We start from the raw sequence: 134,709 nt of genomic DNA on the forward strand, positions 1-134,709 counted from the left end.
TTATGGAAGACAGTGTGGCAATTCCTCAAGGACCTAGAAATAGAAATTCCATTTGACCCAGCAGTCCCATTACTAGGTATATACCCAAAGGACTATAAATCGTTCTACTATAAGGACACATGCACATGAATGTTCATTGCAGCACTGTTTACAATAGCAAAGACCTGGAACCAACCCAAATGCCCATCAATGATAGACTGGACTGGGAAGATGTGGCACATATACACCATGGAATATTATGCAGCCATCAAAAATGATGAGTTTGTGTCCTTTGTAGGGACATGGATGAATCTGGAGAACATCATTCTCAGCAAACTGACACAAGAACAGAAAATGAAATACCACATATTCTCACTCATAGGCGGGTGATGAACAATGAGAACACATGGACACAGGGAGGGGAGCACTACACACTGGGGTATATTTGGGGGAATAGGGAAGGGACAGCGGAGTGGGGAGCTGGGGAGGGATAGGATAAGGAGAAATGCCAGATGTGGGTGAAGGGGAGGAAGGCAGCAAATCACACTGCCACGTGTGTACCTAGCAACTATCTTGCATGTTCTGCACATATACCCCAAAACCTAAAATGCAATTTAAAAAAATAATAAATTAATAAAAATTTAAAAAGAGAGAGAATGGGAGCTGAGAAATCAGAGACAGGAAGCACAATCAACTCTTTCAAGCAAAGGGATGTAGAAAAGAAAAGAGAGAGAGAGATGAAGAATCAGCAGGGGCTTGTGTTGTTGGTTTTGGTTTTAAAATGTGAAACATAATAATAGCATGTTTATATGTAAATGGAAATGATCCTTTAGATAGGGAAACACTTACAATAGAGGAGAGAAGGGAGAATTCCTAGCACAGCATGTCTTAGTCCATTTGGGCTATTAAAACAAATTCCATAAACTGGGGGCTTATAAACAAAATAAGTTTATTTCTCACAATTCTGGAGGCTCAAAGTCCAAGATCAGGAAGCTGGAAAATCCAGCCTGGTAAGGACCCACTTTCTGGTTCATAGATAGTACCTGCTTGCCCTAGTCTTACCTAGTGGAAGGAGTACAGGAGCTCCCTTGCACCTCTTCCCTAAGGGCACCTATCCCATAATGAAGTCTTCACCCTCATCACCTAATCACCTCCCTAAAGCCCCAGCTCCTAATATCACCATGCTGGGGGTTAGAATTTCAACGTAGGAATTTGGGGAGGACATAAACATTCAGACCATAGCAAAGTGTCTTTGATGAATGAAAGGGCGTGGGATCCATGTACAAGTAGAAGGGCAGGCCCTGGCTAGTAGCATAGACACGTCATCCACGGAAACAAGAAGGTGGAATGAACAGGAAGAGATGTCTCTTCCAGGGAGGGAAATGTGGAGGGAGAATGTAGAACTTTTCTTTGCTTGCTTAAATTTTCAGAATGGAATAGGAAGCAACCGTAGCTGCTAAAGGTGAGGACAAGGCATGAGTTGAGGTCCAAGAAAAGAGGAGAACGTATGAATGTATCATCTAGGAGAGGGAGAGGAGTGAATGGACACTTTGTTAGACAGCATTAAGGGTATACTTGAATTTAGTGACATAAAATCATATCTCAGATCACATCTCAGACCCTTCATAATTTTTTTTTTGAGACAGGTTATTGCTCTGTTGTGTAGGCTGGAATGCACTGGCACTGTCTTGGGTCACTGCAACCTCGGTCTTCCAGGCTCAAGCAATCCTCCCACCTCAGCTTCCTGAGTAGCTGGGACTACAAGGTGCATGTCACCATGCCTGGCTAATTTTTGTACTTTTTGTAGAGATGAGGTTTCACCATGTTGCCCTAGCTGGTCTCAAACTTGGATTCAAGCAATCTTCTTGCCTTAGACTCCCAAAATGCTGAAATTACAGCCATGAGCCACCACATTCAGCCTATAATTCAATTTTTACCAAATAATCTGACATTGACTTGACTATACTAAAATCCAAGGACTCCAGACTTTTAGAACTAGAAGACACTGGGCCAGGTGCCATGGCTCACACTTGTGATCCCAGCACTTTAGGAGGCCAAGGCGGGTGGATCACCCGAGGTCACCAGCCTGGCCAACATGGTGAAACCCCATCCCTACTAAAAATACAAAAATTAGGCCAGGTGTGGTAGCGCATGCCTTTAATCCCAGCTACTCAGGAGGCTGAGGCAGGAGAATCACTTGAACCCAGAAGGTGGAGGTTGCAGTGAGCCAAGATCACACCATTGCACTCCAGCCTGGGTGACAACAGTGAAACACCATCTCAAAAAAAAAAAGAACTAGAAGATACTTTAAATACTATTATTCAACTTCTTTCTTTCACAGAGAAAGAAATGGAAGACCAGAAAAGTTAAGACATTTGCTAAACAAATGTGTGGCAGAACCCAGATCTTTATTGGGGGGAAGAAAATTAATACTTGATGTGTGTGACTCCCAAATGCAGAATACACACAAATGGCTGGAATTTCTAGATTTCAGTTAAGAATAAGACTTTCTTAATAGTGATATCTAATAATGGGATGGGCTTCATGAGAGGAGTAAAGATAGAAAACTTCACACATTGTGAAGGATGGTTCTTGCACTACGGTAATTAGTCTAAATTAACCTTCCAGCTCTGATATTCTACACTTCAAATAGAGATAAATGCGTTCGAGAATATTGTGCAATGTTTATTAATAACACCGAGGCAGTATTAGGACTACTAGGATAACCAAATCACATAGGTTATTTTAAAAGCCTCCTCCCAGGGAGTGGGGATGTAAAAACAAAAGATTTTTTTAAAAATAAAAAGCCTCTTTCCCCTAAATTCTTCAGTTACAACTTTGGAAGCATTAGTACTGACTGAAGTTCCTATTTCCCCTACTCACTGTAGTACATGTGCTTATATAGCATGAAATGTCTAAAAGACAAGCAGTCAGTGGAGCAGCAGAGAAGCTAGGGTAATAAACAGAACAGATAATTAGTCCTTGAATAACTGATGAACTTAGGCTCCAAGACTATCATTCTACAAACATTCTGAATGGTACTAAAACGAATCCAAACATTTTTCTGATGCCAGCTAGTGACTGGGTTATAAGTTTGCTCCAGAGGAAACACTCTCCAGAAAGGTTGAGTAAGTTGCTTCCAATAAAGAGGAATGGCCACAGCTGAGAAGATGCCTTTAAAATCCAATCTAGGAAAGTACTCTCCAATCTAATTTGTATCATAGCATGTTAGCACTTTAAAAATTTTTCTGTTGTATACTTGGAAAAAAAAGGGAAGATAGCAGGGACAGATATAACATGTCCATTGATAACTGCCATGTGTCAAGCAAGGCTGACAGATTTGTCCAGGAGAGAAAAAACAAGCCTTGTACCCTGTTGAACTTGTGTTTATTACTTACCTAGACAGAAAACAACAACAACTCAAAAAAACAAAAAACATTGGGAGGCCGAAGCAGGTGGATCATGAGGTCAAGAGATCGAGACCATTCTGGTCAACATGGTGAAACCCCTTCTCTACTAAAAATACAAAAAATTAGCTGGGCATGGTGGCGCGTTCCTGTAATCCCAGCTACTCAGGAGGCTAAGGCAGGTGAATTGCCTGAACCCAGGAGGCGGAGGTTGCAGTGAGCCGAGATCGCGCCATTGCACTCCAGCCTGGGTAACAAGAGCAAAACTCCGTGTCAAAAACAAAAACAAAGAGGCCAGTTCCTCCTGTCATTTGTCCCATAAGGCAACACTGAAATGTAAGTGGGCAGATGACAACATGGATGATAGCACACTCTAGTTGAGAAGCCTGTGGCATGCTGCAACTAAGCAATTTTGTGGCCTGCAGCTACACTCTAAGGGTGGAGGACAAGGCCTCATACCTCATCAGAATCCAAGAAGCAATGAGAGTGTCTCATGATGGCCTCCAAGGAAGATTGGGAGGGGAGTAGGAAACGGCCTTAGAGCATCTCCTCAGCACCTCCTCATGTTCTGGGACAATCACAGGGCATTCTTCCAAGACTGAGATCCATTGTGGTTAAGTTATGCCTACGTGGCCTATACGGAGACTTGCATAGATGATGAGGACATCATGGTGGAGTCATTCCACTAGGCAATCATGGAATTAAAGAGTCCCTTGGGAAAGATTATGAAAGAGAGGGAAAAATGATATGCAGAGGTCTGAAAAAATAGCCAAAAGGGCTCTGATTAGCAAGCTGAGTCACTAGTTGTGTACAAGGGAAAGAGGTCACACAGGCATTATAGGTTCATTGAGACGGGGAAAGGGCTGGTGAAAGCCCACTGGACACAGCATAACAGGACACTCCAGAGCATTCCTAACATGGGGATCTGGAAACACCACTTGACATTGTAAGAAACACACTCAGCCGTCCACACCCAAAAAATGGACTCAGAGACCCGGAGAACAGCAAAAATGAGACTTTTAATGACGATCTTGCCAGATCGGGTGTCTGATGAGCAGGCACACCCAGCACACTTTCAACAAGCAACTTGTCCCCTAGTACACAGGTCCCTTTCCCCGTTCCTTATAGGCCAAGTACTATGGGGCCACCATCTTCCCAGATATCACCTATTGATTGTTGGGTAGGGGATTTAGATGGTTTCTTTAGGGTTATCATACTGCATTTTTTTTGTAGCCCACAATGCATTTCAATCCTACTTAGCTCAGGGACTCTTCAAGTATTTGATTTATGACCTAAGTAGCCAGGCAGGCTTATAAGAACAGACAAAGCAAGCTATTTTGCAGACTAGTAAACTTTCATCTTAGACTAAACTTTGGTTCGGGTGAAGGCAACTAAGCGGGGTGGGGGGCAGGAGGCCAACAAGCTGGTGTTGGCTATCCAAGCAGGGGCCTAGTATATCCTGTTTATTCTGTAGTTTGCTGACCTAAGACAATTCAAGGCACTTTGTCTTAGAAATAGACCACCACATACATTATTTCCTTCAACAACAACAACAACAACAACAAACACATTGGCTGGGCACAGTGGTTCACGCCTGTAATCCCAGCACTTTGGAAGGCCAAGGTGAATGGATCACTTGAGGTCAGGAGTTTGAGACAAGCCTGGACAACATGGTGAAACCCCATCTCTACTAAAAATACAAAAAAAAATTAGTCGGGCATGGTAGTACGTGCCTGTAGTCCCTGTTACTCAGGGGGCTAAGACAGGAGAATGGCTTGAACCTTGGAGGTAGAGGTTGCAGTGAGCCAAGATCGCGCCACCGCACTCCAGCCTGGGTGACAGAGCAAGATTCTGTAACAAAAACCAAACAAAAAAAAAACCACACACAGAAGCATTTAAGCTTTTCAAAACAATGAATTTTTAAAGGCTAACAAATAAACCAAATCAAAAATTTCTCTTAAGAAACAACTATGTTAGGTTATATAAATGTGCATCTCTATTATAGCATGGCACTCCTAATTACTGTACTTGACAGACCTTGTTGGAATTTTTTTTCTCTTTTCTTTGTTTTGTTTTAATATATTTTCTAGAGATGAGATCTCGCTGTGTTGCCCAGGCTGGTCTTGAACTGCTGGCCTCAAGCCTTCTTCCTGCCTCAGCCTCCTGAAGTGCTAGGATTACAGGGGTGAGCCACCACACCCGACTATTGCTAGAGCTTGGACCTTCCTAAACTCCAAAACTCTATATAAAGTTAGAACCTGGTGGAAAGAGAGGGGGCAAAGTTGAAGAGAAAAAAAGTGGGATCTAAAACAGCTGTTTGCTAAGCAGTCTAAACTTCATGATCTATAAACCATTTTCAAAACAAAAATAAAAGTTGTCAGAATCCGAATTGTAGATTTGAAAGGAATCTTGGAGATTATCCAATCTGATAATTTTTCAAATATTTTTAACTTCTGGCTACACAATCTCACTGTTCAAACAAAAAGTCCATGAAAACGGAAGGGGATGCATGGGGCCTCCCAGTCTGCACCACCTCACTGAGTACTCATCCCACCTACCGCCCTCACGGGTCTTGAGGACACTCACAGAGCAAAGTTTAGAAATTACCAATCTGAGGGCCGGGCCGGGGGAGGTGGCTCACGCTTGTAATCCCAGCACTTTGGGAGGCCGAGGTGAGCTGATCACCTGAGGTCGGGAACTCAAGACCAGCCTGACCAACATGGTGAAACCGTCTCTACTAAAAATACCAAAAATTAGCCAGATGTGGTGGTGCACACCTGTAATGGCAGTTACCAGCTACTCGGGAGCTGAGGCAGGAGAATGGCTTGAACCCGGGAGGTGGAGGTTGCAGTGAGCCTGGACAATAACAGCAAAACGCCATCTTAAAAAAAAAAAAAAAGATAAAGATAAAGATAAAAAAAGAAACTACTACTCTGGCTGAATTCTCTTAGTTGACAGATGGGAAATCGAAGGTCCAGAAAGGTGCAATGATTTTCCAAGCTTACAGTTCTACTTCGGAGAAACTGCTTGAATGACCATTGCTCACAGTCCAAGGCGCTTCCAGTGGACTACTCACTTCTAAATTGCGACTTTGCGTCCCAAAACAAAACTGCAACAGTTAGAAACTGTCCCAAAGCAAACTGAAACATCTGCTGAGAAGGCTCCTATTCTGAAACTGAAATTATGCCTTTAAAAAACATTTCTTTTTTACCAGACTAGTTCAATGGCATCGAGAATCGCTACATTCTTTATTTTTTCTTTCTTTCTTTTTTTTTTTTTTCTTTTGATTTCTCTTGGTTGAATTGCTACATTCTTAGTAATTTTTTTTTTTTTTTTTTTTTGAGACGGAGTTTCGTTCTTGTTACCCAGGCTGGAGTGCAATGGCGCGATCTCAGCTCACCGCAACCTCCGCCTCCTGGGTTCAGGCAATTCTCCTGCCTCAGCCTCCTGGGTAGCTGGGATTACAGGCACGCACCACCGTGCCCAGCTAATTTTTTGTATTTTTAGTAGAGACGGGGTTTTACCATGTTGATCAGGATGGTCTCGATCTCTTGACCTCGTGATCCACCCACCTCGGCCTCCCAAAGTGCTGGGATTACAGGCGTGAGCCATGGAGTAATTTTTTTAAAGCACTGTTTATCCAGATACTTAAGAAGATGTGATTTAATATTTCATTATTTCATTGCATTTTGAAGCAAGGTTTTATTTTAGTCTTACAACCAAAACACTTTCCAAAAGAGAGCATCTCTAATTTGGTTATTTATGTCAATAAGAAAATCTGACTAATTAATATAAATCAGATTTACTGCCAACTTTTCAGGAATATATTTATTTTGTCAAGTAGCCCAACAAGTGATAATAATACAAGTAAATAGAGTTCCAAGCTTCATTATCATTTTCAGAGGGAAATGTAGGTAATACTCACAAACAGAACATCATATTATACTTTCGACACCAAAATTCAAATACAGTTTTGGCACTGCTATTCTATCTGTATATAAAAATTAAATAAAACAAAAAGGCACTAGACGTATGTTCTTAATAATTAATATTCTGTGCCTATTTTTTTCTGCACACAATTTTTGGGGGAGACAGAAAACAGATTAATGAAATGCTGACAATCTAACATATGCTGTGACAAACTGGAGTTATGGAAAAGACTGCCAATTTTGAATATCAAGATATATTTGAAGGTTCCTTATTTTCCCTCACTCAAAAAAATCAAATATATTATTTGGCTTCTGCTAGCATCATAATGAATAAAAATTTATCCAAGTTCTGCTATATGCATTGAACCATTATCTCCAACAATAAGAATTTTTATTTTTATTATTCTTATTTTCTTTGAGACAGGGTCTCGCTCTATCTCCCGGGCTGGAGTGCAGTGGCACAATCTTGGCTCTCTGTAACCTCCACCTCCCGGGTTCAAGCGATTCTCCTGCCTCAGCCTCCCGAGTAGCTGGAATTACAGGCAGATGCCACCATCCCTGGCTAGTTTTTGGATTTTTAGTAGAGATGGGGTTTCACCATGTTGGCCAGGGTGGTCTTGAATTCCTGACCTCAAGTGAGCCACCAACCACAGCCTCCCAAAGTGCTGAGATTATAGGCATGAGCTACTGCGCCAGGCCACCAATGAGGATTTTTAAAGACATGTTCCTATCCTGATGTTGCTTGGTCTTTTTGAGGAGTCACAGGACATGGATAAATTAAAGTCAGTGTAGCATATTCTGCATCAAATTAGTGCTGTGGGCAATGAGTGCTGCCAGAGAACTAAGGTTTTCTCTGGAGAAGGAAATCTTCTTAAGGGTAAAATGACTTGAAAGTAGGCCCAAAGAAAGGTAGTTCTTCAGTGAGCAAAGGGAAGTTGTTCACAGTATGCACTATTCCACGTCCAGACAGAACTACAGGTGTATGCATGCAGAAGCATGTGGAGACAAGTGTGGCTGCAAGATGGGGGCTGTGAAGGCAAGACAACTTGTTGATGACGATCACCCAATACAATCTGGTTCAAACAGGTAATAAGAGATATTATCTAGGAATAGCTCTAGATATTATCCTAGATTAACCAGATGCAATTGTGTGATTACCCAAAAATAATCTCTCATTACCTGTTTGAACAAGATTTCATTGTGTGATCATCATCAACGAGATATTATTTGAAAACTAAACTACAAGAGTCTTGTATAAAAAATGCATATCATGAAATACTATGCATGGGTTTCCATTTTTTTTTGCACCAAAATAAATCATACTCATTTGTGGCTGGGCGCAATGGCTCACGCCTATAATCCCAGCATTTTGAGAGGCCGAGGCGGGTGGATCATGAGGTTAAGAGATCGAGACCATCCTGGTCAACAAGGTGAAACCCCATCTCTAATAAAAATACAAAAAAATTAGCTGGGCATGGTGGTGCACGCCCATAGTCCCAGCTACTCGGGAGGCTGAGGCAGGAGAATTGCTTGAACCCAGGAGGCGGAGGTTGCAGTGAGCCGAGATTGTGCCATTGCACTCCAGTCTGGGTAACAACAGCAAAACTCCATCTCAAAAAAAAAAAATTATACTCATTTGTTATAGCATGTCTGAACAAGATCTAGTTCAAGGCATTAAGAGGGATAAGACATCAGCTTGAAAAGAGCCCATATCAGAGCAACTGGAATTCTGCTAAAATTTGAGCAAGAACAAACATCAAATTGATGGTGAAGTGTGGGTGAAAGAATAGCGAGATCACTGATGTTTTATGAAAAGTTTATGGGGACAATGACCCCAAAGAAATCAGCAGTTTAGACTGGGCGCAATGGCTCACACCTGTAATCCCAGCCGAGGGGGGCGGATCACTTGAGGTCAGGAGTTTCAGACCGGTCATGATGAAACCCCGTCTCTACTAAAAATATAAAAAGTATCTGGGTGTGGTGGTGGATGCCTGTAAACCTGGCCACTTGGGTGGCTGAAGCAGGAGAATTGCTTGAATCCGGGAGGTGGAGGTTGCAATGAGCCGAGACCCCACCACTGCACTCCAGCCTGGGCTGTCTCAAAAAAAGAAAAAAGAGAGAGAGAGAGGGTGGTGCGGGGGGGAGGGAGAGAGAGAGAGAGAGAGAGAGAGAGAAAATCAACCACTTATAAATGGACAGCTTGTTTTGTTTTTCATGGATTTTTTTGAGACAGAATCTTGTGCTGTTGCCCAGGCTGAAGTGCAGTGGTGTGATCTCGGGTCAATGCAGCCTCTGCCTCCCAGGTTCAAGAGATTCCTGTGCCTCAGCCTCCTGAATAACTTGGATTAAGATTACAGGTACCCACCACCATGCCTGGCAATTGATGGCTTGTTTTAAGAAGAGATGAAATGATGTTCAAGATGAAGCCCTCAGTGGCAGACCATTTACATCAATTTGTGAGAAAAAATAATCATCTTGTTTGTGCCCTAATTGATGAGGACCAATGATTAATGGCAGAAACAACAGCCAACACCATAGACATCTCAACTGGTTCAATTTACACAATTATGACTGAAAAATTTAAGTTGAGCAAACTTTCCACTCAATGGATGGCCAAACCATTGTGCCCAGATGAACTGCAGACAAGAGCAGAGCTTTCAATGGAAAATGTAAACAAGTAGAATCAAGATTTTCAAGTGTTTCTTCAAATTATAAGAGAAGATGAAACATGGCTTTGCCAGTATGATGCTGAAGACAGCGCACAAAGCAATGGCTGCCAAGAGGCGGAAGTGGTGCAGATAAACAAAGGCGGACCTGTCACGAGCAAAGGTCATGGCAACAGTTTTCGGGATGCTCCAGGTATTTTGCTTGTTGACTTTCTGGAGGGCTAAAGAACGATAACATCTGCTTATCATGAGAGTGTTTTGAGAAAGTTAGCCAAAGCTTTAGCAGGAAAACATCACCAGAGAGTCCTTCTCCACCACAGTAATGCTCCTGCTCATTCCTCTCATCATTGTAATAATGACAATTTTGGAAGAGTTTCCATGGGAAATCAGTAGGCAGTCCCGACCTGGCTTCTTCTGACTTCTTTTTGTTTCCTAACCTTAAAAAAATCTTCAAAGGGCATCCAGTTTTCTTCAGCTAATAATGTAAAAAAGACTGTATTGGTGTGATGAAATTCCCAGGACACTCAAATGGTTAAGAATGGACCAAATGGCCGGCATTGCTTGCAAGTGTCTTGAATTTGATGGTGCTTATGTTGAAAAATAGTTTATATGTTTTTATCTTTTAATTCTAGTTCTTTTTTTGATTGTTTTGTTTCTTGTTTTTGAGATGGAATGGAGTCTAGCTCTGTCGCCCAGATTAGAGTGCAGTGGCATGATCTCAACTCACTGCAACCTCCGACTCCCGGGTTCAAGTGATTCTCCTACCTCAGCCTCTTGAGTAGCTGGGATTACAGGTGCATGCCACCACACCCAGCTAATTTTTGTAGGTTTGTTTTTTTTTTAGTAGAGACAGGGTTTCACCATGTTGGTCAGGCTGGTCTCGAACTCCTGACCTTGTGATCTGCCTGCCTCGGCCTCCCAAAGTGCTGGGATTACAGGCGTGAGCCACTGCACCCTGCAATTCTGTAGTTTGTTTTTTTTTTTTTTTTTTTAAGAACTTTTTGAAGTCCCTTCCTATCTTGGGACCTTCTCACAGGAGAGGGAAAGGAGATTGAATGACGGAGGCTCAGATCACAAATTATAAATCACTCCTGCCCAACTCTGATGTGCCTTGCGTAGATCAGAAGGAGAGGAGTGTTTGTAAAGGATTTGAGGGAGGAGTGATTGGGGAAGGGATATCAGTTAGGAAACGATTGCACTAATTTGGTCAGCAAGTGAGGAAAACCTGGAACACTGGGAGAAATCAAGGTGACTACAGATACTGGTGTGAGCTGGGAGTTTTTATATTTGTTCAATAAATGAACAAATAAAAGAGCAAGTGAATAAAGGCAGAAGTTCACAGTGAGAGCTGGTCAAAAAGCAAAAGATGTTAACTTTGGGTTTGGACAAGCTAAATTTATAATGATGGCTGGATATCAAGGTGGCAGTCCTCAGGAAGCAGTAGGAGATGTGAGGCTCAAGTCTGAGAGTAACCAGAGCAGTAGGTACAGGTTTCAAGTTAATCTCCAGAAAGGTCAATGTTTAAGCCAGGACATAGAAGGATTCTAACCAGGAGCTCATGTACAGAGTGAGAACAACAGAGAAGGCCGAGGAATGATGATGAGGAATTGGAACTGGCAAAGAGCCCAAGAAGGGCACAATATGGGAATAAAGTGGAGAAAAGAAACAATGCAATGTCGTCAGTCTTGACTGGTTCAAGAGAGGCTCAAGAGAATGACATCAAAGGGCATGGATGGGCTCAGAAAGAATAGCTGTGGGAAAAATCACAAGTTGAAAGCTAAGCTGAAATGGTTAAGGAGGGATAGTCAGTAGAAAGAGCAGGTATAATGTTGACCAGTACAAAAAAGGTCTGCAATTAAAGGGATAAGAAAGGGGAGGGAAGATTTTAGTCTTCACAAATAGACATTGGTACTGAGAGTAATAAGCATTGTGGGATACTACATTGGGCCTCTATGTACTGTGGAGGTGACATATGGTCTGGCTTCTTAGATTGCTACTTTGTATTTATTTAGTGTTTTTTGAGACAGTCTTACTCCATCATCCAGGCTGGAGTGCAGGGACACGATGTCAGCTCTCTATAACCTCTGCCTCCTGGGTTCAAGCAATTCTCATGCTTCAGCCTCTGGAGTAGCTGGAAGGAATTACAGGCACCCGCCACCACTTCTAGCTAATTTTTGTAATTTTAGCAGAGATGGGGTTTCACCGTGTTGGCCAGGCTGGTCTCAAACTCCTGACCTCAAGTGATCTGCCTACCTTGGCCTCCTGAAGTGCTGGGATTACAGGTGTGAGCCACTGCACCAATCCTCTAGTTTTTAATTTAGCAAAAGTATCTTGAATTTGATGGAGCTTATGTTGAAAAATAGTTTATCAGGCCAGGCATGGTGGCTCATGCCTGTAATCCCAGCACTTTGGGAGGCCGAGGCGGGTGGATCACGAGGTTAAGAGATCAAGACCATCCTGGTCAACAAAGTGAAACCCCGTCTCTACTAAAAATACAAAAATTAGCTGGGCATGGTGGTGCACGCCTGTAGTCCCAGCTACTCGGGAGGCTGAGGCAGGAGAATTGCTTGAACCCAGAAGGCGGAAGTTGCAGTGAGCTGAGATCGTGCCATTGCACTCCAGTCTGGGTAACAACAGCAAAACTTTGTCTCAAAAAAAAAAAAAAAAAAAGAAAGAAAAGAAAAATAGTTTATCTTTTTACTTTTATATTTATTTGAGACAGAGTCTCACTGTGTCACTCAGGCTGGAGTGCAGTTGTGCAATTTTGGCTCACTGCAACCTCTGCCTCCTAGGTTCAAGCAATTCTCTTGCCTCAGCCTCCAAGTAGCTGGGACTACAGCGGGACATGCACATCTTTTGATAATGGACCATCTATTAATTCTTTATATTATAGTCATATTTTATTTTTTCTTTTCTTTTAGACATGGGGTCTTGCTATGTTGCCCATGTTGGTCTCAAACTTCTGGACTCCAAGTGTGCTTCTGCTTCTGCCTCTGAGTATCCGCAGCTACAGGTGTGCACTACTGCACTCAGCTCTGCATTTTCATTCATTCATTTTTTTTCTTTCTTGAGATGGAGTTGCCCAGGCTGGAGTGCAATGGCACAATCTCAGCAACCTCCACCTCCCGGGTTCAAGCGATTCTCCAGCCTCAGCCTCTCAAGTAGCTGGGATTACAGGCATGTGCCACCATGTTTAGCTAACTTTTTGTATGTAGTAGAGATGGGGTTTCATTATGTTAGTCAGACTGGTCTTAAACTCCTGACCTCAGGTGATCCACCTGCCTCAGCCTCCCAAAGTGCTGGGATTACAGGTATGAGCCACTGCGCCTGGCCTATATTTTATTTTCTTAAGTAGTTTCTTTTTTTTTTTTTTTTTTTTTGAGTAGGAGTTTTTGCTGTTGTTACCCAGACTGGAGTGCAATGGCACGATCTCGGCTCACCGCAGCCTCAGCCTTCTGGGTTCAAGCAATTCTCCCCTCCCTCAGCCTTCCGAGTAGCTGGGACTACAGGCGCGCACCACCATGCCCAGCTAATTTCTGTATTTTTAGTAGAGACGGGGTTTCACCTTGTTGACCAGGATGGTCTCAATCTCTTGACCTCGTGATCCACCCGCCTCGGCCTCCCAAAGTGCCGAGGGATTACAGGTTTGAGCCACCACGCCCGGCCTTCTTAAGTAGTTTCTAACCCAAAGTATCTTCTTTAAGTCAGGATACTGACTTAAAGATATCTATTTTCTTTCATTAAATGATGCTTTGTAGCATGTAAGATAAAATGTAGGAGAATTTTTTAAAGCTATAAAGCAAAGGCAAATTTATATTTTCAACTAACAGGATTCCCATAATTGAATGCATCCTAGAATCTTTGGAAACTTGGTCAAGAACAACCACATTTGCTGGTTACCTATATCCTCTTCTATTTAAAAAAGTCAGCAGCAGACTTCCCCTATGATCAGAAATTTCTTCCCAAGCTCTCAGCCTCTCTCCATCTTCCTCTTTCACAGCTAACATCTGTTCCCTTGTTCATTTTCCCTGGACATTTCCTTCTGGAATTAGCCTGTGTTGTTTATCTTCAGTCTTTCTTTCTAGTCATAAAATAAGCATAACTAAAATTTACCAAGTACTTAGTATATGCCAAGGTCTATTCTAAGTGCTTTACATAGGTTCTGTTATGTAATTCTCTCAACACAAAATGCATTTTACAGATGAGGAAATGGAAGAAGAGAGAGAATAAATGAGCTGCTGAAATCACACAGCTTGGAGTCAAGATGAGAACCTAGGAAGCCTGGTTCCCAAGGCCACAGCCTTAACCATTTGCTATACTGCCTCAGACTAGATCCCCTCAGTCTCTTCAGAGTACTAACTTCATTCAGTGATACTTTGTGTTGATTCTGGAAAGCAGGCAGTGCTAGGGACTGAGCATTTTGTAATTAACAAAGTAGACACTGGAACAAACCTCCTAGAAGGGGACACAAACAAGAAGACATTACAATGGGTGTGAGAGGGAGGCAAGTGCACAGGCTCGGGTCCTCACAATGCAAGGACTAGGGAAGGGGCTGACTTTTCCCCTCAGAGCATTGGCGGGGAGCCAGCCTGATGGCACTGGAACACCAGTTCCATAATTTGCTAGCTGGGAGACTCGGGAAACATCATTTAAGGCTCCTTATGGGCCTATAAATCAAATCAAATAAAATAAAAATAAATAATAGATAACAGAGCCATTCCCAAATATGTTCTTAGCTTTCTTCCTTGTTTACAGCTGGCTTCAACATTCAATTCTACGCCCACAGCCTCCCCATCTGTATCCTCTTCGGCTTGGGCCTCTCCTCTGAGTGCTAGCGGAAGGGGAGCCGCCATCTCCCCTGGCCCCAGCTCCCAGTTCAAACTATGTATACCCAGAACCCACTGGCTCTCTCCAACTCTCCAAATTGTAGCGTGTTCACAGCCATGCTGCCCACTTCCATCACTGGCACCACCACTCTTCCAGAAACCCAGGGAGGAAGCATATTTGGCTCTTTCTCCCCTGCCCCTTACATCTTTATCACTCTGTTTCCAAGTCATTTTGATTTCCTCCTTCCTTCACGTTTTACTTCCACAAGTAGGTGCACCTTCATTATCTGGCCTGACTATTGCAGTAGTCCCCTCCCCTCAAATCATCTCACTGCAATCTTACCTTGATCGTGAGGAAAGATCAGATTTCCTGAGTCCCCGCTGATCATCACTCCCATTCCAGCCTTCCATGCTCCTTATGCTCAGTCACCCATTAGCTTCTCTGCTCCTCACCACTTCTCCCTCACATTAGATTCCAGACAAGCTCAACTGCTCACTGTCCTTACACAAATACTGAGGCATCCCAACTGCTCATGCGGCTCTCTCCACCTGCAACACCTCCATTTCTGAATGTCCAAACACTGCCCCTCTACGGAGGCTCTGTTCAGATCACTCTACCCAGGACCGGGCACAATGGCTCATGCCTGTAATCCCAGCACTTTGGAGGCTGAGGAGGGTGGATCACTTGACATCAAGAGTTCAAGGATCACTATCCTCTAGAAAATTTGCTCTATCCTGCCGGGCACAGTGGCTCACACCTGTAATCCCAGCACTTTGGAGGCTGAGGAGGGTGGATCACTCTCCTCTAGAAAATTTGTTCTATCCTCTGGTTGGAAACGATCTTCCTGACTTGAGCTTACACAGCACTTTACCATTCTACTAGGCAGCTGACTGCATCTTACTTGTTTGCACAGACGGTTATACAACACTCCGCTAATAGACGGCAAAATCCTTCACGTGTATAATCCAGTTGTGATACATTTTCATGTGTCTCACTGTCCCTAACACAAAATGCCCAAAATTATAACTAAGTGTATAAAAACAAATGGAAGGTCAGAAAGACCAAAAACTGGAAAGATGAGCGACTAGAAACAGCAATAGCATACTACCATGAGGCTGACTGAAATTTCAGGGTGCCAAGTGATGAGCATCATCTTTCCATCACAGGGATTTGCAGTAGGAAATAACTGACCATAGTCACAACATGTTAAAGATGACATTTCCAAGAAGACTTTTCTGTGAAACAAAATAACATCACTGGTATGGTCTGGATGTGTCTCAAATTCATGTGCTGGAAACTTAATCCCCAATGGAAGTGTTGAGCAGTGGGGCCTTTTGGGAGATGTTTAGATCATGAGGGCTGTGCCCTGATGAACAGATTAATGCCACTGTAAAAGGGTTTGATGAGGAAGTTTGTCCCTCTTTGCCCTTCTGTCCTCTGCCGTGTGAGAACACAGTATTACTCCCGTATGGAGGACACAACATCCAAGACATCCTCAGGAACAGCCCTCGCCAGATGCTGATGCCTTGATCTTGGACTTCCTAGCCTCTGTAACTGTCAGAAATAAATTTTGGTTCTTTATAAATTACTCAGTCTCTGCTATTGTTATAACAGCAGAAAACAGGCTAAGAAAATCACCTTAATGTTTAGACCCACATATTGCATTATAAATTAATGCAAATAAAGTTTTTTTGTTTTTTTTTTAAATACAGGCTTTTTAAAAAATAAATAAATAGAGACAGGTTTCACTTTCTTACCCAGGGTGGTCTTGAATTCCTGTGCTCAAGCAATTCTCCTGCCTCAGCCTCCCAAAGGCGCTGGGATTACAGGAGTGAACCATGCCCAGACAACACAGGCTTTTTAAAGAATTACTCTTAGGCTAGACACCGTGGCTCACGCCTGTAATCCCAGCACTTTGGGAGGATGACGAAGTCAGGAGCTCAAGACCAGCCTGGTCAACATGGCAACACCGCATCTCTACTAAAAAATACAAAAAAATTAGCAGGGCATGGTGGCCCACACCTGTAGTCCCAGCTACTCGGGAGGCTAACACAGGAGAATTGCTTGAACCCAGGAGGAGGAGGTTGCAGTGAGCCAAGATCACACCAAATGCACTCTAGCCTGGGCAGCTGAGCAAGACTCTGTCTCAAAACAAACAAAAAAAGTTTCTTCAAGTTTTGTATTGTTTTTAAATTTTGGTTATAAAACATGAAGTTGTTGTTTTGTGAAGCTATGAAAATGAAAAGAGAAATCTATTTCTGATTTAAAGAAATAGAAACTGGCTTGTAAGATTTCCTTTATAGCAAATAACAATTTCAAATGCAACTTCTGGTTGGACTTCAAGGCTGGATACCATATCAAAAATCACTTTGATAGAATTTGATTGATCCACAGCTATTACAAATATTAATTATTGTTAGTTCAACCATAAAGATCATGAATATATCTGCCTAGAACTATTGGTAAAACACAATATATTTTAAAAAAACTATATTCAAATAAAGTTGGAAAATACTTACCCTGGATTAGCAGCTTCCATCAATATCCCAGCAAAGAAAATTATACTAAAAACAAGGCTACTTCACAGCAAGATTTATTAATACATCCAAAAGAAAGAAAGAAAAATGATTTTGTCACACTATATACAGATAATACATACAGTGTTTCATACACATATTACATCAGTTTTTACACAAGAAAAATATACATAAAAATGTAAACTTTTGTATACAAAAACCCTTAAACAAATTAAACAAGGACCAGATAACAAAAGGAGACCAATTCATTATTATTTCATCAAATTTTTAAAACAGTAATACAGTACATTCATTGAGATATATATGGAAAATGTGAACCATCTCTTCTTGTTTAAAGGGAAATCACAAACCAAAAGCCAATCACTTCCCAAAACATGGTCTCCCCCAGCAGTGCTGTACCCAATACCACAGATATGCCTTTCCATCGGAACTGGGGGCTCTTATCAAAACCTGCCCATCTCCTCATCTTGCTGCTACAGTCTGTGCAGACAAGTGGCTCCTGGCTTTTGTGCATATAATTAAATTCACAGCCACTATGAATACAAACACAGAGGAGAGATTCTCAGTTTGTAAGTTCCCTTTAAGCAGCTTTTATGTTTTTGTAATTATTTTTTAGTGCATGGCCTGTTAAACATACTTGTGTGCCCAGGTGAATGAGAACACTGAAAAAGGGCTTTGAGAACTGCTAGTCCTTGCTACCGTGCAGTTTCTTTGTCAGAAGAGATTTTAAAACTGTCCAACCTGTCTCATTTACCGGTTTCAAATAAGCTACCTCACCTTTGATTTCCCACTGCAACTTGGTTTCGACTTACACTTCAGTACTCTAGTTGTTAGTACCATACAATTGCCAACAGGCTTTTTGTTAAAGGCTACTTCTGATATCAGGCTCCAGCTAAGCTACTGAGTAAAACCACTCAAATCCCAACCTCTCTATTTTAGTCTTCAGGAGTATTCTTACTTCACTGTTTTTTCTAACATCTTACAATTTAGGATTGTCTATCTACCTTCCTCTCTCTGCAAGTTCTTGAGATGTAATCTGCTGCCAACTCTTCACAAAATAAAATAATATTCAAGAGTTCTTCCTTAATAGTCTTGCATTCAATGTGTCAAACTGATGTACTAATGAAAAATACCTGAAATAGTGGGAGATAAGAATTAAATCTATTTCAAGCACATGCAACTTGGAACTCTCAAAAAAAAAAAAAAAAAAAAGTTTGGGAAGGCCCTTAACTAAAACGTGCGTAAGACAGCTTCATGAGAGAGCTGCCTTCTTTCAGATTTGAATTTTGAACAAGGCGAAATAAGAGTTAGGTTATATATTTCCCTGCAGCATGAGAGTAGTTAACTTCCCTCAGGTAAAATGATCTCAATAAGCATTACTTATTAATGAAAGGAGGAGGCGTATTGGTGAATTAAGTTGATCTAGGAGACGGCGGATGACGATGACATACATGAATGGAAATATTAGGATCGCTTTATATGTGAAATAAACAGTCTGGTCTGTGGTACATCTCCACTTCAGAGAGAGGAAAAATGACAAAGCTCCTCAAGTGAACCTCCAGCTCTTTCTTACTCTCATGGGACAGATGGTATTTTATAAATGACAGTCTCCCTTTCAGTTAAAAAAAACATACAACAATAAAAGAAAAAGGAAGATAAATAAATAGTGTGTGATGTCTTTAGATGAGACTTTTAAATGTTCTTTAAATAACTTTTGATAATGTATTTAAATCATTACATACAACTGCCACTGCAGTGACAATATTCCAGTAGGGGCAGCATTTTGCTAAATGTAAAAGATTGCCATTTAAAACTCATACATATACATGTGTATATACAGTTATATCAACACTATTTATATACATATATATCTAGAGAGCAATATTTCATTGCCTTTGAATATCTATATATCTACTCCCACAATATATACCAGAGACATACTGTGTGAGTACATACGAAAGCATATGTACACATGCTCTGACATGTATATATACACTTTTGTCTGTGTGTGCATAAGAGCTTTAAAGGCACAATATATAGGGATGCAAGTTTTCTAGAGAGCTGCAGCAAAGTTAATACAGAATGTCACAAACTGAGAAAAGTCAAAAGGAAATATAGCAGAATTCAACACACAGAAATTCATCAAAGCAGTTTCATCATGAGAAAAATGAGTTAGTTACAGAATTCAAGAGGCTTACACGTGATCTTGGATGCTTTCCATTAAAATGTAAATGGTGAAGTTATGATTAAACTACAAATAAAAATATGTAAATGACAAATTAATGGCAGTAAGTGTGGAAATAAATCTAACACTAATATCAATCATAAATCATAATTATGTTCTTTTTTAAGTAAAATGTCCCCAAATTACTGAGATAAAACTTTCAAATTCATTTTATTTGAAGGTTGGCTTTCTGTTTGTTTTTGAGACAAAGATGAATGCCCAATTCTCCAAATTACTATTGATAATATTACCAAAACTTGTATCTTCTAGGAAAATTTCAGAGATAAAGATCTTTAAAAGAAATAACAGAGAAGTTGATGAAATACACTTACGCCAAATGCTTCTGGCTAGAAAAGACAGAACTAAGGGGGGAAAACACAATGATGTGTGACTTTTCTTTTTAAAGTGATGAGAGACTGACTAGTAGAAGGTGGTAAAGATGAAGAAGAGTGGAACTGGCAAGTAAGAATTGTTCAGACAGGCATTCATTGTGTAATATCCATAAACAAGACTATAATCCAAAGGATTTCCATTTTAGTATGTTCTGATGATGTACTCTAGACTGTCACCTCCTCTGGCTTACAGAATAATCCAGAACTTTCCATAGACGTCAATCTTGCTTAACAAAGGCTGTTTGCCTATTATACACACACATTTTTAAGGGAAATATATGTATATAGCTTTATCTATACACACACATATACATACGTGTATATATAGATTTATACAAATGTATAAATAAACATAATACTTTTCAATCTTTCCATTGACAAGGCAAGTTCACATTCAGCAAAGTGCCACCACATCCCATATACACATCTCTGTACAGATATACACATAAGGGTCTGTTTTCACCCTTCAATCAGGAGAATTTATTCTAGCAAATCCCATTAACCAGCAACTGAAGGGAGAAATGGCACCAGTACAAACTCCCTTCTTTCATTTGCATGCATATGTACAAGAAATATGCAGATTAAAAAAAATCCCAAAACAAGAGTGAATGAAACTGGGAGATGCTGCAAAAATACAACTGTAGAAAAGAACAGCATATAGAGCTTTCCTAGGTCTTCACTATATCTAAGATGAAGTAAATGACGCATGAGACAACTACAAATTCAGGTATATTATCAGAAGTTGTTTTGACATATTTCAAAGTACATGATATTTTAAGTATTAAAAATAAACGTAATTGGAGCATTTAATAATAACTCTAATTTTGACTATTTCAGACCACCAGATACTCCAGTAATGAATGTATAGCAAAATGACAACTTAAAATTCAGAATAATGGATGTATTATTTTTAATCCATATGAATCAGGGGTAGTACAATTTTTCCTATAGCTAAAATATGGGGAAAGGAGCACTCTTAATAAATTAACAGCACAATGAATACAAGTTTTTTGAAAAATTTTGGAATCACCCCACCCCAGCTTTGAAATATGCACAGTGAAATGATGCCACCAACTCCTTAGACAAAGTAGCCCCTTCCAAAAATTCTTTATGAAAGGCATATACTTTTTCTTAACTTCACCAAGAAAAGATGATCAACAATATTTGTTTACTCAGAATATGAAGAAATCTATTGTTAACATAAAAAAAGTTCAACAGATCTCTGGTCCCATCACCACAATAGATAAACACAGCTCATGTCTGGGTCTGTCTGTCTCCCTCTCTTATTTTTATGCTCAAAAGTGAGAGGCTAATCTCAGAACCTCCTGTTTCTCATGTCATTTTATGAACACAGCATAATGTAAGTTAATCCAAAGGTTAACATAAAATGCACATGATATCAGAGCTAGCCTTTGAACATAAGATAACATAATGATGAATTTGGTGTATTTATACAACAGAGACAATGAGAAAGTAACTCCTATACCCTCAACTAAATAAATCATGTTTCTACAATACATTCAGTTACCTTTATCTATTTTTATATAAGCACACATTCATATCTCTCACACACGTGCCCTCAATGTATATTTTTGCATGTGTGTAAAAAATACAGACATATACATGCACACGAGTAATTTAATTCTATTTTAAAGTCACAGTGGGAATTCCTTAGTGAGGAGGGTAAAAAGTTCCTGAATAAGACGCTGAGAACATCTAGATTAATTATTTTCTCTATTTTACTTCCCAACTTACAGAATAACTGTAAATTAAAGAATAAATCCATAGGAAATAAAAGGTCTTAAAAACTTAGTTTACAAATTCCAGCTACAGTAGTTGGAGTTTTACTTGATCTATGTATTTCTATGTACCCTGTAACTAAGCTTCTAGCCATCTTAAGTGTAAACCACAGATCATTTACTAAAGAACATGATTCTCAACAGTTCTAGGAACAGTTATAAATCGTCTAAAGGTGTTCTACATTTTGAGGCCCCAGGATATCCTTTTATTTTATATATCTGCAAGGTAGCAAAGGATAGCTATACACCTTGACACGGCAGAGATCCAGTGTAAAAAGGTGCTTCACTAGTTTGTCAAAAAAAAAAAAAAAAAAAAAGCTCATATATATTTAGCTATTAAACACATAGGCAACATAATTCATTATACTCAATACAGCTTTAGTATAAAACTTATAATTTATGAGGTGATGTTAACAGCATAAATTAATATACCTTTTCTCTTAAAATCTACAATAAGTATTCTGAAAGCTCATTGGGGAAGGAAATTTTTAAATAAAAGTTTTAAAGCTGTGCGTGGTGGGAAAGGATTCTGTATTCTGAAGCTGAGATGAGAGCCTGGAGGAGAAAGGAAAAAGTCCTATGCAAGACACTGTGGGCTACAACACCAAATGTTTCCTCTTTCTTCCGCTCTCTTCAATGATGAGTCACCTTTAGTTTCTTTTAAAACTATTTTCTTATTTTTAAAAACTGCCCTAATTTCCACAAGGAATCCCTGAGACATACTCAATACTATACAGTGAAAAGAACTATCACTGTTGAGAGGAACAGATTCAACCCTTCCAAACAGATGAAGACAATGTCAACAAGTGTCAAACTTCCCATCATTTCAGCACTAATCCGTTGGAGCCAACTGTACCTTAATGACGCAGGCTGGAGTCATTTCAGGGCAAATAAGTCTATTCCCCCAAGTAAAAGCAATGGCGTGGCATTTAGCTGCATTGGAGCCTTCTGTACTGCATGCTGAAAATTTTTCCGAGGGGGAACTTTGGGTGCATATAGAGCTTACTTCAGTGGTCCCCAGCTTAAAAAACAAATGAAAATGAACAAACAAAGAAAAAAAAAAGGAAAAAAACAAGTGAAAGAAGAGGATTCTATTACTCTTCGGCCGCGATCGGTACAGATCATGTGTACATGTGCATACTTCAGGACTGTGGTGGGCAGAGGCAAGCAGGCGGAAGAGAAGATGGAAAGCTGTGCTGCCCTACACAGCTCACTGAGAGTCAGATAGCTGTTTTCTTTTAAGATTATCATTCTAAACTTTAGATCACTAAAAACTCTGCTGTTCAAAGTAGCCAAACATCCCCAGTACTGAGGAACATAAGGTAAAAAAAAATGTCATACCAAAGTTGCTGGCTCTCTCTCTGAAACGTCACATTTCCTTTAATTAGCTCTGTATCACAGTGCAGAAAGAGAAAAACTAACCAAAAAAATAAGGGCTGAAGTGAAAACAGAATTTTTGCTATTTAGAAATAAGGCTCCTGGCTGGGCGTGGTGGCTCACACCTGTAATCCCAGCACTTTGGGAGGCCGAGGCAGGTGGATGACAAGGTCAGGAATTCAAGACAGCCTGGCCAAGATGGTGAAACTCTGTCTCTACTAAAAAATACAAAAATCAGTTGAGCGCGGTGGTGGGGTGCCTGTAATCCCAGCTACTCAGGAGGCTGAGGCAGGAGAATTGCTTGAACCCGGGAGGTGGAGGTTGCACTGAGCTGTGATCATGCCATTGTACTCCAGCCTGGGTGACAGAGCAAGATTTCATCTCAAAAAAAAAAAAAAAAAAAGAGAGAGAGAAGAAAAGAAATAAGGCTCCCTAAGTTTGACCCGCAGCTGCAGCATTAATGACACAACGACACTGTTTATTAGAAGAGACATAACCATTTATGTTTTCTTTCCTAATTCATTAGTCAGGGAAAAATGTTTAACAGATATCCAAATATATCCTTCGCTGGTATTTTATTACAAATTATTGGAAAGGTAGTATTTAAAATGTTACTTTAAGGTACTAAACATGCTTTTGGTTCCCTCTAGAAACCAAGTTTATAAAGATGTTAAGACATTATTAAACTGTTTAACTTTTCTACAGAATGCCAGTGAAGATTTAGTTATTTTTAATTTATTGGGGGGGGAATCTATGTTCTTTCATATATATATGAAAGAACATAGATTTTGATATGTTCCTTTAGATACGAAAGAACACACATACACACACACACACACACACACACAAACACACACATATATATATATATGTAAGTATATATATATGATCTCCACCCCCAAGAAACATATTTTTTGTCAGGGAAAAAAATCTTTGGAACAATGTAAATACTGGTGATAAAAAAGATACAAATGAAGACTGTTCAGTATGACTAAATTTTCTTTCAAGGAATCCTCTAAGTTGCCTCATTAAACTAGAGAGTTCTGTTGACCATTTAGAAGACCATTATATTCTATTTCTATATATACCAGATTAAGAACAGAATTTTAAAAGAAGTCTAAAAAGAAAGATGAAGAAACTAAAAACTAGACACCCAAAAATATTTTTTAATGAATTTCAAACCTCTTAGTTTAGTGTTAAAATCCTCATCTTTTTGCAATACCAACCCACAGCGACCTTCTGAACTAACCTGGAGGAAAGACGATTGATTGCCTCCCATGTGCACTGCTGACTGATGATGCCCATCAACCATCACCAGCACCCCTAGAATGCCAAGGCATGGGAAAGATGGTGGGCAAGCACGGACGGACTGACACCACGGCATTTACTAGATATGCTCAAATTCTAATCCCACTTCATAAAAACAGAATGGTACAGGTCAACAGAAAGGTCAGTTCTTTCACGTAAGAAGAAAACTGTATGGACAGGGCACCTCTGTGCATCACAACCACAGTTTCCTTCCTAATCAAAGAGCTGTCTTTGCCACTGTGGACTGTGATCACGGATTGAGAACAAGCTCCGATAAGGAGGAGCTTTAGTGTCAGTCACAGAAAACAATGATTCCCAACTTTCAGGTCAGAGATTGGGCTTATTTTAAAAATAAATCTTATAAATAATTATTTGGCAAAGATAAAGTATTAACTTTCTTTAGCCTTAAGCCACTAAAGACAGTAACACCAACTTTAAGGGAAAAAAAAATAATAACCTCACTTTCCAATTTGCTCCCCATGCCTACTATTTGCTTCTGATTAAATTATAGTCTTCTCATAGAGGGACACTAGACACACTACACTGCCTGCCAACATGAAATTGCTCAGGAAGTCATTTATAAAGCAGTTATAACACACGTGGTAGGTTACTAGAGAAAATAATCCTTTGCTGTCTAAGCTATGTGACGATAATTAGAAATTTTTCCATTGCATAGTCTGTCATTTGGTGGGTTAAGTATAATTGCTACTTACTACTATGAGTTGTTTACTAGCTACATTACCTACCCAGATGTGCAAATTGCTAAGCCATTTTTACAGAAGAAAAAACAATGTCTTAAGTACTTTAATTAAAATAAAATTAATAATTATGTAGAGAGAGTAAAGGAGAGAAAGCCCATCTTTTCTTCTGATTACAGCCAGTGAATATCACACATTAGAATGGAATTCAGATTCTCAGAGCCCAGAATGCATCCATTAACTGCAGGAACTTTGTAAATTAAATCACAGTAACAAAATCTAACTGGCCTTTATAAATAGTCCCAAAGAACTGCAGAAACAGAGTGAAACTTCTTTGCCACTATTTCTCACGGGTTTAACACTAGAATAAAAGCTAGTTTCTACCTCATTAGGACCTTATATAAGATTTGTTTTTGATTCCAGTATTGTCTTATGATAACATAAGTGCTAGTTTAAAAGATATTAATTTTCATATTTCTGAAGTAAAAGACACTTCATTCCTTTTTATACATATTAATAGCAAAGTAACTACTAATAGACAAGAATGGCTCTATTAAATAAAGGAAAACACATAGAGATAATCTCTGGGCTTACAGATGTTCTTCTCTCTTCCAAAAAAGAAACTCACAAGAAACAGCAAGAGCAAAGCAAATTGCAAACTTGGATATCTGTTTTGAACTAGATAAAATAAGAGGAAAAATTTGTTGTTGGTAATTCCTCAACCCTACACTGGTATTTCTAAAAGTGCCCTTTCCTCAGCTTTCATCATGGGCAACCAAACGAAAACGCAATTACTCAAAAGTTTTTGGTGTGAAGCTGTAACTAGCAACATTCCTGATAATTTCACGCCTCCTTACTAGTAAGCAGAGAAGGGCTTTCAAATGCACATAAAACAGAAAATTGCAAACAATAAAATGTGCAACTTACTGCAAACTCAGCTTTGTATCATAACTGAAGAACTTTTAAGCAGCTAACAGAGGGAGAAACAGTCAGAAAAAGTTCAAATCGACTACCCACGACTTTCCCTTCACTGTCAAAGGGCTGATGAGGAAGTCAACGTGTTGCTCTGCGACAACCTTTAATTAATACACAATGGAGACTAAACCAAATTGCTTGGGATGGACAGTTACCTAGTGATGCTTATGATGGTTTGTGAAGATAGTTTAACAAACTAAATGACATTTTTGAGCAGAGGTAACTACTCATGACCACTTCATTACAGTACATTAAAATAAAAAAGCTTACTAATATAGATTCACAGGTGAGAAATATTCAAATTATCTGTTCTCACCATTCAGAATAGAAATTTATGGTGATACCAAATATAATTTTGCTTTATGACATAAGTTATAATTCAGAAATTTTGCACTCTGCAAAAAAGGCAAAGCTATTAAAAATAAATCTTCCAATCAATTACCATGATGTAAAAAAAACCTAACTATATTACAAACATATTTTTGGCCCACAAAAAGAAACATCAATAAATACAAAATAGGGCATATAATGATTTCATACAGTCATGTGACATTTCCCCTCCATAACCTCAGGCACGTGGTATCTGCATAATGCCTGCTGATCACCATCATTCCTTTCAAAAGCAGAGAAAGAAAAGATTTCAAAAGAAGGGACTGGTTAGAACTAGCATGGCATAGAGAGATTATGTATAGGAAGTAGGAAAATACATCCAATCATTACCTATCAGAAAGGAATTAAGATCAAATATTCCCTGACAAATGAATTATTGAACCACATCAATAGATATGTTCTCTCTACTTAACTTTTAAAATATATATATATGTGTGTATATATATATATATATATGTAAAATTAGACTAGATTCAGGTATAAATAGCCAATGGTATCTCAAGGGACAGTGAAACTACTCAGCAAAAGCATAGTAGAGATGCCTTTCGAACCTAGTTCCACCCTTCTCTGGGGGGAAAAAAAAGGCAGGCAAAAAACCTCACAAATTCATTTCATAGTCACGAACTTCCTAAACTACCCAATATGATTTTTAACCCTAAAATTGTGGCATTTTAAAAACATCTCCCAAAACTATTTTCAAATTTACTTAAACCCAAGTACTTAAATTATTTTAAAAGTACCAAAGGATAGATAAAATTTATGTCTAATTTCCATATTCTGCTTTGAAAGAAACTTTAAAATGTGTATCCTTCAGATATTACACATCACTTCACAACTGGTACACTGATTCTACAAGTGTCTTCCACATTTTACAAACCTTACCAAAGAATCACTACTGTAAACATGAAAAATTCAAAAGCAAAAGATGGATCGAGGAGTTCACAGATCCCATCTTTTCAAACCTTTCCGACCTATCCTGCTTTTTCACATCAAAATATTTTCTTTAATTACATCTTGCAAATGTATTCCACGAGAGAGGGATTTACAAACAAACAAATGCCCAAAAAGGCAAAGGGACCGTCAGGCCCCAGAACCCCTGCAGCCTGCAGTTGCCCCAGGCAAGCTTTCCAGAACATCCCTACCTCACCAACAGGAATCCAAGCTTTCTATGTTCTGTTTCTTCTTGGGTTTTAAGCAGAAAAAGGTTGTGCTATTCACACAACCAGCCCACCATCCTCCCTATTCAGAAACTTGAGGAAAAGAAGGACCAACCTTATTAGGATTGTGAGATATAGGAGAGGAGAAAAGTAAGAGCCTTATACTCATTAGAGGGGAAAAACAAAACAAAACAAAAAACAAACTAATGGGACTGCTGCTTCCTGCACTGCACAAAAACACACGCGTGGGCACACACATACTCACAGGCAGTCAAAAGACACATTTTTTTCTTTTAGTTAAACATGATCACAATTAGGAATGAAATCCTGGCCTCACTGTGATGTTTAGCAGTTGGTGCTAAGTCAGAGTCTTGACCTGCCACACACCATTTGCTGTCTCTTATACAGGAACTGAATTAATATGATCATTCTATCTAGAACCACCTATGTAAAAACCTGGCAATAGAATGGAAAGCATTGATCTGAATACTAGGAAATAGTAAAGGGCACTGGTATTCTGAGGTATCTTCCACTTCTAGGACTTGCTGCTAAAAATCAATCCTATCCAGTCACTGTGCTGAACCACTAAGGAAACCACTGGGGCGGAGTGGGCCTGCCAGGAGGGAATGAGCACCAGTGCTAAGGAGCACATGTGAACACTGTAGCGAGGTCCACTGCAGGGCCACTTATTGAACTGGGAAGGGGGGTGCCCCTCTAATCCCCATCTGTTATTTTTTAAATCTTCTTTAGGAAAAAGGGAGAGGGATGCTAAAGAGGAAACAGAGATAGAAAACACTGGGTTCCCCACCTGCCTGCAAACACACAGACACCTTCAGTTAGGGGAGGGAAAGGGAGAAGATGCATTATTGGTACTTGTAGCTGTGGCACCTGTTACTGTGAAGCCTGTAGGAGGGGCTATAGAGCTGTGGCTGGGCTGCAGGTCCTTAGGAATGCCACTGTGAGAACTCAGCTGGTGGCCAAAGGCTGCGCTGAACTGAGGGAGTTGCTGCTTGGGAGAGGTGGAGGCCATTAGTTCAGCAGAAGGCCCCATGCCACTGAAGCTGGTCTGCGGTAACCCCGGAAGCACACTGGAACTGCTGGGGGTCACGGTGGCGAAGGCAGGCTGTGTGGTCTCTGAGTTCGAAGTGGTGGGTGGCGTGGATAGGGAAGTGGAAAGAAGATGTCCATCTGCGCCGAGAAGGTTGCTAAATGGAGAGGGATCTCCGAGGTTGACGGGGAGATTGCCCCAGTGAGTTCTGGGGTTTACCACTCCTCCAAGTGGCACCTCAAGTTGGGTTGGGAGCAAGTGCTGCGCCATGATGGGCATCTCTGCTGAAAAGGTAGCTGCCATATTATCACCAGAGTACGATGTTGTGTGGGGAGAGGTGATATGGTCACTGTAGGGAGACGGCACATGCTCACTATCATAATGGCTTCCATGGGGCGAGGAGTGTGAGTGATCACTGCTGTATTGCTGTCGTGAGGTGATTAGGTCATCTGCCTTGCTCAGCAGCTGGGCAGGATGTGGCCTCTGGGAGGCATGGCTGCCGTCATGAAGTCCATGAAACTGTCCTGGGAAGGCTCTCTCCCCAAGTGCACTCTGGCTGATCAGAGTGGCAGAAGTAAGGCCAACGTTGGCTGGGGCAGAGAACTGCCCCTGGATCTGCCCTGCCAGGGGTGTAGGTGGGTTTGACAAGGTGGCAGAACGGAGCAGGTTCTCATCCAGCTCTAGACTAGAAAAATTATCATGTACTATACGCCCATTCAATAGCTCCCCTAGGTCTGTGTTCACTTCTCGGCTCAAGGATTGTATTCCTGAAGCTCCAGTACCTGTGGAGAACACCCCTATTCCTCTATCTGACAACTCCTGGACTGGCACACCATCTGACTGGGCAAGGACCCCAATGGTACTCAGGCACTCGAGAGAAGTTACAGCCTGCAAGGCCCGCTCAAGCTCCTCAGCCTCTTCGGTAGTTGGAAGGAGGTCTCCATTCTTCCCTGAGTCAACAAAAGCCATCAAGAATCAGTAGAGCTTTTATCAGTTCCGTATCACAAAAATCACACATTTGAATTATTTTAAACAATTTTCTATTAAAAAAGAGTCCCTCTTGAAAAGAAAAATTTCCAGATTTGGACTGGAAGGAAAAAGTGAAATAATAATCTGCAGGACAGGTCTGAAATGTCAGCTGTCCTGGAACCTGAATCACCATCTTCAGTTTATTTACCAAAAACATCTCAAAAACCATCTTATCAAAATACTAAATTCTTAGAAACTACGGATTACAAATTTAAAACTCATGGTAATTATTATACCTGTTTTTACCTAAAATTATATTACCATCATTAAAATAGAAATATAATATCAACTTGGATTTGAGATAAAAGGCTGTGTAGAACAGGTCCACCTTGCCTGTTGTACTCCTGACTCTCCCAGCTAGAGGGCAGCGGTGGAAGTTTAAAACACAGATGTTCATATATCTATTTTAGCACACTAAGCACTCAGTTCATTCCATGGGTTTATCTTTCAAAATGCTTTTGCTTTACTCTCTAATCCTTCTCCCTCATTCTCTTCCCATTTCTTACTAATTTTCATAAAATGGAAACCAATGGATCTACTTTGATTTCATTTCTAATATTTTTAAAAATCTACGGTTAGGACCTTGATTAATCGCCATGAAAATATTCAATTTTTAATGACGAAAGAATGCTAAGAGTATAAAAGATTTCCCCGGAAAGTATGGGGGAATTGGCAGGATTAAACAAACTTCGTTTTGGAAAAGTGCACTTCCATTGAAGTAAAACTAGGGCAAGTTCTAAAAGACTTCAAAACTCATGTTCTGCCAGGTGCAGTGGCTCACACCTGTAGTCCCAGCACTTTGGGAGGCTGAGGCAGGTGGATCATCTGAGGTCAAGAGTTCAAGACCAGCCTGACCAACATAGTGAAACCCTGTCTCTACTAAAAATACAAAACTTAGTCAGGCATGGTAGCAGACGCCTGCAATCCCAGCTACTCAGAAGGCTGAGGAAGGAGAATTGCTTGAACCAAGGAGGCAGAGGTTACAGTTAGCCGAGATGGCACCATTGCACTCCAGCCTGGGCAACAGAGCAAGACTCCATTCCCCCCAAAAAACAAAACTCCTGTTCAAGATATCCTTGTCCAAAAATAAAGTAAAAGTATTCACTTTAAAGAAACAAAGTTGGGCCAGGCACAGTGGCTCACGCCTGTAATCCTAGCACTTTGGGAGGCCAAGGTGGGTGGATCACTTGAGGCCAGGAGTTAGAGACCAGCCTTACTGACATAGTGAAACCCCACCTCTATTAAAAGTACAAAAATTAGAAGGGCATGGTGGCACATGCCTGTAATTCCAGCTACTTGGGAGGCTGAGGCAGAAGAATTGCTTGAACCCAGGGGCATAAGTTGTAGTGAGCCAAGCAACAGAGTGAGACTCCATCTCCAAAAAAATATATAAAGAAAGAAACAAAGTTATAAACCTAGTCACCAAATTATGAGATGGCTAAACAAACTGTACATTCCTTATCTTCTGAAAGGGGTAAAATAGCTGCAATGGTATTATATTTCCTATTTACAGCAAAAGACATTGTATGTAAGGAGAAATATGACAAACAAATCTCAAAACAGTATTTCCTTTCTTATAAACTCATTTTTAAAACCAGTTTCCTTGAGTCAAAATATTGACTATACCTTCAAAAAAATCAAAATCTTGTAAGTCATCAGGTAGCCGTGGCAGGACGTCTGAAAAGTCCTCCTGGTTCAATTCCAAGTCATGTGGAATGTCAGTGATCTCATTGGCAATGTCATCCGGCAACTCATCAGCACTCAGCTCTGGCGTGGATGGGCTCCTGGGAAAGAGGACACAGTCGGTTCTGTAACTTCCACTTTATCTTCATACCAATACCACCAAGCCAAGTTCATTCAACATGAAAAGAAGCTAATGTCAGGCTGGGCACAGTGGTTCACACCTGTAATCCCAGCATGTTGGGAGGTCAAGGTAAGTGGATCACTTGAGGCCAGGAGTTCAAGATCAGTCTGTCAACATGGCAAAACCTTGTCTGTACTAAAAATATAAAAATTGGCTGGGCATGCTGGTACACACCTGTAATCCCAGCTACTCAGGAGCTGAGGCATGAGAATTGCTTGAATCTAGGAGGCAGAGGTTGCAGTGAGCTGACATCATGCCACTGTACTCCAGCCCTGGCAATAGAGCAAGACACTGTCTCAAACAAAACAAAATTAGCTAATGTCCTTTAAATTTTGTTTTTTGTTTTTTTTTTCTAAAGGTCAGAAAGCCCCGGCAGGTTTGAACTCCAGCATAGGGATTAGACAGATGGAAAGTAATTACTTGAGCTAAAGCCAATCCTAATGTCTTCTGGTTTGTTTGACATGGAGTCTTGCTCTGTTGCCCAGGCTAGAGTACAGAGGCGGAATCTTGGCTCACTGCAACCTCTGCCTCCTGGGTTCAAGTGATTCTCCTGCCTCAGCCTCTCGAGTAGCTGGTATTACAGGCACCAGCCACCACACCTGGCTAATTTTTGTATTTTTAGTAGAGATGGAGTTTCACCATCTTGACCAGGCTGGTCTCAAACTCCCGACCTTGTGATTCACCTGTTCAGCCTACCAAAGTGCTGGGATTACAGTTGTGAGCCCTGGACCTGACCCTAGGTTTTTTTATATTCAACAGAAACATGAGAAATCCTAACTTACAGTATCTCCTCCCCTACTTTAAAAGAAGGAAATCTGAAAGTAGAATCACTGCAAAAATACAGGCCTCACCATATGCAGTCACATATTTCTGCAACCTTGACCCATGTATTAAGAGGCAACAACAACTACTAGGTAATATTTTTACTTCAAATTAGTACAATGAATCATAATTTGGTGTATCAAATGTGTATTGATGCTTTTTAGAATTTCAAATCTGGTCCAAATAATAATTTTAAAAATGAAATTAACAACAGGTAAAACTGAAATGCTTAGCTTAAACAAAAGCTTCATTCTTCTGGTCAAAATAATGTTTAATGCTGCCAAAATAATAATGCCTCATATTTCTGATGGAATACTTCTGCTGGAACATACATGGAATTTCTGCTAACATTCTTTTTTTTTTTTTTTTTTTTGAAATGGAGTTTCCCTCTTATTACCCAGGCTGGAGTACAATGGTACGATCTCGGCTCACCGCAACCTCTGCCGCCTGGGTTTAGGCAATTCTCCTGCCTCAGCCTCCTGAGTAGCTGGGATTACAGTCATGCGCCACCATGTCCAGGTAATTTTTTGTATTTTTAGTAGAGACGGGGTTTCACCATGTTGACCAGGATGGTCTCAATATCTCGACCTCGTGATCCACCCGCCTCGGCCTCCCAAAGTGCTGGGATTACAGGCTTGAGCCACCGCGCCTGGCCCTCTGCTAACACTCTTAAAAGTTAGAGGCCAGGGGTGGTGGCTCATGCCTGTAATCCCAGCACTTTAGGAAGCCGAGGAGGGTAGATCACTTAGGATCAAGAGTTCCAGACTAGACTGGCCATGATGAAACCCTGTCTCTACCAAAAATGCAAAAATTAGCTTGACATGATGGTGCATGCCAGTGACCCTGGACTAGGGTGGCTGAGGAAGGAGAATTGCTTGAACCCTGGAGGCAGAGGATGCGGTGAGCTGAGATCGCACCACTACACTTTGCCTGGATGACAGAGCAAGACTTGGTGTCCAAAAATGAAAAAGAAAAAAAAATGTTTTCTGAGAGTATACAATTAAACTCAATTTTGGCATCTACTTTCTTTATTATGAGCAAAAGCTTAATTTTAGATAAAATACAGTCAGAGGCCAGGCGCGGTGGCTCAAGCCTGTCATCCCAGCACGTTGGGAGGCCGAGGCGGGTGGATCACGAAGTCAAGAGATCGAGACCATGCTGGTCAACATGGTGAAACCCCGTCTCTACTAAAAATGCTAAAAATTAGCTGGGCACGGTGGCGTGTGCCTGTAATCCCAGCTACTCAGGAGGCTGAGGCAGGAGAATTGCCTGAACCCAGGAGGTGGAGGTTGCAGTGAGCCGAGATCGCGCCATTGCACTCCAGCCTGGGTAACAAGAGGGAAACTCCGTCTCAAAAAAAAAAAAATTTTACCTGTATACAGTCAGATACAGGTAAAATTTGTACCAAAAACTACTTTAAAAATCTAGGCTGATATACTAAATGGCTTCTGTAGCCTAGGGACAACTTTACAATAACCACTTGAAACTAGATGTTCAGAGAAGAATCTGAAAATACCTAAGAAAAATTAAGTCCCGTTACCACCACTGACCGGATCTGAGAGGCCTCCACTGGCAGTGAGACGCTGGCGGGCATGCTGAGGTTCCCCTGGGGGACTGCAGGGGGAATGGGTTTTTGGGGTCGACGAGGTCCACGCCTTCTCTTTTTCTTGTGTTTTTTGGTTAGTGCAGGAGGCTTGGTTTTTTTCCTGGGTTTCCTCTGCTGCTGGTGCTGAACTTTACGGGAGTTATCTCCTCTCAAGAAATTATCCTTTGGAATGAATAAATGGGTTTTTAAACTGAGATTATCTCAGAGAAACCTGACAGTTACCTAAGAAAATACTTAATATTCTATATGATGCCTAAAACATACTGGATGCCAAAAACTATGTTTAACAATAATGAAGACACCAAACTTCATGAATTCTAAGATCTATATTTTAATATCTCTGCAGTTGGGAAGCATTTTAAATTCTTGGCATCTTATAATTGCTGACACTGACACACACATTCACACACACACACACACACACACACACACTCAGTTCCAGTTCTTTGTACTGGCATCATCTGAATTAAGGTATATACATTGTTGGTACATGTAGAGGAAAATTTTTTGTCAATGCAGAAAGGTACAAAGAGCAGTAGGGCATAAAATAAATATAATATTAGTGAAGCATACATTCATTACTGAAGAACTGACCACAATTCTTTTTTCTTTTTTTTTCTGTAAGGCAACAACCAAGTGAGAAAGGAAAGTAACCACAAAGTAGATGAAGTTGTTCTACTGAAGTACGTAGAAAATACTGCCTTTCACATGTCAAGCAGTACAGCCAAAACCAAGAAGAGTATATAAGATAAAAATCTAGTCTAAGTAAGTCTTTTAAGAGCTCTTTAATAAGTATAAAACAAAAATTCTAAGTGATAATAAAGTGGCAACATTTTTTCTTAGTAGCACACAAAACAGTGGGGTTTGCAATTGATGTCACCTTTAATTAATTCCTTAACTCTAGCATCAAAAAACTGAAAACAAGAAGAATAAAATTAAAGCATAAATTCAGGAAATCTAAAACAGGTTTGATCCTACTCAAATACTTGAATATAAACATAATTCAGATTAAGTCACAAATACACACATTTAAAACAAACAAACCAAAAAAAAAAGGCTAGCTCTGGCTAGGCACAGTGGCTCACACCTGTAATCCCAGTACTTTGGGAGGCTGAGGCAGGCAGATCACCTGAGGTCAGGAGTTCAAGACCAGACTGGCCAACATGGCGAAACTCTGTCTCTACTAAAAATACAAAAATTAGCCAGGCGTGGTGGCATGTGCATGTTATCTTTGCTACTCAGGAGGCTGAGGCAGGGGAGTCGCTTGAACCCGGGAGACAGTGGTTGCAGTGAGCTGAGATTATGCCATTGCATTCCAGCCTGGGCGACAACAGCGAAACTCCTTTTCAAAAAAATAAAATTAAATTAAAAGGAGGCTACTTCTCAGACTTCATAGTTTTTTTGTCTCAACACTTGAGGTCTACTTGTATTATGTCCACTATTTAACTCAACAAATGGTGAATGTGCAATGACCAGTACCCAAACATTGTGCTCAGCATCCATTCCAGGCTTGCCTCCAGCACCAGTGCTGATCTCAGGAGGAAGTTAGGGAGCTCTCACCCAAGAGGAAACAAGTCCTACTTGTAAGACTCTCAGTAATCACCTGGGTCAGGTTTTAGGTTCCTCCCTGATTCCCCTACGCTTGTATGCAGGGGCCCTGCGGGACTCTTGGTACTGTGCCAGACACTTTACACAGAACAGCCCCAGAACAGCCCGTGATCGATACCTGCCTCACTCGCCTCCTGAGAGCTAGAGCCCCCACTGCCTGAGGCTTTCCTAATGCCAGCTGTTCTTTTACCTAGCTTCAGTGCACAGTGAAATACTATTCACTCCCAACTTTTGTCTCATTCTACCTCCATGTCAAGGCAATGCATTCACCATCTGTCGCAGGATCTTACATTTGTTGGAATACTATGTTCTGCCTGATAGCCTGGACTTCCTGCAGCTGGAGTCTCTCACCAATGGCTGTCACATCCTATTTCTGAATCTTAACCCCTTCCATCCATGTGCCTAACCATTAATGTATTCAACAGTTACTTACTGAGCATCTCTGTTCTAAGCACTAGGGATACAGTAGTGAACAAAAAAATGCTCCTGCCTTTTTGAAGTTGACATTCTAGAAGGAGAATACAGAAAATAAACAAACTAATGAATAACTGAATGTTAGGCAGAAAAATGTCAGGAAGAAAAATTAGGTAGAATATGAAGATAAAAACGTACAGGGTAACAGGCAGGCGGAAGACTTATTTGATGAGGTGACACGTGATAAGAAAGCTGAATGAAAGGAAGGAGCAAGCCATGCAGACACTTGGGAAAAGGCCAGATGTGGTGGCTCATGTCTATAATCCCAACACTTTGGGAGGCAGTGCCAGGAGGATGTGATGGGAAGCCATTAGCAGGTTTTGATTATGGAGCTAATATGAACAGATATATACTCTAAAGGGCTTGTTCTAAAGGCTACTTGTTACAGAATACCATTTATATGACATTCTGGAAAATGCAAAATTATAGGGGCAGAAAATAGATCAGTGAAGATGGAGTAAAGGGATAACCACAAAGGGATAGTATAAGAGACTCTGGAGAACTGAGGGAACCGTACTGTATCTTGATTTAGGTGGTGGTTATACAACTGCATGCATCTGTAAAACTCCTAAAAGTATAACTCAAAAGTGAATTCAATTCAAAGAAAGTAGAACACACACATACCCAGCCTACTTTGGCTGCTATGTAAACAATATACCTCCTGTGTAGCCAGGTATGGTGGCAAGTGCCTCCCAGTTACTCAGGAGGCTGAGATAGAAGAATTGCTTGAACCCGGGAGTTGGAAGTTGCAGTGAGCCAAGATCATGCCATTGCACTCCAGCCTGGGTGACAGAGTGAGACTCTAACTCAACAACAACAACAACAACAAATGTATCTGCAGGGGATATGGCAAGAAGGGAGATCAATTAGACTATTATTATAATCCAGGCAAAGATAATGGTAGCTTCAACTAGAATGGTAGCAGTGAAATTGATCAAATGTGTTTGGATTCAGAATATATGAAAATAGATGCTGGGCAAAGTGGCTCCCAGCACTTTGGGAGGCCACGGTGGGCAGAATCACTTGAGGTCAGGAGTTCAAAACCAACCTGGCCAACATGGTGAAACCCCGTCTCTACCAAAAAATACAAAAATTAGCTGGGCGTGGTGGTGCATGCCTGTAGTCCCAGCTACTTAGGAGGCTACTATGGGAAAGCTGCTTGAACCTGGGAGACAGAGGTGGCAGAAGCCGAGACTGCACCACTGCACTCCAACCTGGGCAACAGAGTTAGACTCTGTCTCAACAAAAAAAGAAAGCAGAGCCAAGAGATTTGAACAGAGTTTTCATCTCCCAGTGTCAGTCTCTCAGAGGAGCACTGATGGGGTACAATTCTTCTTATAGTCTCTTATGTAATTTTTAACCTAAAACCAAAATAGCTCAAACTAGCGTCAGATTCTTTAACTATCTTCAGAGAAAACCACTTTCAAAAATTTGTATTGTAAATACTTAAAAAAATAATTAGTATAATTATGATAGTTATATAAAATGTATGTTATTTTATGACTAATTTACATTATACTAATTCTGTCTTAGGTTTGCCTCATTAATTCACCTAAGTAGGAATGTTTAACCAGCTGAAAAGAATAAAGCTGCTTTTAATTACTCTAAAAGCATTCACACAATAATTGTTATAGGAACCAAAAATTCATTCATATGAAGTTCCTAAAGCAGACACTGAAGTCCAGTTTTTCTACTTAACAATATCTTCCTGGTCTTTGAAGTATGCTGGAACTTTAAAATAAAAATATGCAGCTGGGATCATTTACTTTCGTGATTCAAAAGCTACAGGGCCCATACCGAGGGTCTGTGAAATTATCAATGAAGGTCCACAAAAGTGGTTGAAAAAGCATATAAAAATTATTCCTTAGCTATGACAAAGCCTGAATAAGCTTTAAAAAAAAAGAGCTTATAGAGCTTATATTTGCCGGGCACAGTGGCTCACGCCTGTAATCCCAGTACTTTGGGAAGCTGAGGCGGGTGGATCACCTGAGGTTAGGAGTTCGAGACCAGTCTGGCCAACATATCTCTACTAAAAAAATAAAAATTAGCCAGGTGTAGTGGCATATACTACTCCGGAGGCTGAGGCACAAGAATCGCTTGAACCCAGGAGGCAGAGCTTGCAGTGAGCCAAGATGGAGCCACTGCACTCCAACCTGAGCAACAGAGTGAGACTCGATCCCCCTCCCCCGTCCCCAAAAAAAGGCTATATTTTAAATGTTTTTATATTAAAGTGGAAAAATAATTATTCAACATTTGTAATATATGGTTTAGTATGCAAATTTTTCAAAACATATGCTCTGTAAAAGAAACCTAAAAAATAAAACAAGTTCTTGGTGAAGAAGCCAGTTGATCTGGTTTGGCTGTGTCCCCACCCAAATCTCATCTTGTAGCTCCCCTACTTCCCATGTGTTGCAGTAAGAACCCAGTGGGAGATAACGGAATTATGGGGGTGGGTCTTTTCCATGTTATTCTCATAATAATGAATGGGTCTCACAAGATCTGATGGCTTTAAAAACAGGAGCTGCCTTGCCCAAACTATCTGTTTGCCTGGGGCCATCCCCGTAAGATGTGACTTGCTCCTCCTTGCCTTCTTCTGTGATTGTGAGGCCTCCCCAGCCATATGGAACTGTGAGTCCAATTAAACCTCTTTTTTGTGTGTGAATTGCTCAGTCTTAGGTATGTCTTATTCAGCAGCGTGAAAACAGACTAATACAGTAAATTGGTACCAGCAGAGTGTGGTGCTGCTGAAAAGATACCCAAAAATGTGGAAGTGACTTTGGAACTGGGCAACAGGCAAAGATTGGGACAGTTTGGAGGGCTCAGAATGTGGCAGAGTTTGGAACTCCCTAGAGACTTGTTGAATGGCTTTGACAAAAACGCTGATAATGATATGGACAATGAAATCCAGGCTGAGATGGTCTCAGACAGAGATTAGGAACTTGTTGAAAAGTGGAGCAAAGGTGACTCTTGTTATGTTTTAGCTAAGAGACTGGTGACATTTTGCCCCTGCCCTAGAGATTTGTGGAACTTTGAACTTGAGAGAGATCATTTACAGGTATCTGGTGGAAGAAATTTCTAAGCAGCAAAGCATTCAAGATGTGACTTGGGTGCTGTTAAAAGCATTCCATTTTAAAAGGGAAATAGAGCATAAAAGTTTGGAAAATTTGCAGCTGACAATGCAATAGAAAAGAAAATCCCATTTTCTGAGGAAAAATTCAAACCAGCTGCAGAAATTTGCATAATTAACAAGGAACTGAATGTTAATCTTAAGACAATGGGGAAAATATCTCCAGGGCATGGAAGAGGTCTTCATGGCAGACCCTCCCATCACAGGCCCGGAGGCCTAGGAAGAAAAGATGATTTCATGGGCCAAACTCAGCGCCCCCTTGCTCTGTGCAGCCTAGGGACTTGGTAACCTGTGTTCCAACTGCTCCAGCCATGGCAAAAAGAGACCAAGGTAGAGCTCAGTTGTTGATTCAGAGGGTAGAAGCCCCAGTCCTTGGCAGCTTCCACGTAGCGTTGAGATTGTAAGTGAACAAGTCCAGAACTGAGGTTTGGGAACCTGAACCTAGATTTCAGAAGATGTATAAAAACAGGCCAGGCATGGTGGCTCATGCCTGTAATCTCAACACTTTGGGAAGCCAAGGTGGGCAGATCACCTGAGGTCAGGAGTTCGAGATCACTCTGGCCAACATGATGAAATCCCATCTTTATTAAAACTACAAACAAATTAGCCAGGCATGGTGGCTGTAATCCCAGCTACTTGGGAGGCTAAGGTATGAGAATTGTTTGAACCTTGGAAGCAGAGGTTGCAGTGAGCCAAGACCACACCACTGCACTGCAGCCTGGGTAACAGAGCAAGACTCTGTCTCAAAAATAAAAAACAAAGATGATGATGTTGAGAAATGCCTGGATGACCAGGCAGAAGTTTGCTGCAGGGGAGGGGCCCTCAAGGGGAACCTCTGCTAGGGTAATGCAGAAGGAAAATGTGGGGTGGAAGCCCCCACACAGAGTCCCTACTGGGACACTACCTAGTGGAGGTGTGAGAAGAGGGCCACCATCTTCTAGACCCCAGAATAGTAGACTATGGGAACCTACATCTTGCATCAACATGAACTGGATGTGAGACAAGGAGTTAAAGGAGATCATTTTGGAGCTTTAAGATTTGACTGTCTGTTGAATTTTGGACTTGCATGGGGCCTGTAGTCCCTTTGTTTTGGCCAATTTCTTCCATTTGGAATGGCTGAATTTACCCAATGGCTGTACCCCCATTATATCTAGGAAGTAACTAACTTGTTTTTGATTTTACAGGCTTATAGGCAGAAGGGGCTTGCCTTGAGGTAATGCTGAAATGAGCTGAGACTTTGGGGTACTGTTAGGAAGGCAAGATTCATTTTGAAATGTGAATATATGAGATTTGAGAGGTGCCAGGGCAGAATGATATGATTTGGCTCTGTGTCCCTACCCAAATCTCAGCTTGTAGCTCCCATAATTCCCATGTGTTGTGGGAAGGACCTAGTGGGAGATGACTGAATTATGGGAGCAGGTCTTTCCCGTGTTGTTCTCATAATAATGAATGGGTCACAATGTGATCTGATGGTTTTACAAATGGGATTGGCCCTCCACAAGCTCTCTTTCTGCCTGCCACCATCCATGTAAGATATGATTTGCTCTTCCTTGCCTTCCACCATGATTCTGAGACCTCACAAGCCATGTGGAACTGTGAGTCCAATTAACCCTTTTTCTTTTGTAAATTGCCCAGTCTCAGATATGTCTTTATCAGCAGGGCGAAAACAGACTAATATACCAGTGAATCACACATATTGAGGCTGAGGTCCCAAAAAGGCTGAATCTGTAGTCCCTAGTTATACACCAAGCTGGTGGCAAAGCAAGGTTCACAAGTTCCAACTATTAAGTCCTGGTCTAATACCCATTCCCTTACCTTAAGGATCCCGGATAACTATAACATGCTTACAGAGGGCAGGAAGTATCTCACTTTCTAGTACATAAGGTACCTAGGAGAGTATCTTGCAACAACTGCTTCATGGATAAAACAATAAAAAAGAACTTCCTTTAAATGATTATATAATTTAGATATTCCTCAAATTCAAATTTGTCTCTCCTCTAAATTATTTCTGAATTAATTAGGATATATAATACCAGCATTAACGAAAGCAATAATTATGTTCAACAGATTTATAGAAAGACTAGACCTTTGACCGAAACTTCATCAACTATTCAAGACATTTGTAGAATTTATATAAGAAAGCAAAAACCTAGAGACATAGGAACAAAGAGTATTTAGAAAATGTGCTATGTATAAGATATGTATCTTAAGGTAATAAAATGTATCTTAAGGGAATAAAAATCCTGTCTCAAAACTTGTTTCAGTGATTTATATACATATATAGTTTGTGCTAAGTCACAAAGTATTTCCTACAGTGGATAACTATCAAAAGTTTGAGAGCCTCTGTCGCAGAACTTACCATTTTTTTGGCATGTTCTTCACACAGAGGTGTCTGATGTGTAATGTCAAAAACTGGCACAGAGCACTGCTGTCCATCTGCAAACTTGGCTGTGCAACTTGAGAAGAGCTGCTGAGAGTGGTTCAAGAGGATATCTGGGTTTTTTGTAAGTTAGGAATAACATACACTGAAACTCTAATTTTCAATTTCTATATAAAATTTGCTTGTTCCCCTACTTATGTTTAGTAAGTACAAACTTTATTATCAATAAAAGCTATAAAGTACTAGCTCAACTACTGATATGGGAAAATAATAGTAGAATTTATCAGATGGCAACTCTGAAGGACTCTATTTTGCTAATAGGATCCTGGCACCAGTCTCCTTAATGACCATTCTGAACCAAACTGTGTTATTTGGAAAAGCAGGGTCATTTCCTTCTTAACATGTGAACTCCATTTAAAGTTCCACTTAATGGTTTCTGTTTTTTGTTTTGAGATGAAGTCTCGCTGTGTTGCCCAGGATGGAGTGCAATGGCACTATCTCAGCTCACTGCAACCTCCCCGCCTCCCAGGTTCAAGCAAGCAACACTCCTGTTTCAGCCTCCTGCGTAGCTGGGATTGCAGATGTATGCCACCACACCTGGCTAATTTTTTGTATTTTAGTAGAAATGGGGTTTCACCATGTTGGCCAGGCTGGTCTTGAACTCCTAACCTCAAGTGATCTACCTGCCTCAGCCTCCCAAAGTACTGAGATTATAGGTGCAAGCCACCACGCCTGGCCAATGGTTTTTATTTTTATTTTTTAACAGCTCTTAAAAGGAAAATTTTCTGCCTATGGTACTTACCAAGATTAAAAATTTTAAGATATAATTATTAAAAACCAATCTTTCCAGAATTAACTATTTTGCCTCACATTTCTAGCACCAAACTTATAACTTATGAAAAATTACTTTTAAATCAAAACTTTACTATTGGCCAGGCACAGTGACTCACACCTATACTCCCAGCACTCTGGGAGGCCAAAGTGGATGGACTGATTGAGCCTCAGGAGTTCAAGATCAGCCTGGGCAACATGGCAAAACACCATCTCTACAAAAAACTACAAAAATCAGTCAGGCATGGTAGTGCATGCCTGTAGTCCCAGGTATAGAGGAAGCTGTGATGGGAAGATCACCAGGGCCCAGGCACGTCGAGGCTGCAGTGAGCAGAGATTGTGCCACTGTACTCCAGCCTGGGTGATAGAGTGAGACCCTGTCTCTAAACAAACAAACAAACAAACATGGGTTTTACATCATCAATGTTTTTAATCACTCATACTTTTAGCTACTACGTTTCCTTAAGACTTATATCTATTAAGGATCTTTGTGTTTTTCCTTTATGGTTTTTAGGTAAAATTATTTATACAGCCTTTATTATATAGAAAGTGTGGTGAAAAAGCTGTTCTAAGAACAGAAAGGAGGGCAAAAATTAAATAGATGGTAAAGATAAGTAACTGTTATTTTTAAATGCTATCTAATTTTAAAATATTCAGTAAAAGTCACAGCAACAAGATTTCATCACCAACCTCAAGCTCCTTAACATAGGTTTCCTCAAGTATACTGTTTAAAAAGAGATCTTCTTTCCTAATCAGTGATGTTTGTTACCTTTCATTCATTTGAAATCAGCACTGTACTCACTAAAAAGAGTAAAGTATTCTTACAGGAAAAAGTACTATGAGTGTAAAACTGTGTAACTGTCTTAGAAGACTAAAAACAGTTTTTAAATAATGTGATTGAATTTTTTCAATCTATGAATGTTATAGCTCCGTCTCACAAGCTACCAGGAATCTCCTGAGAGACCAGAATTCTATTAACGAAATATAATTAAGTGACAGACACTGGAGGAACTTGCCATTTGCTATCAATTTTGCTTGTTTTGTTGTGGTGTTTGAATAAAGCAGGAAAAATTATTCAGAGAACATCATGAAAATTATAAGTTATATAAAATTATTTTAAACATTAAACAGTTATGGTTTCAAAATCATTCACTTGATTTAAAAATGAAATATATGGTCCCAAATTAGGTAGTACTTTTTCAGGGCACATTCCATTGAGTTGAAAGGATACGTTGGAAACAATGTCTGGTGAATGGAAGGGCTTTGTTAGTGCACTGTTCACCCTTCACGGTTCCACTGCATGCTGCTGGTTCCACCTCCCTCAACTTGGTTCGGCTTATGCTAAGGAAAGAAAACCACAAAATTAAGTTTTTTAAAATGCAGGGTAATTTTTCAACATGATGTCACAACTCTGTAACACCCTCATTATAAATCTGTAACATCTCTGGTCACTAAATAAAATGCAAATGTGAGTTAAAGAAAGAAGGTATTACAATTACCAATTGTGTTATTTCCCTAATTTTCTGACATTCAAAGCAAATAATTTTATCATAATATGTTTCAAGTATGTCTATCTGTTGTTGTTTTTAAGTGATGTCTTGTTTCCTTTTTCTTCACAAAGAAGCAGTAAAGTGATGAAGAACTACAGTAAACAGAATCAGACAGACCTGGTTCTGAATCTCAGCTCTCCCTCTTACTAGCTGTGTGACCATGGGCATGTTACCTGGCCTGATTTAAGCCTCAATTTCCTCACCCGTAAAGCAGAGACAATAAGGTTCCTTGAGCTGGCAGGATTGTTGGGAGCATAAAAAGATTAAGCACATCTAAACCACTTATATACAGTATATAGTGTTAAACAGTAAACAGTCAGCGGTTGTTAGTCATGACTATAATTATCACCATCATTAGGAATTGACTGCCTCATGCTGCTAAACCCATAAATCTGCAAAAAAAAAAAAAAAATCATCTCATACATGGGGAAGAGGATACTGATATGCAGAAATGGCTGTGTAGCTTTTATCCTCCAAAATGTACTCACTTTAGATCTGTTTTTTTCAAGTTTCAATTATACGTGCAATCCATGTTTCATTATTTAAATCTTATCTCCATTTGTACACTTAATATTTAAATATTTTAACTTATTTAAAATCTTATGAATAAGCAATGCATTCACATAGATCCATAAAAAAATGAAAGAACAGAACGCTAGGCAGTGAAGAATCGACTTCTCGCCCTTGCCCCCTAATTTGCCAGCCCCCCACTCAATCTATAATGTATTCATGTTATTAGTTTGCAGATCCTTCCAGTTTCTTTACACAAACATACAAAAACACAAATAAATAACATTTAAATTCTTAGCTGGGGGTCAGGTGCAGTGGCTCACACCAGTAATCCCAGCACTTTGGGAGGCAGAGGAGGGCTCCCCTAATCAAACAGGATCGCTTGAGCCCAGGAGTCTGAGACAAGCCAGGGCAACAGAGGGAGACCCCCATCTCTATTGAAAAAAAAAAAAAGACAATTCTTAGAAGTAACAAAACCTATCCTATTTACATGACTCTATAAAGCATTACAAACTATTAGGCCTTTACAAGTCTGAGTATGAGGGAAAAAATCTACTTAACATACTAAGTTCAAGTCAGATATCACAAACAAAAAATATTTTGAGTTGTTTGTTTCTAATATCTTTCTCAGGGTTTCAATGGAATTATTTACACTCATTAGGTAAGGCCACACAGAATCTAAATTACATATGAATTTACACAAAATATAAATAACACTACAACCTTAGTTATTAGTTTCATATAAACTGTAAACACTGTTTATATGTCCATGGTGCTGCCTTAGAACCTGCCTTAACTAGGATTTCTGCAAGATTCGTCAGGATTATAAGAGTAGGGAAGTGGATCATCATAGAACCAAACAGTTTATTCCTACTAGTTTATCCATCATTTCTTTAAAAAAGTCATTTACATTAAATTTAGCCCCGTAAAAATAATATACAATTTCAAATAAATAAACCTTTACTATTCTGGCAGCTAAGCCCAAGTTCTCTTGGTCTAGATTTAAATAGAAGGCTCTCTATATTAAAGGAATAACTTTTTTCTCTCTTTTTCTTTTCTTTTTTTTTTTTTTTTTTTGAGATGGAGTTTTGCTCTGTTGCCCAGGCTGGAGTGCAAAGGCATGATCTCGGCTCACTGCAACCCCTGCCTCTCGGGTTCAAGTGATTGTCCTGTCTCAGCCTCCTGAATAGCTGGGATTACAAGTACCTGCCACCATGCCAGGTTAATTTTTTGTATTTTTAGTAGAGACGGGCTTTCACCATGTTGGCCAGGCTATTCTCAAACTCCAGCCCTCAGGTGATCCACCTGCCTCAGCCTCCCAAAGTGCTAAGACTACAGGCGTGCACCATCACACCTGGCCCGAAGGGATAATTTTCATTAAACACTCTAATAAACTGTTCAGCTATCTAACAAGCCTAGTGTATAATACATTCCCTCATTTTCTTTATTCTAAACTTGCAAAATAACTATTGGTTTCATTTTTTAAAATTGCCTTACGTTCTAACTTACCAATTACCTTTTAAAATAAATCCAAAGTCAGAATTTCAATAATCCCATGGATAAATTAAGGTAAAAATGGCTGGACATGGTGGCTCACACCTGTAATCCCAGCATTTTGAGAGGCTGAGGTGGACGAATCACAAGGTCAGGAGTTTGAGACCAGCCTGGCAAACATAGTGAAACCCTGTCTCTACTAAAAATACAGAAAACCAGCCAGGTGTGGTGGCAGGCACCTGTAATCCCACCTACTTGGGAGACTGAGGCAGAAGAATTGCTTGAACCTGGGAGGTGGAGGTTGCAGTGAGCCAAGATCACACCATTGCACTCCAGCCCAGGTGACAGTGCAAGACTTGGTCTCAAAAGAAAAAAGAAAAAAAAATAAGGCAAAAATGCTTGATGTAATTTAGATATCTTTTATTATCCAAATAAGCCCAAGAAAACAAAGGAAATTACCAAAACTTTTTCATGTCTTTAATATTTAAAAAATCTACTACAGGATTCCCTTTGATATGACCTATAGCATCCCCCATAAACAATGATGTTTCCACACAAACAACATAGTCACTGTAGGACTGTGGGCTGCAAGATACTTAATTTGGGTTCAATGGCTTATTCCACTTACTCATCAATAAATACGACAAAGTTATTTTTTAGAAAAGACTAACATTATTCAGATTTTATTTGATTTTATTTTTTGAGGAAGTCTCCCTCTGTCATCCTCATCTCTACAAAAAAAAAATTTTTGTTTTAATTAGCTGGGTAAGGTTTCACATGCCTATGGTCCCAGCTACTCAGGAGGCTAAGCTGGGAGGATCATTTGAGCCCAGGAGTTTGAGGCTGCAGTGAGCTATGATAACACAACTGCACTCCAGCCTGGGCAACAGAGCAAGACCTTGTCTCTAAAAACAAAAAACCAACACAGAAAAGAAACTGAAATAACACAAGTAAATAAACATGAAATACTGCTTATGTAGTTAAAAAACTATAACTGTTACTTTTAAATAACATGAAATTTCTAAGCTTTGTATTTTTTTAAGCCAGGTAACCTTCTCAAATCTTCAATGAATAAATTCTAATCAAATTTCAGCAAAATGTTAGTAATGCTTTACTTTCACTGTTAAGTCATGGTAATATTATTTTGCCACCTGTAGCACTTTAACAAAGCAAGAAAACCAAAATACAATGCTTAAATATTTGGGACTCAGTGGCTATCTCCCCTTGTGCTCCAACTATCCTCTCACAAAATCAAGAAAACAAACTGAGACGAGCCCCTTAGGAACAGGTAGCTGTGCACAGCTCTCACCTGGTTCCGCTGCATGCAGCTCTCCGCAGTTCTTGTATTAACTGACCAGTGCATTCTGGTTCTTTACTGGCTGCCTGCAGCAAAGCTTTCCTAAACGTATGCCGGCATTTCTTTTGACGAGCTTCTGCCCGCTCCAGGCGGCAGAGGTGCTTATATTTCTGCTGAAAGTAAGTGCAAAGTTGGGTCACCCTGGAGCTCCTACTCTCCGCATCATCATCATCTGACCTGGAAAGTACAGGGAGAGAAATGAAAACCTGATTACACATTAGGTTCATTTTAGGCAGGGGAAAAGAGAATTAGGAAGTGTGGCTGAGTGCACAGGTTTAAAACTTTCGTGGCATGTAAGCAGGTACTTAACATAATTAGAGTAAGAGAATTCCAGTAGAGCTAAAAATAAGTACAGTATTTCAACAATAAGGATAGCGTTAATCCAGTGTTTTCCAAAACAGCTTGGAATCAGTAGACACTTAATATATGAGTGTCTTCTAAATTTTAAGTGACTAGAGACTCTTGAGAAAACAATTCGTTTCTTTATCTTTACTTTTAAAAAGTCTGAGTAAATGACATGACAGTTATGAGGAATCACACAGCATAACTTCATAAAAGAAGCTCCTACCAGAAATCAAGTAGTGAATCCTAACAGTCTACTATCTAAGAGCTGCCCTTTTCAACATTCTGGTTTTTAACTACCTTTTTCTTGCTAAGTGCCTAGAGAATTTTGGTTGTAGGGATCACATTAATTCTACCATGTATTTTTTTTAAACTATGGAATTATCATCCTAAACAGCATTTACTAAATCAGGGATTACATACAGGATTTTCCATCACATGCTAATAATGTGATTGATTGGTGTCCTGGCTGAAAGGCTATGTGGAAATGATGCTGACGGAACATCTAAGCTCAACAAGGAAGGATGCTGAGCTTAGTTAGCAATACCTACCGCCAGCGAGGTTTAAAAGGCCACTTTTCTATAGAACAAATGTGATCTGACTTTTTACCATTAGAAATACTGCCTACTGAACTGTTGTTTTAGCTTCTTTCTCTTCTATCTTGAGTAAATACCACACATGTGACACCATGGACTATGTATTATCATACTAATCTTCTGCTATTCATTGCTTGGTTTCTCTTAAGTGATATTATTATTCTTTTCTTCAGCACAGCCTATAACAGGCTACTGTATAAACTTCTAATTTTTTTTTTTTTTGAGATGAAGTTTCACTCTTGTTGCTCAGGCTGGATGGCAATGGTGTGATCTCGGCTCACCACAACCTCCACCTCCTGGGTTCAAGCAATTCTCCTGCCTCAGCCTCCTGAGTAGCTGCAATTTCAGACATGCGCCACTATGACTGGCTAATTTTGTATTTTTAGTAGAGACAGGGTTTCTCCATGTTAGTCAGGCTGGTCTCTGTCTCCCGACCTCAGGTGATCCGCCTGCCTCAGCCTCCCAAAGTGCTGGAATTGCAGGTGTGAGCCACCGTGCCCAGCTAAACTTCTGTTTAGTCCTCTCCTAAGAACATTCTCATCAGTATACTTTTTACTACAGATCTACAAACGGAAGGATTTTACTTCAATCTTTTCATTTATTCAACACTCAACATTTACTGTGTATCTATTATGCTCAGTACTACAGAAGAGAGACAAAGGTTTCAAAGTTTATAATGCAATTTAGACAAGACACTTCCCAGAAGTTAAAACAATCCAAGAAAGAATAAAATCCGTGGCTGGGCGCTGTGGCACATGACTGTAATCCCAGCACTTTAGGAAGCCAAAGCAGGAGGATTACCTGAGATCAGGAGTTCAATACCAGCCAGGCCAACATGGTAAAACCCCGTGTCTACTAAAAATACAAAAATTAGCTGGGCATGGTGGCACACGCCTATAATCCCAGCTACTTGGGAGGCCGAGGCAAAAGAATTGCTTGAGCCCAGGAGATGAAGGTTGCAGTGAGCTGAGTTCATGCCACTGCACCCCAGCCTGGCCAAGACAGTGGGACTCTGTCTCAAAAAACAAACAAACAAAAATAATAAAATCAGTAACTACTTTTATAAGTTAATTAGTGGGGCAGATGGGCCAATGATTCAAATATCTGACCACAAATAAGAAAAATCTGGGAACACTTAAAAGTTTCAGATTCCTAGGACCTACGCCAAGTCTACTGTACCAGAATCACAATGGTATAGGGCCCAGGATTCTTCATTTTGAATTTTTCCCTGACCTCTGACAGTAGGTCTACACTTGGGAGTTCTCACAGAACTAGCAAGTGTGATAAATATATTTCACACAAGATAGAGAATAGTAAAGCACCACAACAGAGGTCTAGGTATGGTATTACTGAAGTTCACTGGAAAGACAGCTGGAGGGGCTAGGCCTGGTGGCTCACTCCTATAATCTCAGCACTTTGGGAGGCCAAGGTGGGCAGATCACTTGAGGTCAAGAGTTTCGGGCCGGGCGCGGTGGCTCGCGCCTATAATTCCAGTACTTTGCGTGGCCAAGGCGGGTGGATCACGAGGTCAAGAGATCGAGACCATCCTGGTCAACATGGTGAAACCCCGTCTCTACTAAAAATACAAAAATTAGCTGGGCATGGTGGCGTGCACCTATAGTCCCAGCTACTCGGGAGGCTGAGGCAGGAGAATTGCTTGAACCCAGGAGGCAGAGGTTGCAGTGAGCTGAAATCGCAGCAGCACACTCCATCCTGGGTGACAAAGCAAAACTTTGTCTCGGGAAAAAAAAAAAAGACTCTGCTGGAAGGAAAGAAAGGCTTTGCAGAGGAGGTGACAGCAGAAATGAGCCCTGAAGAAAGAGGACCTCAGACAAATAGAACGCATAATCCAAGATAAAGAGATAGACAGGATGGTGAACAGCAAGAATGTAAGTAACTTGGTTTGGCTAAGGTATTGGGTCTGTAAGGGAATAATGATAGGTAAGTTTAGCGGTCTTTTTTTTTTTTTGGAGACAGAGTTTCGCTCTTGTTACCCAGGCTGGAGTGTAACGGCGCAATCTCGGCTCACCGCGACCTCCGCCTCCTGGGTTCAGGCAATTCTCCTGCCTCAGCCTCCTGAGTAGCTGGGATTACAGGCACGTACCACCATGCCCAGCTAATTTTTTGTATTTTTAGTAGAGATGGGGTTTCACCAGGTTGACCAGGATGGTCTCGATCTCTTGACCTCGTGATCCACCTGCCTTGGCCTCCCAAAGTGCTGGGATTCCAGGCGTGAGCCACCACGCCCGGAGGTAAGTTTAGCTTTCTAAACCTAAATGTCAAATTAAAGAGTTTAACCTTTATTCCACAGGCAAGGCAGAAACCTCGTAATTTTTTAAATTCTGCAATCCTAACTGCTAAGCTTTGTAATGGTTAAGAAAATACAGTAACAGAGATGTGCCATGACAATGATTACAGTCAGCAGCAGATATAAAATAAAGAGAGGAAGATGGTTAAAAAATTACTGTGAAACTCTAGGTAAGAGGTAAGTAACAATGATCCATGCTAGGATGGAAGAAGCAGGACTGGAGAGCGTGAAGCAATCTGCATGTATAAAAGACAAGCTTTGCAAGCTAGCAAGGACCAGGGAAGGGACAATAAGCAGGCAGCAGTTTCCACTAAGGAAGACTGGAGGACAGTAGCATCATGTATAAAGCAAAGAACTAAAAATACAAAAAAATTAGCCATGCCTGTAGTCCCAGCTACTTGGGAGGCGGACGCAGGAGAATTGCTTGAACCCAGGAGGCGAAGGTTGCAGTGAGCCAAGATCACGCCACTGCACTCCAGCCTGGGCAACAGACTCCTGTCTAAAAACAAACAAAGCAAGACATATAAGGGTCATTATCATAAGAGAAGTAACTCACTTTGGTGACTCAATATGAAGGATTAGAAAGTCAATGACTCAATGGCTTTAAATCTACATAACTAGAAAACTGGATGTCTCATTCATAGAAAAAGTAAATGGAGAGAAAGGGCAGGTCTTAAAGGGAAGGTAAAGCTTGGATGAATAATCAGTTGCGAAAATCTGCGCCCCCCCTAACCATTATCGCCACTTCAGTGTCCCCTGGCTCCAGTCCCACTCTTAGGACAGCACTGCAACCATTGCCTGGCCCTGCCTGCCTCCTGTGCTGCACACCCCTCATGCACTAGACCCAGATGGCACTTTACTGCCAGGACTGGCTTAAAATAGAGAAGATACTGGTGATCACCATGGCAATGCAATGCAGGACTGGACTGCATCTCTGACTTGGACGGACAGAGCAGAGTGCAGAGGCTTGCATCGTGAATTTTAGCTCCAAAACAATTGCAAAAACAAATAGGAATCCCAAGAGGACCCACAGACCATCTGAAGGAAGTAGACTGCTCCTGCAAGACCCGAGAGACATCCCAAATACTGTGAGTGCCCAAAGTATTTGGGAACTGGGAACACACACCGCGCTGGGGAAACTGAAGGTCTAGTTTGTAGAAGTTTCCAATCTTACCTGGAGCTGAGTCAACTTAGAGAGCCGAGTGAATTACAAGGGTAGAGGAAGAAGAAGGAGAGGCTCTAAGAGCTCACTGGGTCCCTTAGCAGGCCATTCCTACCTGGCATCATAGGGATCTTTCAGGAGGGCAGCCAGAGGCATGGGGAAAATGCCACAGAGAGAAGAAAATCTCCAGCTGAACTTTGTAACAATTTGAACCTGGCAAGAACCCTCCTGGCCAGAACTTGGGGGAGGGCGCAAATCCCATGTGCAGACTCCAGAGGTGGGGAAAGAACCAAAGCCCTTTTCTTTTGCAGCTAGGAGGCAGGTAGCCTGGGGCAAGTTCTCAAGCCCTGCTTGCCCACTGCCTGGAAACACATGGGGCTGTTAGGCAGGGCATGGTGGGAGAGAGGCTGGCCCTTTGGATTGGACGGGAGTTGGGTGAGGCCTATGACTGCCAGCTTTCCTCCACTTCCCTGACAACTTGAATGATTCAGCAGAGGCAGCCATAATACTCCTAGGTATACAACTCCACTGACCTGGGAACCTGCACCTATACACACTGTCATCAGGTTATCCAAAGTTAAGACAAAGGAAAGAATCTTAAGAGCTGTGAGACAGAAGCACTGGGTAACCTGCCTAACATCACAGGGATCTTGAACCCAAGATTAACAGATTTCTCAGGAGAAACCCTACAAGCTAAAGGGACTGGGGCCCTTTCTTCAACCTCCTTAAACAAAACAATTATCAGCCAAGAATTTTGTATCCAGCAAAACTAATCATATATGAAGGAATGACAGTCCTTTCAGACAAACAAATGCCAAAAGAATTTGCCATTACCAAACTACCATTACTACAAGAACTGCTAAAAGGAGCTCTAAATCTTGAAACAAATCCTGGAAACACATCAAAACAGAACCTCTTTAAAGCATAAATCACGCAGGACCTATAAAACAAAAATACAAGTTAGAAAGCAAAAACCAATGTATATAGGCAACAAAGAGCAAAATGAAGGCAATGGCACCTCACATTTCAATACTAACATTGAATGCAAATGGCCTAAATGCTCAACTTAAAAGATTCAGAACCACAGAATAGATAAGAATTCACCCACCAACTATCTGCTGCCTTCGGGAGACTCTCCTAACATATAAGGACTCACATAAATTTAAAGAAAAGGTGCAGAAAAAGGCATTTCGCAAATGGACACCAAAAGCAGCAGAGGTAACTATTTTTATATCAGACAAAACAAACTTTAAAGCACAGCAGTTAAAAGAGACAAACAGGGACATTATATAATGGTAAAAGGCCTTGTCCAACAACCGCAGAATACACATTCTATTCAACAGCGCAGGGAACTTCCTCCAAGATAGACCACATGCTAGGTCACAAAATGAGCCTCAGTAAATTTAAGAAAATTGAAATTATATCAAGCACTCTCTCAGACTACAGTGGAATAAAACTGGAAATCAAACCCAAAAGGAACCTTCAAAGCTATGCAAATACATGGAAATTAAATAACCTGTTCCTGAAAGAGCACTGGGTCAAAAACGAAATAAGATGGACATTTTATTTCCATGATAATAATGATAATAATGACACAACCTCTCAAATGCAGTAAAGGCGGTGCTAAAAGTTCATAGCCCTAAATGCCTACATCAAAAAGACTGAAAAAGCACAAACTGACATTCTAAAGTCATACCTCAAGGAACTAGAGAAACAAGAACAAACTAAACCCAAACCCAGCAGAAGAAAGGAAATAACCAATATCAGAGCAGAAATAAATGAAATTGAAACAACAACAAAAAAATACAAAAGATAAATGAAACAAAAAGCTGGTTCTTTGAAAAGATAAATAAAATTGATAGAATATTAGTAAGATTAACCAAGAAAAGAAGAGAGAAAACAAATAACCTTACTAAAAAACAAAACAGGAGATCTAACTGACACCAATGAAATATAAAAGATCATTCAAGGCTACTATGAACACCTTTACATATATAAACTAGAAAACCTAGAAGAGATGGATAAATTCCTGGAAAAATACAACCCTCCTAGCCTAAATCAAGAAAAATTAGATACCCTGAACAGACCAGTAACAAGCAGCAAGAATGAAGTGGTAATTTTTAAATTACCAACAAAAAACTGTCCAGGACTAGACGCATTTAAGCAGACTTCTACCAGACATTCAAAGAAGAATTGGTACCAATCTTTTTGACACTATCTCACAAGATAGAGAAAGAAAGAACCCTCCCTAATTCATTCTATGAAGCCAGCATCACCTTAATACCAAAACTAGGACATAACCAGAAAAGAAAACTACAAACCAATATCCCTGATGAACGTAGATGCTAACATTTTTAAGAAAATACTAGCTAACCAAAGTCAATAACATATCAAAAAGATAATTCACCATGGTCAAGTGGGTTTCACACCAGGGATGCAGGGACGGTTTAACATCCGCAAGTCAATAAATGTGATACACCACATAAACAGAATTCAAAATAAAAATCACATGATCATCTCAATGGATGCAGAAAAAGCATTTGACAAAATCTAGCATCGCTTTATGATTAAAACTCACAGCAAAATCAGTATTCAAGAGAAATACCTCAATGTAATAAAAGCCATCTATGAAAAATCCACAGCCAACATAATACCGAATGGGGAAAAGTTGAAAGCATGCCCTCTGAGAACTGGAACAAGACAAGGATGCCCACTTTCACACTCCTCTACAGCATAATACTGGAAGTCCTAGCCAGAGCAATTAGATAAGAGAAGGAAATAAAGGGCACCCAAATCAGTAAAGAGGAAGTCAAACTATCACTGTTTGCTGATGATCTGATCATTTACCCTCAAAAACCATTAGGACTCCTCCAAAATGTTCCTAGAACTGATAAAAGAATTCAGCAAAGTATCAGGATACAAGATTAATATACACCAATCAGTAGCTCTTCTCTATACCAACAGCAACCAAGCGGAGAATCAAATCAAGAACTCAAACCCCACCTCTTTTTGTTTTTGTTTTTGAGATGGAGTCTTGCTCCATTGCCAGGCTGGAGTGCAGTAGTGCAATCTCAGCTCACTCCACCTCCTGGGTTCAAGCCTCCCCTGCCTCAGCCTCCCAAGTAGCTGGAAAGACAGACAAGCACCACCACGCCAGGCTAATGTTTTATCTTTTAGTAGAGACAAGGTTTCACCATGTTGGCCAGGATGATCTTGATCTCCTGACCTTGTGATCTGCCTGCCTTGGCATCCCAAAGTGCTGGGATTATAAGCGTGAGCCACTGCACCTGGCCTGAACCCCTTTTACTATAGCTGTAAAAAAGAAAAAAAAACAACAACTTAGGAATATACCTAAAAAAAAAAGGCAAAAGACCTCTACAAGGAAAACTACAAAACACTGCTAAAAGAAATCATGGATGACACAGACAAACGGAAACACATCCCATGTTCATGGATGGGTAGAATCAATATTGTGAAAATGACCACACTGTCCAAAAAGTAAGTAAATAAATAAATAAATGCCAGGGACCATGCCTGTAATCCCAGTACTTATGGAGGCTGAGGCAGGCAGATCACATGGTCAGAAGTTTGAGACCAGCCTGGCCAACATATTGAAACCCTGTCTCCATTTAAAATACAAAAATTAGCAAAGCATGGAGGCAGGTGCCTGTAGTCCCAGCTACTCGGGAGGCTGAGGCAGAAGAATCTCCTGAACCTGGGAGGCAGAGGTTACAGTGAGCCGAGATTGTGCCACTTGCACTCCAGCCTAAGTGACAGAGTGAAACTCCATCTAAAAAAAAAAAAAGAAGAAAATAACCATACTGCCAGAAGCAATCTACAAATTCAACACAATCCCCACCAAAATACCACCATTATTCTTCACAGAATTAGAAAAAAAAGTTCTAAAATTCATATGGAATCAAAAAATAGCCCACATAGCCAACACAAGACTAAGCAGAAAGAACAAATCTGGAGGCAGCACACTACCCAATTTCAAACTATACTAAAAGGCCATAGTAACCAAAACAGTATGATACTGGTATAAAAATAGGCACATAGACCAATGGAAAAGAATACAGAACCCATAAATAAACTTAAATACTCACAGCCAAGTAATCTTTGACAAAGCAAACAAAAACATACAGTGGGGAAAGAATACTTTTCAACAAATGGTGCTGGGATAATTGGCTAGCCACATGTAGGAGAATGAAACTGGCTCCTCATCTCTCATCCTACACAAAAATCAACTCAAGATTAATTAAGGACTTAAATCTAACATCTGAAACTATTAAAACTTTAGACGATACTTAGAAGATAACTTCCAGACACTGGCTTAGGCAATGAGTTAATGACCAAGAATCCAAAAGCAAATACAATAAAAACAAAGATAAACAGCTGAGACATAATTAAAGTGCTTCTGCACAGAAAAAAGAAGTCAGCAGAGTAAACAGACAACGCACAGAGTGGGAGAAACTCTTCACCATCTATACATCTGACAAAAGACTAATATCCAGAATCCACAAAATGATCTCAAACAAATCACTAAGGAAAAAACAAACAATCCCATTAAAAAGTGGGCTAAGGACATGAATACACAATTCTCAAAAGAAGATAAACAAATGGCCAGCAAACATGAAAAAAAATGCTCAACATCACTAATTGCAAAACTGATTTGCAGAGAAATGCAAATCAAAACCACAATACTATACCATCTCACTCCTGCAAGAATGGCCATAATACCAGCTACTCAGGAAGCTGAGGCAGGAGACTCGCTGGAACTCAGGTGATTTAGTGAACCTAAATCATGCCACTGCACTCCAGCCTGGATGACAGAGTAAGACTCTTGTCTCAAAAATAAAAAAAAAGCCCAGGACCAGATGGCTTCACTAGTAAATTATACTAAAACATTTAAATAAGAATTAATACGTTAGATGTAAATGCAATAACAGCCTTCCTTCCTTTCTGATGTAGCCCTTAGTGGTTGCTGTCAAAATGGGCAAGTGCATGAAACCTGGGAAAGTGGTGCTGGTGCTGGTCCTGGCCAGCACTATTCTGGCTGGACACAAAGCTGTCATCATAAACAATACCTCAGGCTGGCCCTAAATTCAAGCTCTGGTGGTTGGAATTGATTACTATCCCCGCAAAGTGACAGCTGCCATGGGCGAAAAGATTACCAAGAGGTCAAAGATCGAGTCTTTTGTGAAGGTTTATAACTACAATCATCTTATGCCTACAACGTACTCTGTGGATAGCCCCTTACACAAAACTGTCATCAACAAGGATGACAAGGATCTTCAGAGATCCTGCTCTTCAACACAAGGTCCAAAGGGAAGCCAAGGTCAAGTTCAAAGAGAGATACAAGACGGGCAAGAACAAGCAGTTCTTCCAGAAGCTACAGTTTTCAATATTTTGTTTCTGTCTCAAAAATTAAATAAATGCAGTAATACAAATGATAACATTAAATTCAATTGGTCTAAACACTCCAAGTAAAAAGCAGGCACTGTCAAGAGTAGATAAATGAGTAGCAATGAAAGGACACTGTTACAGGTTCTGACATGTGAAGTGGTTTAACACTTGAAGGCAGACTGTAGTAATTAAAGATGTATAATATAAACCCTACAACAACTACTACAAAAACAAACCATACGAATACACCTAATAAGCTATGAAGAGATAAAATACAATCATAAAAATAATTTTAAAAGTGAGAAAAGAACAAAGAATAGATGAGACAAATACAAAAGACAGTAAATTTAAACCCAATAATATCAATATCATATTGAATTTGTCTAAATACTCCAAATAAAAAGTAGAGACTGTCAGAGGAGATAGAAAAGCAAGACCCAGTAATACATTGCCAATAAGAAACTCACTTTAAATATAAAGACACAAACAGGTTAAAAGCAAAAGGACTGAAAAAGATACCAAGCTTTCACTAATCAAAAGAAAAACGAAGTAGCTGTGTTAATGCTACATAAGGAAAGATCTCAGAGCAAACACTGTTACTGGGATATAAAGGGCCATTTTATAACAATAAAGAGGTCACTTCATCAAGAGGACAAAACAATCTTAAACAATTATGCATCTAATAACAGAAATATATAATGTGAGAAATAAACAATGACAGACTCAAAAGGAGAAATAATCAAATTCACTAAGAGATTTCAAGATCCTTTTCTCAGTAATTGATATAATAAATTGACAAACATCACCACAGATGTAGAAGACATGAACAACACTATTAACCAACTTGATCTAATTTACATTTATAGAATACTATATTCAAATGTGGCTTCTGATCACAGAATTGAACTAGAAATCAGTATCTGGGAAACACCAAAATATTCAAAAAGTAAATATAAGTTCTAAATAGCCCATAGATCAAACAAGAAATCAGAAGGGATATTACAAAGTATTTTGGAGCTGAGCACAGTGGCTCATGCCTGTAATCCTAGCATTTAGGGAGGTCAAGATGGGAGGATCACTTGAGCCCAGGAGTTTGAGATCCCATCTTTACAAGAAAAAAAAAAAAAAAATCAGCCATGGGTGGTAGCACATGTCTATGATATCAGTCACTCAGGAGGCTGACATGGGAGGATCTCTTAAGCCAGGAGGTCAAGGCTGTGGTGAGCCATAATCATGCCACTGAACTCCAGCCGGGGTGACAGAGTAAAACCTTGTCTCAAAAAAAGTATTCTGAACTGAATAACAATGAAAATGTCTTATTAAAATCTGTGGGACACAGCTATAAACAGTGCTTAGAGGAAATGTAAAACGAGGAGTCAATATTAGAAAATAAGAATGATCTCAGACAACTGATTTAAACTGTCACCTTAAAAACTACAAAAAGTCAAGCAAATGAAACCCAAAACAAGCAGAAGGAAATAACAGAAATTATAACAGAAAGCAATGAAATTAAAAATATGAAAATAGGACCGGGTGCGGTGGCTCACGCCTATAATCTCAGCACTTTGGGAGGCCGAGGCGGGTGGATCATGAAGTCAAGATATCGAGACCATCCTGGTCAACATGGTGAAACCCCGTCTCTACTAAAAATACAAAAATTAGCTGGGCATGGTGGCGTGCGCCTGTAGTCCCAGCTATTTGGGAAGCTGAGGCAGGAGAATTGCTTGAACCCAGGAGGTGGAGGTTGCATTGAGCTGGGATCCACTGCACTCCAGCCTGGGTAACAAGAGCAAAACTCCATCCCCCAAAAATAAAAATAATAAATAATAAATAAATAAAAATATAAAAATAAAGAGAATCAAAGAAACCAAAAGCAAGATTAAAAGGTGGCTCACGTCTGTAATCCTAGCATTTTGGGAGGCCGAGGTAGGTGGATCCCCTGAGGTCAGGAGTTCAAGACCAGCCTGGCCAACATGGTGAAATCCCATCTCTACTAAAAATACAAAAATTAGCCGGGCATGGTGGTGGGTGCCTGTAGTCCCAACTACTTGGGAGGCTCAGGCAGGGGGATCACTTGAATTCGGTGCGGAGGGGAGACTGCAATGAGCCAAGATCATGCCATTATACTCCAGCCTGGATGACAGAGTGAGAGTCCGTTTCAAAAAAAAAAAAAAGAATCCTTTAGGGACAGGTATAGCGGCTCATGCCTGTAATCCCTATACTTTCAAAGGTCAAGGCAGGAGGACTCCTTGAAGCAAGAAGTTTGAGACCAGCCTTGGCAACACAGTTAAGACCCTATCTCTACAAAAATTTTAAAACGGTGGCCTGCACTTGTAGTCCTAGCTACTCAGAAGGCTGAAGCAAGAGGATCACTTGAGCCCAGGAAGTTGAGCCTGCCTTGAGCTATGATCTAGCCACTGTGCTCCAGCCTGGGTGATAGGGTAAGACCCTGATTCAAAACAAACAAACAAAAAAAATTCCTTAAGGTACAATCCTGGATTAGCAAGAAAACTCACAAAGAGGTTCTTTAGGCACAAACTTGGTGGCCAGATCACTGTCCTTTTTCTTTTAAAAACTCAATGACCTCATTGAAGCATTTGAATGGCAACATCCTCTTGAAAATATAATGAATAGCCTAGGTAGGGCCAATTTTCTTTCTTTTTTTTCCTTTTCTTTTTCTTTTTTTTTTGAGATGGAGTCTTGCACTGTCGCCCAGGCTGGAGTGCAGTGGTGCAATCTCAGCTCATTGCAACCTCCGCCTCCTGGGTTCAAGCAATTCTCCTGCCTCAGCCTCCTGAGTAGCTCAGATTATAGGTATGCTACCACCACACCCAGCTAATTTTTGTATTTTTAGTAGAGACGGGATTTCACCTTGCTGGTCATGCTGATCTCGAACTCCTGACCTCATGATCCACCTGCCTTGGCCTCCCAAAGTGCTGAGATTATAGGCGTGAGCCACTGCGCCAAGCCAGGTAAGGCCAGTTTTCTACAGCTTGACATTTTCTACCACACTTAAACACAGCAAGGTACAATAAATGACAAGTAGCTTCAACAAGAAATTGGAATAAAGATGGAAGTTTAAAATACAGTACAGGTCAGGCATGGTGGCTCATGCTTATAATCCCAACATTTTGGGAGGCCAAAGCAGGAGGATCCCTAGAGATCAGAAGTTTGAGACCAACCTGGCAAGAGCCCATCTCTACAAAAAATTTTAAAATTAGCCAAACGTGGTGGTATAGTAGTTCCAGCTACTCGAGAGGCTATGGTGGGAGGATGGCTTGAGCCTGGGAATTCAAGATTGCAGTGAGCTGTGATCATGTCACCGCACTCTATCTACCCTGGGCAGAGCAAAACTCCTGTTTCAAAAATTTAATGAATGAATTAATTAAAATACAGGACAGAGGAGAACGATCCAAGATGGCCGATCGCTAACATCCCGGGATTGCAGCTCTCAGGGAAGACGCGGAGAACTAGAGGACGCCACACTTTCAGACAAAGTCTGGTCGCTCACGGAGCAGAAGATCCCCCAGTGGTGGAAACACACGAGTCGCCAGCGCGACTCTCGTGGTCGGCGCAGCGGTTCCGCCAGCACCTTGACTCGGCAGCGCTCGGCGCAGAGTAAACCGGACCGGTTCCCCTTCTGACCAAGGTTTGGAGCCCCGGGAAGGCAGAGTCGCCTACTGCGGAAACAAGAAGGAAGCCAGACAGGAGAATCCTGGGCAGAAAAGCACCATCAGTTTTAACGCCGCTGCTCTGGCCCGGGGAACTAACAACCTGGACATCCACTCAAGAGACCTAATCTGAAAGTTGGTAATTTCAAAGAGACAGGAGGATAAATTTACAATGACGGGAAGAAACCAGCGTAAAAAAGCTGAGAATACTCAAAGTCAGAACGCCTCTCCCTCTAAAGATGATCACAGTTCCACATCAACAATGGAACAAGGCTTGATGGAGAACGAGCGCCTCCTGATGACAGAATCACTCTTCAAGGAATGAATAATAACAAACTTCAGTGAGTTAAAAGAACATGTTGTAGCCCAACGTAAAGAAACTAGGAACTTTGAAAAAAGGTTTGATGAAATCCTATTGAGAATAGACAACTTAGAGAGGAGTATGAGTGAATTAATGGAAATGAAGAATACAATACAGGAACTCTGAGAAGTATGCACAGGTTTAAACACTCGAATTGTTCAAGCAGAAGAAGGGATATCAGAGGTCAAAGTCCAACTTAATGAAATAAAACGTGAAGAAAAGATTAGAGAAAAAAGGATAAAAAGGAATGAGCAAAGTCTCCAAGAAATGTGGGACTATGTGAAAAGACCAAATTTACGTTTGATAGGTGTACCTGAATGCGACGGAGAGAATGAATCCAAGCTGGAAAATACCCTTCAGGATATTATTCAGGAAAATTTTCCTAAACTAGCAAAGCAGGTCAACATTCAACCCCAGGTAATACAGAGAACACCACAAAAATATTCCTCAAGAAGAGCAACCCCAAGGCACATAATCGTTAGATTCACCAGGGTCGAAACGAAGGAGAGGATACTAAGGGCAGCCAGAGAGAAAGGTCATATTACCCACAAAGGCAAGCCTATCAGACTTATGGCAGATCTCTTGGCAGAAACTCTACAGGCCAGAAGAGAGTGGGGGCCAATATTCAACATCCTCAAAGAACAGAACCTTCAGCCCAGAATTTCATATCCAGCCAAACTAAGCTTCACAACTGAAGGAAAAATAAAATCTTTTATGAACAAGCAAGAACTCAGAGATTTTATTACCACCAGGCCTGCTTTACAAGAGCTTCTGAAAGAAGCATTACACACAGAAAGAAACAACCAGTATTAGCCTTTCTAAAAATACACCAAAAAATAAAGAGCACCAACATAAAGAAGAATTTACACCAACAAATGGATAAAACAGCCAGTCAACATCAAATGGCAGTAACCCTAAATTTAAATTGACTGAATTCCCAATCAAAAGACACAGCCAAAACCCAACGGCATGTTACATCCAGACCTGTTTCACATGCAAGGATACACAAAGACTCAAAACAAAGGGATGGAGAAAGATTTACCAACCAAATGGAGAGCAAAAATAAATAATAAATAAAAAGCAGGAGTTGCAATTCTTGTATCAGATAAAATAGATTTTAAAGCAACAAAGATATAGTTGTAAAAGGATCAATGCAACAACAAGAGCTAACGATCCTAACACCCAGATAGGAGACTTAGATTCAATGAGACAGAAAATTAATAAGGATATCAAGGACTCGAACTCAAATCCAGAACAAGTAAACTTAATAAATATTTATAGAGCTCTCCACTTCAAATACACAAAATATACATTCTTGTCAATACCACATCACACCTACCCATTAGTTTAAATGAAACATTGATTGGCCATTATTAATACCCAATTTTTTTCAAAATAAAGCAATATTTCCATTTACTCTCCCTCTTTCTCTTCCTCTTTCTTCCTCTCCTTTACTTATTTTTTTTTTTCTTTCCTTCTCTCAAAAAAAAAAAAGAAATCAACTTGTAAACCTCTAGATCCAGGTCGGCAATGTCTCTTTCATTGCTTGATTTCCTTTCTTCCCTTCCCTCCCTCCCTCCCCGCTTCCTCCCTTCCTTCCTTGCTTCATCCCTTCCTTCCTCCCTACCGTCCTTATTCCCTTCCTTCCTGCCTTCCCCCCACCCCAAAATAAATAAATAAATAAATAAATAAAATACAGGACAGAGATTCCTCTTAGAGGGCAGAGTGGCAGATACAAATGTGGAATTATAGGCATAGACAGGTGGGTAAACTGATTCAATCTCTGTTTTACCCAACATTAAAAATAGAGAGTGCTCCATGACTGTAGCATTGTAAGAGCCCAACAAGAATGTGCTGAATAAGTAAACGACAAATGTATGAAAAATGAATAACCGAGTGAAGGAAAAGAATGAAGGGGAAAAGATGAAAACAACAACAGCTGGGAAGAAGTAAGGATAAATATCTGTTTCAAAAAAGAGGGGTGGGAGAGGAAGACAGAGTAAAGGAGAAGAATCAGGAGAGCGGAGTATGGTGGTAGTCAAAGAGGAAGCAAGCTACAAGAGTGGCCAAGAAAGTAACATGCTATGGAGATAAAGAAAAATGAGGAGGGCCACAAATCTAAAACGACAAAAGAAGTATTTTGATAACTCTGCAAGAATAGAAGGCAGAATAGAATATACATTGTTTCCAATCAAAAGCATATACTCTCAATACTGATGTCAAGGTTACCTTGAGAATTAAATTTAAAATGATAATAACCATTTATTAACCAATGATAATAACCAATTATTATGGAAATAATAATTTCCCATGTACCAGGTTTTTGCTGGATTTGTAAAATTAACCCAAAATATCATAAGTCAAATTAAGCTGATATGAATTACCGTTAGGAAGTATGACTGATGGTATCTATAACTAAAAAGCTTAAGCTCAACTGACTCTATTGTACTGTATCGGAAAGAATCTGTTAATGGTAAGGAAATAGTCTTGAATGACATATAAAATGGCACCTCAGAGTAAGAAAAAAAGGTGTAACATTCTCCAATACTATCTAAGGGGTAATTGAGACAGGAACTACTAGATGGGAAATAAATCCCAAGAGTGGGATGCATCATGCTATTATAATTTAAGACACTGACCATTACTAAAATCCAACTAACCTACTTGCTCTAATTCCATGTTCAAATAAGCTTCTGATGATAATTTGCTTCCTGTGTTATTTTGTTCAGTGACCATTTGTACTACTTGATGATTATACTTCTCATTATGTGTACATTTTAGTGTTCAGATTAGACTCCAGGGAATCAGTTCCCTAAGCCTAATCACCTCTGGGTATACTAACAAATCACATTTTTAATCCTATAAATTCAAAAACCATCACAGACAGTTGGTCTCCCTCTATATTGCTGAATATCTATTCAAACCACAACATTTTAAATAAATAATTAGCTGAGTAAGTGAGTCATTTTTTGGCCCCAAAGACAAGGATCTATCTTGGTGTTGTCAAACTGCACCAAGTGAATCTGTACAATGCTAAAAGCAGTCTCCCAAAAAAGTGTTTTCTTACTATCATTGAAGGGGATATGTATTCAACTTCTGCAGATCTTAGACAAATGTTTCCTCTCCTAAGACATACATGTGAAAAAAAACTGAAGAGAGCTGTCAGTATACCCAAATAGATTTCCAATTAGGAAGGTACAAAGGAAACCCCTCAGGATATTTATCCTTAAAAAACAAAAACCACTGTGTCACAGTAGAAGCAAAGAATGGATCAATGTTGCAGAAGATAGAGGTGAAGTAAAAAAGCACTACTTCTAGCTACTGTGCAGACACAGCAAAGGAGATATGGAGAAGCAAGACAGTGGGACTCCACGTAGCCCTCCAAGAGACCATGTGCAAGTTTCTCAACCTCTGTGGACCTTGCTTTCCTCTTCTGTAAAATGAGGGAATTGGATCAATTAATCTCTAAGGTTCTTTCCAATTCGAAGTTCTATAATAATTAATTCCTTTAATAATGAATAGGACAGGTATAGAAACAAATTTACCAAGAAAATTTAAGAGTAGCTTTGCTCAAACAATATAGCACATTTCTTCCCAAGTGGAATCTATTTTACCTCCAATTTCCTGGAGTGAAGTCTATTTCACTTCCAACTTTTTGAACCTTTATTTTACATAAAACTAGATCTAATAACATAAAAAAATCAGCATATATAGGGGGAATTATCAGCCTGCTACAGCAGTCATTCAAGAGTTAAAAATTGGGCCAGGAGTGGTAGCTCATGCCTATAATCCCAGCACTTTTGGGAGGCCTCGGCGGACAGATCACTTGAGGTCAGGAGTTCGAAGCCAGCCTGGCCAACATGGTGAAACCCGATCTGTACTAAAAATATAAAAATATTAGTCAGGCACAGTGGTGGGCACCTGTAATTCCAGCTACTCGGGAGGCTAAAAAGGAGAGTTGCTTGAGCCCGGAAGGCAGAGGTTAGGCGACAGAGTGAGACTCCATCTCAAAAAGAAAAAAAGAATAAAAATAGAACAGAAGACTTACGCATGTCTTTCATATCTTAGGGTTTCCCGGATGGACCATGCAACCTGGTAGGGTGAGGCCTGCTCTGAGTCCTCTGGTTCCTCTCCACTCTCTTCAGACCAGTCCAACCCTGGGGTAGATAGGAGATATTGCAAGTTAGAAAAAATTTACTGTTATTCAAAATTCAAATTAAAAAGCTACACAAAATAACATAACCCAACACACCTATAGCAAGTACCATCATGGTGTGAATAAATGCCTCCTGATGAATCTCATTTCTGTTCATACAAAGATATTAATAATGAATGTATGATGCACAATAGGGTTTTTTAAATGACGTAACAACAAAAAGCCTAAGCTATATTCTACAGATGAACTTCTTTTGTCAGACACTTCACTAATGGGGTAGAAATAACAAAAGCAAAGAGAGAGTTCAGGTCACAAAAAAGGTAGAATTTCTTTTTTTTTTTCACTGGGGTTTTGCCCTGTCACCCAGGCTGAAGTGAGTGGCACAATCTCAGCTCACTGCAACCTCTGCATCCTGGATTTAAGTGATTCTCCTGCCTCATCCTCCTGAGTAGCTGGGATTACAGATGCCCGCCACCATACACAGCTAATTTTTGTATTTTTAGTGGAGACGGGGTTTTTCCATGTTGGCCAGGCTGGTCTCGAACTTCTGACCTTAAACGATCCACCTGCCCTGGCCTCCCAAAGTGTTGGGATTACAGGTGTGAGCCACTGCATCTGGCCAGAATTTCTTTAAGTATCAAAACTTCATCCACTGAAATGATGTCAGAAAAACGTAAAATACATTCAAGAGGGTGAAAAAAGAAGCTCAACATATGTTCAGGCATGAAGAAGGTCAATACCTGCTTCTGAATGGTTTAATGAAAACAAACAAAAAAAGGTCAAAAAGTGAAGACAGAGACACTCTACATTTCAACAAAGAAGGGCCCTACAATAAAGTATCAAAGGCAGAAACACTCCATACCCTACTCCCAAACCATTCTTTAGTTCTTACCTTCTATGGGAAAATGGAAGGGTGGGGTGGTAATGCTCTATTACTAATGAGATTTGGGATTTCTTTCAATTATTTTAAACAAAAGCTGAGAGATTTTGTGTTCCACTATATAAAACAAAGTTAGAAGGAAGTGAATAAATGCAGTATATATTAATATTTTCTTAAAGGGTCTTGCTCTGTTGCCCAGGTTGGAGTGTAGCAGTACAATCTCAGCTCACTACAGCCTTGACCTCCTGGGCTCAAGTGATCCTCCCACCTCAGCCTTCAGAGTAGCTGGCACTACAGGTGGCACCACCATGCCCAGCTAATCTTTCTATTTTTTGCAGAGATGGGGTTTCACCATGTTGACCAGGCTGCTCTCAAACTCCTGAGCTCAAGTGATCTACCTGCCTTAGCCTCCCAAAGTGCTGCAATTACAGGCATGAGCCACTGTGCCCAGCCAAATGCTATAATTTTTAATGATTAAAAATAATTTTTAACTCCTGACATAAAAGCTTTACCCTTTTAAAAGTCTTATATCTTGGCCAGGTACACTGGCTCATGCTTGTAATCCAAGCAGTTTGGGAGGCTGAGGCAGGAGGATTGCTTGAGGCAAGGAGTTAGAGATCAGACTGGGTAACAAAGCCAAGATCCCGACTCCACAAAAAACTTAAAAATTAGCCAGCCAAAGTGGTACATGCCTGCAGTCCCAACTACTCAGGAGACTGAAGCAGGAGGATCAATTGACCCTTGAGCCCAGGAGGTTGAGGCTGCAGTGAGCCATGATCATGCCACTGCACTTCAGCCTGGTGACAGAGCAAGGCCCTATCTCTAAAAGTTAAAAAAAGTTTTATATTTTGAAGAGGTCTTGATAAAGATTGATGTTGCACAGCCTAAAGTATAACAGTATGTGGGACTATAAGTTTAATATATTCATACCTCTATGAAACTTACAAGACACCTTGATAAATATTTTATTTATGTCTTCCTTCTTGAGAACCTCAAAAATCAAGAGTATTAAACAGTTACATTAAAAAGGACTTCACAGATTGCTTCCCTAGTTTAAATGAGTTTACAAGTGCCAAATAGGGAAATTAAGAAAAGGTTAATTGAAATGCAAATTATAAATGTTTAAGATTAAATAACACATTGCCATTGGCATAAAGAAACTTCAAATCTAGTTCCAAGATGACTATCTAAAATGTCAGGTCACCTTTAAAAATGAGTTACTTTCTCTCAACTGAAATAATTAATAATTTGAAGGGGAAAGGTAAAAAAGCAATTAAGTGATCACAACAGCATCAAGTTCAGTGTGTTTAAAGGTAAGGTCCTTCTAAGTGACATTTAAGGCACCACTAAAAAACAGAGTATGAGTTATCTTTCATTTGTTTCAATAGAATAATTTCTACTCAGACACCTATACTTTCTCTGAGGAAGTCAAGATCTAAGTTAGAAAAACTAAGACGGGGCTGAGCGTGGTGGCTCACGCTTATAATCCCAGCACTTCAGGAGGCCAAGGTGGGAGGATCACCTGAGGTCAGGAGTTCAAGATCAGCCTGGCCAACACTGTAAAACCCCATCTCCACAAAAATACCAAAATTAGCCAAGTGGGTACCTGCAATCCCAGCTACTCAGGAGGCTGAGATGGGAGAACAGCTTGAACCCAGGACACAGAGGTTGCAGTGAGCCAAGATTGTGCCACTGTACTCCAATCTGGGTGACAGAATGAGACCCCATCTCATTAAAAAAACAAAAACAAAAAAACATACAACCTAGATTGAGGTGTCTTTTCTGCTGTGAAACTAACTGTCCAATAAAGCAAACCTTTGATCTTGGCTTCATTATCACTAGTTTTAATGTAACTGATATGCTAACTGATATAACTAGCCTAGACAGGGCTATATAAGCTAATAAGACTGAGTTTTTGTTTAAGTACTCTTTGCTGACATGAATACAGACAACACTTTGTCATAAAAGGGCAGTACAATTTTTGGTTTCTCCAAAATAACCTTTGTTTTGAAAGCTTAAGCCTCTAAAATGTTTGCATTTTTAAAAACTTAAAAGGGTCGCTGTGTGTGCTGGCTCACGCCTATAAACCCAGCACTCTGGGAGGCCAATGCAGGTAGAGCACCCGAGGTCAGAAGTTCGAGACCAGCCTGGCCAACCTGGTGAAACCCCATTTCTACTAAAAATACAAAAAATTAGCCAAGTGTAGTGGTATACGCCAATAATCCCAGCTACTTGGGAGGCTGAGGAAGAAGAATCGCTTGAACCTGGGAGGCGGAGGTTACAGAGCCGAGATCACGTGAGCTGAGATCACGTCACTGCACTCCATCCTAGGTGACAGAGTAAGACTCCATCTCAAAAAAACAGAAAAAAAAATTTTTAAGGCTAAAAACTTTTCTGTATGCTTTCATTCTGTTTAAAAATGATTTTAAGGCCGGGCGCAGTGGCTCATGCCTATAATCCCAGAACTTTGGGAGGCCGAGGTGGGTGGATCAAGAGATCAAGAGATCTTGACGAGGTCAAGAGATCGAGACCACCCTGGTCAACGAGGTGAAACCCCATCTCCACTAAAAATACAAAAATTAGCTGGGCATGATGGTGCGCGCCTGTAGTCCCAGCTACTTGGGAGGCTGAGGCAGGAGAATTGCTTGAACACAGAAGGCGGAGGTTGCGGTGAGCGGAGATCATGCCATTGTACTCCAGTCTGGGTAACAACAGCGAAACTCCGTCTCAAAAAATAAATAAATTTAATTAATTAATTAATTAATTTTTTAAAAATTGATTTTAAGGCTGGGTGCGGTGGCTCACGCCTGTAATCCCAGCACTTTGGGAGGCCAAGGCGGGTGGATCACGAGGTCAAGAGATGGAGACCATCCTGGTCAACATGGTAAAACCCCGTCTCTACTAAAAATACCAAAAAAAAATTAGCTGGGCATGGTGACGCGTGCCTGTAACTCCAGCTACTCAGGAGGCTGAGGCAGGAGAATTGCCTGAACCCAGGAGGCGGAGGTTGCGGTGAGCCGAGATCACGCCATTGCACTCCAGCCTGGGTAACAAAAGTGAAACTCCGTCTCAAAAAAAAAAAAAAAAAAAAAAGATTTTAAAAATCAATGGGCATGGTGGCTCACACCTGTAATCCCAACACTTTGGGAGACCCAGGCGGGTGAATCACCTGAGGTCAGGAGTTCAAGACCAGCCTGACCAACATGGAGAAACCCCATCTCTATTAAAAATATAAAATTAGCCAGGTGTGGTAGTGCATGCCTGTAACCCCAGCTACTCGGGAGGCTGAGGCAGGAGAATCGCTTGAACCTGGGAGGCAGAAGTTGCAGTGAGCTGAGATTGCACCACTGCACTCCAGACTGGGAAACAAGAGGGAAACTCCGTCTTAAAAAAAAAAAAAAGACAGGGTCTCAGCTCTGTCACAGTAGCATGATTTTAGCTCACTGCAGCTGTAAACTCTTGGGCTTAAGTGATCCTCCTGCCTCAGCCTCCCAAACAGCAGAGAAATTACAAGTGCACCACCATGCCTGGCTGTCACAGATACCCAGAAACAAAAACAAAGGAGAGGAGGGAGAGACTTTGCAACAAATATACATATAAAAAGCTCTTACAAATCAATAGAAAATAAATAAATGGATGGAAGAAGTGAAAGGCAAAATAAATAAAATGTCCAAAAAATCATATGAACAAACACTCAGTTATATTATGAATCCAAAATAGAAGTTCTCAAAGTATGGTCCACAGATCCCCAGAAGTCCTTGAAATACTCTCAGGGTATATAGGTCAACACTATTTTTTTTTTAAGTTTTATTTATTTAATTATTTTTAATTTAAAATTTCAAAAAGAGATAGAATCTCACTATGTTCCTCAGGTTGGTCGCAAACTCCTAGACTCAAGTGATCCACCTGTCTTGGCCTTCCAAAGTGCTGGGATTACCAGCATGAGCCACCTCGCCTGGCCTCAAAACTATTTTCAACAAAATAACATTAAGACCTTATTTGCCTTTTTCACTGTGTTGACACTTAAACTGATAGTATAAAAGTAATCACAGGTAAACAGGCTCCTTAATTAGCATGAATTAAGGCAGTGCCATCAAACTTACTAAGAGTCATTGTATTCCTCACACCATGCCTCCAAGTTTTATTTAATAATGTTTTGTTTATTAAAGATTATTTATTTTATGAAACCAACCCGAGTACACGTCTTTATACTCTTTATACTATTCTGAGTAAATGTGAAGCGTACATAAAACACCTCTGCTTCAGAGGAAGAAAGTATGCCAGCTATCCTGAGGAAGAGGACTTGCACAACTGTTTTAATGGCAACTGACCAAACTGCTTTTTCTCATTCATCATTTTTATTTGAAAGAGTATGTGGCAGGCCAGGCACAGTGGCTTATGCCTGTAATCCCAGCACTTTGGGAGGCAGAAGCAGGAGAATCACTTGAGCCCTAGGCAACATAGTGAGACCCCTATCTCTATCAAAAAAAATTTTTTTTTAATTAGCCAGTTGTGGTGGTGTGTGCCTGTGGTCCCAGCTACTTGGGAAGCTGAGGTGGGAGGATCACTTGAGCCCAGAAGGTCAACGCAGCAGCAAGCCATGATCATGCCACTGCACTCCAGCCTGGGCAACAGAGCAAGACCCTGTCTAAAAAATAAAAATTATATTTTAGCCGGGTGTGGTGGCTCACACCTGTAATCCCAGCACTTTGGGAGGCCGAGGCAGGTGGATCACGAGGTCAAGAGATCGAGACCATCCTGGTCAACATGGTGAAACCCCATCTCTGCTAAAAATACAAAAAATTAGCTGGGCATGATGGCACATGCCCGTAGTCCCAGCTATTCAGGAGGCTGAGGCAGGAGAATTGCCTGAACCCAGGAGGCAGAGGTTGCAGTGAGCTCAGATCGTGCCATTGCACTCCAGCCTGGGTAACAACAGCGAAACTCAGTCTCAAAAAAAAGAAAATCTATTCAAAGAAAAAATGAAAGATGTGGCAATAATTGTTTTACTGCAAGGCTATATACATCTACAACAGTTTATAAAGACATAAACTAGATACAACTTAAATGGAAGACAAAAATTCAGCCATGAAAAATTATACTGTCTATGAAAAATTTTAAAACAGGTTACAAAACAGTATGTATAGTAAGAACCAAATTTTATATATTGGAAAGAATTTGGCATGTGGGTAAAGCAAGTTAAATTTTTTTAAGAGAATTTAAAAAAAGAATATACCAAGGTATTAACAAATGGGTATTAATAATATGCCAAAGTATTAACAAATGGGTATTAATATAGCTTGGAGTATTTTAATTTATTATTTTTATCTATATATTTTTTAAGTTTTGCTTTTTAATCACAAAAAGTCAAAGATGGTTTAACAACAGGTTAAATGATAAAAAGCTGTAAGAAAAGCCACCACTCTCTTCTCTTATAAAATATATCCTGTTGAATTCCATCCTCCCTAGGGTAGCTGATGTTAACAGCCTGGAAGTATATATCCTTTCATACTTTTACCTGTGCTCACACCAATCAGGCAAACAGCCAAATACTTAATATACCGATATCCCCTGTTTATTTACCTTGTTTGTTTTTGCCAATATGGGACAATGATTACCTCTTGATTTTTTTCCCACTTTTTAATATACCACAGACACATCCCAATCAAAAGATAAAAATTTCATTTTTTTTTTTTTTGAGATGGAGTTTCACTCTTGTTGCCCAGACTGAAGTTCAATGGCATGATCTCAGCTCACTGCAACCTCCACCTCCTGGGTTCAAGCAATTCTCTTGCCTCAATCTCCTGAGGAGCTGGGATCACAGGTGCATGCCACCATGCCTGGCTAATTTTTGTATTTTTAGTAGAGATGGGGTTTCACCATGCTGGCCAGGCTAGTCTCAAACTCCTGACCTCAGGTGATTCACCTACCTCAGCCTCCTAAAATGCTGGGATCACAGGCATGAGCCACCACACCGGGCCTCATTCATTCTTTTTAATAGCTATATAGTATTTCTTTCTTTTTTTTTTTTTAAATAATAAAGGCAAGGTCTTACTATGTCACCCAGATTGGTCTTGATCTCCTAGGCTTAAGTGATCCTCCCATTTCAGTCTCCCAGAGTGCTAAGATCACAGGTGTGAGCCACTGCACCCAGCCTGCTACATAATATTTCTTAAAACATACATGAACCATAATTTAGTCAATGTTTCCAAGCAGTAATTGTTTCTTTGCAAGTTTTTAATGCTACAAACAATGTTTCAATAAACATCCTTGCACATATACCCTTACATTTTGATTTTTTTAATCCTCAGGACAGTGTCTTGAAAGTGAGTCTGCTGGCTACAAATATATTTTATTTTTATTTTTTATTTGTATTTATTTATTTATTTTGAGATGGAGTCTCACTCTGTCACCGAGGCTGGAGTGCAATGGTGTACTCTTGGCTCACCGCAACCTCTGTCTCAAGGGTTCAAAGGATTCTCCTGCCTCAGCCTCCCGAGTAGCTGGGATTACAGGTGCTCGGCACCACACCCACCTAATTTTTTTGTATTTTTAGTAGATACAGGGTTTCACCATGTTGGTCAGCCTGGTCTCGAACTCCTGACCTCATGATCCACCTGCCTCGGCCTCCCAAAGTGCTGGGATTACAGGCATGAGTCACCACGCCCGGCCTTATTTTTGTTTTTTTTAGAGACAGGATCTTACTATGCTGCCTAGGTTGGTCTCAAACCCTTGGCTTCAAGTGATCCTCCTGCATCAGCCTCCTAAAGTGCTAGGATTATAGGCATAAGGCACTAAGCCCAGCCTATACATATATTTTTAATTAGATGTTGCTAAATTACTCACCAGAAATGTATGAGATATCATACCCTGACCCTGACCAACCATGGCTATTATTTTGCCAATCTGGTAATTCATTGTTGCTTTAATTTGTATTTCCTGCCTGCTGAGAGACTGAGGTTTTCATTTTCTTATTGACTATTCGTATCTCTTCATGTTCTATCTTTGCTCATATTTCCATCGCTATCATATTATGCAAATAATTTTTCGTGAAATGAGAATCATAACTCATATCAAATTCAAGAATAAACTTCAACTGAATTAAAGGTTTAAATAATCAAAACCAATCAAACTATTAATAGAAAATACAATATCTGTATAAACTTGGGATTGAGGAAGTTTTCTCAAGCAAAACAGAAAATTCAGAAGCAACAAAAAAGAAACAGACATGTGACTACATTAAATTACAAGTTTTACATGTATTTTCTCACTTTTAAATCATAAACAGGCATTGCCTTGAGAATTTTTTAAACAGGAAAAAATGTTTTAAAACTGTAAGCAGATACTAACAATACTATGATCATTCCTAGAGTAAGACATGCAAAGAACTTCATTAGATGCACAGGTGCTAAACTCATAAAGGCATACAACCAAACACGACTGCCTTTTCATGCTGCTATCACTACAAATAAAAGCTATGTGTGGAATTCTACATTCCCAACTCCTATTTCTGTATCCTATTCAGTAAGTATTATGCCCTCCAGTTTTGGCCCTCTGTATCCATGGGATCCACATCTGTGGATTCAGCCAATCACTGATCAAAAATATTTGAGAAAAAAGATTACATTAAAAAATAAATTTTAAAAAATAATAATAAAAATAAAAGGCTGGTCCGAGTGCAGTGGTGTTCACAACTAATTGATCACAACCAGTTACGGATTTCTTTGTTCCTTCTCCACTCCCACTGCCTCACTTGACTAGCCTTTAAAAAAAAAAATTATATTTGTACTGAACATACACAGACTTTTTTTCTTGTCATTATTCCCTCAATACAGTATAACAACTGTTTTCATAGCATTTACATTATATTAGGTATGATAAGTAATCTAGAGATGATTTAAAGAATACGAGAGGATGTGCATAGGTTATGTGCAAATACTATACTGTTTATATCAGGAATTTGAGCATCCTCAAATTTTGGTACCTGGAACCAATCCACCACACATGTATAGGGACGACTGTGTTTACTTTAAGGTGATCTACCTAAATACAGAATCTTTCACTGTACCACTCTGCCCAATTGTTACTCCACCCCCATCACATATGGAGTAATTATGAAAGGGAAGCCCGACACAACAGAACACATTTTGCCATATTATGTATCTATGAGATGATAAAATAGGTAACTCACCTAAATGGGGAAACAGATCAGTGTCCAACTGATGTTTTTGGGTGCACAGTTTCACCAGTCTCTGCAGTCGACTTATACATGAGAAGTGTGGAGAGAAGGCTGTGGCTTTCATGAGGATCCGGTCAGTCCTGGGTGGGTCCACGGGGGGAGCCCTACTGGATGGCAGGAGGGGCAGAGGCCTCTTGTGAGACAACTGCCGTGCTTGTGCTATAGTGTGTGTGGTGGGTGCCACTCCCTGCATTGGTAGGCTGGTGTTCTGAGGTTGAGGTGACTTGCAGACTGAACCCTGCGGTGGCGCTGGAGGTTTTAAAGAAGTGGATAAAGGTGACAGGTGGGAGTGCTGCTGTGGAGGCTGCTGCTGTGAAGGTGCAGGAGGGGGGCTAAAGTGCTCTTGTCGAACTTTTAAAATCTCTGTCTCTCTCTGGCGCTGCCGATTCTGGGCCAACTTGCTCTGTAACTTCTTTCTCACAGTTGCCCCTTTCTTTAGGTCATCATCTTCCTCGTTGAAAGCAAATGGGTCTTCCAACTCAGTTTCCAGGTAGTGGAGAGGGACCCTTGCCCCAGGTGGAGAGAGGGACATTCCATCCAGTCCGTTGGGCATCTTCAAGGCCAGCGTGGGCACCGTCAGGCTAAAGGCCATGGTATCCATCTGGTGCCTGACCTTCACCTCATCTATCGGATCATTCTTTTTCTTCCTCTCTTTTTTCGGGATAAAGCCAAGTACCTGCAAGTGGCTGTTGCAGTACCTTTAAAAACACACACATACATGAGACAATATTCATGATACATATTTTAAAACGTAGAACATAAACTACATGTGAATCCTAACATGTTAAAAACTGCATCACTATTGTGACTCTTGAAAGTCGGTGCCTTAACATGCAAGCCATTCTCAAAGTCAGTGTAATTTTGATGAGGCAAATATGTGAACTGTACATGCACAGAGGTGGCCAGACAGAACCAAGTCATTCAGTTACTAAGTGGCCCTGGATAACTGCTCATCTACTGCTTCTCTATTCATAATATACAAAGTAACTCATCAAGATTCTGAAAGATCACTTAAAATTCTTTTATAGAGAAAAAAATATATTTTCTAATGCATTAAAGTATTTGGAGATTCACAAAGCACGTATGACATAAAACCCTCAAGAATGTCAAGAGTCTACAGTGCTTTAGACACACAACATACACACACACACACACACACAGAGAGAGAGAGAGAGAGAGAGAGACAAAGAGAATGGAACAAGAAAGTAAAGGATGGCTAGTGGGGTTATAGGTGAAATGCCTTTTTCAGTAGCCAGATGTTAAGTATATGAATTATTTCCTATAGTACCTACCTGCAGTAGGCGCTAAAATAATGCCCTTAATGCAGACAAGGAAACTAAGCTTTACAGAAACTGATTAACTTGCCTGAGACTCTTTCCAGCTGGAAAGAGTCAGAGTTAAGACCATCTAAAATCACAGCTCAGGAAGACACTCATTAGTCTTCAACAATGAGCAAGTACACTGCTTAGGTGATGGGTGCACCAGAACCTCACAAATCACCACTAAAGAACTGACTCATGTTATTCATGTAACCAAATACCACCTGTACCCCAATAACTTATGGAAAAATAAAATAATAACTTAAAAAAATGCTTGATAGAATTCACCAGTGATGACATCTCAACATGGACTTTTCCTGTGGAAAGTTAAAAAAAAAGAACAAGTTACTCCTGTAATTAAAATGCTATTTTAAAACCCTATAAAAGGGCCAGGCGTGGTGGCTCACGGCTGTAATCCCAGGACTTTGGAACGCCGAGGCTCACTGCAACCTCTGTCAAGAAGGATAGCTTGAGCTCAGGAGTTCCAGACCAGCCTGGGCAACATGGCAAAACCCCATCTCTACAAAAATAAAATACAAAAATCAACCAGGTGGAGTGGCGCCTGCCTGTAGTCCCAGTTACTTGAGGGTCTGAAGTAGGAGGATCACTTGAGCACCGGAGGATGAGGCTGCAGTGAGCCAAGATCGTGCCATTGCACTCTAGGCTGGGTGAAAAAGTGAGATATTCTTAAAAACAAAAGCCTATGAAAGAATAAAGTCAGGCCAGGCGCGGTGGCTCAAGCCTGTAATCCCAGCACTTTGGGAGGCCGAGGTGGGTGGATCATGAGGTCAAAAGATGGAGACCATCTTGGTCAACCTGGTGAAACCCCATCTCTACTAAAAATACAAAAAATTAGCTGGACATGGTGGTGCGTGCCTGTAATCCCAGCTACTCAGGAGGCTGAGGCAGGAGAATTGCCTGAACCCAGGAGGCGGAGGTTGCGGTGAGCCGAGATCGCGCCATTGCACTCCAGCCTGGGTAACAAGAGCAAAACTCCGTCTCAAAAAAAAAAAAAAGAAAAGAAAGAATAAAATCCCTTCACATAATGAGAAAACAGAATACATGTCACGCCAATTGACCACACTGAAAACCTATGAAGGCTTTTAACCAGAAGAACAGTGTTTTTAAGTTGATATTCTTCATATAAGAATAGTATTCCAGCGAGGCGGGGTGGCTCACACCTGTAATCCCAGCACTTTTGGAGGTCAAGGCAGGTGGATCACCTAAAGTCAGGAGTTCGAGACCAGCCTGGCCAACACGGCGAAACCCCATCTCTACTAAAAATATAAAAATCAGCCAGATGTGGGGTAGGTGCCTGTAATCCCAGCTACTCGGGAGGCTGAGGCACAAGAAACGCTTGAACCCAGGGGACAGAGATTGCAGTGAGCCACGATCACACCACTGCACTCCGGCATGGAAGACAGTGAGTCTCCATCTCAAAAAAAAAAAAAAAGTACTCCATGCTTAAATAAATTTGGAAAATGCTGGATTAAACACAATTAAAGAATAATTTTGTTGTTTTTTGTTACTAATGTGCAATTACTCAAAGCATTTTGTATAATGTGCATCATGAAGTTCCAAGAGGAAAATGTACCCATCTGGCAGTGTTTCCCAAAGTTATTTGAAAATGAAACCCAGGGCTAAATGTGGTGGCTCATGTCTGTAATCCCAGCATTTCGGGAGGCCAAGGCAAGAGGATCCCTTGAGGCCAGGAGTTCAACATCAGCCTGAGTAACCTAGCAAGACCCTGTCTCAATTAAAAAAAAAAAAAAAAAAAAAAAAAAACAATGAAAACAGAACCAGCCAGAGAAGTGACTCATGCTTGTAATCCAAGCACTTTCGGAGAAATGCAGGTGGTTCACTTGAGGTCAGTAGTTTGAGAACACCCTGGCCAACATGGTAAAACCCCATCTCTACTAAAAATACAAAAATTAGCCAGGCATGGTGGCAGGCGCCTGTAATTCCAGCTACTTGGGAGGTTGAGGCAGGAAAATCCCTTGAACTCATGAGATTGAGGCTGCAATGAGCTGAGATTATGCCACTTCACTCCAGCCTGGGTGACAAAGCAAGACTTAGCCTCAAAACAAAACAAAACAAACAAACAAAAACAAAGAAAAGAGAACCTATTTTTCTTGTAGCATATAGGTAATAATAGCTCCACAAAACATAGTTTGGGAAAAAAACACTAAAGTAAAAAAACGTCAATCCTTGGCTGGGCGTGGTGACTCATGCCTGTAATCCCAGCACTTTGAGAGGCTGAGGTGGGTGAATCACTTGAAGCTAGGAGTTCAAGACCAGCTTGGCCAACACGGTGAAATCCTATCTCTTAAAAAAAAAAAAAATACAGATTCACCAAATAATCAGAAAATCTCATAAACAGAGTATGTGTGTATGTTTTGTTGTGTCATTTTAGAAATAAATCTATCAGAGGCACTCTTTTATTTAAGATAGGCTTCTTGGGGCTGGGAACGGTGGCTCACACCTTTAATCCCAGCACTTTGGGAGGCCAAGGTGGGTGGATCACGAGGTCAAGAGATCAAGACCATCTTGGTCAACATGGTGAAACCCCGTCTCTACTAAAAATACAAAAAATTACCTGGGCATGGTGGCATGTGCCTGTAACCCCAGCTACTCAGGAGGCTGAGGCAGGAGAATTGCCTGAACCCAGGAGGCTGAGGTTGCGGTGAGCCAAGATCGCACCATTGCACTCCAGCAGCCTGGGTAACAAGAGCGAAACTCCATCTTAAAAAAAAACGTAAGATAGGCCTCTTAAGAAAAAGCTTTCTTTGTCATGTGCAGCCGCTGAAAAAGAGAAAAACCTTTCTAGCCAGCAAAGTGAATGTACACTATGTACACTTTGTGTACACACAGTGTGTGTGTGTCTGTGTGCATGCACACGTGCATGCCTAGCAGGTTTCAGCTAGGTACCATATATACATCTGAAACAGAACAGATTCACAAAGCAATGGCCAGCAAAGAAAGAGAAGGCATCTGGGATAACTGCACTAACCAAGAAGTTTCTCAAGAACACGAAAAAATCTAATAAAGAATAAATTTGGCCTGGTGTGATGACTCATGTCTATAATCTCAACATTTTGAGAGGCCAAGGCAGAGGGATTGCTTGAAGCCAGGAATTCGAAACAAACCTGGGCAACCTAGCAAGGAGATGGAAGCTCCATCTCCTCAAAAACTTTTTTAAAAATCAGCTGTCTACACGACACATGCCTGTAGTTCTAGCTACTTGGGAGGCTGAGGCAAGAGGATCATTTGAGGCCAGAAGTTTGAGGCTGTCGTGAGCTACAATCATGCCATTGCACTCCAGCCTGGGCAAAAGAATGAGACCCTATCTCAAGGAAAAAAAAGAAAAGAAAAACAAATGTATAACTCAGTACTTATGGCTAGGTGCAGTAGCTCACGCCTGTAATCTCAGCACTTTGGGAGGCAGAGGTGGGCAGATTACTTGAGGTCAGGAGTTCAAGACCAGCCTGGCCAACATGGTGAAGCCCCATCTCTACTAAAATATAAAAATTAGCCAGGTGTGGTAGTGTGCACCTGTTGTCCCAGCTACTGAGGAGGCTGCAGCAGGAGAATTGCTTAAACCCAGGAGGCAGAGGTTGCAGTGAACCAAGATTACGCCACTGCACTCCAGCCTGGGCAACAGAGTGAGACTCCGTTAAAAAAAAAAAAAAAAAAATTAGGCCGGGCGCGGCGGCTCACGCCTATAATCCCAGCACTTTGGGAGGCCGAAGCGGGTAGATCACAAGGTCAAGAGATCGAGACCATCCTGGTCAACATGGTGAAACCCCGTCTCTACTAAAAATAAAAAAATTAGCTGGGCACGGTGGGGTGCACCTGTAATCCCAGCTACTCGGGAGGCTGAGGCAGGAGAATTGCTTGAACCCAGGAGGCAGAGGTTGCGGTGAGCCGAGATCGCGCCATTGCACTCCAGCCTCAGTAACAAGAGCAAAACTCCATCTCAAAAAAAAAAAAAAAAAAATCAGTACTTATTAAACACAGCTTCTCTAGAGACAAAACATGAAAGTCCTTTCCCTTATCTTGTTCTCAGAAGAGCAAACTATTTCAAAGACAAAATTGAATATAGATGTTTCAGAGAATATTTTAAAGAAATTCATAAGGACTCTCACTTATGAGAGATGGGGTCTTGTTCAGTTGCCCAAGCTGGAGTACAGGTGTCATGATCCCATCTCAGCCTCCAGAGTACCTAGGACTCCAGGTGCATACCACCACATCTGACTCTTTTAGTATTTTTTGTAGAGATGGGTTTTCGCCATGGTGTTCAGGCTGGTCTTGAACTAGGCTCAAGCCATCCACTGCTGCGACCTCCAAAAAGTGCTGGGATTACAGGCATGAGCCATCATACCCAGTCCCTGCTACTAACTATTAAGATAACCCTTGCTTTGGTTCAACTGAAAACAAATCCAATGCTGACAACTGTAACTATAATAAACTGATTTAGCACAAAATTTTAGAAATGTGTTTATAATGGAGCTTGATGTAAAAAATACTAATCCAAGCACATCCATTCTTCAAATTTAAAAAGGGCAAGAAATTATCATTTTCAGTCTGCTAAAAGCCAGACAGATATATTTAGCCTAATACATAGGTCCCTTTCTCACCTGAGATTAAAATTTTATTCCTTGCCTCACTAAGCAGCTGTTTCTTTCAGGTATTGTAATTTGAAGCCTTAGGTGCTCATTAGAAATTCTAAGAGAGTATTCCTAAATCCCCATTAAACTATTTGTACTCATTTTGGTGAGATGTCCCCCAACACAAATTATTTATTTCATACTACCAGCATAAAAAGTATTCAAGACATAAAATATCTGATTTCTCTCAACCAATTTACGCAAGTGACATTTGCTAATATATAGAAACATGGATGAAAGTTGTGTGTGTGTTTTAAGATAGAAGTAAAAGGTTCAAGTTTTCTTTTTTTTTTTTTTGAGACGGAGTTTCGCTGTTGTTACCCAGACTGGAGTGCAATGGCACAATCTCGGCTCACTGCAACCTCCGCCTTCTGGGTTCAAGCAATTCTCCTGCCTCAGCCTCCCGAGTAGCTGGGACTACAGGCATGCACCACCATGCCCAGCTAATTTTTGCATTTTTAGTAGAGATGGGGTTTCACCTTGTTGACCAGGATGGTCTCAATCTTTTGACCTCGTGATCCACCCACCTCGGCCTCCCAAAGTGCTGGGATTATAGGCGTGAACCACCGCACCCGGCCACAAGGTTCAAATTTTCTACCTAGAGATGACGAGTTATCTAGAAACTTTTAGAAAACAAGCATGTATCTCTCAGTGAAGGCCTGCAATGATCTATATGGTTTCTGGAGAACAGAAATAAAAGAAACTGGAGAAGAGATCATATATGAATAGTGTGAATTTTCCTAACAATATGGAAGACAAATAGCCAGTGTAAGACTCCTTTAAAAACAATTCCATTTTCTTTTAATTCAGCAAAGCATATATTCATCATTCCAGTGGTAAAACCAACCCTTAATGTGAAATACTGTTTCCAAATTATGGTAAACATATTCTGTTTGGAACACTTTTTAACCAAAAAAAGGCAAGGTTATAAAACACGCCAAACACTGGTTAGCAGTCTGATAGAAAGTATATTTAAAAGATTCAAGTAGTATTTTTTTTCCATAAGTATATATCCTTTACTAACTTGTAGGCATAGATTTTAAACTCCAAAATTACTATCATAATTACAACATCTAATTAGTTCTTATAATTTCTCTCATTTAGGCAAATGAGAAAACTAAGTAGAGAAGTCAGTAATTCTTTATAAGGCCACACACCAAAGAAATCCATTTCAAGACTTTAAGCAGCAACTTTGAGGGGAAACAAATGTTTTTTAGTAATTCTAGAAGTTCATGAAATCAACTAAAAAGAAGATACTCAAACATTCTTTTCAAGTAATTCCCCACATTTACTACTCTATTTTTAAAAATTGCCTTATTTCACCCATAGTTTACTTAGATTACCCCCAGAATTCAATATTTAAATACCGAGAGGGAGAGAGGGAGGGAGGGAGGGAGAGAGGGAGGGAGGGAGGGAGGGAGGAAGGGAGGGAGAAATGAAGGAGAGAGAGAGAAAAAAAAAGAGAAGAAAATACAAGAAAAAAAAAATTCCAAGCCTGTTAATTACGTCAAGAATTGATTCTCATGATTAGCCCTTACCTACGATCCTCTGATTTGGGGATGGGGTTGGTGCAGCGTTGGCTGTTATACTTGGCCACATATTCACATTGCTTGAAGGGGGCAGTCTTGTCCTCCAGAACGTGTCTGATACAGAAGGCGTAGCCGTTGAGTCGCCTCTGCTTGCACAGTTTGGGGCTATATGAGCACAAGGGCTTATTGTCAACCTCAGAGAAGTGTATATGTTTCCCTTCATACATCACGTGACTCTATTCCTTGTGAACATCAGCTAAAAGGCCACCACAAAAAAAGAAACCCAAATGATAAATCAGAGAGTATAACGCAGATTTAGGTTGAGAATTTCACTGAGGGACTTCTGGCCCCACAGCCATACCTGATTTTAAATCTTCTGCACCATAGCAATGTTAAGAGAACCCCCAAGGATACCACAGTTTGGAATGCCGCAGAATCAAGATGAAGCAGATTGTCTATAAAAATATCAAAAGGCCTAGTTAACAAACAGAAATAAGCAAAGCTAGTTCACCCAGGAAGCAAAATACTACAGTATCACCCTTCCTAATGCAATGGATTCTTCACTGTAAATCAACATTCCGATAATGAGGTTAAATAAGAAAATAAGAGACATTATAAAACATTAAGTTGGCTGGGCACTGTGGCTCACGCCTGTAATCCCAACACTTTGCTCCCAAAGGCAGGCGGATCACCTGAGGTCAGGAGTTTGAGACCAGCCTGGCCAGCATGCCAAAACCCTGTCTCTACTAAAAATACAAAAATTAGCCAGGCATGGTGGCAGGTGTCTGTAATTCCAGCTACTTGGGAGGCTGAGGCAGGAGAATCATTTGAACCTAGGAGGTGGAGGTTGCCGTGAGCCAAGATCACACCCCTGCACTCCAGCCTGAGTGACAGAGCAAGATTCTGTCTCAAATTAAATAAATAAATAAATAAAGTACCTTATCCTCCAAAATCGAACTAAATAACATTTGCTCTGGTTAAGTTTTATGAATACCTCAAAGCAGCAGAACTCTTCCACCAAACGAATGTCACAGGTAGCAGGTCTCTTTTTCGTTACTGGTGTTTACATGCTATACTTATTTTCAGAACCCACATCCCTTTACAATGCCAACAGAATGGTAGACCTAAAGCTTCTCTCAGAAATTCCTTTTTTATATGATAGTAAAATATGTGGCAATTTATAAAAGTTTCTATGAAACACAAAATAAAGCAAATTTCTGCCATTAAAAATGTTCTTTCCCTTATAATATTTCCACACACCTATCCCATCCCAATCTTTATAAACTTCTCAGACACAAAGACCAGTCACCTGACCACACATCATTCAGTTCAGTGTTCTGTACCACGTGGTGCTTCCAATCACACTAAATAGCATAATAATCATGGCTTACAGGTCTTTTCAGAGTCAGTGAGAAAATGGAAGGAGAGAATTACACAATACTAACAGTCTATACACAAAAGGCCCAATGGTAGCATTTATATATTACAACACCATCTAGTCTATCATCGAACTGAATCTATTTTGCCAAGTGAGTCTCACCCATCCTCCTCACTTCCAGCAACCAAGATGGCTGATCGAACAGCTCAGATATCAGCTACTGAAAAAGTCCAGAAATACTCTCTCCTTTACCAGTGAATGACAAGATATATAAATGCTGGAGGTGTCAGACGTTGCTCAAGTACAAAATCTGCCACTTAATGTGTTACCTTGAACAAATCATTTAACCTATCTGAATCTCAGTTTTCTCATCTGTAAAATAGGGATAATAAAAGCAGCTATATTATCATCAGGATGCTGGAAGGATCAAATGATACAAAGCATGCAACCTACTAAGTAACATTCTTAGTATATGGTAAGTACTGGAGAAACAAATTATTATTCCTAAGCATTCATTCTTATAATACATGATTATGATACATGACTACATTCCACCTGCCAGTAATAAAAGTAGAGATTTTGTATTCTTCTCCAGAAATACTTCACTTGCTGTAGGAAGAAAAAAAAAAACACTCGAAATATTAACTTAGTTAATAAAAGTCATATTTTCTCTTCTGGAAGGAAAAAAAATCACTTTCATTACTAAGTAAATCACACAGTAATGTAAAAAAATAAAGCTTTCTCTTTCACCTTATGAAAATGTAAGAAAAAAAAGTTGGACTAGAAATTTCAATTTAGGTGCTAAGAAACTGGATATCCACAGGCAGATAAATGAAACTAGACCCCCACCTTTCACCCCATACAAAATTAACTTAAAATAGATCAAAGACCTAATTGTAAGACCGGAAACTATAAAACTACTAGAAGAAAACATAGTGTACACTGATGTGGGGAAGGATTTTATGAGTTAAGATCTGAAAAGTACAGACAATGCAAGTAAAAATACACAAACAAATGGGATCTTATCAAACTAAAAAGCTTCTGCACAGCAAAGAAACAACCAACAGCCCAAAAAGTCAACCTACGGAATGGGAGAAAGTTATCTGCGAACTATTCAACCAACAAGGAATTAACATCCAGAATATTTAAGAAACAACCACCTCAACAGAAAAAATTCAAACAATTCAATTTTAAAATGGGCAAATGATCTGAACAGACATTTCTCAAAAGTAGACACACAAATGGCTAACAAACATATGAAAAGATGCTGAACATCACTAATCATTAAGGAAATGCAAATCAGAATTGGGGTGAGGTATCCTCTTACCCCACTTCAGATGGCTATTATCAAACAGACAAAAAAATGACAAATGCTGGTGAGGATGCAGCAAAAAGGGATCTCTTGTATGTTGTCTGGAAATGTGAACCAGTATAGCCACTACAAAGAACAGTAGGGCCAGGTGCAGTGGCTCACTCCTGTAATCCCAGCACTTTGGGAGGCCAAGACAGGTAGATCACTTGAGGTCAGGAGTTCAAGACTAGCCTGGTCAACATGGTGAAACCCTGTTTCTGCTAAAATTACAAAAATTAGCTGGGCATGGTGGCATGTGCCTATAAGTCCCAGCTACTCAGAAGGCTGAGGCAGGAGGATCGCCTGAACCCAGGAGATCAAGGCTGCAATGAGCCAAAATCATGCCACTGCACTCCAACTTGGGTGACAGAGCGAAACTATCTCAAAACAAAAAACAAAAACAAAACTGAACAGCATGGTTCTTCAAAGAACTACAAATAGAACTATCCACTACCAGGCATTTATCCAAAGAAAAGGAAATAATACATCAAAGAGATATCTGCACTCCCATGTTTATTGCAGCACTACTGACAACAGCCAAGATATGGAATCAAACTTGATGTCTCACAACAGATGAATGGATAAAGAAAATGTGGCATATATATACACAACGGAATACTATTCAGCCAGTAAAAAGAATGAAATTCATGGGGGCCAGACGTCGTGGCTCACACCTGTAATCCCAGCACTCTGGGAGGTCAAGGTGAATGGATCACCTGAGGTCAGGAGTTCAAGACCAGCCAGCCAACATGGCGAAACCCAGTCTCTGCTAAAATTACAAAAAGTAGCCAAGTGTGTTGGCGGGCGCCTGTAATACCAGCTACTCGGAAGACTAAGGAAGGAGAATCACTTGAACCCAGTAGCTGGCAGTTGCAGTGAGATGAGATCGTGCCACTGCACTCCAGCCTGGGTGACAAAGCAAGACTCACTCTCTCTCTCTCTCTCTCTCTCTCTCTCTCTCCTGGGTGACAAAGCAAGACTGACACACACACACTCTCTCTCTCTCTTTCACACACACACACACACACACACACACACACACACACGAAAGGATGAAATTCCCTTATTCACAGCAATATGGATAGAACTAGAGAACATTATCTTAAGTGAAACAAATTAAACTCATTTATGGAAAATTAAACACACATGTTCTCATTCATGTGGACACTAAAGAAACTGATTTCATAGAATTAAAAAGTAGGCTGGGTGCGGTAGCTCACTCCTGTAATCCCAACACTTTGGGAGGCCAAGTGGGCGGATCGTTTGAGGTCAGGAGTTCGAGACCTGCCTGGCCAACATGATGAAACCCCGTTGCTACTAAAAATACAAAAAGTAGCCAGGCGTGATGGCAGGCACCTGTAATCTCAGCTACTCGGGAAGCTGAGGCAGAGGCTGCAGTGAACCAAAATCATGCCACTGCACTCCAGCCTGGGCAACAAAGCGAGACTCCATCTCAAAAAAAAAAAAAAAAGGAAGTAAAAAGTAGAACAAAGAAAGGCTACAAAGTAAAGACTGGGAATGGTGGGGGGGAAAAGGAAACAGGGAGACATCTGTTAAAGGACACAAAATTATGGCTAGAAGGGAGGAATAAGCCCTAGTGTTCTATAGCACTGTAGGATGGCTATAGTTAACAATAACTATTACACAGTTTCAACTAGCTAGAAGGAGGATATTGAATGTTTCCAATACACACAGAAAAATAATGCTTGAGATGATGGATATGCTAATGATCCTGCTGATCACTACACATTATATGAATCAAAACATTACTATATATTCCATAAATACATACAATTATTTTGGGTCCATTAAAATTTTCTAATTTAAAAATTATAAATTGTAAACATTTAAATTTCGTTTCCCTGGATGTTTGGGACAGGGAATATTTCAAAGCAAATCTATGCCATTTTTCATTTTTCACCATCTTTGCTCTATTCACCCACCAGCCAAACACACACATGGATCTTTCACAAATTATTTCAAGGAAACCTATATGAACTTCAAGAAAAAAAAGAAATCTAAATGTCTGTATGTAAGACAGTATTTCACAAATCATAAGAAGTCTCAGGGCAGGGATGGAAGGATATGAGGTTGCAGTGCACCGAGATTGTGCCACTGCACTTCAGCCTGGGTGACAGAGGAAAATCTGTTTAACACACACACACAAAAGAAACCAAATGCAACTCAATTCTGTGATAAATTCAAGCTTGTCTGACACAAATATCTGAACTATTGCTTTTTTGGTTTGAATTTATCATCTGAGTCTTTGCCCGTACTTCTGTTCTCAACTTTTGAGGTATGTGTTGTGTTTTGTTTTATTTTATTTTATGTATTATTTTATTTATTTATTTTGAGATGGAGTTTTGCTCTTGTTGCCCAGGTTGGAGTGCAATGGGGCTATCTTGGCTCACTGCAACCTCTACAACCTGGGTTCAAGCGACTCTCCTGCCTCAGCCTCCCAAGTAGCTGGGATTACAGGCATGCACCACCACGCCTGACTAATTTTGTATTTTTAGTAGAGACAGGGTTTCTCCATGTTGGTCATGCTGGTCTCAAAGTTCCAACCTCAGGTAATCCACCTGCCTCGGTCTCCCAAAGTGTTGGGATTATAGGCATAAGCCACCACACCCAGCCTATTTTTATTTATTTTTTATTTTGAGGACAGAGTGTCACTTTGTTGCCAGAATGAATTGCAGTGGCATGATCATAGCTCACTGCAACCTCAAACTTCTGGGCTCAAGAGATCCTCCTACCTCAGCCTCCCAAACAACTAGGACTATAGGTGTTTGCCACCATATCTGGCTAATTTTTTAAATTTTTTGTAGAGACTGGGTTTCACTATGCTTGCCCAGGTTAGTCTCAAACTCCTGTGCTCAAGAGATCCTCCCTCGGCCGGGCACAGTGACTCACACCTGTAATCCCAGCACTTTGAAAGGCTAAGGCAGGTGGATCACGAGGTCAGGAGTTCGAGACTAGCCTGACCAACATGGTAAAACCTCGTCTCTACTAAAAATACAAAAACTAGCCAGGCATGGTGGCAGGGGCCTGTAATCCCAGCTACTCAGGAGGCTGAGGCAGGTGAATTTCTTAAACCTGGGAGACGGAGGTTGCAGTGAGCCAAGATCATGCTACTTCACTCCAGCCTGGAGAGAGTGAGACTCCATCTCAAAAGAAAAAACAGAGAGAGAGAGATCCTCCCACTTTGGCTTTCCAAAGTGCTAGGATTACAGGCATGAGCCACTGTGCCTGGCTACACTATGTTTTAGATCACAGGTCAGCAAACTAAACTATTTCTTATAGGACAAATGTGGCCTACTGCTTGTTTTTTGTAAATAATATAGCTGTGCTCATTCATTTACATACTGTCCATGGCTTTTGTGCTGTAATGGTAATTTTTTTTTCTTTTTGAGACAGAGTTTCGTTCTTATTGCCCAGGCTAGAGTGCAATGGCATATTCCCAGCTCACCTTAACCTCCGCCTCCCAAGCTCAAGCAATTCTCCTCCCTCAGCCTCGCGAGTAGCTGGATTACAGGCATGTGCCACCATGCCCAACTAATTTTGTATTTTTAGTAGAGACGGTGTTTCTCCATGTTTGTCAGGCTGGTCTCGAACTCCCAACCTCAGGTGATCCACCCACCTCAGTCTCCCAAAGTGCTGGGATTACAGGGTTGAGCCACCATGCCCGGCTTATAATGGTAAAATTTAGTAGTTGCAACAGACATTATATGGCCACAAAGATAAAAATATTTACTAACATGTTATTTGCTGATCCCTTTTAGATGCAACTCTTGTTGGATTTGACTTTTTGATCTGATATGAATCGTTTTACTTTTGAGTAATTTTTTTTCTTTTTTTGAGTCAGACAGTGTCTCATTCTGTCACCCAGGTTGGAGTTCAGTGGCATGATCACTGCTCACTGCAGCCTCAACCTTCAGGGCTCAAGCAAACCTCCCACCTCAGCCTCCTGGGTAGCTGGGACTACAGGCACATACCACTACACACAGCTAATTTTCTGTATTTTTTTGTAGAGATGAGGTTTCACTATGTTGCTTAGGCTGGTCTTGAACTCCTGATCTCAAGTGATCCTCCTGCCTGGGCCTCGCAAAGTGCTGAGATTACAGAGGTGAGACATCCTGCCTGGCCCAAGTCATTTTCTTTTAATAAATGAGTTTATCCAATTTATAATTTTATGACATATTTCATCTTAATCCTATTATATTTTGTATTGCTTTTAGCCTTTAATTCAGTCTTTTTATTACGCATTTCACTATATTCAGTACAGAAGTTTGAATCGTGTAGCTACACTTATACATGGATTTTTTTTTCTCCTCTGCTTCCCTGAGACAGTAAGACAAACCCCTTCTCTTCTTCCTCCATCTACTCAATGTAAAGACTTTCATGATGCTCCACTTCCACTTAATACTAAATATATTTTCTCCTCCTTATGATTTTCTTAATAACAATTTTTCTGTAGCTTACTGTATTGTAACAATATAATAGATCATACATAAACAAATATGTGTTAATCAATCTTTATGTTTTCAGCAAGCCTTCTAGTTAACAGCAGGCTATTAGTTAAGTTCTTGAGTAGTCAAAAGTTCTAATGCAGTCAGGTGCAGTGGCTCATGCCTGTAATCCTGGCACTTTGGGAGGCCGAGGCAGGTGGATCACCTGAGGTCAGGAGTTCAAGATCAGCCTTGCCAACATGGCAAAACCTCATCTCTGGTAAAAATGCAAAAATTAGCCAGCCATGGTGGCACACACATGTACTTCCAGCTGCTCAGGAGGCTGAGGAAGGAGAATCACTTGAACCTGGAAGGTGGAGGCAGCAGTGAGCGGAGATCACACCACCAAACTCCAGCCTCTGCGACAGGAGCGAGACTCCATCTCAATTAAAAAAAAAAAAATTCTAATGCAGATTTTCAACAGTATATGGGGTTGGTTCCTCTACTCCCATGTTGTTCGAGGGTCACCTGTAGTCTGTTTTCTCAAAAGAATTATAGTCTATCTCCTTTTACGATAACATTTCTTTACTCCACACTAAGAAAATCAGTATACTTATTGGCACTACTGCATGTAGTAGTATATATATATCCCATGTTATAAATAATAAGAAAAATTTCCAGATTTATAACTACCTACCCATCCCCAACTCTCAGGTCTTTTTCCTGTTATTTTCACACTGCCATAATTTAAAAGATTTTAACCTTAGTTCTACATTTAAATTTATTCAATGCATTCTTTTAACATAGTCTTCCATTCAACTCCTTGATTCAACAGTTTACAACATAGTCTCCTCTCTTTTCTATCCCATCAAGAGCTGATTTGTAGAAACTATAAGCCATGATTTTTCTATTTGAAAATATACGCTAGCCAGCTATGGTGGCACATGCCTGTAATTCCAGCACTTTGGGAGGTTGACGCAGGTAGACTGCTTCTCAGGAGTTTGAAGCCAGCCTGGGCAACACGGCAAAACCCTATCTCTACAAATAATACAAAAATTAGGCCAGGTGCAGTGGCTCACGCCTGTAATCCCAGCATTTTGGGAGGCTGAGGTGAGGGGTCGGATCACTTGAGGTCAGGAGTTCGAGACCAGCCGGGCCAACCTTGGGAAACCCCATCTCTACTAAAAACAAAACAAAACAAAACAAAAATTAGCCTGGTGTGGTGATGCGTACCTGCAGTCCCAGTTAGTTGAGAGGCTGAGGTGAAAAAAATTGCTTGGGCCTGAGAGGTCGAGGCTGCAGTGTGCCAAACTGCACCAACTGCACCCTAGCCTGCGTAACAGAATGAGACCCTGTCTCACAAAAGGAAAAGAAAAGATGTCAATTGGTGTTATACTTAAACAATAGCTTGCCTGGACAGAAAACTCATCGGTTGTATTTTTTTTTTTTTTTTCTGAGACGGAGTTTCGCTCTTGTTGCCCAGGCTGGAGTGCAATGGCGCCATCTCAGCTCACTGCAACCTCCACCTCCCAGGTTCAAGCAATTCTCCTGCCTCAGCCTCCCGAGTAGCTGGGATTAGAGGCATGCGCCACCATGCCCAGCTAATTTTTTTTATTTTTAGTAGAGACAGGGTTTCTCCATGTTGGTCAGGCTGGTCTCTGTCTCTGGACCTCAGGTGATCCGCCCACCTCAGCCTCCCAAAGTGCTAGGATTACAGGCATGAGCCACCTCGCCTGGCCGGATTGTACTTTTTTTCTTTTTTATATCTACTGACTTTGTATATATTACTTCATGTTGAAAAATCCTGAGGCCAGTCTCTTGATTTTGCAGGGGACTTTTTTTTTTTTTTTTTTTAGAGATAGGGTCTCACTATAGTGCCTACGCTAGACTGAACTCCTGAGCTCAAGCAATCCTCCACCGTAGCTGGGACTACAGGTGCATGTCACCATGACTGTCCTCAAATCTTCTTTTATGGTGGGAAACTCTCCCTTAATGTGTTGACATTTCTTTCTGCTTGATTTATCCTGCCAATAGCTTCAGGGGTATCAATTATTGGCATGCTAGATTTGCTGTATTCCCTATCTATCACTCTCTCTCTAGTCTTTATTTTTATTTGCTCCATTTTGGGTACCTCAAATTTCTCAAGCTTGCCTCCATCACCCCCAGCTATAGTTGATATTTGCTGCTTTGAATGTTTCTACAATGTTACTTTTCTCTTATTTTGTACCCTGATTCTATCAGCTCACTCTTAGATCCTTCTGTTGTCTTATTTCTTGAGCTCTTATATCTCATCTTCAAACTCTAGTTTCAGAGGAGCTATATCTCACCCCCACCATCCACGACAGGAACTATTTTTTCACTTTCCCTTGAGGCTTGACTCCAATGCTGAACTACATTCCTTAACTCACAGGAGTCCACATGCCATCAAACTGGAGGTGGAATGATAATTCAGTCTTTATTTCTCTTCAGATGACCAAGATCAGCAGCTGAAAGGCTACTTGCTGCCAGTTTCTCCTCCCCTCTGAACTTCCTACAAAGCTGGTGGGACTGCACAGTTTGTAACTCAGCCCCACCCCTCCTGCCACTCAGGAAGCCCAACATACATACCCAACTTTGCCATCCATGTACGGGGGTTACCAGTTTTGTCCTCCAGGTGTATTGCTTTCTTGGGAGAAAGTTGCCTCCTTTGCTTTGCCTGGGTCTATAGAGGAAATCATCTTCTCTTGGCATCATCTCTTGCCCTGGGTCAATTTTCACTGCACTCAATAGTACTAATTCCTATATTTTGGGCTTTTCTTTTGGGGTAGGGGGTTTGTTGGGGGTTTTTTTTTTTTCTGAGACAGAGTTTTGCTCTGTCACCCAGGCTGGAGTGAAATGGTATGATGTAGGCTCACTGCAACCTCCGCCCCCTGAGTTCAAGCAATTATCCTACCTCAGCCTCCCAAGTAGCTGAGATTATAGGCGCCCACTACCACGCATGGCTATTTTTTTTTTGTATTTTTAATAGAGATGGGGTTTTGCAATGTTGTCCAGGTTGGTCTTGAACTCCTAACCTCAGGTGATCCACCCACCTCGGCCTCCCAAAGTGTTGGGATTACAGGTGTGAGCCATTGCGCCTGGTCATAATACATATATTTTGATTACAAGGTTATAGCAATTGTCAAAGTTTCAGTTTATTTTGTTTCTAATTCTCCCTAGTTTTAAAGTTGGTTTGGGGAAGGAAGAATAGAGATGCCAGTACTTGCTATCATTAACCACAAATATCTTTTTAAATTTTGAATAGTAAAATATTCCATAATAATATCAGAACCATAAAGCAATTTACTATGGAAATTTACTATGGAATTTTTTTTTTACAACAAATGCATTATTTTTGTAATAATTTTGAAATCTAACTTTCTTCTTCCTTTTTTTTTTTTTTTTGAGACAGTTTCACTCTTGTTGCCTAGGTTGGAGTGCAATGGTGTAATCACAGCTCACCGCAACCTCCCCTTCTCAGATTCAAGCAATTCTCCTGCCTCACCCTCCTGAGTAGCTGGGATTACAAGCATGTGCCACCATGCCTGGCTAATTTTATATTTTTAGTAGAGATAGGGTTTCTCCATGTTGATCAGGCTGGTCTTGAACTCCTGAAGTTCAGGTGATCCACCCACCTCAGCCTCTCAAAGTGCTGGGATTACAGGCATGAACCACCACACCTGGCTTTTTTTTTTTTTTTTTTTTTTTTTAAGAGACAGACTCTTGTTCTCTTGTCAAGGCCAGAGTATGCAGTGGCACAATCATAGCTAATTGCAACCTCAAACTCCGAGGCTCAAGTGATCGTCTTACCTTAGCCTCGCAAGTAGCTAGGACTACAGGCATGCATCACTGTGCCCAGCTAATTTTTAAATTTATTGTAGAGATGAAGTCTCATTACATTGCCCAGGCTGGTCTCATACTTCTAGCCTCAAGTGATCCTCCTGCTTCACCTCCCAGAGTGCTGGGATTACAGGCGTGAGCCACCACAACCAGCCTAAATTTCTTCTAATTGAGTATTACTGCAGTATCAAAATCACTTCTCTGTAAACTGGAAACACATGAATATCTGGTTTTCTCTTCATTAATAAGCTTCTCCTTTTTAAATAAAGAAGTTATGATGAATGCACTGAGGCAGTTCTCAGAAAAAATCCTACATATTTTTCACTCTTTACCCATAGCCTTCCGGAGCTGGCGATTTTTACCCTGATTTCACTAAAGGTGAAGTTCACATCATTTTCACTCTTTGGCATTCAGTGCAAGATATAAAGAAGAAAGGAAACATACAATATATAAAGCCCACATAATCTTAATCAAATGTCTTTTAGACCCTAATATGTAAATATTATCACATTTTCTTTCTTCCTTTCTTCTTTTTTCTGAGACAGGGTCTTGCTCTGTCAACCAGGCTGGAGTACAGTGGTATGATTACAGCTCAGTGAAGCCTTGACTTCCCAGGCTCAAGTCATCCTGTCACCTCAAACTCCCAAGGAGCTGGGGCAACAGGTACACGCCACCACACCCAGCTAATTTTTCATATTTATAGTAGACCATGTTGTCCAGGCTGGTCTCGAACCTCTAGGCTCAAGCCATCCACCAGCATCAGCCTCCCAAATTGCTGGGATTATAGGCCTAAACCACATTTCCTAATCCAGGCAAACAAAAGGCTAAAATTAAGCACCATCTTTTTTTGTTTTTATTTTTGTTTTTAGAAATGGGGGGTATTTCACCATGTTGCCCAGGTTGGTCTCAAACTCTGGGCCTCAGTAAGCTCCTGCCTCAGCCTCTCAAACTGCTAGGTTTACAGGCATGAACCACCATGCCCAGCCAAACTCCATATTTTAATGTATAATGAATATCACTTTAAAAAGGAAGGAAAAAAACAGTAGCCAAATTAAATTTATTAATAGTTTAACAGTTCTAGCAAATAACATCTTCGGCTGTGGAGACAACTTGCTTCACATATAAGCAGAACTTTGCTCCCTTAAAGGAGAGAATGCAGGTAATTAAGCGTTTTAGAGCAGCAGCAGAATATACACACCAAAAAACGGAAATAACCATTACTGAGAATAGACAATATTCAAGTCTCACAGAAAAAATATTTCAGGGCGCAGTGGCTCACACCTGTAATCTCAGCACTTTGGGAGGCTGAGGTGGGCAGAGCACAAGGTCAAGAGATCTAGAACATTCTGGCCAACATGGTAAAACCCCATCTCTACTGAAAATGTAAAAATGAGCTGGGCATGGTGGTGTGCACCTGTAGTCTCAGCTACTCAGGAGGCTGAGGCAGGGGAATCACTTGAACCCGTGAGGTGGAGGTTGCAGTGAGCTGAGATTGCACCACTGCACTCCAGCCTGATGATAGAGCAAGACTCTGTCTCAAAACAAAAAAAAATTTCAGCCGGGTGTGACGGCTCAAGCATGTAATCCCAGCACTTTGGGAGGCCGAAGCGGGTGGATCACGAGGTCATGAGATCGAGACCATCCTGGTCAACATGGTGAAACCCCGTCTCTACTAAAAATACAAAAAATTAGCTGGGCATGGTGGCGCACGCCTGTAATCCCAGCTACTCAGGAGGCTGAGGCAGGAGAATTGCCTGAACCCAGGAGGCAGAGATTGCAGTGAGCCGAGATTGCACCATTGCACTCCAGCCTGGGTAACAAGAGCAAAACTCCGTCTCAAAAAAAAAAAAAAAAAAAATTCAACAGCAAACATATCCATATATGAGAATTTAAGAGTAGGAAATATAGTTAGGTTTTAATAAAATCCTCCGTGATATTATACACTGAGTTTAACAGGAAAATTGAACAATTCATTTCCATAGTTTCTTACTTCTTACAAATACTGAGGAATGAGACATTAGCAAGGAGAAAAGGAAAATACACTTTTAACAAAAGCAGCCAGAAGCCCTTTCAAGTCTTCCAATGACAACCACAAAACAATTTAACAAAAATATGAACATTATTCTCTTTGGGACTACCAGTTTATCATCTCCGTGTGGAATTTCGATGTCATTGCTGTTCTTTTGAATATCCTGTTTCAGAAGCATGTTTGTTTCACTGCCACACCATTTTTCTCTAATTGCCATCTGTAATTTTATATCCTAACAATTTTAAAGACCCTCGATCTACAACGTATCTTTTTTTTTTTTAAGACACAGTCTCACTCTGCTCCCCAGGCTAGAGAGCACTGGCATGATCTTGGCTCACTGCAACCTCTGCTACCCATGTTCAAGCGATTCTCCTGCCTCAGCCTCACAAGTAGCCGGGATTACAGGTATGTGCCATCACGTCCGGCTAATTTTTGTATTCTTAGCAGATACAAGGGTTTTACCATGTTGGCCAAACTGGTCTCAAACTCCTGACCTCAAATGGTCTGCCCGCCTCAGCCTCCCAAAGTGCTGGGATTACAGGTATGAACCACTGTGCCCAGTCCATATCTTTTAATTTTTTTAAAACTAGCGTGAGATACCAGGTGCAGTGGCTCATGCCTGTAATCTCAGCACTTTGGGAGGCCAAGACGGGCGGATCACAAGGTCAGGAGTTTGAGACTAGCCTGGCTAACACAGTAAAACCATGTCTCTACAAAATGCAAAAATTAGTTGGGCATGGTGGTGCACACCTGTAATCCCAGCTACTCTGGAGGCTGAGACAGCAGAATTGCTTGAACCTGGAAGGTGGAGGTTGAAGTGAGCCAAGATCGCACCACTGCACTCCAGCCTGGGCGAAAGAGTGAGACTCCATCTAAATAAACAAAAACATTGTTCTGAATACCGAAAGAAACAAAAAATAAATTAAAAAAAAAAGAAAAACAAAAACAAACGAAACCTAGTATGAGGCTGGGCACAGTGGATTACACCACAATCCCAGCACATTGGGAGGCCAAGGCAGGATTACTTGAGCCCAGGAGTTTAAGACCAAGCTGGGCAATATCGTGAAACCCTTGTCTCTACAGAAGAAACAAAAATAAATAAAACTAACATGAACCTACTAAATTCTCAGAATGTTTGTTTTCCCACATATTTAATGCAAATGAAAAGAATATTTACTTATCCAAGAAAGAGTGGCTACTGTTAAAATCACATTTAGAGTATCATAAAGTCTTAAAAACATTTTTCCATATTATAACTTTCTTAAGTTGATTTCTTTTTTTTTTTTTTTTTTTTTTTTTTTGATATGGAGTTTCACTCTTGTTACCCAGGCTGGAGTGTAATGGTGCAATCTCGGCTCACCGCAACCTCCGCCTCCTGGCAGGTTCAGGCAATTCTCCTGCCTCAGCCTCCTGAGTAGCTGGGATTTCAAGTATGTGCCACTATGCCCAACTAATTTTTTTGTATTTTTAGTAGAGACGGGGTTTCACCATGTTGACCAAGATGGTCTCGATCTCTTGACCTCGTGATCCACCTGCCTCCCAAAGTGCTGGGATTACAGGCGTGAGCCACCATGCCCGGCCCTTAAATGAGTTTTAATTCAACTTGATGAATAAAAATGTAATAAGATACTAAACAGATGGCTATATTGATTTTAAGAATCTAACATCCGCCAGGCGTGGTGGCTCAAGCCTGTAATCCCAGCACTTTGGGAGGCCGAGATGGGTGGATCACGAGGTCAACAGATCAAGACCATTCTGGTCAACATGGTGAAACCCCATCTCTATTAAAAATACAAAAAATTAGCTGGGCACAGTGGCACGTGCCTGTAATCCCAGCTACTCAGGAGGCTGAGGCAGGAGAATTGCCTGAACCCAGGAAGCGGAGGTTGCGGTGAGATCGCGCCATTGCGCTCCAGCCTGGGTAACAAAAGCGAAACTCCATCTCAAAAAAAAAAAAAGTTAAAAAATAAAAAAAAGAATCTAACATCCATATTATCAATGCAAAAAATAGTAAAATCAGACTGAGGAATGATGAAAATCTATCAATTGATGTGACTGGAAGAGAAAGAAGCAGTGAGAAAACTGCTTATCACTCAAAAATATAAACAACATTTGTTATAATCACATTCAAACCAGAATATTTTAAATTAATGCTTACTGACTTTGTAGTATGTGCCATATACTGTACTCAGACAGCACTGTACAAATAAGTTTACATTAGGAATTTCAAAGAACTTTACACTAGTTCCTTCTCTGATATATTAGAAAGGTAAGGATAGTTTATGCAGCAGAAGAGATCACTCATTGGCTCTGGTAGGTATCAGAGAGGGGACTCACGTCTGGTTTTGCTAATTACTAAGTGTAAGACCTTGGGAAATTTATTTAGGCTTCAGTTTTCTCATCTGTAAAGGGAAGATTATAAATCTATGTACCTCATTGAGTTGCTTAGGATAATTAAATTAGGTATTTCATAAACTGTGACCCCAGCATATATAATCACTTAATATTAACTACCATTAGAAGCAGTAAGTGGTGGTTTATTTGTATTATCATTTTGATCTAGAATATGTAGGAATAAAATACATTCTCTGGCGGTTAGTGGTTTTCTGAATAGCACAGCGTAATACTCCATTAATTCAGGTCCTCCCACCTTCTTGAGAGGTAGGTTACAGAATCCACTGAGAACTGTTTCCTATGATCCACATTAAAAATCTAGTGTCAAAAATATTCCCTACATTCTATAGAGCACTTTTATACTAATATTCTTGTGACAGAAAACACTAGCAGAAAGAACACTGTTTGACTGATTTGGGTACAGTATTTATTAGCTCCAGTTAATAATCCTTCACAACAAATGCCTTCTGAGTTCCTATCCATGTCACAGTCACTCTCTGTTGTTACAAACCCCCTGCATTACAGGACAAGAGGAAAGAAGAAAAACTAAGTTGTAGCTCTACTCCTCAAAGTTCTTTTGTTCTAAAAATGTGAAACTAATGGCCTCTTTGTTACTGAATTCACATATACTTTTCCGTCTTCAGCTAACTTGACCTCTCTGCAGCATCTGACACTGTTGACCACTTTCTCTTTCTTGAAAATCTCTCCTTTCTAGCCAGTGAGTGACTTCCTTTCTCTTGGCCCTCTTGCTTCTATGACAACATCCCTTAATCTTACTTTACAAGGGTGCAAGATGAAATGCCCATATGGGCCATAAGAGTAGGCCAGGGGCATTCTTTGGCACACTTTGCTCCAATTATTTCCTGCAAGTTGTTGCAATGTTTTCTGGGTTTTTTTTCTTTTAAGGTAGATCCAGAACTTCCAACTCTTCCATGTTTTTAAAAGAAGATAGAGCCAGGAGCAGTGGCTCACACCTGTAATGCCAATACTTTGGGAGGCCAAGGCGGGCGGATCACGAGATCAGGAGTTCGAGACCAGCCTGGCCAATATGGTGAAACCCTGTCTCTACTAAAAATATAAAATTAGCCAGGTGTGGTGGTGAATGCCTGTAATCCAGCTACTTGGGAGGCTGAGGCAGGAGAATTGCTTGAACACAGGAAGTAGAGGCTGCAGTGAGCTGAGATCACATCACTGCACTGCAGTCTGGGCAACAGAGGGAGATTCTGTCTCAATAAATAAATAAATGAAGATTAAAATCCAAATTTCCCCACAAAATCTCCTTTTTCCATGTCAGCAGCTCCTTTAAACTTTTGAACATATGAAGGCAAGGGGTAGTGACTCACACTTGTAATCCCAACACTGTGGGGGGCTGAGGCAGAAGGATCACTTGAGCCCATGAGTTTGAGCCCTGCCTGGGCAACATAGTGAGACCCAGTCTCCATTTTATTAAAAAAAAGAAAAAGGAGGCCGAGCGTGGTGGCTCACACCTATAATCCCATCACTTTAGGAGGCCAAGGTGGGTGGATTACGAGGTCAGGAGTTCAAGGCCAGCATGGCTAAGACAGTGAAACCCTGTCTCTACTAAAAATAGAAAAATTACCTGGGTGTGGTGGCAGGTTCCTGTAATCCCAGCTACTCGGGAGGCTGAGGCAGAAAACTGTTTGAACCTGGGAGGTGAAGGCTGCAGTAAGCCAAGATCATGCCACTGTACTCCAGCCTGGGCAACAGATCAAGACAGACAGACAAGAAAGAAACGAAAGGAAGGGAGGGAGAGAGGGAGGGAAAGAAAGAGAGAGAGAAAAAAAGTGAGGGAGACGGGGTCCAAAGTGGCTCCCGCCGGAGGTCGTGGCGCTCGCGAAGGCGAGGTCATCAGTTCAAGGCTAACCTCGTAAGCTCAAACTGATTGGCAAAAAAAAAAAAAGTGAGGGAGAAAGAGAGAAGGAAGGAAGGAAGGAGGGAGGGAAGGACGAGATGTGTAACCCTGAGCAAGTTATTTTAGAAATCTCTTTCCTCATCTATGAAAAAGCACTAATGAAAAGCCACACAGACCATCACAAAAAGAGAGTCAAACAAAACATTTCTATAGGCTTTCTTTTATCTGGTTTTTTTTTTTTTTTTTTTTTTTGAGACAAGTTATTCCAGGCTGAAAAGTGCAGTTGTGCGATCAAGGTTCACTGCAGCCTTGACCTTCTGAGCTCAAGCGATCCTCCCACCCTCTGCCTCTTGAGTGGCTGGGACTACAGGAATGTACTGCCACACCTGGCTAATTTTTGTATTTTTTGTAGAAACAGGGTTTTACCGTGTTGCCTAGTCTCATGAGCTCAAGTGATCCGCACAACTCAGCCTTCCAAAGTGCTGGGACTAGTTGTGAGTCATGGTGCCAAGCCTATCCCAGGACTCAAACCAAATGTATAGAAATGCATATGTGCATTTTTCTGGAGAAATGTCCAAGACTAAGAATCACTAACAAGCCTATATGTATCTACTTCTGTTTCTGCTGCCATCTGTGAGGATGAGTCCCACATTTACATCCGGTCAACCAATGAGATCTCCTTACCTCCCTAACATGCCTCTGCCACTGCCACCTACTCTTCTCAATTGCCATTGCCGCTACACCTTAATTCAAATCCTCTTCAAATCTTTTGTCAGGAGCTGCCTCACTGGTCTAATTACACAGTCTTGCCCTTCTTTTTGCTACTCAGTACAACTCAAATCCTCTAAATCTCAAAGAATTTACTTGGCCAAAGGCCTTCAGGGTCTGCTTGTAATCTAAAAGAAATTCGAACTCCTTAACCTTGACACGAAACTCCTTAGGACCCAGCCAGACTGACCTTTCCCTTTCACTATTTATTCCCCTCCTCCTCCAACTTATGGGCAGTAACAGAACCACCATCTGCAACACAGGATACTCTTTTGTCCCTAAACTTTGATTCATACTCACAGGTCCTACCTTCTGGAATGCCTAAGTCCTCCCATTTGCTTAGGAAAGAAACATCAAAGTCCTAACTTTAAAACCAAGTTTGCCCCTTAGGCCAGAATAGAAGAATATTCCTCCAGACTAAGCTTTCACTTAACATTCACATTGACATTGTAAATGTCTGCTTATTTCTCTTCTCCAATAGACTAAAACCTCCTCGAGGGCAGAGAATGTGTCTTTGTATTGCAAAGCTCTGAGCTATAACAAAGAAGCTAATCTGTTAAATGAATGAGCCGGCAGCAACTCCTACCAATCAAGTCAGGTAAACATCCTCAGGACTCTTAAAGTGAGCCTACCAAGACCACACACTATTCAGTGCCTTCAAAACCACGCAACACTACCTTGCTTGGGGACTCTCAAAAACACTCCAAAATGTGAAAGAGGGGATCCAGGAGTAAAGCAAACCCACCCTGTACTCTTTTGCCCTTGGTGTACTTACCATACCTTTATATTAGCCAGTTCCAAATTCAAACAGCAGAGACTATGCTAACATGAAGCTGCTAAAACTAAATATGCTGCGTAATTTTTTACTGGCAAAATATATTTATTTGCCCCATTAATTATAATATTCTCTCTGTACTCAAACACTTATTAGTATTATTAATATATATTGAGGCAAGAACTCATTAAAAATTCACATCAAGAATATTAAAAATCTTTAGAAAAAATAGAAAAGTTATGCACCAGGAAAAGAAAAAGGTTATGCACTAGGATCCATTCTAAAGGCTTTAATGTTCAACTCCTCACTTAGTCTTCACAGTAACCCTACAAAGTAGGTGCTATTATTACCCCTTTTACAGATGAAGAAAATTGAGACTTAATCAGATCAAGTAATTTTCATTATTCAAGGTCACACATTTAGGATGCGAAGCCTATTTGCTCCAGAGCCCAAACTTTTAACCAATACAAAACTATACAACTACTGTTACATGGACAATCCTACACTTACCGTTTTTCCTGTTTCTGCTGTATGCTTACACAAACAGAGAAAAAGCACACTGAAGTGTTAACAGTGGTTATCCCTTGAGTGGAAAAACAGGTCTACTCTCCAAATACAGTATAAGCCTACTATAGTACATACAGTATTACTTTCGATTATTTAAAAAAAGCAAACAAGAGAAATAGTATTTAGATGTTTACTCCTGGAAAAGAAAGGTGGAGGCCAGGCATGGTGGTTCACATGTGTAATCCCAGCACCTGAGGAGACTGAGGTGGGCAGACTCCTTGCATCCAGGAATATGAGACCAGCCTGGGCAACATGGCAAAACCCCATCTCTACAAAAAATACAAAAATTAGCTGGGCCATGGTGGCACGCACTTATAGTCCTGGCTGACTACAGGCACACCTGAGGTGGGAGGATCACTGGAGCCCAGGAGGTTGAGGCTGCAGTGAGCTGTAATCATGCCACTGTACTCCAAGCTGGACAACAGAGTGAGACCCTGTTACAAAAAAAAGAAAAAAAAGAAAAGTGAACTAGTGGAATTAACATTTAATGAGTAACTATGATGGGCCAAACACATGGGTATCTCATCTAAACCTTATATCAAAAAATTTTATTCCCATTTTCAGTTAAAGAAACCAGATTAAGTAACTTGCCCAGCAGAAGGACTGGGATCAGAACTCAAAGCCCAGTCCAAAGTTGTCACTGCTGCTACAAATAAAATTTCACCAAAACAAATCACGGTCGGGGGCAGTGGCTCCTGCTTATAATCCCAGCACTTTGGGAGGCCGAGGCAGGTAGATCATGAGGCCAGGAGTTCGAGACCAGCCTGGCCAACATGGCAAAACCCCGTCTCTACTAAAACTACAAAAATTAGCCGGGTATGGTGGCAGATGCCTGTAATCCCAGCTACTCCGGAGGCTGAGGCACGAGAATTGAACCCAGGAGGTAGATGTTGCAGTGAGCCGAGATCGTGCCACTGCACTCCAGCCTGGGTGACAAGAGCAAAGTTGCGCCTCAAAATTTTAAAAAAAATCACATTCTGTGAAAGGATGAGAACCAAGTAGTCTGTCACCTTACGTGCATGGAGGGAAAAGTGGAAGGCTTAAGGTTTTAAATTGAGTATCTCCCCAGTATCTCAAACTAGCCAGGAGTCAAAAATCAGCCTTTACAGTCAGGACCTCTGGGACAAACTCTTGCTTTAAAGAGTAAGGAGACTCTACTGCTGTTTGTTTTGCCGAGCACAGAACTACATGTGTATGTTAAAACTGACTTAACACTGGGGACAATTTGCTGCCTCCAATCCAGTTTCACCTATTCAGCTACTGTTTTACCAGTTACCAAGTGTGGGGGAGGGGGGAAAAGAAGAGTCTGAGAATACTGCCCTACCTGTATTCAAATATAAGTGACCTTTCATTAGCCATAACCATAGTACCAAACCTAGATAGTAAGAACTGGTAACCCTTGGAGAACATCTCAGGTAGAATAAATAGTTCAGCATTTTTCTTGAAATGACATTAATTTTGGGTGCTCTCAGAAATGTTTAATTCCTCCTAAACTAAAATTTTCATTTCTCTAAAAACAGCAGCAACATGATTTGCTGAGAAAAGGTTGGAATGGAGTATACAAATTTCCTTCTAAAAATCTTCCAGAGGAAAGAAAACTTATTTCAGACTTGTAATTATACTAAACATTTCCTTTTTAACTAACATCTAATAGTAAAAAAAAAAAAAAAAAGCATATTCCCTTAGTAATTTGACGTTAATTCAGTATTTTCCCTGAAAATCTTTTATTAGTTTCAAATGGAATGTAACTTTTAAAAGCATCAAAGCTGTCATTACTCCAGGAAGTAGCCCATTCGGTGATTAGGTTAGGAGATTTATGTATGTTTGAGATAGGGTGGGAAAAAGTACAAAACTTTTTTGGTATTTGTACATATACTTTTGGAAAACTTAGGAATGTGAAGTCAACAATATACTTTTAAAATACCAAATTATAAGGCAATAACAATTTTTTTTCAAACTTTAAAAGTCTAAGAAAAAAGACTAAGAATGACTTTTTTCCATCCAGTATGCTCTAAAAATAAGAACAAACTATAATGGTACGCGTTTATGAAAATGTCCAAGTCAATAAGCAATTTCAATTAATCAATAAAGTTAAAACAACCACTAAATGTAATTTGCATTTTTGTATCAGATCCATACAATCTCAAATATCAAGACTTTCTTAAGCTCAATACTGAATGCCCGGATATCTATCATTGTGAAGAAACAGTTTGATCTTAGGCAGACCAAAGGAAAAGAAAGGCATATACCTAGAAGAATCACTTGAGTCTGACTTAGAAGCCTCACAGAAGTCAGCACTGAAAGTCGTAGGTTACCCATTGCCCTGCAAGTGGCAGCTTTTCACTAACAGTGCTAGGGGCACTGAACGGGCAGAATGTGGGACATCTCCTGCCAGCAAACTCCAGCCTGCTACCAAGCAGGACACCGCACAGACACACAACATTCTGCCCTAACCTCACCGAAAAGAGAAGGAAAGAAACCAACAAATAAACGACGGAAAATAACCTCTCCAAACACGCCCACAGTGGGGGTTGGCAGTGGGGGCAGGGTCCATTAACATTTCAATTTCAACACTCAAGAACAACGACAAGGAGGTGAGAACAGCCACGGGAAACATCCTGTCCCTGAAAAGCGGGAAATCGAGTTTGGAAATTTGTGTTTATCACTCTTTTTTAGCGTTCAGAGCTCAGGGCACCAAAATATAGCTAAAATTGAATCCATTTAAACAGAAAACATAGGGGGGTGTGTGTGTTTGTGAATATATATGTGTGTATAAATACATATAAAATATATACATACACATATATATTTTATATTTTTTTCCGGTTTAAATGTTATACACACACACACACCCCAAAACCAAAGTGTAGTTTTCCAAGGGCTCTTCCACAGACCCTTCTGAGTTGTGGCAATAACAAGTCTAGGTTTCCTTAAAATCTCCATTATTTCATTTCTAGTATCGAATATAAGAATATCACATAAATCTAAATAGTGATTATCAGAATAAATGAACTACTGATCCTGAAACTGTAGACCTTGTTTCAGGAGCTGCCCTGCCCACTTCCTCTCCCTCCTCCCAATCCCGGAGGCTTCCAAGCCATCTGACAACCACTTCTCCCCTTTGGGATCTGTTCCGGTGTTGATTTTACCGGACAGTGACCAAAAGAGAGGGGAAAGTCCTACATCTGGGGACTGCTCCAGAAACCCCGCCTGGTCCTGCCCCTCTAACTGATAGTCTCCTCGCTGTTCCCTACATCTTCCTCTCCGCCGGAGCTGTCCAGAAGGGGGATTTTGGACCCAAAGGAGTCGGGATGAAAGGGGGTGGGTACTCAAGCTGAAAATAACACCCCCAGTTGGTGGGATAAGGGCTAAAAAAGGCAATACGGAAAGACAGTCCGGCAGAAACACCACCTGAGTTTACCTCCTCCTTCCTACCCCAAAAAGCCCAGTCACTAACTAATAAAGCTAAGAAAAGCCCCTCGCAAACTTTTCCAAACCGGAAGAGAAGGCCCTCTCCCCAACCTGCGGGGGCTAGAGGGGGAACGGGCTGGAGTTAGCAGCCCCGAAAGGGCTCGCGGGGAGTTGGGTGGGGCGCGTGCGAGGGGTGCAGGGGCGGAGTACCTTCTTCAATGGACAGGAACTGGCAAAGAGTTTCAAAATAGCCGAGTGCGCTCCCCCACGCCCTGGGGGTGTCCCAGGCGCTAGGACCAAGGCTCCCGGAGAGACAGCGGCCCCCAATTCGGGCCTAAAAGGAAACTTTCTGAGCCGCGGCTGCACCTGACTCCTCACCGCCCCTCCACCCGACCCCACGCCCGCCAGGCCGCCCGCTCCGCCCCGCCCCGGCCAGGCCGCCCGGAGCGCGGAGGAGGGGGGATAAATAAATTCAACTCTTACCGGAATCCGGGGGGCGTCTGCTAGAGACCCGAGGGAAGTGGGGTCGGGCGCCCATTCCCCAGTCCTAGGCCCTGACGCCCCTGTCCCGGCAGCTCGGGCCTGCAGCCCCGCGGGAAAGCCTCCGGGCCGGCGCGGGATTCGGCCCCGCAGCGCCGCCGTCCCACCGGAGGCCCTGGGGGACTTGAGGGGGCGAGCGGAGGCCTGGGGTGCAGGGGGCAGGGCGCGGCCGCTGTGGGGCCTACCGGCCCGAGGCCTACCGGCGCACCCCCTCCCTCCGCGCACCCCCTCCCTCCGCACACCCCCACCCAGCCCGCGCAGGCCGCGCCGCTCGCCCCGCTCCGGCTCAGGCTGCACCCCTGCCCACCCGCCGTCCCCGTCCGCGGGCGCCCCGGAGGCCCTCAGGCCCCCGGCCTCCACCACCCGGGCGCCGGCCCCACTCACCCTTTCATTCTCCGCCCGGGGCCTGGCGTGGGCCGGCGAATCCCCGGCCTCACGTAAGCGCGCTCGCCGCCCGCCCAGCCCGTGCGGCCCAGCCCGCCGCCGTACGGGAGCCCGGGGATGTGGGCCGGGCCTGGGGCCGCCTCTGCTTACCTTTCAGCTGCTTTTTTTTTTTCTCCTTCCCCCCTTTTCCCTCGGCTGGGCTGACAGATCAGAGTGAGAGGCGCTGGCAATAGACTAGGAAGCTCGGCTGCCGCTGCTACTGCTCCCACCTGGGCTCCGGCGAGAGCCTTTCCCTGTCAAGCAAGAGGGGTGAGGATCATATTTTTATTTTGGAAACTAAAAAGTGCTCCCAGGGTCGGTGATTATTAAGGGGAAATCCCTGAATATACTCTCCAGCCAAGAAGGCAGGGCTGCCGGGGCTGTACAAGAAGAGGCAGCAGCCTCCTACAGCACCACTACAGGCACTGCGAGGACATAACACCAGAGAGCTGCTCCTCTGCCCTCCGAAACGACAACTTTCCTACCATCTTGGAGGCAGAGCAAAGGGGGGCCAGGGGGAAAAGTGCACCCGCTCCCGATAAAGTACAAATTTTTACTTCTCATCTCTGGAAAAAAGTCCACACCGGCCGTCTACACCGGCGCCTGGGGGAAAAAGCAAGGAAGAAACTAGGGGTGCATGAGAAACGTTTTCATTTGCTCCAGGGGGAAAAATGTTTCTGCATCTTCTGATGGAAAGAAATCTTTACAAGACACTGGTTTTCCGGTGATTATTATTTTCTGTTTTCTACTTTAAATTTTTTTTCGTTAGTGACAGTGATATTTTAATTTTTTTCAGGCCAATAATAATTTTTCTCCATTACAGGGCTAAGTTCTGTGGTTGGTGGTCAGTTGATAAATTTATACTTAAAGAGACTTAATACTGACTTCATTTATTTGTCTAGTTATGTTAATGAATATATAAATGTTTCATATATTACATATAAAAATTTGTGTTCTGTGTTTCTCTCAGATTGCTGTAAAACAATTATAAAAAAGATGTCTTTCGTCTCTTTCTCAAAGCAATGTAAATAAAACCTATGGACTGTCCAGCAAGTCATGATACAGTGTGTCATTTTCCACAGTGCAAATAAAGGCAGATATCACTGGGGATTTAAAAATAGCCCGTTTCTGGAAATTCTGTTATGATCTGCCCATGAAGAAAGATTACAGTAAAACTGAAAAGAGATTTTGAGGACAGCCTTAGATTTTAAGTAAATAGCTTATTAAGAATTATATCTAGGCATTTAATTTTTTAATTTATTTAGATTCTTTAAACTCTAGCTAGATCTTTGGTACATTACACAGGTTGCTGTCTGCTTCTTGTGTCACACAATTGAGAAATGTGGTTATTTTTGTTAGAGTTATGTTAGTTCAGAACTTCCAATGTGCTGCCAGCCTGTATGAGTGATTTTTTTGTATATTGCAGTGGATGTCGTGAATTTACTTTTTTAAATGAGCAAAGTTTAGTAGATAAATGGGATCAGAGTTAAACAATGCTGTTAGCACAGCGGTGAGAGGGAGGAAGCGTACTCACTTGTATCAGTTGCAAGAGAACTCTTACTGGAGGAGTTATTGGATTCCAGAGACATTTTTCTATTTTTGTGAAAATAAAAATAACAGAAAACGAACTATCTTTGTATGTTCTCCTGGGGATGATGATTTAAATCTTGTACTAAAAGTTATTTTTCTGACACGTTAGCTAACCTGGCAGGAATGAATTTGTTATATTAGTGTCCTGATTCCATAGAATATTTCTTTGTAAAGTTTATTATAAAGCATTTAGAAATAACTTCCAAATTTAGAAATTGTCCTAACTTAAAAGTGAGTTCATGTAAAGCATATATCAGATATTTATTAGTTTCTACCTGAACCCCACCTTTATCATATAACTTTGAATATAGTACTTACCTATTGTGGATTTTCTTTTGTGGTTTTTTTCCCTCTCTGTTTGGTGGAAAAAGTTATGTAAAGTAAAATTAACTGATTCTTATCATCTTGGAAACCTCAGTTGTGAAGTTATATTCTATTTACAATACTTTTTTTTAGACATTGGACATCAAACACATTAGTTATCACAAGGAAATTACTTCCCTTAACTAGACCTCTACTGGAATTGAAAAACATGTTTTCTAACAACTTACTTTTCTTTATATATGACATGACTTTATGGATATGTTTTGAATTTTTCAAGAAATGAAAATGTGTTTGGCCAGATCCCATGGCTCATGCCTGTAATCCCAGCAATTTGGAAGCCTAGGTGAGAGTATTGTTTCAGCCCAGGAGTTCGAGACCAACCTAGGCAACATAGCAGACCCTGTCTCTAAAAATAAAAATAAAATAAAATAAAATGTACTTGTTTGCATTAAGCTGGCTGCACCCTTTTTTGCAATGCCCCCTGTGACCAAAGAAACTTGTTTGCATGGTATCTGTCACTGGATAGGGCTATGCTGCATCAGTTTAGTATTTCAGTGCTTTTCTCTCTTTTTTTTTTTTTCTTTTTTTTTTCAGATGGAGTTTCGCTGTTGTTACCCAGACTGGAGTGCAATGGCACGATCTCGGCTCACCGCAACCTCCGCCTCCTGGGTTCAAGCAATTCTCCTGCCCCAGCCTCCCGAGTAGCTGGGATTACAGGCACGCGCCACCATGCCCAGCTAATTTTTGTATTTTTAGTAGAGACGGGGTTTCACCATGTTGACCAGGATGGTCTCAATCTCTTGACCTCGTGATCCACCCGCCTCGGCCTCCCAAAGCCCTGGGATTATAGGCATGAGCCACCGCGCCCAGCCTGCTTTTCTCTGTATAAAGTTTGACTTGTGCAGGCCTGTAATCTATGATGTTTATCCATCAACTTGGATGGGTAGGTCTATCCATAGACCTATAATCTATGATGTTTATCCATCTTGAGCAAAATATTCAAGACTTAAGGCTGGACATGGTGGCTGTAATCCCAGCACTTTGGGATGCCCAGGCAGGTGGATCACCTGAGGTCAGGGGTTCGAGACCAACGTGGCCAACATAATGAAACCCTGTCTCTACTAAAAAATACAAAAAGTAGCTGGCCATGGTGGCGGGTGCCTGTAATCCCCACTACTCAGGAGGCTAAAGCAGGAAAATCACTTGAACTAGGAGGCAGATTGCAGTGAACCAAGATTGAGCCATTATACTCTAGCCTGGGTGACAAAAGTGAAATTCCATCTCAAAAAAAAAAAAACAAAAACAAGACTTGGAGGATTACAGCTTAGTCAAGAAGGAAATCTCACTAAATTTGTGATATTGATGAGGGTTTATTTCAGTTGAACTCCGTCTCAAAAAAAGTGCTGTGTCTGATTTGTATAATCTGCAACTACTAACAAAACTGATATAATTTTATTTTTTATTAATTTTTTTTTTTTTGAGACAGAATCTCGTTCCGTTGTCCAAGCTGGAGTGCAGAGGCACGATCTCAGCTCACTGCCACCTTCACCTCCCGGATTCAAGCAATTCTCTTGTCTCATTCTCTGGAGTAGCTAGGATTACAGGCACGGGTCACCACGCCCTGCTAATTTTTGTATTTTTAGTAGAGATATGGTTTTGCCATGTTGGCCAGGCTGGTCTTGAACTGCTGACTTGGTGAGTCATCCATCTGGGCCTCTCAAAGTGCTGAGATTACAGGTGTGAGCCACCGAGCCTGACCTAAAACTACTGATACAATTTGAGGAAGCTTATTTTTTTCCCAATAAAATTTCCACTACTCAAATTTGGCTACATTATTGAGCACTTAATGCATCTTGATAACCTTGCTGGATACTTTTATCTATGTTTTCTCATTTAATTCCTTTAGCTCCAAAAGTATAACATTTTTCTTTTCTCAAAAAAAAAAAAAATACAGATGGGATAATTGTCTTTCCTGTCAAGGATCATGTACCACCTTGGCCCAAAAGCTCTCCAATAAGATTCTCAATTCTCCTCTGTTTAGAGTGTCCAAGGTGCCTCTCACAATTCTGTACACTATGCCTGAAGTGCTAGGTTCCTGCTCTATGCTGTTTGCCAAAAACAAACTTTGAGTAGCCAGCTGTTGGAGCCCCCTTCATTCATTGGTGGCACCTACTGGCTTATTTCACCTTTGTGAAGTCTAGCACCTAAATCTCAGTTGTTTTGAGGAATGCAAATAAATAAGTAACAAATGCATTATGATTAAGACTTTGTTCCCGATCCTGAAAATGAGCAGTATATGGTATAAAGCACAAGCTTATTTATTCTATTATGCCTTAATTTCCCAAATAGCTGTTTGGCCTTTAGTTAAAGTAGGAAATGCTGACCTTAATTTTTTTTTTTTTTGAGACAGAGTCTTACTCTGCCCAGGCTGGAATGCAGTGGTGCAATCTCGACTCACTACAACCTCCGCCTCCCAGGAACAAGCTATTCTCCTGCCTCAGCCTCCCAAAGTGCTGGGATTACAGGTGCCCACCACCACACCCAGCTAAGTTTTGTATTTTTAATAGAGACAGGGTTTCACCATGTTGGCCAGGCTGGTCTCAAACTCCTGATCTCAGGTGATCCTCCCACCTCAGCCACCCAAAGTGCTGGGATTACAGGCATGAGCCACCGCACCTGGCCAATATATTAAAAAAAAAAAATTTTATTAGGCCAGGCGCGGTGGCTCAAGCCTATAATTCCAGGGATTATAGGAGGCTTGGGAGCCTTTGGGAGGCCGAGGCAGGTAGATCACGAGGTCAAGAGATCAAGACCCTCCTGGTCAACAACGTGAAACCCCGTCTCTACTAAAAATACAAAAATTAGCCGGGCATGATGGTGTGTGCCTGTAATCCCAGCTACTCAGGAGGCTGAGACAGGAGAATTGTCTGAACCCAGGAGGCAGAGGTTGCGGTGAGCCGAGATCATGCCATTGCACTCCAGTCTGGGTAACAACAGCGAAACTCCGTCTCAAAATAAATAAATAAATAAATAAAATAAAAAATAACCCCGAGGGAGGTGAGGGAGTAGAAATGGGGTATGCACATTGCCTGAAAGTTTTCAAAGTCACACTATTATGGCCATAGACACGAATTCTTTTCACTTTAAAGCATTTCTGTTTTGGAAACATTTGTCGGTAATGTTTCTACCTTAAACAAAGATTTTGGTTTTATTGTGGTTACAAGAAAGTGTTTCTGAGATAAACACTATATTTGGCAGGCATACACATCATAGTTTTAGATTGACTATGAAATTTCTGTAATAAAGATTCAAGGCTGGGTGTGGTGGCTCACACCTGTAATCCCAAAACTTAAGGAGGCTGAGGAAGGAGGATCACTTGAGCCCAGGAGTTGGAGGCTGCAATGAGCTCTGATTGCACTACTGCCCTCCAGCCTGGGCAACAAAGTGAGCCCCTGTCTAGAAAAAAAAAAAATATATATATATATATATACACACACACAAACACACACATATATTGTGTTGATCAGGTAATCTCCCTAATGCTAACATCTAACCAGGGGCAGTCAGACCTTTGATTACATGCCAGAAGCCAAGAAGTGGGTTTTTGGTTGTTTTTAAATTCCCACAAGGGCCAAAAGATACCCTCCAGGAACCAGATGGTCAGTGTTGTGCTGCCTTTTCATCATGCTCCAGGCAGAAAATGTGACATTGTAGACACTGTATACCATAGGCGTTCTTGGACTCCTAATTTTGGAAAAAGGAAAACAACCCTCCAACTTAAGTCATGTTTTCAGGAATTCTTAGTAAAAAGAAACACCCCAAAGCAGTATGAACGATTAGGTGGCAGAATCAGAAGTAATAGCCTTTTCCATATAATGAAAAAAACTGTCCCGAAAGTGGCGGTTAGCTAAAACATTGAAGTAAGGAGAGAAATCCATTGAGACCTCAGAATAATAGGTAGAGGTTAACACAAAGGTGACTGTTCATTTCTGCTACATTCCTGGCTAAGCAAGCTTTTGTAGACCCGCTGGGAATTTACCACTATTTCCATGGGAAAATAAATTCCAGGTTCCAAACAACAAATTTACAGTGATGTTCAGGGGATCTCAGCCCATTAAGTTTGGACTTCCTGTGCTATAACATCTTCGCCATGTAGTTGTTAAAGACTGCCAGAGTTCGATGGTAAGAATGGGAAAATACAAGGAAAATCCTCTCAAAAAAAGAAGTAACTATGAACACAACCTAAATAGTTTTTTTTACTTAAACTCAGGTGGGAAAGATTATCAAAGATATTAAATGGTAAAGCCAGTTCTAGTACACCAGGAAGGAAAAAAACAACCTCAATAACTGAAAATTGTACTATTTACTCTGTATACATTGAAGTTTGTTTTATGCATACCTGGGTGCCATATGATAGTATTATAGGTATTTGCATTTTTCTTTTCTTTTTTTTTTTTTTTGAGGTGGGTTTCACCATGTTGGCCAGGCCGGTTTTGAACTCCTGACCTCAAGTGATCCTCCCGCCTTGGTCTCCCAAAATGCTAGGATTACAGGTGTGAGCCACCACACCCAGCCTGGTATTTGTATTTTGTTCTATTAAAGAAAAACTAGATAAGATTCTGCCGAAAATTACTAGATGTCATCCTTCTACTAGGCTAATGCCCTTTTTACATGACACAGCAAGCCATGGCCATTCTTGTTCTGATACTTCTCTGTATTCTTGTTTTTATGCTCTCTGTTCTCAGCTCTGCCAATTAAATCCCAATCTGCTTTGATGACTTGTTCACATTCTTGTCCCTGAAGCCTTCTGATGCCAAGCTGAGTTTATACTGACCTTAACATTCCTTTAATACCTTGAGTTGTTTTCTAGCTTTTCTTAGTTTTTGGGTTTTTTCTACATGCGCAGCAGGAGCTGTAGTCATTAATAGTTTGAACTCTGGAGTCAAGGCCATCTAATTTGGAAAGTTGGCTCTACCATTTTCCTACTGTGTAACCCTGGGCAAGCTCCTTGTCTAGTTTGTTTTATGCTGCTATAACAGAATACCACAGACAGAGAAATTTATAAAGAAATTTGTTTCTTACACTTCTGGAGATGAGAAGTCCAAGAGCATGGCACTGACATCTGACGAGGTTGTTTTGTTGTGTTATCCCGTGGCAGAAGGCAGAAGGTCAAGAGAGCACATGTGTGAGGGGGGAGGTCGGGGAGGAAGGGGGCAGAACTCATCCTTTTATCAGGAACCCACTCCTACAATAACTAACCTACTTCTGTGATAACAGCATGAATACATTCAGTAGAGCAAAACTCTTATGACCTGATCACCTCATAAAGATCCCACTTCTGCCGGGCGCAGTGGCTCACGCCTGTAATCCTAGCACTTTGGGAGGCCGAGGTGGGTGGATCTCGAGGTCAAGAGATTGAGACCATCCTGGTCAACATGGTGAAACCACGTCTCTACTAAAAATACAAAAAATTAGGTGGGCATGGTGGCGCGTGCCTGTAATCCCAGCTACTCAGGAGGCTGAGGCAGGAGAATTGCCTGAACCCAGGAGGCGGAGGTTGCAGTGAGCTCAGATCACACCATTGCACTCCAGCCTGGGTAACAAGAGGGAAACTCCATCTCAAAAAAAAAAAAAAAAAAAAGATCCCACTTCTCACCCTTGTTGCTTGGGGATTAAGTTTCCAACATAACTTTGGGAGACACATTCAGACAACAGCATCCCTTACCCTCTCAGTTTCCTCGTTTGTAAAACTAGAGATAATAATAGCATCTGTCTCACTGGGGTGTTCTGAGGATTAATTGGCATAGTGGGTAAAGCACAAGACTCTAGCACATAGTAAGTGCTAAGTAAAGGTCAGCTGCTCCTTTCGGTTGTTTGCCAGCAAACACCTACAGGCAGCACCACTCAAGGTCAGGAAGTACTGTTTTGTTTTTGGTTTTTTGAGATGGAGTTTTACTATGTCACCCAGGTTGGAGTGCAGTGGCACAATCTCCTCCTGGGTTCAAGCGATTCTTCTGCTTCAGCCTTCCAAGTAGCTGAGATTGCAGGCACCCACCACCATACCTGGTTAAATTTTGCATTTTTTAGTAGAGATGGGGTTTCGCCAGGTTGGCCAGGCTGGTCTTGAACTCTTGACCTCAGGTGATCCACCCACCTCTGCCTCCCAATCTTGGGATTACAGGCTGAGCCACCACGCCCAGCCCAGATATCTTAAATATCCAGCTAATTTATATAATTTTAAGTTTAGCTGAGATTTTGGTGCCCTTCAGACTCAATCAGGTCTTAAGATATAAAAGGGGGTACAGAAAGAGTACATAGAGAATACACCACAAGCCAGACACAGAGGCTCACAGTTACACTACCAACACTTTGGGAGGCTGAGGTGGGAGGACCTCTTGAGGCCAGGAGTTTGAGGCCAGCTTGGCCAACATAGTGAGACCATGTCTCTACAAAAACTTTAAAAAATTGTGGCCGGGCGTGGTGGCTCACGCCTATAATCCCAGCACTTTGGGAGGCCGAGGTGGGTGGATCACGAGGTCAAAAGATGGAGACCATCCTGGTCAACAAGGTGAAACACCGTATCTACTAAAAATACAGAAAATTAGCTGGGCATGATGGTGCACGCCTGTAATCCCAGCTACTCAGGAGGCTGAGGCAGGAGAATTGCTTGAACCCAGGAGGCGGAGGTTGCAGTGAGCTGAGATCGCGCCATTGCACTCCATCCAGCCTGAGTAACAAGAGCAGAACTCCGTCTCAAAAAAAAAAAAAAATTTTTTTAAATTAGCCAGTTGGAGGCCAAATTAGCCAGTTGAGTGGATCACCTGAAGGCAGGAGTTTGAGACCAACCTGGCCAACATGGTGAAACCCCGTCTCTACAAAAATTAGCTGGGCATAGTGGCGCATACCTATGGTCCCAGCTGCTCAAGAGGCTGGGGCAAGAGAATCGCTTGAACCTGGGAGGCTGAGGTTGCAGTGAGCCAAGATTGCACTACTGCACTCTAGCCCAAGCAATAGAGGAGACTCTGCCTCCAATATATATATATTTATGCCACTTGTGGTGGCATGAGCCTGTAGTCCCAGCTATTTGGGAGGCTGAGGCAGGAGGATCGCTTGGGCTGAAAAGGTTGAAAAAAAATTATTTTTAATAATAATAGATAAATACATACATACTCAAGAAGTGCCTATAAATCAGTTACAGCATATTAGGCACAGGTGGTAAGGATATTGGGAAAACAGCTCATGCCCTTGAGTGGCTTCAGTCTTGCAAAAGACAAAAGAATTATTGTTTTAGGGTTGTTTATTTTTATATAGATCCTTCTGAAATGTAAGCTTTTAAAAATATAAGCTCCATCAGTCCAGGGATTTTGTCTTTTTTGTTTTGCTTTTGTCTATTTTGTTCATTTGGCCTCTTTAACAGTGCCTGGCATGAAATATACACCATAAATATTTGTTGGATTAATGAATATTTGAGATTTTGGATTCTTCACTATTTGATAATTAAGATATGGCTTTTGGCCGGGCGCGGTGGCTCATGCCTATAATTCCAGCACTTTGGGAGGCCGAGGCGGGTGGATCACAAGGTCAAGAGATCGAGACCATCCTGGTCAACATGGTGAAACCCCGTCTCTACTAAAAATACAAAAATTAGCTGGGCATGGTGGCGCGCGCCTGTAGTCCCAGCTACTCAGGAGGCTGAGGCAGGAGAATTGCTTGAACCCAGGAGGCAGAGGTTGCGGTGAGCCGAGATTGCACCATTGCACTCCAGCCTGGGTAACAAGAGCGAAACTCTGTCTCAAAAAAAAAAAAAAAAATTAAGATATGGCTTTTAAGGTGATTAAATTAGAAGGACTCTGAGGAATTGATCATGGACTTTCTAACAATCTCACTACAAATGATTAGTCCAAGATGATTAGCAAAATATCTGTACAATTATAGTTATTTCAACAACCCTCAGCATTATATTCCAACTGGCCATACTATAGTTTAAAAATCTGGGAGTGGTGTTAAGTATTCTTTTTCTTTTCTATTGACATTTTTCTGTTGTGCATTTCTATTGCTAAAAATACTCAAAATGAGTGCATATTGTAGGTTATTTTAAAATGACTAGTCTACAGGTCAAAAATTTAAAAATAGAACAAAAGAGAATCACCTGGAATAAAAAGCAAACATACGAGATGAAAAAATATATATGGTTGCCATTATAGCCTTTTGTGTGGAAAGTCTAGTGTATTTGAGCAAACATCTTTTGAGTATTCCCTTTTCACATTTTGTAGGACATAGTCAGTTATACCATCTGCTCCTCTGGGTAACTTGGCAGCTGTTAATTGACTAACATTCCCTGAGTTCTGTTGTCACCATCGGTGGTTCTAGAACATAACAAGAAAAAGATTGTAAGAATAGCTTTTGTCACTCAAGTTTCCTTTAAATCATAGAGGAAAAAATAACCTATATTGACAAACTGGGAAAAACTAAATACATATTTACACAGTCATAAGTCATTTTAGTTTTCTCTAAGGCTATTGCTATGATATATCTAAATATTTTAAATGTATATATAAAGCAAGAGCAATTAAGTAATTTAATACCAACAGAATTTATACGTCAAATGGAGGGGGGGAAATGGATCATCTCATTTTGTGGTAAGATACACAGATGCTTCCTGTTGCCCTGTGCAGAATGATGTTAACATTAACCTCAGAGGAGGCCGTTAAGCCAGCATTGAGCTAGACAGTAACCATTGTCTCTCTCTATTGAGGAGGAGGGGAAGAATGATGTTACCTAAGTTTATGAGCTGCAAACTGAATACTTCATACGATGATCATCAATGATAAGATAAGTTATCATTCAATTTCTACAGTTTGTGTCCTTCTCTCTGATATGAAGCTAAGAAAAAAATTGTAGGGAAATAACAGACTCCCGTTTGCATTATTAGAAAGCTCATGCAACTGCGCTATGCAGGCCACTTTTTGTTTTCCTGTTAGAAGGGAGTTTTTATTTTCTCTGAATCAAACTATCAGAGTATTACATTATTGAGTTCATTTTTGCTTCTCTCTCCTTATCTTGACTTGAGTTCAGAAAACTTGGAAAATGCTAATTCTTGTAAGTTGTCTGAAAGGATTTTGTATATTTATGGTTTTACATGCTGAGCTATTTTTCCTCAGAAATTCTAACATCAAATGTGTGGATTTTTTCTCACACCAACCAAATTTCTAATGTTCTGGACACCAACAGGGTATCCTACAGTTCAATTCTGACATTAGCAACCCAGCATTAGCAGCGGACTTCACAGGTTTTAGAGAGTCCTCAATTCCAATGCCATTCGCAAGTATTGCGTCCTCAGGTTACCTACACACTTCTGTCGGACTTGGCTACAAAGTTAGGGAGTTCCCACGACTTTCCCCCTTTAGTTTGATAATTTGCTACAATGACTCACAGAACACAGGAGCACTCATATTAATATTTATTGGCTTTTTATAAAACCCCATCTCTACTAAAAAGACAAAAAATTAGCTGGGCATGGTGGCACGCGTCTGTAATCCCAGCTACTCAGGAGGCTGAGGCAGGAGAATTGCCTGAACCCAGGAGGCAGAGGTCGCGGTGAGCTGAGATTGCGCCGTTGCACTCCAGCCTGGGTAACAAGAGCGAAACTACATCTCAAAAAAAAAAAAAAAAAGATGTAATTTGGGAATAGCCAAACAAAAGAGATGCAGAGAGCAAGATATTGGCAGGGGTGTTGGAAGCCCCGCACCCTCTCCAGGCACACCCCCCTTCTGGCGCTGTTTTTTTTTTTTTTCCTTAAAGACAGGATTTCACCATGTTGGTCAGGCTGGTCTTGAACTCCCGACCTCAGGAGATCCACCGACTTTTGGCTTCCAAAATGCGTGGATTACAGCCATGAGCCACCACGCCTGGCCACCCGTCTAGCACTTTGATGCGTTCACCAACCCAGAAGCTCTCTGAACCTGTCATTATGTGTTTTTATGGAGGTTTTGTCAAATTAGTATGGTCAATTAACTCAGTCTTCAACCCTTCTCACTTCCCCACATACTGAGGGGATGGGCTGAAAGTTCCAGGCTTCTCATCAAGGCCTGGTCTTTCTGGTGAGCAGGCCCCATCCGGAAGCTATCTAGGGCCCCAGCAATAAATACCTCAGTAGAACAAAAGATGCTTCTATCACCCAGGAAATTCCAAGAGATTAAGGAGCCCTAAATCAGAAACTGGGGACGCAGACAAATATTAGGACAAACGAGGGTCCTGTCATCCCATCACTCAAGAAATTGCAGTTTTAAGAGCTCTGTGTCAAACACCAGGGACAAAGGCCAAATATATATATAATATATATATCTTACTATGCCACACGTGCTGACTCCTTATTCTGAAATAAAAGTAAAAAGCAAACACCAAACCAAAAACAAAAAGCCTCCACAATGTACAGGTGGTATGTGGTCCCATCATGATAAATCTATTGCAAATTGGAAATACTGTTAAATCAAAAATGCATTTAATATACCTAACCCACCAAACATCATAGCTTAGCCTAGCCTACTATAAATGTGCTCAGAACACTTACAATAATGGCCTACAATTGGGCAGGGTCATCAAACACAAAGTTATTTTATTTATTTATTTTTTGAGACGGAGTTTCGCTCTTGTTACCCAGGCTGGAGTGCAATGGCGTGATCTTGGCTCACTGCAACCTCCACCTCCTAGGTTCAGGCAATTCTCCTGCCTCAGCCTCCTGAGTAGCTGGGATTACAGGCACGTGCCGCCATGCCCAGCTAATTTTTTTGTATTTTTAGTAGAGACGGGGTTTCACCATGTTGACCAGGATGGTCTTGATCTCTTGACCTCGTGATCCACCTGCCTCGGCCTCCCAAAGTTCTGGGATTACAGGCATGAGCCACCACGCCCGGCCCCAACAAAGTTATTTTAAAATGAAGTGTTGGCTGGGCACAGAGGCTCATGCCTATAATCCCATCACTTTTGGATACTGAGGCAGGAAGATCACTTGAGCCCAGAAGTTCAAGACCAGCCTGGGCAACATAGTGAGACCCTGTCTCTACCAAAAAAAAAAAAAATTTCTTAATTAGCCAGGCATGGTGGAGTACTTATGGTCCCAGCTACTCGATACTTGGGAGGCTGAGGTGGGAGGATCACTTGAGCCTGGGAGGTCAAGGCTGCAGTGATCCATGATCTGCACTCAGGCTTTAGAATGACTCTATCTCAAAACAAAAACAAAAGTAAAAACAAAGGCCCACATGTACAATAAAGTGTTGAACAGCTCATGTGATTGAGTTCTGTACTGGAAGACAGAATAGTTGTATGGTTACCATAGTAAAGCTGCAAAATACTAAGTCAAAGCATAGTAAATCAGGGACCATCTATACTAAGTTGTCCACTTTTTTTTTTGAGAGAGGGTCTTGCTGTTGCCGAGGCTGGAGAACAGTGGTGTGATCCAGCAGTGGCCCAGGGAACAGAGCAAGACTCTGTCTCAAAAAAAAAAAAAAGCTGGGCACGGTGGCTCACACCTGTAATCCCAGCACTTTGGGAGGCTGAGGCAGGTGGATCACCTGAGGTCAGAAGTTCGAGACCAGCCTGACCAACGTGGTGAAACCCTGTCTCTATGAAAAATACAAAACTTAGCTGGGCATGATGGCAGGTGCCTGTAATCTCCCAGCTACTCAGGAGGCTGATGCACGAGACTTACTTGAACCTGGGAGGCGGAGGTTGCAGTGAGCCAAGATCATGCCATTGCACTCCAGCCTGGGCGACAGATCGAGACTCCTCAAAAAAAAAAAAAAAGAAAAAGGAAAAAAAGGACAACTTAGTACAGATGGTCCCTGATTTACCATGGTTTGACTTAGAATTTTTCAACTTTACCATGGTAACCATAGAACTATTCTGTCTTTCAGTACAGAACTCAAAGAATCACATTTTTTTTTTGACAGAGTCGTGCTCTGTTGTCCAGGTTGGCGTGCAGATCTTGGCTCACTGCAGTCTCGACCTCCCAGGCTTAAGTGATCCTCCCACCTCTGCTTTCCAAGCAGTGAGTAGCTGGGATCACAGGTGCAACACCGTGCCTGGCTAATTTTTTGTTTTTTGTAGAGACAGGGTCTCATTTTCTATATTGCCCAGGCTGGTCTCAAGCTCCTGGGCTCAAGCAAGCCTCCTGCCAAGTAGCTGGGATTATAGACATGTGCCATCATTCCCAGCATATATTTACTTTCATTAATCTATACTATTACATCAATATTATTATAATGTTGAAGCATGTTAAGTATTTTTTTTTTTTTTTGAGACAGTCAAAAAAGTGATCTGCCTGCCTCAGCCTCCCAAAGTGCTGAGATTACAGGCATGAGCCAGAGCCTGGCTGCATGTTAAATCTTTTGAAGCAGGCCAGGCACAGCGGCTCACACCTGTACTGGCACTTTGGGAGGCCAAGATGGGTGGATTGTCTGAGCTCAGGAGTTTGAGACCAGACTGGGCAACATGGTGAAATACAAAATACAAAAAATTAGCCAGGCATGGCAGTGTGCACCTGTAATCCCAGCTACTCAGGAGGCTGAGACAGGAGAATCACTTGAACCCAAGAGGCTGAGGTTGCAGTGAGCTGATTAGTACCACTGCACTCCATCTCAAAAAAAAAAAAAATTCTTTTGAAGCACACTAACTCTTCCAAAAATTATGCTACCTAAAGGAAAATAGAATTTTTTTTTTCCTGAGACAGAGTCTTGCTCTGTCGCCTATGCTGGAGTGTAGTGGTGTGATCTCGGCTCACTGCAACCTCCACCTCCTGGTTTCAAGCAGTTCTCCTTCCTCAGCCTCCTGATTAGCTGCGACTACAGGTGCGTGCCATCACGCCTGGCTAATTTTTTGTATTTTTAATGGAGACAGGTTTTCACTGTGTTAACCAGGATGGTCTCGATCTCCTGACCTCATGATCCACCCACCTTGGCCTCTCAAAGTGCTGGGATCACCGTGCCCAGCCAGAAAATAGAATTATTAAAATGAAAACAGTAAGCAGCTGTTACTATTTAACCTACAAATCTTAGTAATTTATTACAGTTTTAAAATTAGACACATTATTTTTATTTATAAAAATACAGACACATTGGCCGGGCACGGTGGCTCATGCTTATAATCCCAGCACTTTGGGAGGCCAAGGCGGGTGGATCACGAGGTCAAGAGATCGAGACCATCCTGGTCAACAAGGTGAAACCCCGTCTCTACTAAAAATACAAAAATTAGCTGGGCATGGTGGTGCACACCTGTAGTCCCAGCTACTTGGGAGGCTGAGGCAAGAGAATTGCTTGAATCCAGGAGGTGGAGGTTGCAGTGAGCCGAGATCGCGCCATTGCACTCCAGCCTCGGTAACAAGAGCAAAACTCCATCTCAAAAAAAAAAAAAAACAAAAAACAGACACATTACACTTTTCATCTTAACAATTGGAAAAAATAAGTACTAGCAAGTGAATTACTTAAGATTACATAGACTAGCCCAATTCTAGAGAGAAATAACTTGTTATTTTATTGTCATCTTGTTGCTAAGTACAGACATATTCAGATTTCACCAATTTCCCCCTAATATTCTTTTTCTTTTTTCTTTTGTTTCTTTTCTTTTACTTTATTGTCTTTTCTTTCCATTTTGGGGGACAGGATCTCACTCTGTTGCCCAGGCTGGAGTGCAGTGGCAAAATCACAGCTCACTGCACACACAAGTGATCCTCCTACCTCAGCCTTCCAGGTAACTGGGACTGCTGGCTTGCACCACCATACCTGGCTTTAATTATTATTTTTTAGTAGAGATGGGGTCTTGCTGTGTTGCCCAGGCTGCTCTTGAACTCCTTGATTCAAGTGATCCTCTTGCCTCAGCCTCCCAAAGTCCTAGGGTTACAGGCATAAGCTGCATTCGACCTAATATCTTTTTTCTCTTCCAGGTAGTTAATCTTTCCCATCTCAGCTTCCTGATGTGCTGGGATTACAGGTGTGAGCCACCAGGCCCGGCCACCAGTTGTATAGTTTTCTCTTGCTGTTACAACAAATTACCTCAAGCCTAGCAGCTTACAACAATCCTGTTTACTATCTCAAATTAGCATCTTCATAGGTTAGATGCTGATTAATGAGTTTATTCATTTCTACTTGTTCTTTTTTTTTTTTTTTTTTTTTTGAGACAGAGTTTCGCTGCTGTTATCCAGGCTGGAGTGCAATGGCGCGATCTCAGCTCACCGCAACCTCCGCCTCCTAGGTTCAGGCAATTCTCCTACCTCAGCCTCCCGAGTAGCTGGAATTACAGGCGTGCGCCATCATGCCCAGCTAATTTTTTATATTTTTAGTAGAGACAGGGTTTCACCATGTTGACCTGGATGGTCTCGATCTGTTGACCTCATGATCCACTCGCCTCGGCCTCCCAAAGTGCTGGGATTACAGGCTTGAGCCACCGTCTACTTGTTGTTCTAACAAATTACCACAAATTTAGTGGCTTAAAATAAAACAAAGTTTTTGTCTTACATTTCAGGAGGACAGAAGTCTGAAACGGGTTATAGTGGGTTCAAATTAAGATCTCAACAAACCTGCATTCCCTCTGGGGGCTGTGGGGAGAATCCATTCCCTTGCTGTTTCCAGCTTCTAGAAGCTACCTGCATTTCTTGGCTCAGGTTCCCTTTTAAAGCCAACAGCATAGAATCTTCCGGTCTGCCACCTCTGACCCTCCTGCCTCACTCTCATAAGGATGCTTCTGATTACACTGGGCCCACCCAGATACTCCAGGACCATCTCCCCATTTTAAGATCCTTACTTTAGTTACATCTAAAGAAATCCCTCTTGCCAGGTGAGGTAGCATATTCACAGGTTTAGGGAGTTAGAACATGGGCACTTTTGGGAGCCATTATTCTGCCTACCACACGAATATATTTAGACTAATAAGACAATCAGTTCATATAAATCAGGCAAAGGGAAAATGTTCCTTTTTTTTTTTTGAGATGGGAGTTTTGCTCTTGTTACCAAGGCTGGAGTGCAATGGCACGATATCGGCTCACCGCAACCTCCACCTTCTGGGTTCAAGCAATTCTCCTGCCTCAGCCTCCCGAGTAGCTGGGACTATGGGTGCGCGCCACCATGCCCAGCTAATTTTTGTAATTCTAGTTGAGACAGGGTTTCACCATGTTGACCAGGATGGTCATGATCTCTTGACCTTGTGATCCACCCACCTCGGCCTCCCAAAGTCTGGGATTATAGGCGTGAGCCACTGCGCCCAGCCGGGAAAATGTTCCTTAAATGACATATTTCTTTTTACTTTTCCTTCAAATCTTCTTATCCCAGTGAGTAGCTTTTGTTTTTCCCCCCACAACGTAGTCTTGCTTTACTGCCCAGGCTGGAATGCAGTGGGGCCATCTCAACTCACTGCAACCACTGCCTCCTGGGTTCAAGTGAGTCTCCTGCCTCAGCCTCTGGAGTAGCTGGGATTACAGGCATAAGCCACCATGCCTGGCTATTTTTTGTATTTTCTTTATTATTATTATTAATTAATTAATTAATTTTAAAAGACAGGGTTTCACCGTGCTGGCCAAGCTGGTCTTGAACTCCCGCCTTGGCCTCCAAAGTGTTTGGATACAGGCATGAGCCACCATGCCCTGCCCTTTTGTATTTTCAATAGAGACGGTGTTTCACCACGTTGGCTAGGCTGGTCTCAAACTCTGACCTGAGGTGATCCACCTTGCCTTGGCCTCCCAAAGTGCTGGGATTACAGATGTGAGCCACCACGCTCGGCCATGAGTAGCTCTTTAAAAATTTTCAATATATTTGCACATTTATCTAGCTCCATAAAAAGTAATGTCATTAATCTTCCATTGGTAGCACATTGGCTTTCGTTTGCCCTCCAGCAACAGTGAAGAACTCTTGTTAATCCATCTGTCTGTCCTCCTTTGTGTTGATCAAAAACAGCACAGATTTTCACCAGTTGTAAAAGTGATGGATCATACACAATTGTAAAAGCAATGATTATAATTTGCCATGATGCATTACTCTGCTGTTCAGAGAGCTCAGTTTATTTGACCTGTATTTAGATCATTGGTTGGGAATTATATTGCCAGACCTAAATGAAAAAAAGTAAACATTCTCTTCATATTCTTGGCTAGTGTGCTATTACTTTTTATTCATGGAACAAATGTTTAGTGAATGTCTGTGCAAGGTACTGCTACAGGTATTGGTGATGAACAGTAAAGTATAAGTTCATGAATCAAAATATGGGGATATTGCTTTTAATAGCTTAACCTCAGATAACAACTCAAGTACAATCTCACATTTATATACTTACTTCTTTTTTGTTTTGAGACAGTCTCGCTCTGTTGGCCAGGCTGGAGTGCAATGGTACTATCTGGGTTCACTGCAGCCTCTGCCTCCCAGTTGAAGTGATTCTCCTGCCTCAGCCTCCTGAGTAGCTGGGACCACAGGCTTGCGGCACCATGTCCAGCTAATATTTGTATTTTCAGTAGAGACGGGTTTCACCATGTTGGCCGGGCTGGTATTAAACTCCTGACCTCAGGTGATCCGCCTGCCTTGGCCTCCCAAAGTACTGGGATTACTGGTGTTAGCCTCCATACCCAGCCAGAAGAATTTTTTTAAAAGTGTAATACAATAAAAACAACTAACATTTATTAAGCACTTACTCCTGCCCAGAGCTTTACACAGATTTCATCTTCCCAACAACTCCATGAGGCAGGTGTTATCAACATCCCCATGTCATAGGTAATAGTAATAGAGATGATATAGCTGGTGAGTGGTAGAGCCAGAATTTAAATCTGGGAACTCATCCCATCACTTCCTCCCTTAACACATACATCAGTGTGTACAGTATCTCGTAGTGTTGCCACTCAGTAAATAGTGTTGGATATAATGATTGCCCCAAACCCTGCTCATAGCTTGATCATGTTTCCCAATTTTGAAATAACACTGAAACACTATAACCTTTTTTTTTTTTTTTTTTCTGAGGCAGAGTCTCACTCTGTTGCCAGGCACCAGGCTGGAGTGCAGTGGCACAATCTTAGCTCACTGCAACCTCTGCCTCCCTGGTTCAAGCAATTCTCCTGCCTCAGCCTCCCAAGTAGCTGGGACTACAGGCACACGCCACCACGCCCAGCTAATTTTTGTATCTTTTAGTAGAGACAGGGTTTCACCATGTTGGCCAGGATGGTCTCGATCTCTTGACCTCGTGATCTGCCCGCCTCGGCCTCCCAATGTGCTGGGATTACAGGCTTGAGCCACCGTGCCCGGCCTGAAAAACTATAACCTTAATGGGTAGTAAAACATGCAAGAATGAAATTTCAGAAAGAGCCTAAGTGCTATACAACTTAGTAAATTAAAGTCCTGTTGAACATACATACAATAACTAGCACCCAGGACATTGTTAACGCAAGTTCATCATTGCTGCTGTTGAAATAGCCTCTTTAATTTGATGGCATTTGACTCAGGGAGAATACAGCTTCAGCACAGTTATTCAGAATAAGGTAACTATATTCTAGTGCCTGTTTTGCCATTAGCAATTACTTTCCCACAATTGAGAGACTGCTGTCAGTTTAGTTATTATTTTTCCAGTCCTTAGAAAATTCCTGGAAGAATATACTTGGGTAAATGAATTTTGGCTGCCTAGTGATGATTCTTTCTATGTTCTGTTTTGAGATCAAGTCTTGCTCTTGTCACCGAGGCTGAGGTGCAATGGCACAATCTTGGCTCACTGCAACCTCTGCCTCCCAGTTCAAGCAATTCTCCTGCCTCAGCCTCCTGAGTAGCTGGGATTACAGGTGCCCACCACCATCCCTGCCTAATTTTTGTATTTTTAGTAGAGACGAGGTATTCCCATGTTGGCTAGGATGGTCTCAAACTCCTGACCTCATGATCTACCCGCTTTGGCCTCCCAAAGTGCTGGGATTACAGGCATGAGCCACCGTGCCAGGCTTCTTTTTTGTTTTTTAAGATGGAGTTTCATTCTTGTTGCCCAGGCTGGAGTGCAATGGCATGATCTTGGCTCACTGCAACCTCTGCCTCCTGGGTTCAAGTGATCTGCTTCAGCCTCCTGAGTAGCTGAGATTACAGGTGCCTGCCACCATACCCAGATAAGTTTTTGTATTTTTAGTAGAGATAGGGTGTCTCGAACTTTTGACTTCAGGTGATCTGTGTCCCTCAGCCTGTCAATATGCTGATTACAGGTGTGAGCCACCATGCCCAGCCACATACCTGGCTAATTTTAAAAATTTCTGTAGTGACAGAGTCTCACTATTTTGCCCAGGCTGGTCTCAAACTCCTAGCCTCAAGTATCTTCCCGCCTTGAGCCCCCAAAGTGTTAGGATTACAGGCGTATGCTACCGTGCCTAGTCCTAGATTCTTGAAAGTATATTCTATTAATACCTAATCAGAAAGGTTTTCATATTTGCTTAATTTCTATATTTGAGTACTTCAATATTTCATTCATAGAAGTATGTAATGTTTTCTAATCCAGGACACTCAAGTCTATAATATTTCCACGATAAAGTTCATGAAGTTTCCCAACTCTACTAAAAAAAAAAAAAAGGTTGTGCGAGGTGACTCATGCCTGTAATTCCAGCACTTTGGGAGGCCGAGGCGAGAGGATTACCAGGTCAGGAATTGAAGACCAGCCTGGCCAAGATGGTGAAACCCAGTCTCTACGAAAAATACAAAATTAGCTGGGTGTGGTGGTGGGCACCTGTAATCCCAGCTGCTTGGAATGCCAAGGCAGAGAACTGCTTGAATCCAGGAGGCGGAGATTGCAGTGGGCACCTGTAATCCCAGCTGCTTGGAATGCCAAGGCAGAGAACTGCTTGAATCCAGGAGGCGGAGATTGCAGTGAGCTATCGTACCACTGCACTCCAGCCTGGGCAACAGAGCAAGACTCCATCTCAAATAAAAAAAAAAAAAAAAAAAAAAAAAAAAAGGCAGTCCAGGCACAATGGCTTACGTCTGTAATCCTAGCACTTTGAGAGGCTGAGGTGGAAGGATTGTTTGAGTTGAGTTCAAGACCTGGACAACATAGCAAGATCCTGTCTCTACAAAAGATATAAAAATTAGCCAGCTGTGGAGGTATGCATCTGTAGTCCCAGATGCTTGGGAGGCTGAGGTGGGAGAATCCCTTGAGCCAGAAATGTTCAGGCTGCAATGCCCCACTGCACTTCAGCATGGACAACAGAGTGAGGCCCTGTCTATAATAAAAAAGTTTGGCTAAATGCAGGGGCTCATGCCTAAAATCCCAGCACTTTGGGAGGCTTACGGTGGGAGGATTGCTTGAGCCCAGGAGTTCAAGACCAGCCTGGGCAACATAGTGAGATCCTATCTCTATTTTATTTTTAAAAAGCCAGCTAAGTTGGAAGGGAAACAATTATTTCAATTTACATCCACAATTGTACAAGTATTTTAAATATGGATACAGTTAACAAGAAGGAATATTATTCAAGATAATAAAAAGTTCTGGAATAAAATAGAAGAAATAATGTAAGAAATGTGACTTATATAGACCGGTAAAATACATAAAGTACATTCAAAATGTTTATATTTATTATAATTTGAAAGTAAGTTTTGTCACAATATGTATGAATACACATGACAAATTTCTTTTCTCTTTTGGAGATGGAATCTCGCTGTTGCCCAGGCTGGAGTGTAGTGGCATGATCTTGGCTCACTGCAACCTCTGCCTCCTGGGTTCACACAATTCTCCTGCTTCAGCCTCCTGAGTAGCTGGGATTACAGGCACCTCACTATGGCCAGCTAATTTTTGTATTTTTAGTAGAGATGGGATTTCACTACGTTGGCCAGGCTGGTCTCAAACTCCTGACCTCAGGCGATCCACCCACCTCAACCTCCCAAAGTGCTGAGATTACAGGCATGAGCTACCGTACCCAGCCACATGACTAATTTCTACTAAACTGCTAATCATTTGGAAGTGATTTTGATATACTGGGTCTCCTATCAACAAATTTAAAGAAATAGAAGATAGTGTCCTGAAGAACCAATAAATTGCACAGTATAATAAAAGGAAATGGTTACTAGTTGATAACAGAGCAAATCCCACTCGGATTGTGGGAATGTGAGTGGCTACCAAGCTTACATGAATCACCAAGATGGTGAACAAATAGGAATGGTTAATGATTATAGTTGCCTTGACAGAAGAAGAAAAGTTGAAGGCGTGATACAATAATTGCATGTAAGAATATCACTGGGCTGGGTGCAGTGGCTCATGCTTGTAATCCCAGCACTTTGTGAGGCTGAGGCAGGCGAATCATGAGGTCAGGAGTTCGAGACCAGCCTGGCCAACACAGTGAAACCCCATCTCTACTAAAAATACAAAAATTAAAGGCCGGGCGCGGTGGCTCACGCCTATAATCCCAGCACTTTGGGAGGCCGAGGCGGGTGGATCACAAGGTCAAGAGATCGAGACCATCCTGGTCAACAAGGTGAAACCCCGTCTCTACTAAAAATACAAAAATTAGCTAGGCATGGTGGTGCGTGCCTGTAGTCCCAGCTACTCGGGAGGTTGAGGCAGGAGAACTGCTTGAACCCAGAAGGCAGAGGTTGCGGTGAGCCGAGATTGTGCCATTGCACTCCAGTCTGGGTAACAACAGCGAAACTCCGTCTCAAAAAAAAATTAGCTGGGCATGGTGGTGGGCGCCTGTAATCCCAGCTACTCAGGAGGCTGAGGCAGGAGAATCACTCGAAAACCCTGGAGGTGGAGGTTGCAGTGCCAGGATCACACCAGAATGTCTCAAACAACAACAACAAAAACAGAATATAACTTATTAATCAAACCTGCTTGGTAAAGAAGTTCTAACTGACAGTGAATTTTTCACTTGGATGGGAGAGAAAATGATGACCAATACCTTTGATGTATTAGTTTGGTGGGAGGGGGAAGTTCAGGGGAAAAAAGACACTGGGGGAAAGAACTATGGGCCCAATAGGAAATTGGTATCTGGAATCTTTTTGGTCACTAAATAAGCTAGATTGCATCAGAGACGCTAGCAAAGACAATAATTTTTCAGGTATTTATTGTGTGTGACCATGCTGAGTCAGAGGGTGCATCAACCCCACTCTGGGTGGAAAGTGCTCAGAAGGAGAGAGAAATGATCTCTTCCTGGGTTAAGAGGACCTATTTAGTAAAATTCCTTGCCTGGTGCCCTAAGCAGTATCTTGATGCCTGGGAAAAATTAACTATTACCCCCAGGAGGAAGCAGTTGACTTCCTTTACACAACAGTAAGGATGAGGCATAATAGTTAGGCTTAACATCAGAAAGGTCACATTTAAAAGCATGTTGAATATTGCCCAGGGTACAATACTGAGTAGGCACAGTCCTTGCTTAGTAACCTGAATTGTAAAACTATAAAGAATTGCAGGTCACTGTATTAGAAGCATAAAAGCACCTATGATCTCTCTGGTGGTTTGCTTAGCAGAAAGGTTTCTGCCCCTTTTTAGGGTGTTTTTCATTTTCTGAAAATTGCTATTCTTACATATGTAATTACTGAATTAAACCACAAACATGACTAGAAGAACCAATGCCTGCCAAAAAAATAAGTGGAATAAGATGTGGATTCTCAAGACCCTCCCCCGCCAAAAAAATATATAGTTGTTGTTTGTTTTTTTGAGACAGAGTCTCGCTCTGTCACCCAGGCTGGAGTGCTGGAGTGCAGTGGCGCAATCTTGGCTCACTGCAACCTCTGCCTCCTAGGTTCAAGTGATTCTCCTGCTTTAGCCTCCTGATTAGCTAGGGCTACAGGCAAGTGCCACCATGCCCGTCTAATTTTTTGTATTTTTTCGTAGAGACAGGGTTTCATCACGTTGGCCAGGCTGGTCTCAAACTCCTGACCTCGTGGTTTGCCTGCCTCCGACCTCCCAAAGTGCTGGGATTACAGGTGTGAGCCACTGGGCCTGGCTTTTTACTTTTTATCAACTTAAATTTTTTTGTTTTCCTACAGATTCTTCACTGAAACAATATGGTGTTTTAAACAATTATAAAGCAATATATTCTAAATTCTTTCAAATGTTCAAATGATCAAGGTATAACATTCATTTTCTTATGCTATACCTCGTTAGTTGATCCAGAGGTACTCACAATTAAGTTTTTATTGTATCTGCTGAGATACTTTCCATACACACACACACATATATATACACACATACATTAATTGTACACTTATGTCCTTAATACATCCTGAAGCTCTTTCCATATCAGCATGTTGAGATACAGCTCATGAAACATCTGCATGTTTCATTTTATGATCGTACAAGAAAATGTTTAAGCAGTTGCCTATTGATGGATATTTAAATATTTTTGTTTTGTCTGACAAACATTGCAAATATACATCCTTTGTCTCACAATGAATCATGACTTGAGTCTCACTCATATTTGATTCAGATGAGACTTTGGACTTTTGACTTTAAAGTTGATGCTGGAATAGTTAAGACTTTTTCGGGGCTACTGGGATGGACTGAATTTATTTTGCATGTGAGGACATGAATCTGGGGAGCCCGAGGTGTGGAATGCTATGTTTGAATGTGTTGTCTCCAAAATTCATGTGTTGAAACCTTGATCCCAATGCAACAGGGTTGGGAGGCAGAGTCTTTTGGAAAATGATTAGGTCACAGGGCTCTGCCCTGGTATTTGATTGATGCCATTATAAAAAGAACTTGCAGGAGCATGTCAGCTCTCTCTTGCTCTTCCATCTTCTGCCATGGGAGGACAGCAAGAAGACCCGTGCCAGATGCTGGCACCTTGATCATTGATTTCCTGGCTCCAGAATACTAAGAAGTAAATTTCTTTATAAATTACCCAGTCTGGGCCTGGTGTGTCTCTTTAGGCTCACATCTGTAATTTCAGAACTGTGGGAGGTGAAGATGGGAGAAGTGCCTGAGCCCAGGGGTTCAAGACCAGACTGGGCAACATAGTGAGACCCGTCTCTATAAAAAAACTTTTAAAAATTGGCCAAGTACGGTGGGTTACACCTGTAATCCCAGCACTTTGGAAGGTTGAGGTAGGCAGAGCATGAGGTCAGGAGTTCGAGACCAGCTTGGCCAACATGGTGAAACCCAGTCTGTACTAAAAATACAAAAATAAGCCGGAGGCCAGTGCAGTAGCTCACGCCTATAAACTCAGCACTTTGGGAAGCCAAGGCAAGCGGATCACTTGAGGTCAGGAGTTTGAGACCAGCCTGGCCAACATGGTGAAACCCCATTCCTACTAAAAATACAAAAATTAGCCAGGTGTGGTGGGGGGTACCTGTAATCCCAGCTATTTGGGAGGCTGAGGCACAAGAATTGCTTGAACGTGGGAGGCAGAGGTTGCAGTGAGCTGGGAGCAGTCCACTGTACTCCAGCCTGGGCAACAGAGTGAGATCTGTCTAAAAAAAAAAAAAAAAAAAACCAAAAAACAAAAATAAGTTGGGCATGGTGGTGCATGCCTATAATCCTAGCTACTTAGGAGGCTGACGCAGGAGAATTGCTTGAACCCAGGAGGTAGAGGTTGCAGTGAGCCCAGGTCGTGCCACTGCACTTCAGCCTGGGCAATGACAGCAAGACTCTGTATCAAAAAAAAAAAAGTTACATTCTGTGAAAGGATGAGAACCAAGTAGTCTATTAACTTTTTAAAATTAGTGGGGCATGGTGGCTCAAACCTGTAGTTTCAGCTGTTCAGGACGCTGAGACAGGAGGATTGATCGAGGGAGGTTGAGGCTGCAGTGAGCTATGATCATGCCACTGAACCCTGGACTGGATGACAGAGTGAGACCCTGCCTCAATCAATAAATAAATCAGTCAATCAGTCACCCAGTCTGTGGTATGCTGTTTTAACAGCAGCAACAAAGACAATTAGCCATGGCCACTGTGTTATGTACATATCTCTATTAGAATATGTTATGACATTACTATAATTGATGCCCACATATCTTTTAGTATACTGTTAGCTTCTTCAGGATATGAGCTAAATTATATTTCTTTTGTAGTCTTGGGTAAATAATGTATTTGACACACAGTAGAAACTCTGCAAATGTTTAATAGATGTTGGAGTTGAATTTCAGGCTTTGTAATATCACAAAAACAGGAGTCAGAAGAGCTGATCCAAACCCAAGATCTGCCCCTACCTTGCCTCTTATTCTTTCTGGCCTCCATTTCCACAATTATAAAATTGCGGATCTCAGCTCACTGCAACCTCCGCCTCCTGGGTTCAAGCAATTCAACAGAAGAAATTTCTAAGCAGCAAAGCATTCAAGATGTGGCCTGGCTGATGTGAGCGGACTACAATCAGATATAGGAACAAATAAATAATTTAGAGTTGTAACTTATATTTAAAAGGGAAGCAGAGCATATAAGTTTGGAAAATTCACAGGCTAGTCATGTGGCACAGAAGGAAAAAGCACTTTTAGGAGAGGAGTACGAGCAGGCTACAGGAATATAGTTGTCCATGCTGAACTCAAGCTCATTGGTTCAAGCAATCCTTGTTCCTTAGCCTCCCAAGTAGCCAGGGTTATAGGCTTGTGCCATCATGCTCAACTATTCACCTTATATTGCTGTCCAAAATGTTTTTATTTGAGGCAACCTGTGATAGTAAAGTACTTCTAATAATTAAACACTTTTGCCATTAGTATCTAGTTGTGTAACCATAGATAAAGTTATTTAATATTTCTTGAGTCTCAATACCTACCATTAGCAGAGATTTAGTGAAGATGATCCATAATGTATTTAATGGCACTTATTTAGAAGGTCCTCAGGAAATTGTATTATTCTTCCAAGATCTTTCTAAATTGCCCTATTCACCTAAAGAGACGTGGCCTTTAGCCTTTGTAGCCTTTCTCATTGGTGACTCCTTCATTGTTTAGAATGTCATGATTCCACCAGCCACGTTATTCTCATCTACATGTATTTTTGTTACATCTGAGGACTCTTTTTCAGTCTGTTTTTCTCTAGCAATTATCTTCAATGTTTGTGCTTACAATAACCTTATTATTTGGCATTATGACACTAATATGTGGCCATGAGACAGACTGAGCACTACTTACCCCAGACAAGGTATTTTTTAGAGATTATGACTGTTCACCACAAGCTGCCCATCAGGTAGCCCAAGGATCCTGGATCAACTTAGCCATATATCATCTTTTCTATCTGAATGCAGTATTCTCTTACCCACCAAATGAGGTCTACACATACTCACTAAGAGTATTATGTAAAATAAAAAACTGGGACTAGGTCTCCTCAAGGTAAGCACAGTGCTAAGGGGTAAGAGATGGGAAGTTTTTTTTAAGTTCAAACACTTTAGGCAAGAATTTATACAATTTCAGGCAACTGGGCATTTTAAGTAAAGTACACAACTTCAAGATATATCACTGAGGAGGATAAAATAAACAGTTCTAAAAGCTGGTACAGATGACAAATTCTATGTAATTTTAAGTTTTAAATTTCTTTTGTAGAGACAGGATCTTGCTATTTTTCCAGGCTGGTCTTAAACTCCTGGTCTCAACTGATCCTTCTGCCCTGAACCCCCAAAATGCTGGGCTTACAGATGTGAACCACTGTACCTGTTGTTTTTAAAGACACTGTGACATCAGCCTGGCCAACCCTGTCTTCACCAAACCCCGACTCTACCAAAAATACAAAATTAGCCCAGTGTGGTGGCACTTGCCTGTAGGAGGATCATCTGAACCCAGGAGGCAGAGGTTGCAGTGAAATGAGATTGTGCCACTATACGCCAGCCTGGGCAAAAAAGAGTGAAACTCCATCTCAAAAAAAAAAAAAAAAAAGCAAAAATTAACCAGGTGTGATGGTGTATGTTTGTAATCTCAGCTACTGGGGAGGCTGAGGCAAGAGAATCAATTGAACCAGGGAGGTGGAGGTTGCAGTGAGCTAAGACCGTGCCACTGCACTCCAGCCTGGGTGACAGAGCAAGACTCCATCTCAAAAAAAAAAAAAAAAAAGGAAAATGGTATCCTATACTTGGGCTGAGTCTTCAGTGAAAACAGAAAATAATAACAAAACAAAAAAATTGTGAACATAGTTTTTTTTGTTTGTTTGTCTTGAGACAAAGTCTTGCTCTGTTGCCCAGGTTGAAATGCAGTGGTGCAATCATGGCTCACTGCAGCCTCAAAATTCCTGGGCTCGAGTGATCCTTCCACTTCAGCCTATAGGCATGCACCATCACACCCAGCTAATTTTTGTAGAGATGGGGTTTCGCTACGTTGCTCAGACTGGTCTGCAACTTCTAGACTCAAGCGACCCCCAAAAATTGGACTCCCAAAGTGCTGGGATTACAGGTGTGAGTCACCACACCTGGTCTTAGATTAATAAAACAAACGAACAACAACAACAAATAAAAAAACAAAGAAAACAAAAACCAAAAAACCAAAAACCTTTATCTACCTTTAATTATCTTCTAAGTTAACTAAGATTTTTACTGCCTTTTTTTTTTTTTTTAATTCTCAAGTGATCTTTATCCTGATTCCTTTCTGTTTTGACAATTAAAAATTATGAAAGCTGGTAGTTTTGTCTCCTATTACTGGAATAATTTAGGTGATTTAACACTACACATGGTGTTAGGATAATGAATACGGAATATCAATGCGAATCTAAATTGTATCTCTTGAGACCTCCCTCATTCCAAAAGTGTGCATACATGTATAACTTATACACAAAAAAAGCCACATAAATCACCATGACATTACAAAGGCAGATTGAAGAGAAAATAGAAAAATGTGTTAACAATTAAACTCAATACTAATTCTTAGAAGTAACAACCTATGGAATCTGTATTAATGAGAAGAAATGATAATGTTGCAGTCAAGAACAATGGGCTTTGGAGTGAGTAAGAAGTATATTTGAGTCTGTGTCTTTTGCGGTGTGGCCTTGGGCAAGCTATGTAACATACCCAGGCTTCAGTCTTCAGCTGTAAAATGAGATAACACCATCTCATAGGGTTGTAGCAAGAACAAAAGGTAATGCATGTAA

The 134,709-nt window shown here is 41.1% G+C and overlaps 1 protein-coding gene and 1 pseudogene across 2 annotated transcripts; one reads left to right on the top strand and one right to left on the bottom strand.

Annotated features, from left to right (window-relative positions):
* Positions 1-23,614: 23,614 nt before the first annotated feature.
* INO80D (INO80 complex subunit D) lies at positions 23,615-106,308 on the bottom strand. Of its 2 annotated transcripts, none has more exons than XM_002749678.7 (11): positions 105,925-106,308; positions 82,363-82,456; positions 82,011-82,257; positions 74,439-75,184; positions 65,260-65,368; positions 47,318-47,542; positions 43,686-43,795; positions 41,603-41,736; positions 33,979-34,196; positions 31,369-31,526; positions 23,615-29,663 (listed from the first exon to the last, which is right to left on the bottom strand). In XM_002749678.7, the coding sequence occupies exons 3-11, from the start codon at positions 82,226-82,228 to the stop codon at positions 28,498-28,500; spliced, it is 3,084 nt and encodes a 1,027-aa protein (XP_002749724.3). In that variant the 5' UTR covers positions 82,229-82,257; positions 82,363-82,456; positions 105,925-106,308; the 3' UTR covers positions 23,615-28,497. The 2 variants fall into 2 exon arrangements, with proteins under 2 accessions (XP_002749724.3, XP_017829150.2); XM_017973661.4 differs by lacking the exon at positions 105,925-106,308 and adding an exon at positions 105,061-105,249.
* Positions 56,766-57,204, top strand: LOC118154436 (large ribosomal subunit protein eL27 pseudogene; annotated as a pseudogene).
* Positions 106,309-134,709: the final 28,401 nt, after the last annotated feature.

Source organism: Callithrix jacchus, chromosome 6, assembly GCF_049354715.1.
Source record: "Callithrix jacchus isolate 240 chromosome 6, calJac240_pri, whole genome shotgun sequence".
Taxonomy (NCBI): domain Eukaryota; kingdom Metazoa; phylum Chordata; class Mammalia; order Primates; family Cebidae; genus Callithrix; species Callithrix jacchus.

Excerpts from the sequence above, each read along its gene's own strand:
- INO80D (XM_002749678.7), bottom strand. The coding sequence starts at position 82,228 with ATGTATGAAGGGAAACATATACACTTCTCTGAGGTTGACAATAAGCCC. Across the intron at positions 65,369-74,438 it reads TGATCTGTTTCCCCATTTAG|GGTTGGACTGGTCTGAAGAG; the intron begins GTGAGTTACCTA and ends TATCTACCCCAG. Across the intron at positions 47,543-65,259 it reads CTAAGATATGAAAGACATGC|GTCAGATGATGATGATGCGG; the intron begins GTAAGTCTTCTG and ends TGTACTTTCCAG.